This window comes from Quercus lobata, chromosome 7 (genome assembly GCF_001633185.2).
Source record: "Quercus lobata isolate SW786 chromosome 7, ValleyOak3.0 Primary Assembly, whole genome shotgun sequence".
Taxonomy (NCBI): domain Eukaryota; kingdom Viridiplantae; phylum Streptophyta; class Magnoliopsida; order Fagales; family Fagaceae; genus Quercus; species Quercus lobata.
The window spans coordinates 3,240,854-3,356,738 of record NC_044910.1 but is presented as its reverse complement, the minus strand read 5'-3'; the positions used below and the strand labels follow the sequence as shown (position 1 = coordinate 3,356,738).

General features: G+C 35.6%; 5 protein-coding genes across 17 annotated transcripts; 2 read left to right on the top strand and 3 right to left on the bottom strand.

Annotated features, from left to right (window-relative positions):
• Nucleotides 1–35,007: 35,007 nt before the first annotated feature.
• LOC115954198 (F-box protein At3g07870-like) lies at nt 35,008–36,502 on the top strand. The gene has a single exon (XM_031072109.1). The coding sequence runs from the start codon at nt 35,067–35,069 to the stop codon at nt 36,267–36,269; it is 1,203 nt and encodes a 400-aa protein (XP_030927969.1). The 5' UTR covers nt 35,008–35,066; the 3' UTR covers nt 36,270–36,502.
• A 3,340-nt stretch (nt 36,503–39,842) lies between these two features.
• On the bottom strand, nt 39,843–46,108 carry LOC115954013 (F-box protein At3g07870-like). 2 transcript variants are annotated; one of them, XM_031071862.1, is made up of 3 exons: nt 45,743–46,108; nt 44,856–45,649; nt 39,843–39,940 (listed from the first exon to the last, which is right to left on the bottom strand). In XM_031071862.1, exons 1-3 carry the CDS (start codon nt 46,057–46,059, stop codon nt 39,906–39,908), a joined length of 1,146 nt encoding a protein of 381 aa, XP_030927722.1. In that variant the 5' UTR covers nt 46,060–46,108; the 3' UTR covers nt 39,843–39,905. The 2 variants fall into 2 exon arrangements, with proteins under 2 accessions (XP_030927722.1, XP_030927721.1); XM_031071861.1 differs by having other exon boundaries at nt 44,856–46,108.
• Nucleotides 46,109–58,872: 12,764 nt separating this feature from the next.
• LOC115953161 (receptor-like protein 7) lies at nt 58,873–70,256 on the bottom strand. 7 transcript variants are annotated; one of them, XM_031070691.1, is made up of 7 exons: nt 69,163–70,256; nt 66,699–69,068; nt 66,515–66,545; nt 66,337–66,424; nt 63,278–63,354; nt 63,061–63,158; nt 58,873–59,324 (listed from the first exon to the last, which is right to left on the bottom strand). In XM_031070691.1, the coding sequence occupies exons 1-2, from the start codon at nt 70,157–70,159 to the stop codon at nt 67,219–67,221; spliced, it is 2,847 nt and encodes a 948-aa protein (XP_030926551.1). In that variant the 5' UTR covers nt 70,160–70,256; the 3' UTR covers nt 58,873–59,324; nt 63,061–63,158; nt 63,278–63,354; nt 66,337–66,424; nt 66,515–66,545; nt 66,699–67,218. The 7 variants fall into 7 exon arrangements, with proteins under 7 accessions (XP_030926551.1, XP_030926552.1, XP_030926550.1 ...); XM_031070692.1 differs by having other exon boundaries at nt 63,090–63,158; XM_031070690.1 differs by lacking the exon at nt 63,061–63,158 and having other exon boundaries at nt 58,874–59,324.
• A 2,014-nt stretch (nt 70,257–72,270) lies between these two features.
• On the bottom strand, nt 72,271–77,652 carry LOC115951341 (putative F-box protein At4g17780). Of its 4 annotated transcripts, XM_031068551.1 has the most exons (3): nt 76,304–77,652; nt 73,343–73,410; nt 72,536–72,976 (listed from the first exon to the last, which is right to left on the bottom strand). In XM_031068551.1, the coding sequence occupies exon 1, from the start codon at nt 77,535–77,537 to the stop codon at nt 76,599–76,601; it is 939 nt and encodes a 312-aa protein (XP_030924411.1). In that variant the 5' UTR covers nt 77,538–77,652; the 3' UTR covers nt 72,536–72,976; nt 73,343–73,410; nt 76,304–76,598. The 4 variants fall into 4 exon arrangements, with proteins under 4 accessions (XP_030924412.1, XP_030924411.1, XP_030924410.1 ...); XM_031068552.1 differs by lacking the exons at nt 72,536–72,976; nt 73,343–73,410 and adding an exon at nt 72,271–72,350; XM_031068550.1 differs by lacking the exon at nt 73,343–73,410.
• Nucleotides 77,653–91,763: 14,111 nt separating this feature from the next.
• Nucleotides 91,764–101,040, top strand: LOC115953009 (phosphoribosylaminoimidazole carboxylase, chloroplastic-like). Of its 3 annotated transcripts, none has more exons than XM_031070415.1 (16): nt 91,764–92,112; nt 93,305–93,520; nt 93,657–93,768; nt 94,429–94,491; nt 94,613–94,751; nt 94,968–95,023; nt 96,275–96,348; nt 96,502–96,649; nt 96,841–97,014; nt 97,618–97,705; nt 97,817–97,933; nt 98,658–98,755; nt 98,866–98,983; nt 99,074–99,168; nt 100,072–100,178; nt 100,307–101,040. In XM_031070415.1, exons 1-16 carry the CDS (start codon nt 91,871–91,873, stop codon nt 100,398–100,400), a joined length of 1,941 nt encoding a protein of 646 aa, XP_030926275.1. In that variant the 5' UTR covers nt 91,764–91,870; the 3' UTR covers nt 100,401–101,040. The 3 variants fall into 3 exon arrangements, with proteins under 3 accessions (XP_030926275.1, XP_030926276.1, XP_030926277.1); XM_031070416.1 differs by having other exon boundaries at nt 92,023–92,112; nt 93,310–93,520; nt 100,307–101,001; XM_031070417.1 differs by lacking the exon at nt 91,764–92,112 and having other exon boundaries at nt 93,395–93,520; nt 93,653–93,768; nt 100,307–101,001.
• The last annotated feature ends 14,845 nt before the right edge of the window (nt 101,041–115,885 follow it).

The window sequence follows — 115,885 nt, the reverse complement described above, 5'->3', positions numbered from 1 at the left end:
TTAATGGGAGGGATACACTGATAAAAATAGGAAGGCAGGAACATTCTATCGTGAGGATCCTTCAAGGGATGTACCCCGGGGAATCCAAACAGTGGGACTGGAGGGACGAAATCAAAGAAAGGATGAAAGAGGCAAGCCCCAGAGGGAACATCAAAGAACTAATGGATTACACTCAAATAGAAGGAGAATTGTATAAGAGACTGCCAGGAGGAATACTGTCCAGATGTATTACCGAGAAGGAAGGAAAAGCGAAACTAGAAGAATTACACGCCCAGGCATGTGGAGTTGCAAAAAAAGTCAGTCTATACAGAAGAATGCAACGCATGGGGTATTACTAGCCGGATATGGACAAGGAAGCAGCAATCATACAGGGGAGATGCCAGGAATGTCGTTTGGCAGTAGACAAAGAAGAAAGCTACGCGGTGTTTATTGCAGAAGACTGGCGGGTTCCTTTCATAGGATACCTGGCCCAGGGGATCCTGCCAACCGACAGGGAACTGGCCCACAAGCTCAAAAAGCTAGCGTGCAGGTACTTCCTACAGAATGACATTTTATTCAAAAGAGGATACCATGGAGACCCCTTCAGGTGCCTGGGACCAAAGGAAGCCAGAGAAGTAGTCAGAGAGGTGCACTCGGGAGATTGTGGGAGTCACCCAGGGAAGAGAAGGCTGTACAAGCAGTTGCTATTGTTGGGATATTACTGGCCAACGATGAAAAGAGACTCTGAGGAGCTGGTCAAAACATGTCATGCCTGCCAAGTTCTGGGAGATGCAATTCACACTCACCCAAATGTCCTACAGGATATGACGACGCCATGGCCTTTTCATACTTGGGGGCTCGATCTCATAGGGCCTATAAACCCTCCATCCAATGGTTATATATGGATCCTGGCAGCCACGGAGTACTTTACAAAATGGGTAGAGGCCATCCCTTTGAAAAAAGCTACTGGAGCAGCTGTGGCAAATTTCATTCGAGACCACATCATTACAAGGTTTGGGATCCCCAGAAGATTGATCAGCGACAATGGAACCCCACTCATAAACAAAGATATGAAAGGATTAACTGAGGCATACCACATCAAGCATGGAAGATCTACCCCCTACTACCCACAAGGAAACGGCCAAGCTGAAGCCACTAATAGGGTAATATTAAAGATCCTTAAGAAAATGAAGCATGAGTATGGGGGAAAATGGAGTGACCATCTGGCAGATGCGCTTTGGGCATGTAGAAGCTCTGTAAAGACAGCCACAGGATTCTCCCCATTCTCCCTGGTTTATGGAACAGAAGCCATCAGCCCTGTGGAGTTAGTCATTCCTACACCAAGGGTAGTTCTGGAGGAAAACCAGGGAGAAAGTGAGGACGCCAGCAATGAAAAGAGGCTAGCAGATCTGGAAGGAGTAGAAGAAGAAAGAGAACTGGCCAAGAAAAGAAGCCAGAGATACCAGCAAAGAATGACCAGAGCATATGCACAAGCAGTACGCCCAAGAGTGTTTAGTAAAGGGCAATTAGTGCTAAGGATGGCGGAGCATGTGAGGAGGAACCTGCCAGGGCCTTCCAAGTTCACCCCGAAATGGGAAGGACCTTACATCATCAATACAGCTCATGAAAGTGGGTATTACTACCTTGCCAAAGAAGATGGAACAGTCCTGACAGAGCCCATAAACGGGAAGTGGCTGAAGCAATATTATGCATAAGGACAAGGGGATCCCGGTACCTCAGGGTCCTTTCACCAGCTTCACTATCTGCTAAGTTCCTTTTATTTTTTGTCTTTTTCAGCTTTTATCATGAATTCTAGTCTAAGATAATTTTGTTCAGGAACATGTGATAGATTGACACTTTGTGGTCAATACTGCACCAAAAGACTTTTCTTTGTTCCTTGAAAATGACTATGTTTTAATGAAATTCCTGTTTCTTCAACATTTAAGTTTTTCATACTACAAAAAAAAAAACAAAGTTTGGATAAATTTAAGGAAGAATACCTGAGTCAAAAAAAGGGGAGAGTGTGTAATACCCTTTTACATATGGCCCAGGATTCACCCCACAAATAATTTCAGATATCCCCCAAACAGTCCCAAGTGCATAGGTCTAGGATCACAGAATAAAAAGCAAAATATCTAGGATACCTAGCCTAGCACTTGGCAAAAGGGGAACCTGTCAAAGTTCATGAACTGGGACCGTATCTCAAAAGAAATATAAGAAGGATACCAGTGTACCCAGTTCAGTGCTTGCACAATAGATTACCGGGTACCTGGACCAGAATTTACAGTAAAACCTGTGAAGACCATGGTCCAGGACTCAGGGAAAAAAAAAGAGCCATAGGAAAGAAAAGGCAGTATAAAAGGCAGATTCACATACTAAAAAAAAAAGCAGTCTTGAAACACAAAAGAGAAAGCAAAGAGCAGAACAATGTTCAAAATAAAGAACTTATACAATCCCAAATTGTTTATGTAAATCTAAAAAAAAGGGGCTAAGGAATGAGGCCGGCCAACAGGGAGGCATCCGGAGAAATGACAGGCACAGCCAAAGTAGAAAGGATCCTCTGCCGTTTGACCTTCAGGTCTTGTAAAACCTTGTGAGCACGAGCCAAAGCTTCCTCAGCAGCAGCTATCTCAGTGTCTACACTCTTGAAAGATTGCCTCTGAAATAGCATATGAGCCAACAGACGCAAGTGATCCAGCAGAAAAGACAAATTAAACTTGGCCTCTAGAAGCTCTTGCACCACCCCTCTCCACTCCAGAAGCTTTTCTTCAGACCAGGAATCTACAGAGGAATTCCTTAGGGAAATCAGCACAGCACACAGCAACTCCATTAAAATATTGCCTAGAAAGACGCCTCCCCTGAAGCCGCTGGTGAAATCCCCGTGACTCTTAAGCAGACTCTCTAGCAGCGGCAGGCCTTCCACAGGAACAGAGAAACGCAGGAAGCTGCCATAAGAAGACCCAAAGACATGGAAGTGGCTAGCAGGAAGACTGTTGAACTCCAAGAGATCAAAGCGAGCCAGAAAAGAAGAAAGCTTTGAATCAAGATCTGAGGCAGTCATCTTCGAGGCATCCCCCATCACTGTGTCACCACTTGCAGAAACAGGGGGACTTGCAGCCTTTTGCTCTGGACGAAGGTCAGCAACTTGAACAGGTCTCACAATTCCTTCCGGAATAACAGGCTCAGAACCTGCAAAGCCTGCATCAATATTCAAAAAAGAATAGAAGAAAAGAAAAGAAAAAGAAGAACAGATTTAGTCTTAAAAAAAAAGGGGGGGAGAAAAAGAAGAACAAACCGGTTCCAGCTTCTTGGGGCAGAGCCTCTTCTTCCTGATCTCCTGACTTCCCCGAAGATTCTGGGAAGGAACATAAGGCAAGTTGAAGAAAAGGTGAAGGACCAGTGGCAAAGTGGCTAAAAGAAGGGATAGATGCAGGGGGCTTCGCCATGAAAAAAAAAAGAAAGGAAGAAAAGGGAAACACGATGGGAGTAGCTTGCACTCACCTTCTGAGCTTTCTGATTCTAAAGAAGAGGCAACACTGGGACCAGATTTCTCACTGGTTTGACCTAAAAGGAAAAGGAGGAACTCAAGAAAAAAAAATTTGGAAAAGAAAGAAGAATATAACGCCATTCCAAGGAAACAAGGATTACCTGTTTGTTTGGATAAAGGAGTGTCTCCCAAAGCACCTTTATCTGACAAGGACTGAGGAAACACAGTCCTAATAGGACTAGGAGTACGCTCAGGACGGGGACTTTGAGATGACAGAATCCCAGAAGCTTTGGGATCTTGAGAATCCTGGGAACCTTGCACTGGTTGCCCGGTTTCCTCAGCTGGGTCATCAGTAGGGGGCTCCTCCCCCATGACAGGAAAAACAACGGAAAGAGTTGTAATAACTTCCTCCCCCAGAGCCTTGTCAGTCATAGGAGGGGATACCTCCACCTAAAGGAAGAAAAAGAGGAGAAGGCAGTGTCAAAAGAAAGACAGCAGGAAATGCAGACAATACAATGACAGAACAAAAGGGAAAGAACAAAAAAAAGGGAAACACATACCACGTCGTCTCCAGAAGATTGGCTCTTACCCGTCTTGGGATCAGACTTGCGCTTGGACTGCAAGGGAAATCACCACTCGTCAGCAAAATAGAAACAAGTGCAACAAAAAAAAAAGAGAGAAGAAGGAAAGAAGTCTTGCCCTTCTCTCTCTCTCTACATATTCTCTGGAAGTCTTTTGCTTACTGCGAGTACGCCCAGAGGGTCCTAAAGGAGGCTGGGATACCAAACCAGAGGATCCTAAAGAACCATGGACTGAGGCAGTCACAGGAACCTGGGGAAAAGAAGGCTCTACCTTAGTCTTCTTCCGGGTCCTTGAAACCAAAGGTTCCCTGACATCCTTGCCTTCCTGAGGTGCCAAGTGTGCTTGAGATTTCCCCGATTTTCTTCTTTTTGCCTCAGAGCCTATCTCCACACCTCCTGTACTTTCACCAACATCAGCAGCTTTCATTTTCTTCGACTTGACATCCTTACCTTTACTCGGAGCAGTGGCAGCACTTATTGTCTCTGTTGCACCCCTTTTGATGGGCACCCCAGAGGAAGCACCAATGATGAAGCTATCACCTAGCCAGGTCTCAGGAAAATCCTGTCCATAAACCACCCAACCTCCCCTAGAGGCATGCCACTCTGCAAACCCAGTCTTGCTGCTTGCAGCAGCAGAAACAATCCCAGCAGTAGGAAGGGATAAGCGCCTATTGGATGTCGGAGCAGAAACAATGCTAGGATCCGGGACATCCCGAACTGTGCCAGTGCTAACATAATCAACAAAGGACTTTTGCACTCTCCTCCAATAACTTGTATAGCCACTAGAAGCAAAGACTCCTCTTTGGGAGTTAGGCACTGCAAATTGGGGGCTCCTCCGTGACCAATAAGAAAAGGCCTGCAGCCTCAAGAAAGGATCCAATGAAGGAAGGGATGGCACCACATCCTTAAAAACTGGAGGAATGTCCTGATCAAAACCAAATTGTCGGAGCACCCGGTGTGCTGAATAATGAGTATATTTTGGGCCACTTGAAGAAGGCACAGGAAGCCAGGAAGGGCTAACGCAAGCAAGGTAGGCCAGACTGCCCTCATCACCACGGCGCAAGTCAAAGGTATTACCTGTAGAAGATAAAAAAGAAGACAACACAGAATCACACGCAAAGCCAGAACCAAACTCACGAGGAGATCTCCAACATAAGCTCCCAGCTTGGTCAAACAACTCCACAAGATTGAGACCACCACCCTTTAAGCTGATCCAACGAAAAATAATGGGAAAGGCATCGGTAGAATTGCCACAAAGACCTTTCACTATGTCGGGGGATCCTTGGAACTTGTCTTTCACAAACTTCAAATTCCTGCACTTAGCCAAAGTAGCTGCAGAACGGTCCCACATGAAAATCTGAAGGATAGCACAGTGAAGAGACGAAGTGATCGCATAACAAGAGTCACCCTCAGCCTCATCTCCATGAAGCTGGTCTAATTGAGAATAGACATGACCCAAAAACAGAGGGGCCAAAGGATACTGGGTACCTCGAGCCAACTTGATTGCCAATGGAAAAAACGAAGACTTAACTCCGTACCCAGGGAACTCACTGAACAAAAATTTACTAAGCCAAAAAGCCAGGAAACCGGCCCACCTCACCTCCTTATCTTTTTCACGAGAGAGGATCATCACCCATCTCCCCATCCTAGCAGGCTTACCACCAGAAGAAGCGGCGCGACCACCAAAATGGCCAAATAATTTCTCTTCTACCATGAGATCCTCACCAGAAAGGTCAATATCAAAGGGATTCTCTTCGCCAAACACCGGGAGGAGGAAGTTATTAACCACATCCTCCAAGGTGACTGTTAATTCACCAGTAGAAAAGAAAAAAGTATGAAGGGAAGGGCACCAACGACGTACCAGATGCCTGAGCCCTTTGGCGTCTCTGAAGCCCTCAAGGTTTCTGGAAATAGCCACTGCCTTTAGGATACCGGCGCGCTCCAAACGACCCACAAACTCAGCATCAGACAGTTCTTTGTCTACCCATATAGGCCAGCCCTGAATCTTTCCTGGAACGAAATCAAAGAAAATAGGAACCGCCTCTCGGATTCCTTGTCTGATCTGGAGATCAAAAATCTCTCTAGGGTCAGGAACTTGGGCGGAACCAGCGAAACCCGCTTGACCAGAAAACATCCAAACGTGAGGGGATGGAGGAGCCTCACCATGAGATATATGAGGAAAAAATGCGCTGAGAGAATACCAAGGATCTCGTAAAGGGAAGGCCGGACGTTCAGTAACCCCGTGAGAATCACTCGGAGCAGAACCAGAAGAACCTTCACCCTCAGAAGGACTGGGAGTACGCTCTCTCCTCTTTCGAGAAGAAGAAGAAGCCATCGAAACAACACGCGCTCTGAGAAGAAAGAAAAAAAAAGATTGAAAGTGCGAAAGGGAGGAAGACCAGAGTAACGGAGAAGAAGAGAAAAAAGAAAGAGAAACACAGAGTGAAAAACTCAGAGAAGCAAAGTGATAAGGTGAAACGGCTACAATAAAGGCGCAAATAGCAGTTGAGGAAAAACAGTTTATGGAAAGACGTGCCAGTTGCCAAGAAATTTAATTTGAAGTGATCGGCAGTTATTAATGAGGAATAACGGGAAACGAGAAAAGTGGGTAGAGGAGTTTTACCTCAAATACCCAACTGCCACGTCCCGTATAAAGAGGAAGCTGCGAGAAGTAATAATGATAAGGGAATGCAACACGCAAAAAGGAGGCAACTAAAAGCAGCAGAAAAGGGCCGGGATCCCAATTAAAAAGAAAGGAAATCCAGTAGAAGTCAAAGGAAAGGGGGATACCATGAGAGTCCTAGGAAACCTAAATCACTCACACGTGGGTTTCAGGCAACCCACGAGCTCGGGGGGCTAAATGTTGAGGTCTAAAATAAGTCATAATAAAATAAGCCCAAAAACAAAAGAACAAGTCAAGCCCAAAAGGAAAATCTCAGGCTAAGCCCAAAAGTAATAGGCACGGATGACACATGGGAGGCAAAAGGAAGGCCCAGAGGATCCTGAAGCCCAGAAAAGGAAGAATCATCCCAAAAAGAGACCACGGCAAAAAAGAAACGAGATCCTCAAATCCCTTCAAGCACAAATAAAAAGAAAAGAAGACTAGGACAGATCGGTAGAAAGAAGACAGGAAAAGAAAAAAACAAGGAACGCAAGCGACCTTTCATGGCACAGACAGCAAAAGGGCCTCGGGAAACCAGGACAGGGAAGAAAGAATGGCAACGAATGACTTTCAAAAATGGCAGAACAGGATTCCGCCCAAATAGGAAAGAAAGGAATACGCCAGAAATGAGGATACCGAGAAGGGCATACCTCAGCACGTCCCAAAGAGGATGGCCAGCCAGGAGCTTTCGAAGGAATCAGAACCAAGAGAAGGAAAGAGTGAGAGAAAACGGCAAAAAGACTTACCGAGGTGACAGAGACCGAACATGCTCTGTTTGCAAAGTAACAAAACAGGGGAACCCGGGACGCCCAGAAAAACTCCATTATAAAAGGAGGGGACGGGCCGTGAAGAAAGCAACGAGAAAAAAAGAAAAGAAGCACAAAAAAAAAAGAGAAGAAACTCTCTAGGAAGAACCATCAGAAAGATCCATCCAGAAAGAAAAATACTAAGGGAAGAACAAAATACTGTCTCCCGATATCCTGTAAAGGCCACTATTGCACATACTCGGATTCAACGGGAATCAAACTTTGCAAGTTTTGAAGGCTGAAATAGCCATTCAAGACTGCAATTTTTGAGCTTGATTGGACCTTGTATCACGTCTTAGTGAGCTTTCTGTAATCAAACAGACAATTTGTTAATAAAATACTGCTTATTAATTCCCAGGATCCCACTGCACCTTTTTTTCTTTATCGTTTTTTTTTTTTTTTTTTTTTTTTGCTAATCCTGTCTTTCTTCTGAATTTACGTTGTTAATATTTTGGCATTCTACGATATCCTCGTTTGTCATTTTTGTATGATGTCAGGAGTATTCTCTGCACCTACTTGACTCTTAAACAGCTCGTTAGCTGCGGTGAGCCAAGGCCCGGTCCACCAAATCCTCTCTTCCTTTTTTTTCATTTAGGCCCGGGATCCTTGGGCCTGAGTATCTTGAAAAAAAAGCACTCTCACAACTTACAAGCCCCCACGCTCGACTTCTTATTGCTACCAACCAGTAGAACTTACTGACACGACCACGTGCAAGTTTCGAATCCACGGACTCCTTCTTTCTTTGGCCTTTGCAAAACACAAACACCCCCGTTTGTGACTTTGAGATCCCACTCAAAGGTTTAGCAACACAAACTCTCATGTTTGTGACTCCAAGACCACCCTTGAAGGTTTAGATCATCAACACCTTTGATGACAAGAGAAGGCAACAACTTCTACAATATCGGATCTTGAGATTCTTCAAGGAATAGCACCGGTAGAAAACATAAGAGAGCTTTTTAGGAACAAAACCCTAAATACAAAAGAGGCACACTCTTTTCTCTCTGAAAAGCCACATAAAAACGTGCTTAGGGTTTCCTTTATATACTGAGAGAAGTAGATTAGAAACCCTAATCCTAAATGGGCTTGAACTGCTGTTTGGGCTTAATTAAAATTCTGCAGATACGATTTTCGATCGATCGAGCCTGTCTTTCGATTGGTCGAACCAGACAGATTATAAAATCTTCTTCCTGCAGCTTATATGTTCTTGAATCTTGACTTGAATCACATTGAGCATTGTCTAATAAAACCTATAGACTCTAAGATCTATATCTAGACAAGTTTGTGTTCACGATTTGCCAATTGTTCTAAACATTTAGAACCTAACAAACTCCCCCTTTGGCAATTCGTGACAAAACTTTCATACAAAATGAAATGCTCAAATACAAGAACAACCCAATACAATAAAATGCCCAATTACATCACAAATCCCAATCTAAGACTCCTAACCTAGAAGTTGCAAGAAGAGGTAGAAGGTCTTGATCAGAATGCACTTGTCTTTCCTGAAACACTCAACAAACACATCACCGCATGTGTGGAAAGAAAGACATATAAACAATAATATGAAACAGAATATAAAAAACAACAGTAAATTCTAACTCTCCCCCTAAGTTAGATACATCAAAAAATTTTTATATTCTCCCCCTAAACAAAACAAACAGGTCATCTATGTTTCCTCCTTTTTGTCACGTATTGACAAAGACTACCTAATCAGAAGGTAGACAGAAAACATATGCAACAGAGTAAGAGAAAATAGAGACAACTCCCCCTATGAAGAGCAACAACTCCCCCTAAGAACCACAAAGGTTAAAAATAGGAAAAACAAAACAAGTTTTAGGAAAAACAGTTTTGGGAAAAAATAAAGGAGGTGGGGATAAATAAAAAGACACAAACCAAGTTTAAAAAAAAAACTAAGTTGAGGATACACATGAAGAAAAAATATTATCTCTTTCAATAAAATGCAAACATGGCACTATGTGACCCATAAACAGTTGCATGAGTATAGAAAATATTTGCACATTGATTATCTATCATAACTCTTAAGAAAATAATTTTCTACAATTCACACATAAAAATAGCATATACTAGAAAGTACATAACTCAAAAATTAATCAATCAATTTTTAAATCAAGTTGAGTACCCAATGTAGCAAAGTGTATGCATGTTATGTGTGAAAACAATGAGAGAGATGACTGCAAAACTGCAAGATGGATACAAAAAAAATCAATGCAATTCATGTGAATCCTAAACATAAATGATGCATGGAAAAATCAAATTTTTGAAAAAAAAAAAAAAAACAGAGCAATTTAATGCAGAAACTCCTCAAAGCACATTGTTTTATAATAAAAAAATGCATGAGTATAAGACGAAAAGTTTTTTTCAAAAACACTTGAATTCAACCCAGATCTTCCAAAATCAAGATTTTCAATCAATTTGTCCTCAAAGCGCAAACATTAAACACATTTTGCATTAAAATCAAGGAACTTTTAATCTTGAATGGCCACAACAAAATCATACACAATATAATGTACCAAGTTTAACAAAGAGTAACTTGTGTAGTGTGTGCAACTAGTAAAAACTTGAGATACATGTGAGGTGATATGTGAATAGCAATTAATCACAAAGTCCACAAAATTCATCACAAAGAATTTAAAAGAGACTATCACCTAAAGAGTTACATCATATAACTCCCACATCTCCTAGATCATAAGCTTGCAATCATGTAAGTTTTTTGTATTTATGCCTCATAATATACATTCCAATTTTAAGTTATGTGAGTTTGGCATCAAGCCTAATAGTACACACCAATTTTGATTTTAAGAATTAAGCACTTTAACTGAGGCTTCACCTTATGTTCTTTTTATGCATGTGCTACACTTTCTCGAGCACAAAATCTTATGATATGCACTAAGGTATTCATGATTGGTTAGTGAACAGTGGTGAGATGGTTATTTATGCCTTTCTCTAAAAGGATCAAGTCTGACAGTCAAATAACATGTGACTTCAAGATTAAGACAAAGTGATAAACACCATAAACATCTTTCTCACACAACATGCACTACAAAGTTTCAACTAGTAAAGTGTAATAAGTAAGCTCATCAAAGCTAAACAAGGTACATAAACTTGTTATGTAAAGATAATATGGCCAATCCTTGATTATAAATCCAAGATGTGAAATACAAAACACAAAAATCTTTTTGGTTTTAAAACTATATGACCAAAAACAAAAAAATACATATTATGCTAAATGAACAATGCAAATGCAATGCATGACAGTGCTTAACTAAGCTATAGAGGGTACACAAACAAGAAATATCAATTTCTTAATTAACCCATGAGTACATGTACAAACTAGTACATACTCACACAAAATTAGAAATAGCTTAGCACTTATAGAACACATACTATTCAAGTTTCTCCACAATGTCAAGCATGTTCTAAATCAAGAGAGATATCATAATCATGTAATCCTCAAGAAAAATAAAACAAGACTCAAAATAAAATATTTTTGTCTTTTTGAAAATTTTTCAATGTTTTTGGATTTTTTTTTAAAATAAAAAACATTCTAAAAGAAACAAAACAACCAAAAATAGAAACAAAGCATGTCCACAAATAATTGAAAGAATTAAATTAGGGACAAGTCAGCAACACTCACCTTGGAGAATCTTTTCTCACCCATATAGCATGAGTCTTCAGTTTTGTAGGTGAAAATCCATGAGAAGCAGAGTGTATTTGAGGAATTACACCAATCTTCTGAGACAGACTAAAATCCTACAAATTCCTTTCACAAGCCAACAAGCTCAAATTTTTCAAAAGAATATGAAACAATTTATATGGACTTATGGCAGGAGAAATATCATCACAAATCTTAGACTGAAACACAGAATGCTTAAATTTCAATTTATGACAATTAGGACGAATGTGACCATGGACACCACAAAAGTGGCAGACAGGAACAAATTTAGGAACATCAGTATTCCTAACAACAAGTCTAGTCTCAGATTTTGGTTTTTGCCTCAACAAAGAACAATTTGGTCTAATATGACCAACAACACCACAAAGGTGACAAGTAGGCACAAAAACAGATTTATTATGCTCTCTAACAGTAGGTTTAAACTTAGATTTAGAAACTTCAGCGTCTACATGAGAACTTTTACCTTTGTCTAACCTAGCAAAATAAGCCTTTTCTTTATTATTCCTCTTGAAAGGAGGGATATAAACTTTCTCAGTTTTAGGCTTAGGAGAAGCAGAAACACTTCTGTTATCAACAGCAGGCTTGGTACAAGTCAAATTTTCAATTTTACCTTTAGATTCAACTAACTCTTGTTCCAAGCTTTTCATCTTCTCATCTTGAGAGGAAATTTGATTTCTCAAAAATTCATTCTTTTTATGAGATTCATCTAATCTAACAAACAATTCTTCTTTTTCAAGATTAGCCAATTTTAACTCTTCCTTGAATTTCTTAGCAATTTTCATAGATTTCAATAATTCCTTACGAAGAGTTTCACAAGCATCAATAAAATCTGTAAGGTTGAATTTATTCAACCATCTTATTGGCTTTATTCCGTGCCAAATTTGCTTGTAATTTAGCATTTAGTAACCCTGTATTTAGGTGGGTTTGATGTAAGGGTAGTGAGTGAGATAGAGTGAAGTTTGCTCAAGAGTGTGCAAGAAAACAGAGTGTCGCGGCTGGGACTCGCGGGTGACTCGCGGCTGCAAGCCGCCAGAAGCTGCACACGTGCCAAGCATGCTGGAAGATGAACAGTCATGCTAGCTGGAGCACTACAGGACAAAACAGGACAACTGGCCATACGGTTATCTCGCGACTGGATCTCGCGACTTAGTCAAGCCGCGAGCCACCCCTGTTTTGTAAAAATCTAACGTTTCACATTCCTCTCCACTCCAGTATAAATACCCCTATTACCCACGATTGAAAGAGAGCTTCCAGAGAGAATTTTGAGAGAGAAACCCTAGAGAAAAACTAGATTGATTCACACACAATCTATACCTTAGAGACTCTTCAAATTCTTCAACTCTCTTCCTCTCCATTGTCAAATCCTTGAGAGGCTTTATACCAAACCAGGTTCTCACCATCATCATCATTGTGAGACTGCTGTTTGGATTTCTGGGAAGCAGTTAGGAAGGAACCAATCTTCATTGGTTGATGCTACGGTCTAGTAGCGGAATCCGGGAAGCTAGAAAAGAAAAAGGTTCGGCGTAACCTCGTTGGAGCAAGAAGCTTGGAGGGCTTAGGTGCACTGGGTAGATTAGGCTTGGAGGGTCTATTGCTGTCCTTGTATCCCAACTATATTTTCTAGTGGATTGATTACCGCTTGGAGGGCGGCGGAGAGGTTTTTCGCCGAGGGCTTCGGTTTCCTCTTCGATAACACATCGCGTGTTGTCTTTGTGTTTGCATCTTCCTTCCTCTCTATCTTTGCCTTTTTATTTATCTGCTGTGGATATTAATCTGTTATGGCTTAGATAGTATTTAATCAATTTCGTTTGATAGCATATGTTAAGTTTCCGCACACTAGTTGTTTGACATATTGCTTGAATTGATTAAGTTGTTATTTGGGGGTCTAAACGTTCAAAGGTGTTTTTGTACACGTTTTTGAACTTTCATTTGGTATCAGAGCGGGTACACTGATATTGGTTTCATTACCATTGTGTGATCCTTGACTCCCTTTTGAGATGGATAGGTCTCAATCCCTAAATGCACCTCCATATTTTGATGGTAGTAATTATGCTTTTTGGAAGGTTCGAATGAGAGCTTTTCTGTGTTCTATTGATGAATCCGTTTGGGATGCTGTTGAGATTGGTTGGACCAAACCAGAGGCAGCAAAATCCACATGGGATAAGGCAGCACTTGCTGCATCTAATGCTAACAGTAAAGCACTCAATGCTATTTTCTGTGGTGTGTCTCCAGATGAATTTCACAGGATTTCTCATATTACCGTGGCCAAAGAAGCATGGGAGATTTTGGAAACTACCTATGAAGGCACGAAGAAAGTGAAAGACACCAAGTTACAAATGCTGACCACTCGGTTTGAGGAGCTCAAAATGAGTGAGGATGAGTCTTTTGACTCTTTCTATGGGAAGTTAAATGAAGTGGTTGTCAGCAAGTTCAACTTGGGGGAGAAAACGGAAGACTCGAAGATTGTAAGAAAGATCCTTCGATCATTGCCGGAAAGTTTTCGAGCTAAAGTGACAGCAATAGAAGAGAGCAAGGACCTCGATGACATCAAAGTGCAAGAGCTGGTGGGTTCTCTGCAGACTTATGAGATGTCGCTGCCCAATCAACGGAAGAGTAAATCTCTTGCTCTAAAGACCATTAATGAGAAGGTGGAAGATCAAGACTCATCGGGAGAAGATGTGGTTGACAAAGATGTTGCATACCTTGTCAAAAATTTCAAAAAGTTTTTGAAATTCAAAAATAATGGCAAATTTAATGATAAAAGAAAATTCCAAAGTTCTGGAAGGGAGAAAAGGGAATTCAAAAGGAAAGATGGAAAAGAATCCCAACCTACACAAGGTGTCACTTGTTTCGAATGTAACGGGCATGGACACTTCAAAAAGGAATGTCCGAATTATTTGAAATCGAAAGGTAAAGTGTATGCCACGACCTTGAGTGACTCGGATTCGTCTGACTCAGAGTCTGAAGAGAGCTGTGATGGAGAGGGGAACTATTCAGCTTTTATGACTATTGCTCATGTTGAGTCGTCAGATGAACTGAATCTGCTTGTGCAAGACCTTGGAGAACATAGTGATGATGAATCACTAGGAATTGTTGAAGAATCGGATGCTGAAGAAGATGGAAGCAACGCGAATCTTCAGGAGAATTATAACTTACTTTTGGAGAAGTCCGAGGAATACACAAGGGTGGCTAAGGCTGCTGTGAGAAAAATGAAGAAGGCTGAGGAGGACTACAAAAGTCTCCTAATCCGATATAGGGAGGCCAAGTGTGAGATAGAAACTCTGAATGGAGAGTTGTCCGAAGCTTACACAAAAGTAAGGTTTCTTGAGAGTGAGGTTGTGCAAGCTAATGCTAAAGTAGAGAGGGTTACCACCAAGAAGCTAGATGATGTTATATCATCTCAAAAGAGCTTTTCAGACAAATCCGGATTGGGATATACCGGAGGAGGTAGTTCGTCTGGAAATATCACAAAAGAAGTAAAGTTTGTAAAGGCCAAAGATCCAGTTGTAGCTGACTCTACTGGTGAAAAGCTCGAGGTGAAGGAGAAGAAGAATTTGGTGAACCAACGGATGTTAAATCATCACAATCAGTTAGCAGGCAGGTCTGAATCTCGTGCCAAGTCACGTCCTCGACCACAAAGAGGTCCTAGAGGAACTTATGTGTGCCACTACTGCGGACTTCAAGGGCATACTCGACCAAATTGCCAAAAGCTGAGAGCAAAGAATAGTGCAACCCCTCAAAGGTCAGGAGGACCTAGAAATGAGAGAAGAAGTTGGGCTGGAGATCAATCTAGAGATCAGAATGGTGATCCCGGAATGATGAACGTGATGAAGATGATTGGTGCATTCACCAACTGCTTGGAAAGCTTCTCACGAAGGTTTGAAAGCCCTAACTCCCGTACCCAATCCTATAAGGAAATCACCCCAAACTCAAGTGACGTGAGGGTGAATAAGGGTACTCATGCATAAGCATTACAACATGTCCATGCATCAATACTTCCTATGCTTTGTGACTATGTTTGATTGTTTTGCTTGCTATTTTTGCTGTTGGTTGTTTGTTTGTCTTCTTGTACATTTCTTTAATTTTGTCTTATCAATCTTTTTGTTTCTTGTGTCAAAAATCCAAAAAACACATAAAAATAGAAAATCAAAAAGCTTGATTGACTTTGTTGAGCTTTTGTCTCAAAACTTGTTTTGCCTTGTACCTTTGTGCTAATGGCTTTGTGCATTTTCGAGCATTGCTTGTCTTTATGCACTTATATCACTGTGGGAAAAATTTTGAAATCTTTGTGATTGTTGTAAATAGATCTTCAAACTTGTCATGAATGATTAGTGAATGGTTTTGTTGATCTTGAGACTTGCATAGACTTGTGTCTATATATCTTCCCACTCTTTATTTTTGTTTTGCAAAAAAGAGCTCTCCAAATGTAAATCTCCAAATGAAAAGAGATATTGAGCTGCAAAAGCCTGTCGCACACTCTAGTATTTGACTAGGAAAAAGGGTAAGCGACCTTATATTGAAGTGATTGTTCATTCAAAAAGCCAAAGGCTTATTCATTAAAGTGAAATATCCTATATCACTCTCACAATGAGAGGTGATTGACTCAAAAGATCAAAAAGGTCAATTGTTATGTTTGAAAGTGGAGTCAAATGTAAAGCTCCAAATCATGTTATCAAGTTTTGTGGGAGGTCATATATACATACTTCTATAATTGAGATAGGTCACATGATCTAGTGCTAATTGTGTATGCCTTGGTTGAATTGATCATTGAAGCTTCATATTAGACGACGGACTATCTCATTGTTGTTATCCACACACAACACACAAGTTTATGTTCAATAAATGCCATATTCATTTGTGTGATTGTACTTGATGAAATGTGTTTTCACATGCTCAATCTTTGTTATTTCAAGCACAAAAAGATTTTTGAGTGTTTTAGGTGATTTTGGAAAGTATTTTGTTTGAAAAATCTGAAACTTTCAAAATTCCAGTTTTGCCCTGTTTTGGCGGCTCAGTCGCGGGTATGTCAAGTCGCGAGCCTCAGTCGCATCTTCGCTGGTAATTTTTGGCGACTTGTTCGCGAGTGGAAGGTCCAGTCGCGAGGTTCACTCAGAGATTTTCGCGGCTCAGCTCGCGACTCGCTCGCGGGTAGACCTTCCAGTCGCGAAAAACACTTAGAAAATTTTTTTCAAAATTTTGTTCTTGAGTGCTTTGGCGGCTTGAGCTGGCGACTGTATGGCGACTTAATCCAGTCGCGAAAATCGCGTGTCTTACAGAAATAAGAGCAGTTTTTTAAATCATTTTCAGTTTTTCCCTCGAATTTTTGTGACTGTTCATCTTCTCCCTCCCAAACACTCCGTGCTCTCATTTCCAATCTCCATTGTTGCACACTTGTAGCTCAAAATCTTCACATCACAGGTATGGGTTTTCAGTTTTGCACTCTTTTCTACTTGATTTTGTGTTTTTCCCTTTGATTTTTCGCATATATTTGTGCTTCAGAAATGGGTTTGTGTTTCGGATTTTGCTCCTTGTTCATGCTTAGATTGCGAAGGCTGCTGCTAGAGTATGATTTGTTCTTAGTTGTTTCACTATTACTCTTCATTCTGCGCTTAGCTATGTGATTCTTTGAGTTTAACTGATCTTTGAGCTGTTGAGTTGTTTTCATTTTTTTTGGCTGTGAGTTTAATGTGCTAAATATGCCTGTTTTTTTTGTGATAATCTTTTGGGGGCAAATGTGTGCTTCACAATACTGTTTATGTGTCATATCATTTTCCAGTTTTTGTCTCATTGACTTATAACTGCCTTTAAGTTAGTGTCTATATCTGATGCTTTTATGTGTATTTCCTATCTTAGGCTTGTTTTTCCATGTGATTGATCTAAGTAGCTTGTGTTTAAATGCTTCAAGTTCATTTGTATGAATGATATCTCTTTGATAAATACATGTGACTGACTTGTTTTTACACATATATTGCTCTGCACTGTTGTGGCCTCTTCTGATTGATCACAGATGGCTCCCTCTCCTCCTAAGAAGAAAACTCCTGCAAAGAAGGCTGACAAAAGGTTGAAAATGGATTCTAAGCTATTTAGGTCAGTTCATCATTTTGAGAGATACAAGGATAACTTCATGAGTGCAGGAATTATTCAAGAAAGATTTGTAGATTTGGAGGATTTGAGACAAACCTTTATCCCAGGTTGTTTTGAAGGAAGGGGATGGGAAAAACTTCTGAGTGATTTCCCTGTAGTTTGTGAACCCTTGATTAGGGAATTTTACTCAAATGCTGTGATAAAGGAGAATGAGTTAAGTTGCTGGGTTAGAGGGAAAGAATTCATTTTAGATGCTCATGTCATAGATGATGCATTAGGACTTGAAGGATTAGATGATGAGGAATTTATCAACTACAAGGATAGGTCTGTCTCCATTGAAACAATCCAACAAAGGATAGGTGGGCAGAGAGAAGGAAAATGCTTGAATACCACTGCTTTTCCAGTGAACATGAGGTGTTTAACAATCATCATGATGTTTAACCTCTATCCCATTAAGAAGTTGACTACAATAAATTGTGCTAGAGCAGTCTTTTTGATGGATCTCAAAGAAAAGAACTTCATAGACATAAGTTCCCACATATATGACACTATTGTGGATGAGACAAGAACAACCTCTAGGCCAAAACTGATCTTTCCCAGTTTGTTAATGAGGATTTTTAGAAGGAAGGGTGTTCCTATTCCACAAGACATCAGTCCCATGTCCACACCTTCTGCAATTAACAAGCTTACCTGCAAAAGGATAAGTGTTAGACTTCCAGGAGATGAAGATGAAGGTGATGAAGGAGAAGGTGTCCCAATGGAGACTGAAGCAGAGGCAGCAGGGCATGCATCAACCTCAACACCCAGGAGGAGTGGCAAAAGACCAAGAGCATCAACTTCTTCAGATACACCTCCAGATGCTTTCCAAATCATTCTGGAAAGACTTGATGGGATCAGAGAAGTCCAGACTGAGCACTCTGAGAGGATGAAAGCTATGCAGGATCAGATTGATGTTTTGTCTGCAAAACTGGACAGCTTCACCACTTAGCCTGAACACTGACCCTTTGGCCATTCCTGTCAAAAAGGGGGAGATGTTTTCTGTTGATAATGACATTGATGATCGATTGAGAAGCAGAAAAGCAGCCCTTAAGGGGGAGTAATGTGTTGAGGGGGAGTCATGTCAAACTCTAAGACCTTGTTTTTAAACTCTTAACTTATACTCTTGGTTTAAAGTTTAATATATTTTGATGATGTTATTCAAGGTTGTTTGTGTTTTGTACCCATGTGCTTATGTAAGCTTTTAGGGTTATGTTTTTATGCATATTTGTAGGCTTTATGGTATGTACCTTGCTTAATGCAGCCTTTATGCTATGTTGAAATCAGTACTTTAATCTAAATGGTATGCATTTTGGTTTATGTACTGTCACTCTTGTGCCCTTGTAGGATTGTTCCTAGATGCATATGACTTGTGTGATATGCATTGGTTGAGTGTTGAGCATACAAGTGTCTTGCCTTGTGCTTGTTAACTTGTATGTCCTTGTGTTCATTCCAAGTGTGAATGAGCATTGTGATCACTACCTTGTGGTGTTCACTTGGTTGATCAAGCCATGGTTTGTTTCATAACTCCATCTTTGCTTGATCACTTATTGCCTGTTTCATATGCATTTTATAATTCTCTGCTTACAATGATCATGGTGTATTGTTGTGTTTCAGGAGTATTATGTTCATATGATTCAAGTGCTTCACAGCTTCTAGAGTTAGGCGTGAGTGAGTTTTGTTCAACTGTTCCCAACTCACATGTTAAGTCTAGAGTCTGTTTTAGGGTTTTGTCACGGAATAGCCAAAGGGGGAGATTGTAAGGTTGAATTTATTCAACCATCTTATTGGCTTTATTCCGTGCCAAATTTGCTTGTAATTCAGCATTTAGTAACCCTGTATTTAGGTGGGTTTGATGTAAGGGTAGTGAGTGAGATAGAGTGAAGTTTGCTCAAGAGTGTGCAAGAAAACAGAGTGTCGCGGCTGGGACTCGCGGGTGACTCGCGGCTGCAAGCCGCCAGAAGCTGCACACGTGCCAAGCATGCTGGAAGATGAACAGTCATGCTAGCTGGAGCACTACAGGACAAAACAGGACAACTGGCCATACGGTTATCTCGCGACTGGATCTCGCGACTTAGTCAAGCCGCGAGGTCAAGCCGCGAGCCACCCCTGTTTTGTAAAAACCTGACGTTTCACATTCCTCTCCACTCCAGTATAAATACCCCTATTACCCACGATTGAAAGAGAGCTTCCAGAGAGAATTTTGAGAGAGAAACCCTAGAGAAAAACTAGATTGATTCACACACAATCTATACCTTAGAGACTCTTCAAATTCCTCAACTCTCTTCCTCTCCATTGTCAAATCCTTGAGAGGCTTTATACCAAACCAGGTTCTCACCATCATCATCATTGTGAGACTGCTGTTTGGATTTCTGGGAAGCAGTTAGGAAGGAACCAATCTTCATTGGTTGATGCTACGGTCTAGTAGCGGAATCCGGGAAGCTAGAAAAGAAAAAGGTTCGGCGTAACCTCGTTGGAGCAAGAAGCTTGGAGGGCTTAGGTGCACTGGGTAGATTAGGCTTGGAGGGTCTATTGCTGTCCTTGTATCCCAACTATATTTTCTAGTGGATTGATTACCGCTTGGAGGGCGGCGGAGAGGTTTTTCGCCGAGGGCTTCGGTTTCCTCTTCGATAACACATCGCGTGTTGTCTTTGTGTTTGCATCTTCCTTCCTCTCTATCTTTGCCTTTTTATTTATCTGCTGTGGATATTAATCTGTTATGGCTTAGATAGTATTTAATCAATTTCGTTTGATAGCATATGTTAAGTTTCCGCACACTAGTTGTTTGACATATTGCTTGAATTGATTAAGTTGTTATTTGGGGGTCTAAACGTTCAAAGGTGTTTTTGTACACGTTTTTGAACTTTCAAAATCAACAGAAGCATGAGCAGAAATATGATCAGAAAGACACTTCAAATTATCCATGACAACAGGGGTCAAGGATCAGCTCTTAGATCAAAAGATCTAAAACAAAAGAGCAACCCGCTCTGATACCACTTGTCAGTTTTTAGACCCCTTAAACAATTGATTAAACCTAGGTAATTAGCCAAGTTGTTACTTAGTCCAATTAAACAAGTCTAGGTTATCACAATCAAACAATCATATCATGCATAGCAGCGGAAAATAAATAAGACAATGATATGATAACCCAGGAAAACCAAACCGGTAAAAAACCTGGGGAGGATTTAACCTAGCTATCCTCAAGGTAAAACGCAAATCCACTAGAAAGAATAGAAGTTCATACAATAAGACTTACAAGCCCCCACGCTCGACTTCTTATTGCTACCAACCAGTAGAACTTACTGACACGACCACGTGCAAGCTTCGAATCCACGGACTCCTTCTTTCTTTGGCCTTTGCAAAACACAAACATCCTCGTTTGTGACTTTGAGATCCCACTCAAAGGTTTAGCAACACAAACTCTCCTGTTTGTGACTCCAAGACCACCCTTGAAGGTTTAGATCATCAACACCTTTGATGACAAGAGAAGGCAACAACTTCTACAATACCGGATCTTGAGATTCTTCAAGGAATAGCACCGGTAGAAAACATAAGAGAGCTTTTTAGGAACAAAACTCTAAATACAAAAGAGGCACACTCTTTTCTCTCTGAAAAGCCACATAAAAACGTGCTTAGGGTTTCCTTTATATACTGAGAGAAGTAGATTAGAAACCCTAATCCTAAATGGGCTTGAAATGCTGTTTGGGCTTAATTAAAATTCTGCAGATACAATTTTTGATCGATCGAGCCTGTCTTTCAATCGGTCGAACCAGACAGATTATGAAATCTTCTTCCTGCAGCTTGTATGTTCTTGAATCTTGACTTGAATCACATTGAGCATTGTCTAATAAAACCTATAGACTCTAAGATCTATATCTAGACAATTTTGTGTTCACGATTTGTCAATTGTTCTAAACATTTAGAACCTAACATAGACCTCTCTTTCAACAAGCTTATCAGGGAGATTCCTAGGCAATTGGTAGATCTACCGTGGCTTGAAGTTTTAAAGTTGTCACATAACCAACTTATAGGACAAATACCTTCAGGAAAGCAATTCAATACATTTGATAATGATTCGTACATTGAAAACCAAGGATTATGTGGATTTCCGTTGTCAAGAACGTGCAACAGCCTTGAGGCAAAGAAACCACCACCATTAACCTTACAACATGAAAACCAAGGATTATGTGGATTTCCGTTGTCAAGAACGTGCAACAGCCTTGAGGCAAAGAAACCACCACCATTAACCTTACAACATGAAGACAATTTAAAGCCTAAAAATGGGTTTGGTGGGTTGGTTGGCAAGCTATATTGATGGGTTATGGATGTGGAGTGATATTTGGAACATTGATAGGATACCTTATGTTTAAAATTGGGAAGCCAAAGTTGATTCTGAGGATGGCCAGGTTAGAGCAACATATCATGCTTAGAAGGCTGAAGAAGAATGCCCAAAGACATGGAGGAAAAAATAACTAGTCAAAACAGTTTATGGGTGATTTTGCTAGAGTTTTTCAAGAAGGTTTCAAAGGCATGTTGTACTATGTTGTAATTTGTGGAAACCACTTCGATTTCATAAAATGGTTGGGAGTCTATGTAGAATGCATCTGTTGAGGGTCGTCCTTATTTCTAGATCATGGGGGTTCCAACCAAGAAGGAGATTTTGGTTGGCATTGTTGCTATTGAAGTAATTGGTAAGCCCAAGATCTCTTTCCACCTTGCAATTTGGTTTTCTGTTATTATAATATTTGTCTTTTATCGATTTGATTTATTTGCCCAGTAAGGTTCAAGGTTGTTGCCTCCAACATTTTGAAACATATCAATTGCCTCTGTGCTCTTGAATTAAGACCTCTACGACTAACACTAAGGTTCTATTTCTCTCTTTCTTGATTTTTTAATTTGTTAACCATAGCCTTGTAAATTCAAATTTTGCTTTCATTTTTCGTGTCAATTTTTTTATTCTTCAGTGAATGCATTTCTTAATTTTTAACATTAGCTATCTATCGTAATATATTTACCATATTAAATTACCAATTCTCCCAAAAGTTTAAGGTATTAGAAATTTGTCAATTTAATCATTTAACCATATTCTAACAAGATCATATCTCAAAATGGATATGGCATTTTAGTCATGGTGTCTAATAGAATCCCAAGAATACATCTAGTAGCAAGTGTCAAGTCTAAGGAGACATTAAATCCTGGTTTGAGGTTGCAAAGAGGATTTTTTATCAATGAATTGTCATGTTGAATTTGGGGTTTTTTTTTTGGGGGGGGGGGGGTTGTTTCTTTGATTTCAGACTTATAGTTTGATTCCTTGTAAGGTTAGTTGCAGCTTCTATTTAGCCCTCATTTGGGAGAAGGGAATGGAATGAAATAGAAAGGAATAAAAAGAATAATTTTAGAATATTCTTCCATTTCCTTCTTTGGGAGTGTTAATAGAGGGAATGGAAAGTCCATTCCCTTGTTTGGGAGTTTTAATAGAGGGAATGGAAAGTCCATTCTTTTTTATTCCCTTTATGATCATTCCATTCTTTTTTATTCCCTTTATGATCATTCCATTCTATTCCCTTATAATCTCCCAAACGAAGCTTTAGTTTCCTGCTTGCTATGTTTTTGTTGTTAGATGTTGTAGCTTTTAGCTGCTAGAGTTTGTCATTTATATGGTTTTTTCTTTGATAATTCATTCATTCATTAAAAAAAAGGAAAAGGGTTAAAGTTATCTTTGATTTTCCTTAAGGACCTTGATTATATTTGCTCACTTGGTTTTTGCATTGCCAAACAATCTACAATTAAAGTGTGCATTCAATCATGAATTCTCTTGTAGCCAAACCTTAATGTTCTAACTAAATTAATTTTTTTACTTTATTTTTATTGATAACATTGCTCCTATGATTATAGTTTTTTTTTTTTTTTATTTTATTTACTATGTTCTTTTTTATGGTTTAATTATTGAGAAGTTCTAGATTTGGATAGAAAGTGGAAGAAAATGCAAGTTTTGAGGAATGTTCTGCAACAGTTTAGGTTCATATTCTTTAAGAGTGAAAAGTCAAAGGTGATTCAAATTTCAACAATTGTTGTGCAATCCTTTTGCCTTTTTTTTTTTTTTTTTTTTTACAATTTCTATATTTGTATTTTTTTAATGTGTCTTACTATTAAGAAATTAAATTTAACAATAAACAAATTTAGGTGTTTCAAGTTTAACTTTCAGAGACCAAAATGATATAGATCTATCCAGGCCTATTGAGTCATGTAATGTTTAGTGTGGTAAAATCTTGAAAGGTCCAATTAGTCTAAAGGTTTAGCTTTGCTATTTCTTTTTAAATTTTAGGTTAAGCTTTAGTGATCAATATTTTGGTCATTATTTACCTCTCGGTTGGCTAGGTTTGGGATTTAATGATGCATTTGATTTGGGTTCATCTTCAATGACCCTTACCTTAGTCAACAATGATTCCGACTCCAGTATATATCCATCATCAATGAAAATTAGAACATATTAATCAAACTTTGAAGATATATGCCTCCATCTGAAAACAACATTGATGCCAAGCTAGGCTTCCTTGTTTAGTTACATCTTTGTGTGCCTTTGCCACTTTCTTCTCCCTTTCTCTCTTTCTATAAATTTAAAGGCTCATTCATGTGTAAATCAAGTTTCTTGGCTTTGTAATTGTAAGGTTGAATTTTATCAACCATCTTGTTGGCTTTATTCCGTGCCAAATTTGCTTGTATTTTAGCAATTAGTAACCCTGTATTTAGGTGGGAATCATGTAAGGGTAGTGTGTGAGAGAGTATGAAGAAATACTCAAGATTGTGCAAAGAAGCAGGGACTCGCGACTGGATCTCTTGGGTGGCTCGCGGCTTGCAAGCCGCCAAAAGTTGCACACGTGCCAAGCATGCCAGAAGCTGAAGAGTCACGCCAGCTGTTGCACTACAGGACAAAAGTCTCAGGCTGGTTAGGCCGTTAGCTCGTGGCTTGAACTTGCGACTCAACCCAGTCGCAAGGTCAAGTCGTCAGAACACCCTGTTTGGGAAAAACTGACTTTTCACATTTCTTCTCACCCTACTATATATATACCCTTATACCCACGATATTCAGAGAGCTTCCAGAGAGAATTTTGAGAGAGAAACCCTAGAGAAAAATAAGATTGATTCATCCACAATCTTCACATAGAGACTCTTCAAATTCCTCTACTCTCTTCCTCTCCATTGTCAAATCCTTGAGAGGTACATTACTAAAACATTTTCTCACCATACCCATATCTGTGAGGAGGCCATTTGATGTTTGGAAAGCAGTTAAGAAGGGACCAATTTCATATTGGTAGATGCTATGGTTAAGTAGTGGAATCCGGCAAGCTAAAGAAGAAATAAGTTCGGCGTAACCTCGTTGGAGTAGGAGCTTGGAGGGTTTAGGTACATTGGGTAGATTAAGCTTGGAGGGTTTTCTGCTGTTCATGTATCCCAACTACATTCTTTAGTGGATTGTTTACCGCTTGGAGGGCGGCAGAGAGGTTTTACGCCAAGGGCTTCGGTTTCATCTTCGATAACACATCGAGTGTTGTCCTTGTGTTTGCATCTCTCTTCCCTTAATCTTTTCCATTTAATTTCTACTTTGGATGTGATTTTATTTGGTTTAGATTGTTTCTCAATTCTGTATTAAGCTTATGTTCATTTTCCGCACATTAATTGTTTGATATTAAGCTTGAATTGGTAATTTATAATTTGGGGGTTTAAACGGTCATAGAATCTTGGACAGAATGTTTTTTTCTGCAGATTTCCAACTCAGCCCTAGTTGTTTAAAACGTTTTAGGGTTTTCTAATTTGTCCTAAGTATAAAAGGCAAACCCTAGCCACGTTTTAGTGTCGCTCATATTGCGCTTTGTGTAAATCTCTTGTGAGATCTAGAGGAGCTTTCCTTTACACAAACTTAGGGTTTTCAAGGAGAAGATATTGTTTACACCTTGATGATCAACTCGGTTGCTGCCATTTAAGTTTAAAGAAAACACAAGCGGGTGTGCTTGTATCTGGTGGTGAATCCAAGAAAGAATGAGTCCGTGGATTCGGAACTTGCACGTGGTCGTGTTAGTAAGTTCTACTGGTTGGTAGCAATAAGAAGTCGAGCGTGGGGGCTTGTAAGTCTTATTGTATGAACTTCGATTCTTTCAAGATAGTGGATTCAAGTTTACCTTGAGGATAGCTAGGTCAAATCCTCCCCAGGTTTTTATCGGTTTGGTTTCCTGGGTGATCATATCTTGTGTTATTTATCTTTTCGCTGCTTTGCATGATATAATCTTTGTTATTTTGATAACTTAGATTTGTTAAATTGGACTAAGTAACAACTTGGCTAATTACCTAGGTTAAATCAATTGTGTTCTAAGGGGTCTAAAAACTATCAAGTAGTATCAGAGCGGGTTGCTCTCTTGTTGTTGATCTTTTGATCACTGAGCTGATCCTTGACCCCAGTTGTCATGAAACATGAACACTCTCTAGTTATTCCTCCACACTCTGATGGGAATAATTATGCTTATTGGAAAGTAAGGATGAAAGCATTCCTGAAATCGATTGATGAGAGAATCTGGAACTCCGTTGAATACGGATGGGAGAAGCCCACTACTCCTATTAGTGAGTGGGAAACTTCTTAAAAAGAAGCAGCTACGTTCAATAGCAAGGCTGCTCATATTGCTTGGAATATCCTCCAGACTGTGCATGAAGGTACAAAGGCTGTCAAAATCAATAAATTACAGAATTGACTTCTAAATTTGAAAGCATTAGGATGTCTGATGATGAATCTTTTGATGAATTCTATACTAAATTGAATGATATTGTTAATTCTGCTTTTAACTTGGGTGAAATCTATGATCAACCTAAAATTGTTAGGAAGATTCTTAGATCTTTAACTGAAGACTTTAGACCCAAGGTGACTGCCATTACTGAAAGTAAGGATGTAGACTCCATCCCTGTTAATGAACTTGTAGGATCTCTTCAATCTTATGAGTTGGATCTACCCAAAACTACCAAATCCAAATCAATGGCTCTTAAGTCAATTGATGATGTTGAAAGAGGTGGGTTTGATGATGGATTCTCTGCTACAGAGATTGCTTACCTTGCCAAGAACTTTAGAATCTTTCTCAAGAATAGTAACAGAAAGGCAGGAGGTACGAACACTGCTGAACCTAGAAATTTTAGGAAGCATGATCCCACTAAGGTTAACAATAATGATAAATCTAGAGAAAAAGTAGGTCAATCTTCTAATAACTCTTTGGGTTCTCAGTGTTTTGGATGTCAAGGGTATGGTCACATGAAATCTGAATGTTTTACCTATTTGAAGTCTAAGGGTAAGGCTATGGCTGTAACCCTTAGTGATGGTAAAGTTTCTGATAATGAGTCTGATTGTGATGAGGATGGAAATTTCATTACTTTCACTGCTACTGCTGTAGTCAATGAGAGCATATCTGTTGAAGAGAACCCTTCTGATGGGGAACTCTCTGAAGATGCAGATCTTCAAGAGGCCTATAATAAACTTTGCAAAATTGCTGCAAAGGATGCTATGAATGTTGAACTTGGCCTGAAGAAAATTGAATCTCTTGAGCTTGATAAGAAGAATTTGCTTGTAAAACTGTTTGATGCTAATGAACTTTTGAACAATGTAAAAACTGAGAATATGCTTTTGCTTGATAAAGTTAAATATTTAGAACTTGATTTATCTATTGCTAGATCTGCTAGTTCTAAACTTGATCAAATGTTGAGTGTTCAAAAGTCCCATTCTGACAAATCTGGTTTAGGTTATGCTGAAAGCATTTGTGTCTGCTCCCTATTCCACAAACTTTGTCCCTTAATCTTCTTCTGAACCTTCTGTGAGTGAGATTGTGAGTGAAACTGTCAAACCCCCTATGAGTGAGATTGTCAAACCCATAGAAGTTTCATCATCTAGGAAAATTAGGGTTGATCTGAAAGAGTCTAAGTCTAAGAAGCCTACCCTATCTAAGGACAAGACACATGATAAGCCTGCATAGGTTTGTCACTTTTGTGGAAAGTCTGGACACATACGTCCAAACTATTACAAGCTACAAGCTACAAAGAGAGCAAACAAACCAAAAGTACCTGTGCCTCAAGCACACGATCCTATGGTACTTATTGGTGAATTAGTAAAGGCTTTAAACTTTTATTCCAATCCTGAAGTTGGTAATCATTCCCATGTGAATAAGAATTTCAATGCTCATGGTGCATCTAAAAGATTTTGGATGCAAAAGACTCGAACTAACTGAGTCTTTCTGACATGATCCTTGTACTTCATTGCTCTACCCTTTGTGACCATTGTTCTTTGGTTTTGTTTTGTTTTTTTTTTTTTTTTGTTTTCTAGGATTTGCATTGCATAAGATTCATGCATTTCATTCTAGTTTTTTTTTTTTTTTTTTTTTTTTTTTTTTTTTTTTTTTTTATAAAAAATTAAAAAAAAAAAGAAAAAGAAAAGGGGAAAAAGGGAAGAAAAAGGAAGCAAAATGTGTTTTGTACTATTCTTCTTGGTTTTTGAGAACAAGGTTGGCCAATTTATTTTCATATAACATGTCATTTGTACCTTGTTTAGCTTTGATGAGCTTACTTTTTGCACTTTACTAGTTGAAGCTTTGTACTGCATGTTGTGTGTGAAAGATGTTAATGGTTTTTTATTACTCTGTCTTGATCTTGAAGTCACATGTTTTTGATTGTCGGACTTGAACTTTTAGAGAAAGGCCTAAATAACCATCTCACCACTGTTCACTAGCCAATCATGAACACCTTAGTGCATATTATAAGATTTTGTACTCGAGAAAGTGTAGCACATGCACAAAAAGAACATAAGGTGAAGCCTCGGTTTAAATTGCTTAATACTTAAAATTGGTGTGTACTATTAGGCTTGATGCAAAAATCACATGACTTAAAATTGGTGTGTATATTATGAGGCATAAATTCAAGAAACTTACATGATTGCAAGCTTATGATCTAGGAGATGTGGGAGTTATATGATGTAACTCTTTAGGTGATAGTCTATTTTAAATTCTTTGTGATGAATTTTGTAGACTTTGTGATTGATTGCTATTCACATATCACCTCACATGTATCTCAAGCTTTTGCTAGTTGCACACACTACACAAGTTACTCTTTGCTAAACATTGTACATGTTATTGTGTGTGTTTATGGTCTGACCAACCAAGTTTTGAAAATACTTTGAATTTTGTGCAAAATCAATTTGATGCTTGAAAATTTATGGAGAATGCAAGAAATTTTGATTTTGGGAATTTTGGGCTTAAATTCTTGTTTTTGAAAATCACATCATCACATACTCATGCATTTTGTTCTTCAATTTCAATGCTTTGAGTTGTTTCTGAATTTTTTTCAAAAATTGTGTTTTTCCTCAAATTTAGTGAGCCTCTGCCCATTTCGATTGATCCATTCTATTTTTCAATCAATCGAAATTTTTTAAAATATGTTTTAGAGAGCCTCTGTCTATTTCAATCGATCGAAACTGATTTTCGATCAATTGAAATTTTTTAAAATTGTTTTGTTAAGTCTCTGTCTGTTTCGATCGATCGAAGCTGTTTTTCGATCAATCGAAACTCGTGGATCAAGTTTTTTTTAAAACTCAGATTGGACTGTTTCAAACTTACTTTTTCAAACTTTCCTCTCTCTCTCTCCGACTAGGCAAGGCTCCACTGAGGATTTTTTGTCGTTTTTGACCAAATTTTTTGCAAGGTTTTTGTCTCCCAAGGCCGGTAAGACCTTTATACCCTTCCTTTTGCATTTATTTTCATGTTTTCATGCATAAACTCATGCATTCTAAGGGGATTTTCGGAACTTTTCACTATTGGGATTTTTGTTGAATCAATCCTCTTTTTCTGAAATTGATCATTGGGTTTTGCTCCTATATTGGTATATTCATGATATATGATGGTTAATTTGATCAATTTGGGGTTTTGTGAAAAATTGAAAATTCTAGGGCTTGTAATTGACTCGAATTGGGGATTTTGTTCAAATTTGGTTAAATTGTTGAAATTGGCTTGTTGATTTGATGTAATTGGTCATTATTTTCTGAAATCTATCTTGTATGATGATCAATTAGTCAAATTCTTTCAAATTGATCAAGTGGTTTTTCAAAATTTTGAGGCTTTTGTGTTAAAAACTCTATGCTCAAGCCAATTTTGTGGATTTGAACTTATTTGAACTTAATTGCACTGCATTAGGACATGCATCATGCCATTTAAAGTGTTCATGCATCATATAGATTTTGTTCTATATTTTTTTCCTGTGCTAACTTGCAGTCTGCCCTTGGTATTTTTTTGTGTTTCTTTGCTTTATGTTTTGGTCCTTTTCCTAGCACTATGCCTAGGAAAACTAGAGCCCATAAGACCCCTTCCACTTCCTCTGAGTCTCCCTCTAGGAGTGAGGTGCTTAGGAATGATAGAAGCAGAGAGGCCTTTGAGACTTTGAACCGTAAGCGTAAGATTTGGGCTGAGCGTGCTGTGATTTTAGATGAGATTGATCCGGCCATTAGGGCTAACTTTGAGTCTAGAGGTTGGTTGCCGCTCTTAGAGATAGATCATCCACCCCCCGACCGCCCTGATTAGAGAGTTCTTCTTGAACCTCTCTTGCCACATCTATGATTCCAACACCCTTGTTAGGAGTTGGATACGAGGTGTTGAGTTCACCATTACCCCTCGGGTAGTGGCTGAGGCTCTTGGAGTTCCAGTTGTTTGGGAGCCTGACTATCCCTATGATGAGTCTCCTCCCTTAGATGTTGTCATGTCATACATCACTGGGTCATCTATCTAGTGGGGTTCTGATCCTTGGATCATGTTTGCTGAGCTTACCGAGACTGCCTATCTTTTCTTTAGGATAGCGTGTCATTCATTGTGGCCTATTTCTCATCTCCACACCATCCCTCTGGAGTGATATGTGTTTTTGTATGCGTTCGTTTCTGGTGCGTCTATCAGTTTCCCTCATTTGTTCCTTCGTTCTTTGAACGAGGTTTATAGGAGTTCTGCCGTAGGGCATGCGCTTATTCATCCTATTTTCATTCATAGAATTCTGCTGTTTTTGGGTCTAGATGGTTTCTCTTCTGGTGAGCCTGTTCATGTTGTTGTTCCCATAGGTGCCACCTTTCTTAAACAGAGGGATGCTCACTTGAGAGTTGCTCTTTCGCGTCCTAGAGGTGCATCATCTAGTGTTGTTCCCCCTCCTCCCTTTTCTACAGGTGCTGATGCTGCTGAGACGTCTGGTGCTACTGCTGCTGATGCTGATGTTCCTCCACCGACTACTTCGGATGATTCAGACATTCAACGTACGTTGGATCATGTCTTGACCGTTTAGGCGGCTCATGGACAGATTTTGGTGGACGTGCTCGATGAGATCCGTGCCTTGCGTGCGGAGTTGGCACAGTTTAGATGCTCTTCCACACCACCTCCCTTTTGATGATGGATTTTGTTTGCCCTTTGGCATTCCGTCACAAAATGGGAGAGTACATTGTAGAGTTTTTGTTTTCAGGGGGAGAGTATTTTTGTTGGTTGGAGCTTGTGGAGTTTAGATTGTATCTAGGTGCTTCACATTGTATTTTAGCTTTTTAGCTCTTGCCATGTTTTTTGATGGGATATTCATGTTAGGGGGAGTGTTGTTTTTTTTTGGTACCTTATATGTTTTTTGTTTTAAACTGTTTATTGATTTATATTTATGAGTTATTCATTGATATATGTCTTTATTGTGTGTTGTTTGAAGTCAAGAATTTAATTTGTTTACTTGTATTGTTTCCACACATGCGGTTATGCATTTTGTTTAGTGTTTCAGGAAATATACAGGTTGATTCAATTGAGCTGCTGTCTACACTTGCAACTGATAGATAGTAGTTAGGATTGAATTTGTTTTATGAGCATTATTTGTGTAAAGGGCTTTTATTTTGTAAACTTTGAGCTTCTAGTTGTGTTTTGTCACGGATTGCCAAAGGGGGAGTTTGTTAGGTTTTAAAGACTTATGTATTTATGTATTTAGAACTCTAATGTGTATTGTTGGCAAACCATGATCAAAACAATGTGTTTAGAAGTGTTTTAATCTTGCTCAAAGTTGTACGTTTTATGTAAAGTTGGAATCGAGCTAATGCAGAAAGTGTTATGCATTTCGGCCTGGCTTGATCGATCGAAGCTTAGGCTCGATCGATCGAATCTTGGGCAGAATGTTTTTTTCTGCAGATTTCCAACTCAACCCTAGTTGTTTAAAACATTTTAGGGTTTTCTAATTTGTTCTAAGTATAAAAGGCAAACCCTATCCACGTTTTAGTGTCGCTCATATTGCGGTTTGTGTAAATCTCTTGTGAGATCTAGAGGAGCTTTCCTTTACACAAACTTAGGGTTTTCAAGGAGAAGATATTGTCTACACCTTGATGATCAACTTGGTTACTGCCATTGAAACTTAAAGAAAACACAAGCGGGTGTGCTTGTATCTGGTGGTGAATCTAAGAAAGAAGGAGTTCGTGGATTTGGAACTTGCACGTGGTCGTGTCAGTAAGTTCTACTGGTTGGTAGCAATAAGAAGTCTAGCGTGGGGGCTTGTAAGTCTTATTGTATGAACTTCGATTCTTTCAAGATAGTGGATTCAAGTTTACCTTGAGGATAGGTAGGTCAAATCTTCCCCATGTTTTTACCGGTTTGGTTTCCTGGGTGATCATATCTTGTGTTATTTATCTTTCCGCTGCTTTGCATGATATGATCTTTGTTATTGTGATAACCTAGATTTGTTAAATTGGACTAAGTAACCACTTGGCTAATTACCTAGGTTAAATCAATTGTGTTTTAAGGGGTCTAAAAACTATCAGTTTTTGCTATTAGGAACTTCTAGATTTGGACAGAAAGTGCAAGACAATGCAACTCTTGAGAAATGTCCTGCAATAATCAAGGTTCAGATCCTTTATGGGTTAAAAGACAAAGGTGATTGAGATTTCTATATGATGTGCACTTGTATCTTTTCTTTTTTGTTGTTGTTGTTGTTGTCAATTTTATAGTTGTTTTTATACGTTTGTGATATTAAATTCAATGATGAAACAATTTATGTGTTTCAGGTTCAACTTTTAGAGACCAAAATGCAATAGCTCTATAAAGGTAGGTTGAATTATGTAATTGGATCACATATTGAAGCAGAATCCAAGTTTAGGGGTGTGTATGGGGTACTTCTTAATGTGTACATTCCAAAAAATGATAAATATTAGTGTTGGTCAGTTTAGGTTTTTCTATAAGGTTAATACACTAATTGGTGTTAATTTTTCTACTTTTGGTGTTAAATCACAAACAAGAATGCACTTACATGTCTTAATTTCTTGCAAGACCCTATGAAATCATGGTTGGTGATGAGTTGCAGTAACAGACTTTAACTCAGCCAAAAAAAAAAAAAAAGATTCAATAAAGCTTTAGGATGGTGTTTTGTTTCTTAGTATGGAATTAGTTTATTATGCCAAAATGAATTGTATTTGTTTATGTTAAGACTCATTTTGTGGCTTCACCATTTTTATTTTAGTAATTCTGGATGATTTGCAATTGGTTTTAGTGTGTGTGCAAAAATGATTTAGCACTTAGTTTTGACTGTCATGCTTGCACCGTGATGAAGCTCACCAACATAGTGGGTGTGTGTGTGTGAGTTTTGGGGACAAGGATGTGCTGCTCAATTTTGTTAAGCTTCTCCTTGCCTAGTTGTAGTTGTTTATGTTAAAATCCTTTTGTGGCTACATCATTATTATGTTAGTATTTCTAGATGATATGCAATTTGGTTTCAGTGTGTGTACTAAAATGATTAGGCAATTGATTTTGTCTACTATGCTTGCATTGTAATGAAGATGCTTGCTAATGCAGTTTGTGTGTGTGTATTTTGTGGATATGGATATGCTGCCTAGTTGTGTTAAATTTCACCTTGCTCAGTCAATTAGAAAATTCCATATTACATATTACCATCTAATAAGGGCTTTGTAAAGGGACTTGATCACCAATTGATTGAAAACTCCTCTGAGCTCTATTTGGGCTCCCTAAGTTTAAATGTGTTTTATTAGAATAAGTGCTTTTAAATGTTGTAGTCCTAAAAATTGTTGGTGATGCAAACATTACTAGATAGGCTCCTATCCTTGGAGGCCTAGTTTTAAGAGGCAAATAACTTACATAAGGCATTGGAATAAGCCACATGCTTCATTGGCTTCAATTGTTTTATAATCTTTAGAAATACATTAGCAAATACATGTACTATATATTATTACTTAGCAAAAAAATGAAGAAGACGTTAGCAATTAAATATAGTGGTATGAATCTAAAATTTTTGGTGATGCAAACATAACTAGATAGGCTCCTACGATTAACTCCAACATCTATAGGGTGTATGTATGATTGTTATCCTAACATTCTTCTCTTATTTTACCCTTTTCCTCTATCTTCAACATTATCGGTTTAAATATATGAAATATGTGTGCTTCTGGTCTTATTATATAAATGCATTTATTGTTGAAGCATAGCATTTGTTTTTGCTACACTCCTTTTGAGTCACAATAGTATAGTATTTTGGTCTAGTTCGGTCTATTTTGGTACAATTTTGTCAAATTCGGTCCATTCGATCCATTTGAACTAATTGGACCTTAAATTGATTCTTTTTGCAAGTTGCCTTTTTAGTTTTGGACTCAAAATTTTTTTTTCCATTAATTTTTGAGTTGAAAAATATGAAATTTTGGTCTATTGGGCCAAACTCTTTAGTTTTGCACTAAAAATACAAATAAAATGGAATTAGAAATTAATGACATGGGCCCGGAAAAAGTAATAATTATGATAAATATTCAAAAAATTATCTTAAAATTTTGGTTTCAATAATATAGGCATTATATTTGTATTTGAAAAGAATAAAAAATGCTACAATCCTAAACTTATATAATAATTTAAACTTAATGTAACATGTTACATGTATTTCAAGAAATAAGGATATACAAATATTTTTAATATTTATATTCTCGAATAAATTCATTATACAAATTAGTCAACTGATTATGGTATATTTTAAAATTTTCATTTTAATAACATTATCTCCATTTATATAAAATAATATTAAAAGTATGTAATTTAATTTTTTTTATTAAATTATGTTTCTTATATTACATTAAAATAATAAATATATAAATATTTTTAAATAACACATGTACTATTTAACCTACAAATTTTACCTTCTGAGTTTGCAGCTAGTAAATATAATACTTATTCAAATGGAGAAAAAAGAAGAGCACTCGGCTTATACTAATAACTATTGAGTAACTATTGATAAGTAGAGTTTCTGTTTGACATTGGAGATAAGTAGAGTTTTAGTTTGATCTCCTCTAAGATTACGGCTGTTGAGAACATGTGGAGGTAGCTGCACATATGTGTCACTAACAACCAAAGGAAACCACTCTAGTACGAGTTGAATGTTTTTGGCTTTTAAATCAGACGTATCGCACACTACAGTTGTAAAGGATAAATTTTCAATGAAAAAACGTGAGAGTTCGTTGGAGATAGCAGAGTTTTAGTTAAACTCTATTATGAACTATGAAGTAGAGTCATAGTTAAACTCTTTTATGTATCAAATGGTGGAATCCTTAAAATATAACTATGAATTAAACGCTTTTTAAGTATCAATGGTGGAATTGTTTGAGACTTAATTAAAAGAGTCCACATTCCACAGTCCTCAAGAACACAAACTTCAACCTCAGTCTCTCTCTCTGGAAGAGGCAATGTCAGACGACAACAAAAAAAACTGGGAATGTTTACCTGGTGAGATTGTAACTGATATTTTCCTACGCTTACCTATCAAATCCATCATTATCTGCACCTCCGTATCCAAAACTTGGAGAAGGCTAATCCAAAACCCCACCTTCATCTCCACACATCTCATCCACCACTCCAACACCAACCATAACTTTCTCCTTTCCAGGCCCTGCTTACAACAACATCAAGAATTCTACACATTGCATAACGAAGATGATCCTGATTTCACTCAACACACCAGGTTTGATTCCCCTTTCCATGCTCCAAAATCTAAGCACTATAACGGAACATTCCGTGTTGTCGGTATGTGTAATGGCCTGCTCTGCCTTGCCGATGATGATATACTCACAGACACTAATAAATTCTTTGTGTGGAACCCTTGTGTTAGAAAGTTTCTCAAACTTCCTGATCCCAATATTACCTCCTTCACATTGGGTGAGTTCACTGCCTCTATTGGTTTTGGATTTGATCCCAAAACTAATGACTATAAAGTGGTGATGGTCGCGACCTTACTGCATAGACTTCACCATAGTAGGTCTAGACCAATGGTCGCGGTTTATTCACTTTCCACTGGTAAATGGAGAATGTTTAAGGATCATGTTGTTCCCACATGTGCTGTACGTGGTCGTGAACCTCAAGCATTTGTCAATGGTGCTTTGCATTGGCTGGCTTGGAAGAGGACTAATGATCGCAAATTTCATCCTTTTGTTTTGGTGTTCGATTTGGGTGACGAGATCTTCCGTGAAATATCACTGCCAGAATTTCCAGGTTATACCCGTGAAAGTGTAGAGGCATTGGGCATTTCTGTTTCCGTGTATGGGAATTCCATCGCCTTGTTTCACAACGGATATTTTAGTTTTGAAAGGCAGCATTTTAGTGGTTGTCTCAACATATGGGTGATGAAAGAGTATGCTGTGGCTTCATCATGGACAAAAGTTTTAACTACAATTGATCAAGATCCTGGAGGGGGCGTACCAAGAGCATTAGGTTATAAGAGGAATGGTGAGGTTGTATTACTAAAGGATGGAGGACAGATCATCTTGTGGAATCCAGAGAGCCAAAATATTAAGCATCTTAGGATTACTGGATATCAGTATAGTTTTGTTGGTTCTTATGTTGAGAGTCTAGTTTTACTAGACAAATCCACCAAAGGTGTAGTTACATACTAAGGAAAATAGTTAAAGATGCATTAAATGCTTTTTTTTTAATGGTTTATGGTTTTGTTGGTTTGCCTCCATTGTAGCTCACTGATACATATAGTCCGTTTTAGCCTTGTATTTTCAGGAATTGAAAAATGTTGATGGACCAAGCAATACTAGGTTCGTAAGAGTAATTTCTATTAGAAGCAATGAGATCTGTCATCATTTATGATTGTTGCCTTGCAAGAAATTATGGTTCAGTTTGTGGTTTTTGCATATATTTTATTATTTGTCAAGTTATCTAAGTATGCTTAACTTTTTCACTAGTTTCTCTGATGAGAATTATCAGTAATCTTATTATTCCAAATCTAATTAAATTCTCTGTAGTCTGTACCAATTTGGGTGTTATATGCCTATTCTGTTGATTCTATGATGGGGAACTATAGAAGATGCATGTCTGATTTGGTTGTAGAAGTTATAAGAAAGACTTTTTCTTCTCTGAAATTTTGGAAGTTTGAGCCAATCATGTTGAACCTGGGATGAAGAGAGAGAGAAATGTACTCAGAAGAACCATTGGCTAGAACTTGACTTTGGAAAACTTCTGCAAGAGGACGAATACTTGATAAATGTGAACTTGGTTATTTTTTATGTTATGGAATGGGACAGGAAAATGGTTTCCTTCTTCTGGATTTGTTGAGCTGATTGACTTGTTACATCATACATGGTCTCAATTCTCCTGTTGATATTACTACTCTTAGAAGTCAAATTGCTAGTTTCCATATCTAAATGGTTCACCCAGTGAAGTTGTAGAATTGTCTGTTTAAAGTAATGATAAACTTATTTAGTATTTACACTCGGGGTAACTGTGCAGTTGCTCTTCAATAGTGGTGGGGAGTATTTTTTTTAGAAAGATGTTTGTTCACTTTACTATGTATTGCAGCATATTATAGTGCTTAGTTCGGATAGCTGCCTTGGTGAGCTTTCTGGCTTCGCTTTCCACTAGTTCTTTCTCTTCCTCTCTTCATCTCATTCTTTACTTTTCTACCTATTAATTGTTTAATCTTATTTCTATATATATTTTCAAAGTTCTTTTCTGCTCTCTCATTTAGTGATTCTTATACCAATGCAACACACCCATTAAATGCACTTTCGAGATTTTAGCACTTCTTTACAAATGTGTCTCAAATACTCGAGATGATAACAGCAGCCATAACTTTTTCTGCTTGGTAAGACAAAAGTGCATTGGTTGCGGTTGGTAGCAAGCAAAAGTCTTCGAGTGTCCTCCATCAATGAAGGTTACTTAGCTATTAGAGCATGCAACTCGTGCAATTTGTGTACATGTGTCCCCATTTATGTATTTATTTTGAAAATGAGAAAGATCTATATAATATCTAAAAGCATAAGCATAAGCATATTTATTGTTACACTCCTGTTGAGCTATACCAATATAGCATTTCGGTCCTCTCTCTCTCTCAAAAAAAAAAAAAAAAAAAAGATGCGTAACATTTCGGTCAGCTTCGATTCATTTGAATAAGTTTGGTCTAATTTAATTCAGTTCATTTGGTCCACTGTGGTCCATTCGGTCTAGTTCAGTCCATTTCTCTCCCTCAAGTCCTAGCTGTAAGATCAATTTTGTAAAGCTAAAATGTCATGCTCTTAATGTCCTTAACAAAAGGATACTATAAAATAATTGAAGACTAGAGTTTTGTTTATTTTTGTGAATAGCTGATTTTTGGCAAATGTTATGTCATACTTGAAGGCAACAGATGTTTTTGCACATGACCTTGCTATCTAATTGTTAGTCTCTCTCTCAAAAGGCTAAATCTACTGCTTTGTTTATTTATTTGGGTGATTGATTTTTCTAGATAAACTTTGGCTTTGGGATTATTTTTTTTCTACTAATAAAGTAGAGTCACACTTAGAAAGCGTTAGTTGATAAGTCATTTTATTTTATTTCTGTTAATATTGTTGATAGTGATCAACTTAGTTGTTGAACTGTGAGGTTTGCTAAGTTTTTTTTAGATAGCTTAATTTAGAAAATCTAGTATATTGTATCAACTATACTTTGTTAAAAAATAATCACATCATTTTAAAAAGGGTTTGGGACTTGACACTTGTAAATCATTATCTACTATTTTCATTTTTCACTTATATAAAAAAAAAAAGGTACAAGTTCTTATTAAAATATGAAGCCTTTAAGCTACTGCAATTGTCACCTCCTCACTTTACAAGTATTAGGTAGAATGTGAGGTTATGAGTTAAAAGACCAATTAAAAGGGTGAAGCCTTTGAAACTTGGCCAAAATTGCTCCTACTATGCAGATACTTTTTCACTTAATTGCCTGGGAAGATTATATACTATCATTGTTATACAACAGCCCCTTCCCCCTTTGCTCCTTTTAACAATGGTCAACAACATTCCAAGACATTGCAAAGTGATTGATATTGACCGCAGAGGCCGAAAGCATTTCTCAACCTTTATATGTTATCCATGTGGCTCTATAATGTATGAAATGGTTGATACTATGTTTTCAAAAAATCTTTGCTAACAACATAACTACCATGAAACTTTATATCCCAACTATGTGTGATTGACTTCACCAATCCTATTTCATAATTCAGCTTTCGTTGAATCTTAAGCTCTGATATCACTTAAAACCAAATTGACCTACACTTGTTTTGGCTTGTCGTAGCTCCTTCCTTCCACTTGAATTGTTTTGATGACACTTTTGGGAAAAAATTGGCTTTTGCCCATTTCAAAAAAACAATCCAGTATTTTGCCATCTTTCCCAAATTAATTAGGGAAATGCTCCTCTTTTAAAACTCGATTTTCTCAAAATCGAGTTAAGCCCTATAGTGACGTTTTTAAGGATCTTATAATGACGTTTTAAGGACCTATAGTGACGTTTTATAATCCGATTTCCATGAAGTCGAGTTATAGGTAAAAAAAAAAAGAAAAAAAATTGCATGTAACTCGACTTCATGGAGATCGGATTACAAAACATCACTATAGGTCCTTAAAACGTCACTGTAGGCTTCTTAAAACGTCACTATAAGGGTCTAGAATTTTTTTTTTTTTGTAACTCGATTTTGAAAAAATCGAGTTTTAAAAGAGTGACATTTCCCTAATTAGTTTGGAAAAGGGGACAAAATGCTAAATTTTTTTTTTGAAATGGGCATTTGCCCATTTTCTCCAACACTTTTGAGACAGTCTAAAAAGGCTTTTGCATTTAATATTTCCATTTTCCTGTTGGGTGGTATGTGGCATTTTTTTTAAGTATTATGCTAAACAAATTGCATTTTAGACTTTGACACCTGTACTTGTGTTCTTGTTTTAAAGGATCTTCCATGAACATTTTATGCTGAATAAGGCTGTATTAAGTTCCCATGGTTCCAGATTTTTATTTACATGACTTACATGCAGAGGTTATTTGGCACAAATCAGATACTACCATGCTTATCAGTTTGTTATAAGGTGCACCAGAATACCCAAAAAAGTATATATAAAAAAAATAAAAAATAAAAAAAAGATTTTACAATAATCAGATTATGGGCTATCAGTTCAAACTATCAAATTGAACTGTTGCTGAATTGATAAGCTGCAATGTTCAAGCCACAACATCGTTAGATGAGTGTGAATTGAAGGAAAATCTGCTGATTGGCTCCACTATGCAAACAAGGTTGTATGACGTACAATTCCTTCTACACATAATAGAATTCAGTATAATCACAATGTTAGCTTGCTAATAAAGCTTCTGTGCAAAGAACAAAGCATATAGACAATTTAAAATCTTTCATTGTGGTACACCATAATGAAGAGATTAGAGAAATTGGGTCTCTCATATATTGTAATTTCCCAAAACATAATACTTAGAATGGATTTAACATTCCTAATGCAAGACATTGTTCATTATCGGCAATTAAATGGATTGAACAATTGAAATTAGAGAAACATTCTGACCTACAGCATTTTAAAGCGATAGGAACATCCCATTTTGCAACAATAATCTCCCAAGAGCACCTTGTAGCAGAGTAGTAAAGGGAGGGGGAGGGGGGGGGGGGGAATATATATATATATATTCAAAATCATGTCAATTTTGCAAATATATAGATTTTATATTTCAGTGATATTAAGACTACAACTTGCAAGCTATGCAGTATGCACAGTCTAGGGCATTCTATTTTTCCATGCGTTTGATTTTAGTCCTAACAGTATAGCACCATGTTCACTTCACCCTCAAAGAAAATAATTAGATGGTAATATGAAATATGCAACTGTCTCTACTGCCCCCCCCCCCCCCCCTCTTTTTCTTGTTTTAACTTCCTACGAATAGAGACCTTTAGACCTGTTAGACAAGTGTAACTGTTATCAAGTTGAGTGAGTAAGAAGAAATTTTAAACAACTGGGCAAGTATATCCTTGTTTAAACACACTACATTGGTGAGCATCTTTATCACAATGCAGCATGGCAAACAAAACAAAATTCAATGCTTAATCATTTTTGTAATACATTGAAACCAAAATGCAGATCATCGAAAAATACTTATATAAGAATGGTGTAGCCACAAAAAGAGTGTAACATATAACTACAATCCATTCTGACATAATAAGCTAATTCAATACTAAGAAACTAGACACCATCAAAAAACATGGTTGAATTTTTTCTTTTGCTGAGTTAACGTCTGTTACTCATTTAGAGCTCATCACCTTGATCCATGAGGCCCTAAAATAATCTAAGAACTGTAAATGCATTCTTGTTATTTGTAATTTAACACCAGAAGTAGAAAAAATAATACAAATATTGGTTTAGGTTTAACCACACAGAAAAAACCTAAACCGATATTTGTGGTTTTTCAAAATGTACAAAATAAGTACTCCAAGCCTTTACCAAATGAACATGTGCATCAAGGAGATGGAGGATATTCCAATGCTAGCAATTATATAGAAAGAGAATATCTTGCTACTAAACAAAGAGCAATTGTAAAGAGAAGACATCATGTTCCAAAAGAAAATAATAGAGTAGAACTATCGCATATTATTCATAGCAAAGAAAAGAAAGCAAATACAATATGGAATCAATTATTCTTTACAACTAAAACAAAACATTTGAAAGTAAAACAGAATCCAACCAGAGTACCAAAAAACACTATTATGAGATAAGGTTTGTATCACCCGTCAAACATGATTTAGTAATACATCTATGGCTGTTAGCTAAAAGGCTGTTTAAAAAAATAAAAAAATACATCCCTGAGTGTTCAATGTGTCTTATTTGCAGGGTAATATCCCTTCCTCAACAATAATTTCTATCTATAACACCAATTTCCTCCTTTTTTTATAGTTAAAACAATGAGTGAGGGGATTTGAATCCTAGATGACTCTATAAGAAACAACAAGGTCCTCTTTCTTAAATTGCTTAAAAGAAACCTTTAACCATCCTCCACAAGATAACTTTTACCTAAAGTCACAAAGAAAAAGTGAGCTTTTTGGTAGGGTTTTCTGGTGAGTTGTGTTATGATTTTGGATTGAGTTCCACCTATACCATGTTGTTATCAGATTAGAGGGATGTCTAGTAATGAAAGGCTTCCCATGCGAACAGCCTATTGCTGCCTCTGAACCAGGAAAAGTTAGATGGAAAATAAACAACCTAAATAGGGGAAAGTAAAAGAAACTAGATGCAAAGGCTAGCATTCTCAATAATAACAAGAAAAATGCATGCAAAAACCACAAGCTGAACAACTTCTTGCCAAGCAACAATAAAATTATCACAGGTCACATTGCTTCGAACAAAAATAACTCTTATGAACCTAGGATTGCTTTGTTCATCAACCTGTTTTCAATTACAAAAAAATAAAAGGCTAAAGAGATGCTTACTATAGATGAACTTCAATAATTTTCCCTTCCAAATAAGGTAATATATTCATCAGTGAACTACAATGGAGGCAAAACTTCTTGAATGCTTGCATAGAAAAATTATCCAACTCAATGAGTGCTTATATATCTTTATAGAAAACATTAGAACAAAATGTTGTAACTTGAAGACAAATATAAACACTCAAAGCACTCACTGTAAGAATGAACTCATCAACAACTAGAAAACTAAAATATTCCATATAACAAAGAAGGGAAAAGGGAAAACCAATGGACGGCATATGGTATGATAGATGGCACCTAAAGGTACCAATATTGCAGACTTATGGTCCTTGATGAGTATGTATGTGAACCTCCAACACCTAGACATACAAAGGTTTCCGCATCATCCAAGGAGAAAATTGGTCTTGGCCAACAATTTCAGGTAACATGGTGATTTGGAGCTCAGTTGTGACTCTTGATGATATAAATGCTTTTTTTGAGAATAAAAATAAAAATAAAAGGGTCCATACATGCAATGTTCAACTAAATGCTAATTATGAACATAGTGAATTGGAAACCTGGAAAGGCAAGGAGGTCCACAAAGTACTTAAACATGGAAAGCAATTAGACAAGTTGCATGTGATGGATTGGTATGAGATCTTATTTGCTATGCTTAGTCTGTTGCAAAGTATTGTTATTTATACAGCTTGCTAGCCATTAGGAACAAGCTCCTCACTAGACAAAAATAAACATAATCAAGGTACCACTTGTCTTTTGAGTGTGATATTTCAAAGGAATTAGGTATGAATTCAAACGTCAACCTGCAGGTAATATGCACTTGGAACTATATTGGTTTAAGGGAGGAAAAAAATCAAAGGTAAGAGTTTATTAAAAAAAATTTACTAGAATGATTTAAGCAACTGTAATATATCATGTTCCAAACAATCGGTTAAGAGGGCTTCACGAAAATGGTAACAGAGTGGTGGCATAAAACAAGATTCCCATGATAGCAATTTTATAATAATAAGATATCTTGTTACTCAACAAAGGCAATTGTAAATACAAGACAATGAGTTCCAAAAGAAAATTAGACAGTACTTTATCACACAATTCATGTAAGAAAAGAACACAATTACAATATAACATCAACTGTACTTTACAACCAAACAAAACATTTGACAGTATAGCCAAAGACACCACAAAACACTTTATGAATTAATGTTTGTATCATCCATCAACATACTCTCATTAATACATCCCTAGCTGTTGTCTGTTAGCTAAGGGTATTTGAGAAAAATATATATATCCCTGACTATTCAATGTGACTTATTTGTAGTGTGCTATCCCTTCCTCAACAATAATTGATCACTCATATACTATTTTCACACATAACACCAATTTCCTCTTTATTAAATTACTTGAGACAAATTTTTAACCATCCCATCCTCAAAAAGATAGCTTTCACATAAAGAACAATCTAAGAACATTAGCACATTATAAGATGAAATAATTTTCAGCATTATACAGTACCAAGAAAGAGTTGTTAGCTTATCTTCTTGGTATATTTTTCTGGGGAGTTGTGTTAGGATTTTGGATTGATTTCCATCTTTATCTCATTGGTGTGGGATGAAAAGATGTCTACAAGGAAAGGCTTCCCATGCCTATTGCTGCCTCTGAGTATGGTAGTTTTAAGTTGATGTCTTCTATTTTCCTAGCTTTTCTCTTTATTGTTTCCACTGGTGTTAGCTTTTGCATCTACTTAGAACAATTGTGTAATAGAAATGGAATCAACAAAACAATACACCTTAACATAACTGCGTTATTGGGACTAAAAAAAATTAATGCAAATCATGCTAAGGAAGGAATGATAACAAAATAGTGCCTAAAGAAGAGTATAAACTGGTCATTTCAATTCTTAATAAGCAAGCAATACTTGCTGGAGGGCTGCTTTCTCAATAAACATTGTTCTATGGGAATATTTTACAGTAAGAAGATATGTATCTAAGGCAATAGAAGATTTAAAAATTTACAAGAAAAAATTTTAGCACAAACAGATTACAGATCAAAGTTTTTTTAAGAAATCAGCTTTATTAATATGAAGAAAGAAAATAGAGTGACTTGTCAAAAAAAAAAATAGAGTGATAACATCACAGCACACAAGAAGTGTACTAGCAGTGCATCAAACTAAAGAGAAGTATAGCAGTCAACTTAATCTAACAAACTTGAGAAGGAATGGCTACTCATAGAAGTAATCTATTCGTATAGAGTGAGCAGAATGATTCGCCTCACCACCACCACTATCAAAGTTGACATAATGAGATTCTTTTTAAATGAATAATACAACAAGATCATTAAGAACAATTAGTATGAGTGTGATAGCATGAAGTTAAAAGCAGTCAACGGTCACCATAAAATTCCCAGCAAAGAAAAGTTTGAGCTCTTTTATGTATACATTGTAAATCATAAGTGGCAGGAAATATGAACTTCTCGTGATAACTTCTCTTTATTATAAAGTAATAAATGATTAATTTTAAAGAAAAATTGAAATGAGGACAAAGAATTTTAAGTGTACAGGCTATGTACTCAACTATCCTTGATAAACTACTTATCCTAAAGAAAAACACTTAATTAAAGTAATCAACCATCAATAACAAGAATTTATAGAGTAGTGCCATGTTGAGCAGTATATATTCACATCTTAAATAAAGAACAAATGAATTAGTATAAAGAGATAAATTTAAAAAAGAAGGCCTGAAATGCATCTTACCTACATTCCTCAGTATGTGATTGGCAGCTTTGTCAAGCAAAACTAGACTCTCAACATAAGCGTCAACAAAATTATAATTATATCCAATAAGCCTAAGATCCTTAATTTCTTGGGTCTTAAGATCCTGTGACATAAGGTGTCCTCCATTCATTTCCAAAACAATCCTGCCATTCCTCATAAAACCTACTGCCTTTGGTATGTAGTTTGTTGAAGCAAAGCCACCTTGATAAGTCATAGGTAAACTTAAAGCTTTGGTCCACGAGGAAACAACACCATAGTGTTTCATCACCCATATGTTGAGACGAAGACTACTATAGTCGTCATGAAACAAGGCAATGGAATTCCCATATATGGAAACATAAGCACACAGAAAACCGTCATGGGTGTAAGGTGGAAGTTCTTCTGGCAGCAGTATCTCGCGGAAGACCTCATCCCCCAAATCAAACACCAAAACAAAATGATGTGCTTTGTTAACGTTAACAGCCCTGAAAGCAACCCAATGCAGAGCCCCATTGAGAAACGCCCGCGGCTGACGAGGGCCTAAGGCGCATTGGGGAACCAAACCAGAGCTAAGCATTCTCCATTCACCAGTGGAGAGTGAGTAAATCTCAACCTCGGTTCTCGGGTTTGTGCAGGCAAAGGTCAAAAGCCTCACCACTTTATAATCATTAGTTGTGGGATCAAATCCAAAACCAATAGTGGCGTAGAAGTCAGAGTCAATGTGTGTAGCGCACCTGACATTGGGATGAGGAAGTTGTAGAAACTTTCTAACACATGGGTTCCACAGAAAAAACCTGTCAGTGTTGAAATCGAATATATCATCGGCAAGGCAGAGCAGGCCGTTACAAGTACCCACCACACGGAATATATGATTACTGGGTTCAAACCTGGTGAGTTCTTCAGTGAAACCATCATCATCATCTTCTTTATACAATAAGTAGACTTCTTTGTTGTTAACTGTGGATTCAGGATTAGCTGGTTGTGTGACCAATTTGAAAAGGAGGAGGTTGTGGTTGTTGTTGTTGTTGGTGTTGGTGTAGGAGTGGTGGAGATGGGTGGAAATGAAAGTGGAGTTTTGAATTAGAGAGTTCCAAGTTTTTGAGACTGAGGTGCAGATAATGATGGATTTGATAGGTAGGCTTAGGAAAATATGGGTTAGAATCTCATCAGTTAAAGAATCCCATCTCTCCTCGTTGTCTGACATTGCTGCTTTCACAGAGAAATGGAGTGGAGAGTAGGCAAGAAGGACGAAGTCTGTGGACTGACAACGTTTGGACTTCTTTTTAGAGTGTACAGTACATTTTAAAAGAATCAGACAACGTTTAGACTTCTTTTTAAATAAATAAATAAATTCGTGGAAAACGTGATTTGGATATTTTATGGATTTTTTTATCCAAAAAAAAAAAAAAAAACCTAGTATATAAATATATAAATTACATATATTATGCCGCTCCCTATTTTTAGGGTCTGTTTGGATACCGCTGAAAACTGAAAACTGAAAAATACTATAACAAAATAATTTTTAAATGTGTGAATAGTACCGTGAGACCCATTTTTAATGAAAAAGTTGCTGAAAAGTGAAATTTGTAGGTCCATGAACAGTACATGATGTGTACTAATTGGCTGAAAAAAGTTTGGAAAGTCAAAATTTGCGGTTACTGTTCATTGAACAGTACATAAACAGTAACCGCAAATCTAAAAAATGCGTGAAAAAAAAAAAAAAAAAGCTGAAAAACACAAACGTGCTAGTTTTCAGCGCAATCCAAACGCAGCTTTAGTCTCTCTTTGTATTCTTACCAAATAAATAAGAGTTGTACTAGTGCCACATAAAATGGTATAATTTGTGTCACAACTCGCCCACATGACAGGTTATGAGTGGTAAAGAGGTGATGGTAGGTTTATGTAGAGTCACTTTTCTACCACTCACAACTCGTTATCTGGGTGAGATGTGACACAAGCATTATTTAATAAATAAATAAAGTTTAGATACAAATTAGTTGTAATTAATTGATACAATACTTACTTAAAAAGTTTAAATGATTACCTATTTTAAAAATCTAACTATTGGATTACATATTTTTTATGTTCTTAACAATCATGTCAAATTTTATTTCAATCAAATATTATTTACTATTTAATCCATTAACTTATTTTTTATGCATAATTTTATACTACAAATATTGAAATGTAAACATTTAATTAATGAGAAAACTATTGATATTTGATTTTCTAAAAATTTTGCAAGTATGAAAGATATCAGAAGAAAATATAATTTAATAATAGATTTGTCAAAATTTTCATTTTGTGGTAACAAGATATTGAATGGAGTTGTCCAAAAAAATATAATATACCAAAAGATTAATTTTTACATTTGGTCCATTTTGGTCCAGCTAAAGAGTGTCCCAAGAGTTAAGACATTCCCTATTCTATTCTTATGTGTCATTGACATTAATGATCTGTTCTAGACTTTAAAAGGTCTCTCATCATTATAGATGATCCTCCCTTTCTCATCCTCATGGATTTAATCCATCTCAATTACGTCTAACAGCGTTGATAGTGTGTTGTTCGTTAGCAGTTGGCATCAATTGTTTTATGTTTAAAAAGTAAAAACCTCACTTGCGTGGAGTTCAAATGATAGCCTATTGGTGATGGCTTCCTTTGATTCAAAGCCCAATCCCCCTCCCTCATTCTATGCCTATGTAAAAATAGAAAAAGAAAAAGACTCTTTTGTATTACTTATCTTGGAAATTTTAGAAATAAAAATAGTAAAAAAAAAAAAAATTTACAAAGATCCTGAAAACTCCTCTTTTTTTCATTATGTATTTACGTTCAATCAAGCTTACCATCTTCCACCACATATTGAGGTACATAGAATTTTCAATATGTACATATATCTCTTAAGCATTTCACAGTATTGTTCAGTTCTAGCATAACTTCAGAGGAGAGCACTATTGGTTGTAATCAATACGTTGTCATGAAAATACCCAGCTTCCTTTTCTTTCTTAAAACACTTACCCTTATTATTACTAATTTCCTTTTGACTTCGATCCAATAACATCAGGTTTTTAATTCCATGCACTGAGTTAAAATGGAAAATCAGTAGAGATAGATATATTTTATATATATAATAAGGGTATCACTTGTGATATCTCCAAGGTACTATGGAACTAGACAGGTTTAAAAGGTAAAAAAATTCAAAGGTAAGTTTATTTCTAATGTTACTAGAACGGCTTAAGCAGCTGTAATATATCATGTTTGGACAAATGGAACAGGGGGTTTCATGAAAATGGTTACAAGAATTTTGGCATAAAACATGCTTGTGGCTTCAACCCCCAACCCCCCAAAAAAAAAAAAAAAAAAAAAAAAAGATTTTAAGGCCAGCATAATTGGTGTTTCCAAACTCATTCACAGGAAATTAAAGAGAGGCAAAATAATATTTTTAAAAAAATGAAATTAAATGGCATCAACAAAACAATACATCTAAGCATAACTATTTTATTGGGACAAAATTTTTTTACACAAATCATGCTAAGGAAGGAAAGATAACAAAATAGTTTCCGAAGAAGAGTACAAACAGTTCATCTTCAATTCCATCACCCAAAAGCAAGCAATACTTGCTGGAGACCCACTTTCTCAATGAACAGGGCCCAATGGGAATGTTTTCCAATAAGAAAATAGGAATATACGGCAATAGAAGATTTAAAAGGTACAAGCAAAATCTTTAGCATAAACATATAACAGTTGACAGTCAACAAAATGAGAAACTTTTTAAATAAATAATACAAGGAGATCATGAAGAACATTTAGTATGAGTGTGAAAACATGAAGCAAAAAGAGGTTACCATAAAATTGCCAACAAAGAAAATTTTGAGCACATCTATCTAGGGGCGTAGACAGGATTTTTAGTTTAGAGGGACCGAATTACATATTCATACATACATTTACACAGCTACATTTTTACCCCCTAACATTAAATTACCCTCTACTTTTTTTTCATTCAACATGTAGTCTAGATCAAGCATTGAAAAACAATTGGAAACTTAACAACAACAATAACAATAAAAGACTTAGTCCCAAATTGAAAATTAAATATAAAAATTATATGTGTGTGTGTGTCCAAGAGAAAATTGCTTTTTAAGTATTGTCACTCCCTAACATTACATATCCTCAATGTAGTTTTTTTTTTTTTTTCATTTGATGCTTTGTGACTAACTAATTAAGTATTGACAAACAATTTGAAACTTAACAAAAACAGCAAAAAGACTTAGTCTCAAATAGAATAACTCATAAGAGAAATTTATTTTATTAAAAACTTACTATCTAAACTCAACAAACAAAACTTACCAATTAAGAGAGGAAAAAACTAAAAATTTGAAAGTAACAACTATTTATGTTACAAGGTGGATAGTTTGTTGTTCTTAACAACTATTTTTTGGAACCCAACAATTAGTTGTTCAATTCTTTTTTGCGGGGCCTAGCTCTTATTTTTTGGAGGGGCCAAATATTGATTTTAAGGTCTAATATTTTAAACAATTGCAAAATATACATACATTGCAAAGTGCAGCTCCGCCCCTGCATCTATCTATACGTTGTAAATCATAAGTGGCAGGAAACATGAACTGGGCTTGATAAATAAGCTTGCTCAAAGTAGATAACCAATACTGACCACCTCTTTCATTATATAAGTAGTAAATGATTATATTGAAGAAAATTTGAAATGAGGACAAAATATTTTAAGTATACAATGCTATGTAGTCAACTATTGCCTTAATATAATCGACAGTAACCACAGCCAAGATGAATTAATTTTTTTAAAGATAAAGCCACTTAAGTAAGTCAATCAATCAGGAAAAAAAAAAGGAGAGTTAATAGAACAGTTCCATATCAAACAGTATATATTCATACCTAATGTATGATATGCCAAGTATATAGAAAGAACAAAATGAAATGCATTGGTGGCTTTATTTATTTATTTTTATTAGTAAGTTACACATGCACACAATGAGTGTTGAACCCATTACCCCACACTCCAACTAGCACTTCTAAGGGAAGGAAGAACCAGTTGAGCGGGAGCTCATTCGCAACCCACGGCCTCACCTTTTAGGTTCAGCCAAAGCTGAATTTCTAAAGAATGGATATCTTTCCAACCCCAAGAGTTAAGAAGGCTTAACCCTGACACTAAAGATACTTTCCTTCTTACAATACTTAGCCATTAACACCTTAGAAAACAAAAAACTTGAATTAGAAATAATTCCCCAGAACCGCTATGCTACCAAAACTTTTTTTAGATGAGCAGCTAAAATTCCAGTTTATTATATGAATTTTCCTGATCCCTACATCATGTCCTCAGAAAAGATTCCAAATCATTCTGTCAATACAAATTGCATCATGCACTTTAACGCTTTGTTTAGTTAGGAAGGATTTGGGAAGAAAAGAAAAGAAAGGGAAGGAAAGGAAATAAAATCCTTTGTTTGGTTAGGAGGGATTGGTGTGAAGGAAAAGAAAATGAAGGAAACAAATTCCTCCATAGCCCACCACATTCTTTCCTCCCAAATTGGGAGAAAAATGAGAGAGTACTTATGGTGGGACCCACCAATAAGGTGTGTTTGCCTCCATTTTTCCCTTACAAACCAAACAAGGGAAAGGAAAAACTTTATCCTTTCTCTTCCCACTCCTCTCTCCTCTCTTCCCCCTTCCCCTTTCCCTTCCCTTCCCTTCCCTCCCTTTTGCTTTACCAAACACAGTGTAAAGCATGAAAAAAGGGTAAAAAGGCAATGAGCTCATAACAGTTATGATTAGAAATTTTACTATCTTCTTGAGAGTGAGACAACAATTTTGCCTTCCATCACTATGGCTTTTAAGCTACTTTGCAACTACAGATTTAAAAAGCTGTCATTTTCTGACCCATATCTAAGTTAGACCCAAATACTTACTAGGTCCATCAACTTTTTCCACTTTAAGAAGAGCTAACACAGGGTTACTCATTTAATAATACCTTGAAATTGTCCCTCCAGTAAGGCCAGAGACAAGGATATATATATATATATATATATATATAAACAAACATGCACAAAGACTCACATTCACATATATCAGCAGTCTATTTGACTTCCAAATTTCATACTAATGTAAACTAAAGATTTATAGGGAAAAGAAAAGAAAGAAAGAAAGAAACTCTGACATCGAAATGAAAGACAAAAAGTCCCTTTATATTTTTAATGACATATTCATACATTTCCGATTAGCCTGCTCAAATGATTTAGCAAGAGTCACAACTCTACTTATGCTTTTTGTCCCCCATAACATAGGGAACCTTTCTAAAGAAGAGCCCACTGGACTTGCCTCTAACCGATAAAACCTACAAGCAACTAACCTCGCCCTCCAGAACAAATTGTTAGGTAATCCAGGGGCATTCACCCTTGACAAGCTAAGCAGTTTATACCAATACTTTAAAAGCGTAATCTTCCAAATGGGAACCAATCAAGTGTTCAGACAAGCGAAGTAATCAGCATGTAAGCAGATTGGTAAATGTGTTATGTGTCCTATTTGGTCCCTTAGCAATTACAGTAGATCCAATACAATTCCAAAGCAATTCAACTAATTAACATCAATTGAAAAATAAGTTATTTGCCACTAGCTACAAAACTTGTTAGTCCACCACATAGAAAAATCTAAGCCAAAGGACCAACAGAAATTGACACAAACTTATCACATCCATGAGGAAATTTAAGGATTCAGGTATTAAGAGTCATCATAAAAATCAATTGAATTGCTTGAGCTGGTAACCATCACCCGAGCTTTATGAACCAAGTCTCAAATAAGGATAGTGAAATCCCAGTTTCTTTCTCAAGTCAATGAACAAACAAAAAATATCTTAAGAGTTTTCAGTTGCCAATTCCCAAATTCCATAAGATGACGAAAACTTCGTCAAAATGGGCCTTGAGCCACTAGTATTAGTAACAAAAATCCAGTTCAACTAAGGCCAAATGCTAGTCCCGTGTAGCTAAGTTTGTGGTAAGGAATGACAAAACCAAACTAACATTATACTTAAGCAATAATTCACACCAAAGTCCTTGATGAGAACACTAGAAAAGGAACTTCCATAAACTTACGTGTTGACGGTGTTGGAAGTGCCCTCATTAGCAAGGATCATAAAATCAGAAAATTTAAGCAGTATGTTATTCATAACTACTTACAAGAGTTGAACAAATGTGCAAAATACAAACAGAATTTTCAGTATTTATCAATTTATTGGTGTAGTTACCATAGAATTACAAATGATTGTCATAGACTATTTGCAATTACCCTCGAGGCCATTGTAGCTAAAGTAAAGAGTAAATATTTTCTTACATCATGTAGACATTATCATCAATCTTGATCAATCCAGTTCTTATCGTCCTTAGTTCATAGTGTTACATAGAGTAACATAGAAATGGGGTTTTAGTTTTAAACTAGATTTTGTGAGAATCAAGTTATATTTCTTTGTAAGTATGGAAGTTTTAAGTGGATGTCTTCTATTTACCTGGTTTTTCTCTTTATTGTATCCACTAGCGCCAGCCTTTTGCTTCTAACTCACTCAATTGTGCAATAGAAAATACTAACTCATTCACAACAGATTGAGAGAGGGAAAAGGGAAAAAAAAAAAAAAAAAAAATCAGAGCGCAATGGAGTCAACAAAACAATGCATCTAAACATATGTACTATATTGGCACTAAAAAACCACAATGTAAGTAGAGATGGCAATTTAGATCCGACCCGTGGATACCCGGTCCGGCCCGACCCTAATGGGCCGGATTTTACCCGGCCCGATAAAGAATAGGGTCAGGTATGGGTTTTAAAAAAAAAACCCAAAGCAGATCCGGGTCGGGTCCGAGTTTTATTAAAAATCCGAAACCCGACCCGGTTAAGATCCGGTTAAGACCCGGTTACCATAAAAATTACTAAAAAACCCCCCTATATATATATAGCTAAACAGAACACAAACCCTAACTCCCTCATTTCTCAGCTCACGCCTCCAGCCTCCTCACCCTCACTCCCTCATTTCTGCTCAAACCTTTTCAGTCCTCACCCTCATCCTTTACTGCCTTACACAGCACACGACCTCACACCTCACGTAGCCACGCTCTGTCTCACGGCCTCACACCTCACGCTTCGTCTCACGCTCCGTCTCACGCATGGTCGTCGCCCCCCTCACGGACTCACTCTCACCCACCCTCACGACCTCACTCTCACTCTCCAGGCACAGCCGATCGCACCAGATCCTTCAAAGCCCAGCGGATGTTTTTCCTTGTTGGCTGATTGTAAGACTCATCTAGTCATCTGTGTCAATCAAAACAGTGATGTCTTCCTCCGACGATCTATGCAACCTAGCCTCAGCTGCGCACGCCGCCGTGGCGCGTATGTCGCTCGGCGACATCAACGAGACGACAACGGTATCAGATACGAAAGAATCAAAATAGGGATTTATTTATTTTTTTTTCTATTTGTGATTTGTGTTTTTTTTTCTTTTAGTAAAAATTATGTATTAACAGAGAAGAGCAAAAAATCAAGCTGATTTGTGTTTCTGTTCATGTTTGGGATTGTGATTTGTATTTTTTTTTTTTTTTATGGTGAAAAATTTGTATTAACAAAGAAGAGAAAAAAAAGAAAAAAGAAAAAAAAAAGAACTGATTTGTTTCCTCTTTTTTTTACAAAAAAAAAAAAAAAAGGAAAAAAAATCTTACACTATGTCATAATGCATATGCTTATACTCAAGATCTTTACACAAGCTGATTTGGTGTGAGATTTTTTTTTCCCCTTCACATTTTAAGCTGGTTGGGCCTGTTTTTGGCATCTGGGCGTTAAAAAAAAATTGATAGTGATTGGGCCATGATTTGGTCCGAGAATTAGGCCCAAATTTGGCCTAGCTGGACGGGGCCCGCGGGGCCCGTGGAGCCCGGTGGGGGCGGGTCCGGGCCCCGGGAAAAAAACCCGTTTAGTAAACGGGCTGGGTCCGGGCCGTGGGTCTTGGCCCGCAGGTCGGGTCCGGGTATGGAAAAATCCGGCCCGAACCCGACCCGTTGCCATTCCTAAATGTAAGTCATGCGAAGGAAGGATAACAAAATAAATCTGGAAGAGGAGTATAAACTGGACATTTTTAAATCATATTTCTTAACCAACCAAGCAAGTAATACTGTGTAGTAAGCTGCTTATCAATGAACATGGTTCTATGGAAATGTTTTCAGTAAGTAGAAAAACATCTAAGGCGATAGAAGATTTAAAATGTACAAGAAAACCCTTAGCATAAACCAATCAATGTTGACAAAATGAGAAACTTTTTAAATAAATAATACAAGGAGAGCATGAAGAACATTTATTATCAATATTAAAACATGAAGTTAAAAGAGGTTAGAATAAAATTGCCAGCAAAGAAACAGTTGAGCCTATCAATCTAAAATTGTAAATTATAAGTGGCAGGAAACTTGAACTTTGCTTGATAAATAAGATCACTTAAAGTAGATAACCAACATTGACCACTTTCTTTTATAAGTAAGTAATAAACGATTATATTAAAGAAAATTTGAAATGAGGACAACAAACAATTTTTAGTATATATGCTATGTAGTCAACTTATCTATCCTTGATAAGCTATTTATCCTCAAGATAAAGCCACTTAATTAAGGTAATCAATCAGCAATAATAAGAATTCATAGAACAGTACCATATTGATATGCCAATTATATAAATATAAAAAACCCAAAAAAAAAGTGATTGATATGCATCTTACCTATTTTCCTCAGTATGTTGAGTAGACTCTCAACATAAGAGTCAACAAAATAATACTCATATCCTAAAAGCCTAAGATCCTTAAACTTTTGGGTTTCAAGATCCAGTAACACAAGCTCCCCATCCATTTCCAACACAACCTTGCCATTCTTCGTAACGCCAACTGGCTTCGGTATCTGTTTTCTTGTAAGGCAAACAACTTCACTGATCATAGTTAAACTCAAAGCATTGGTCCACGAGGAAACAACACCATATTGTTTCATCACCCACATATTGAGACAGAGACTTTCATACTCCTGGTAAAACAAGGCAGTGGAATTCCCATAAGCTGGAAGTTCTGACAGCAGTATTTCGCGGAACACTTCATCCCCCATATCGAACACCAAAATAAAAAGATGAGATTTTTAATCAGAATTTGTCTCGACAGCAACCCAATGCAGAGCCCCATTAACAGTTGAGTGAAAATCAGCATCTGGGTCATCATCATTTTTGTTATGCAATGCGTAGACTTCTTTGTTATTGTCATTTGTGATGAAATCATAAGTAAAAAAAAAATCCACCTTTTTTTTTTTTTTTGCCAACCTTAAGAGGAGGAGTTTTTTGTTTTTGTTGTGGAAGTGGTGGAGAATGGAGATGGGTGTAAATGAAAGTTGGGTTTTGGAATTGGGATTTCCATGTTTTTGAGAATGAGGTACAGATTATTATGGATTTTATAGGTGGGCGAATGAAGACATGGGTTGGAATCTCAGCAGGTAAGGATTCTCATCTCTCTTCGTTGTCTGACATTGCTGCTTGCTTAGCTTCGGAAGAGAGAAAGCAAGAAGACGAAGGACTGTGGACTCTGGAGTGTGGAGTGTAGTCTGTGAAGAAGGGCTTTTGGAAATTTGGACGCAGCTAAGACCCACCTGAATGACCCATCCAAATGCAATGTTAGAATTAAAAAGTTTTTGATTATGAAATTTATAAGTTTTTCATTATAGAGTCCTTTGTTCATATGTGATTTTGCTTTATTTTTTTGCAAGATATTTGGAATATTTGGGTCATAAGCATGGTTTTAAAAATCTGACCTGTCGATTCAATTAGAAATTGAACCCTAATCTAATACATAAAAACCTCCAAAATCGGGAAAAAAAATATTAAAAACTTGACGTATTTTCAGTTCTTTTGATGGTTATGGTTTTTAAAAGCATGGTCATAAGCCTTCATCAAGAATAAGCCTTATTGTTGGATTTTTAATTTTTTACTTCTTCTTGAGTCAATAACCCACCTTTTATATTCTATCATTTCAGTCAAAAATAAAAAAAGCAAACAGCATTATACAAGTTAGTGATATCCTCCGCCTCATTTTAAATCTATTATATATCCACTTATCCATTATTACAAAAATAAAGTGAGGGTGTGATCTGAACTTTAGATATATGAAAAAAAAATTATGATAAGATAAATCAAGTGACCAAAGGTCATAAGAACTTATCTATATCCATTAATTATAATCTAAAAGTCAAAGAATAGCCTTCAATATTTTCATGTTCTTGTTGAGCCACATAATCGGTTATAGTACCAATTTTTTTTATTGATATTTTTTTTATAATATTAAATATATTAAACCATCTAAGATATTATTAAGAAAAAAAATAGCTGTCCAAAATGAATATGTAAAGTTAATTGGTTAATATATTTATATTTATACTAGTCGCTAACCCGTGCGATGCACGGGATAATTAAAAAAAATTTATACACATTCACTTTTATTGGTACAATCATTTGAAAATAATTCTAACTAATACCCAAATGTAAGAGACACATTGACTTACTATTTAAAGTAGTCTTCTGAAGAATTTACACATATTGTGCAACTGAGCCTTAATTTCTTATCAACAATAAAAACATGGAAATTCAAAACATGGAAAGAAAATAAAAATTACAACAATTAATTCCATTATCTTTCATGCTATACTTTGTAATTGTATGGAATTAAGTCAACTCAATTTAAGTAGCTGTAATAAAATTGGCTTCTACTATTCTCTATTTTATAGAGATATGAACATATTGGATTTTTCAAACAATTACCGGTATTGCAATAAAATGATTTATTATTGAAAATAAGAAACAAAGAAAATCTGTCTATAACTTAAGAAACACAATATACTAAAATTAAAGAGATAAAATTTTCGGAGGACAAAATATTATAGATAATTTTAGAAACAGATTATACACTTAAAAGAGTTAGTAATTTATAGCACTTACCCCCCACTATTAGTATACAGAGACCCCAATTGGACCTTATCAAAAAAAAAAAAAAAAAACACCCAATTAACAAAATTGATCCAAAAGAGTCTAAAAAGCACACAAAATCAATTCAAAAAACAAAAATATGAGACAAAGTAATTACTTTCCGCTGCCAATGAAATCGTCTTTTGTATTGATGTTCCAAACTGCAACATTTATCTCTCTAAGGCCTTCAATTAACGAAAACACAAACTTCTTTTGGAATACCGGAATATTATGACCATCTATACACACACACACAAAACAAAATCAGCATAACTCACTATAACTCTATAGAAGCCTCAAAAATATAAAGAGAAATTAAAGGGGTTGAATTTGATATTTACGTTTGGAGAGAGAGAGTTTGCAGAAAATGTGGCTTTATATTTCTTAACTTGAGAGAGGGGTAAGGTTGCTGGGTTTTGAGGTGTTATAATGTTTTTATGTAAGGTTGCTAGGGTTTTGAGGTGTTATAATATTTTTATTTTTATTATTTATTTTTTAAATATTGTGTTGACATTGAAAATTGTGGTGCCAGCAGAGACTTCGGTTTTATATATATATATATATAGATTATTAAGAAAGAAGATGATAATCCTGATGATTCGGTCCATTCCATCTAATTTGGTCTATTTTGGTCCATTCGGTCCACTTTAGTCCACATCAGTCCATTCAGTCAACTTGGGTCAATTTCTGTCCATTTCGGTCCAGTTCTATAAATTCTGCCCATTTCAGTCTATTTAGATCTACTTTGGCCCTGTTCAGTCCAGTTTGGTCCATTAAGTGCATTTACTTAAGAATGGGAAAAAATATGTTTGGATTGAGAGTACTCATCATAAATTCAAATTTATTTAAAATATTGATGAAAATAAGTAATATTATTATTTTTAATTGTTTAATTTAATGACATGGTATAATCTTTCTTTATATTCTTATTTTTCCTAAGTTGATATTAATATTTTAGTTTTGAGTGAATTGCACAATTTTTTGATTTGATATAATTTGAATTTGAAGAACAATTTCAAAGTCTGATAAAAATCAGGACAATGCTATAACTATAGTCATCATGCCAAACTAATGTCAATAAGCAGCAAAAGAGAATATGTATTCTTATATCACTTTCAGGAGTATATAATTTTAGGCTAAAACAATCCCTCTTGACTTGAGGAAACACTTGACAAATTTTCTTTTGCATTCAAATGAAACATAAGAAACAATTAAGTGATTACCTTCAAAAGAAGTGCATTGCATTTATACAAGAAGACCAGAAGCACACAGATTTCATATGTTTAAACCAATAATGCTCAATCATTAAAAGGAGAAATACAAAGTGTTTGCGTGTTTATATGGAAGACTTCATTTAATAAATGGGTGCTACTCAGAGGCAATGACGCAATACGAGACCAATTTGATAGAAGTTAATAGAAAAGTGTAAAAATAAGAGAAAACTAAAAATATATACACGTAATTGCTAATATATTTCTCAAGATTATAAAACAATTGAAAAGCCAATGAAGCATATAGCTTATTCCAATGCCTCTTAAAACAAGGCCTCCAAGGATAGGAGCCTATCTAGTAATTTTTGCATCACCAACAACTTTTAGGATTACAACATTTAAAAAAACTTCATCCTGGTCAAAAACATTTAAACTTGGAGCCTAAACAGAACTCAGAGGAGCTTTCAACCAATTCGTTGATCAAGTCCCTTTGCAAAGCCCTTATTGATCAAGTCCCTTACGCAATTTCCTATATACACTCCCCCACCCTCCTTTTGACTTCTTGATATATTAGATGTATTCCATTGATACCATTAGACCCATTAGATAAGTATAACTGCTCTCTAGTTGACTGAACAAGGTGAAATTTAACACAACTAGGCAGCACATTCATGTCCACAAAAAACACACACACACACACAAACTGTGTTGGCAAGCATCTTCATTACAATGAAAGCATGGCAAACAAAATCAAGTGCTTAATCATTTTGGTACACACACTAAAACCAAATTGCATGTCATCTAGAAATACTAAAAGAATTATGATGTCACTAGAAAAGGAGTTTAACACAACCAACTACAACTAGGCAAGGAGAAGCTTAACAAAATTGGGCAGCACGTCCTTGTCCCCAAAACACGCACACATACCCACTATGTTGATGAGCGTCTTCATCACAATGCAAGCATGACAGTCAAAACTAAGTGCTTAATTATTTCTGCAAACACACTAAAACCAACTACAAATAATCCATAATTAGCAATATAAAATTGCTGTAGCCACAAAATGAGTCCTAATATAAACAACTACAGTTCAGTTTGGCATAATAAACTAATTCCATACTAAGAAACAAAACACCATTAAAAAGCTTTCTTGAATCTTTTCTTTTGCTGAGTTAAATTCTGTAACTGCAGCTCCTCACCAACCTGATTGCATAGCGTCCTGCAGGAAATTAAGACATGTAAGTGCATTCTTGTTTGTGATATAACACCAGAGGTAGATAAATTAACACCAATTAGTGTAGTAACCCAATAGAAAAAACCTAAACCGACCTATACTAATATTTATGGTTTTTCAGAATGTACATATTAAGTACTCCAAGCCTTTACCACATGAACATGTGCACCAAGGATGGGGACCAGGGTAAATGATCTAAGCATATACGAATATACCCATGCCAACAATTACATGATAAGAAGATATCACATATATCATTTGCTACAAAAAGAATTATGAACCGAAGATTGCTTTGTTCATCTGCATATTTTCAATAAAAATAAAAATAAAAGGCTAAAAAGATGCTTAATACCTATGAACTCCAATAATTTTCCCTTTCAAAATGGAGGCAAGAATGCTTGCCACACCTACAGCCTATTGCTGCTTTGAACCAGGAAAAGTTATACAATTAAGAAGCAACCTACTAACTAAGGGAAAATAAAAGAAACTAGATGCAAAAGTTAACATCCTCCATAACAAGAAAATATATATGCAAGCATCACAAATTGAACCAAAATTTCTTGCCAACAACAAAAAAATATCATAAATCTCATTGCTACAAACAAAAATCACTCTTAAATCTTATGAGCCAGGATTGCTTTGTTCATCAGCATGTCCACAAAACTGTGGCTGACCTAATCAATAGCTCAACTAGAACTTGCAACCAGATCTAGTAACCTAGTTGGGAAGTTATACCACTCATCCCTAAGTAACTCAATCCTATCTTACTTGCTCCCCAAAATTGATGGGGGGGGCAAAATAGGCTTGTTTGGCATCACTCCAGCTTGGGTGAATACCAGGTCAAAAAAGCCTAAAACCTGCTAATAGTCATAATGACCCAAATGAGGCCAAGGTCAATAGTACACCTAATGAGGTTTGGTCCAGCATCTGCAAAGTAAACTGCCAGTAAAAATCCTTACCTCCATTTGGAAAAATTTTCATGACAGCCTGCCAGTCAGAATGAATCTCAGACAGAGAGGTATTCAAGCCCCTAGCAACTGCCCTTTCTGCCAAAAGAAGAATGAAACCATCTCACATATTTCTAGCTTGCCCCTTGGCAAGGGCAGTCTAGTTGAGATCAGACAAAGTTCAGTAAAACACTGGTTAACAAGGTGCATCACAACTAATAACCTATACCTCCAAGACCATATGGCCTTCTTGCAAGTGATCTTAACCACCCTATAGAAAATCTGGCTTCACAAAATTCAGGTCATCCATGAGAGAAACACCCTAATCCAATTGAAGTGGCGCTCACATACAGAACTCTCGTTTGCAGGTACCATGATGCATACAACAACAGAAACAAGCCTAAAACTAAGGAAATAGATGATGCATCCACCACTGAGTTAGTTAAGGACTGGCAACTAAATATCAAGGCTTCAGGGGCAAGGCACAAGAAGAATAAAAGGAGGAGTCGCACATTTAAAGCCTATAACAGGGACTAGAATCTTTGAGGGATGGAATAATTCCAGAGCTAATTCCATAATGTTGGCACATCAGGAAGCTATCTCGAATTAGTTCTCAAGGCAAAGGAGCTAGGATAATGGTGACTAATAGTGCTCACCAATAGCAAGAACACAAAGAATGCATGCAAGAACTTTCATTTCAACCGTCATGTCTGTGTACTAAATTGATATTAGTGAAAACTATAAAGATGATACTGATTTTACGCAAAATATTCATAACCCATCAACTTTTTTCTTTTCTTTCATAACTAAGAATAGTACTAACTCAGTATAAGTGAATCATTGATTCCATACCATCCAAATTGTGAGCAGCACAAAAACTTTGAATCAAAAAACACTAAGAAAAGCATCAAGTGGATTCTCAAATTCATGAGTTGAAGAAATGTATATTTAGCTAAGGGTAATTTTCACCATTCTATTAACTAAAGAAGCACTTTAGTTGTTGGATGCCTGAACGATTAAGCGCTTCCTTCCCAACAAAATCCATGTATTTCGCTTTCACTACTCTCATTATCACACACCACAAATGGTTCCTAAGAGCACACTGCTAAGCAAATGGCTCAAATGCAATAAAGTGGAGTAAAGCTTAATTAACTTGAGACTTCATTCCATGTAGAGATTTATATAACAGTAGAGTGAAATCAAGAAATTAAAGGTATAGGGTAATATCATCCTATCATTCATTGCATCTTCTCTACAACAAAATAAAATGATTCCATTTTGATTCAAACCTCATAAACATTGAAATTTCTATTAGGGGCTGGCAAGATGAAACAGAAGATATGTGATCAATATCAAATTCTAATAAAAAGAACGAGACCCTCAGGTATTTTATCTGTTTGTTTTTAGACCCTTTAAAACCACAATCAGATTAACCTAGGTAATTAGCCAAGTGATTACTTAGTCAAATTAACAAATCTAGGTTAACACAAATATATCATATTAATGTATAGCAGCGGAAAATAAAAAACACAACGATATGATAATCCAGAAAAACCAAACCCGTAAAAAAACCTAGGGAAGATTTAACCTAGTTATCCTCAAGGTAAAAAGCAAATCCACTAGAAAAAATCGAAATTTTACAATAGCGACTTAGAGCACTAACATCCTATTGCTACCCACCAGTAGAAACTTACTGACACGACCACATGCAAGCTCCGAGACTATGAACTCCTTCTTTCTTGGATTCTCCGGCAAATACAAGCACACCCTCTTGTGTATCTTTAAGCTCTTATAGCAGCAACTGAATGATCATCAAGCTCTTGAAGAAATCTCATTCTTGATAATCCTAAACTTGTGTAAAGGCAAGTACCTCTCAGATCTCACAAGAGATTCACACAAACAGCAAATAGAGCAACCTAAAAAACGTGGCTAGGGTTTGCCTTTTATACCTAGGCAAAACATAAAACCTTACACGTTTTAATAGGCTAGGGCTGAGTTGGAAAAATCTACAGAAAAAAATTCTGCCCGAGATTCAATCGATCGAGTCTAAGCTTCAATCGATCGAGCCAGGCCGAAATGCACACTTAATTCTGCTCTAAGCTTCGATTGATCGAGCCAGGCTGAAATGCACACTTAATTCTGCAACAGTTCGATTCCAACTTTACATAAAAGGCACAACTTTGAGCAAGTCTAAACAAGACTAAACAATCTATTTTGATTATGGTTTGCCAACATTACATATTAGAGTTCTAATATGTATGTTCCTAAGTACTTAGAACCTAACATTATCAAACACTTTGCATGAATGCAACTAAAATCAAAATTTATGGGAGGGAGAAGGGGGGTGGTTTTTTTAGAGATTATATATGCAGCTTCTTGTGTAGCAAATACTTATTTGATATTCAAGTAGACAACAAAACCCTTTTTCTTTAAAATAATAGTAGACAACAGAACTATTTAGAGAATAAAAATGACAAAAGAAAACAAAAGGCAGAAAATACCTTGAGTTTTGCCAAGAAGAAATGAAACATAGATCTAATTTGGCTTTGTGAACATGAATATATAAAATAAAAAATTTTAGAACATGCAACACAAACATTAATGGGAGAAACTCTTTGATTGGTGGGAAAAAAAAAAATTAGTAGTGGAAGAGTCCAATAAGTTGGAAAAGGGAGTGGAACATCACAAAAACATATCTCTATTGCCTCTAGGTTTTAAACTGCAATGAACACTTCAAACAACCTAAAAAGAAAAATGAAAAAGCTAAGCCAAACCTTTAGATTAACAGGACCTCAGATTTTACCATTCTAAGCATTACATGATTCAACTAGCCTTGATAGAGCTATTGCATTTTGGTCTCTAAAAGTTGTACCTAAAATACATAAATTGTTTCATCATTGAATTTAATATCATAACCATATAAAACCAACTATAAAATTGACCAAAATAAAAAGAAGATACAATCGCACAGCATATAGAAATCTCAATCACCTGTCTTTTAACTCATAAATGATCTGAATCTTGATTATTGCAGGACATTTCTCAGGAGTTGCTTTGACTTGCACTTTCTGTCCAAATATAAAAGTTCTCAATAGTAAAAACAAAAATGAAAAGACAGTAAATAGCAAAAAACAGTAATTATAGGAGCAATGTCATCAATAAAAAAGTGTGGGCCAATTTTTTTTTTTTTTTTTTTTTATAAGTAATAAGATATATTGATAAAACTGGAACACCCTAGTGCACAGGGAGTAAACAAGGGAAAAGAAATCAAATACAAAAATTGTAAGAGTCTAGGAAAACAATAAAAGAAGGGAATGATTGATTTTGCAAAGCAAACAACCAATCCCTTAAAGTTCTAAAAAAGAGAAGCTTGAGGTCCGGAATAGATCTCTCAATATCTTCAAAACATCTACTATTCCTCTCCCTCCAAAGACACCACAATAAGCAATGAGAAATGATGGACCAAATATAACCATTTCGATGACGACCAAAGTTGCATTGCCAACACCGTAACAGCCCCAAAACAGTGTGCGGCATAACCCAAGTTACTCCAAAAAGACCCAAAATCATAGACCATAGATCCATAGCAAAAGGACAATGAAGGAATAGATGGTCAACCAATTCACCATTTCTCTTACACATGTAGCACCAATCCAAAATCCACACCTTCCTTTTTCGTAAATTATCAATCGTCAAGCATTTCCCTATACATTTAATTGTGTCACTTTTGTGGGCCAATTTTTTCCCTATACATTTAATTGTGTCACTTTTGTCATTCAAATTTTAAAATCAGGGTCCCTCAACTATTAATTGTGTAAATTTCATCCTTCAACTCTTCAAAATCAAATCAATTGTATCCTTAAATGTTGACTTGCTTTTGTAAGCTGAGAAACAAAATTGCCACAATTAAATGTGTAGGGATGAAATTAAAACCACCCCCATTGTTAGAGGACCAAAAGTGTAATTTGCTTTGTCAAAAATAAGTTGGTTTGAATTCAGGTAAGGTTTGGCAGGGAGTGAATTCAAGTCTGAATGGATGCTATCTTAGTGGTTTGTTTCATGCTGTAGAAAATAAGTAAGAAAAAATGGTCAAGGAGAATCAAAGATAAGCATAACATTTTCCCCCTATGAATGAATGAAATTTTAAAGTAAGCAAACTATACAAACAGAGCAAGCAGCAAACTAAATAGCAACTAAACCAATCTTACAGATAATCAAACTAAAACCCTTCAATTATGGCTATCATACAAGATAGTGAAATGCAAGCCCCCACCCTCTCTTCCAAAGAATTACAACATAAGATTATTCACTAACAATTTTTTCGTTCTCATTACAAACTTAACCAAGCCTTAATCTCTCTTCTAATCAAAAGCAAGATAGCTTTCTCAGACTTTACATTGCTGCTACATACAAAAACATTTCTTTGAAGCCAAATATAATAAACCACCATAGACCAAGCAAGTTTTCATATGGTGCTTTCAAAAATTTTACCCTTCAACCAATCCATACCTCACAAAATCACTTAACGCAAGCTATATACTAGGGATTTTGCTAAACATCATGACTTAGCTTGCTCCCATAGTCTCTTTGAGAGAGGATATTCAAAGAACAAGTGATCCTACTTTCAAGGCAACTCCTACAGACGACACACCATGATAGTACCATTTAAATAGCCTGTCTTGAGTGGAAAGTCAGATCACTTTCTACAACTTCATTTCAGGAGATATAGTTCTTATTTACTCCTAAGCTTATTTACAATAGAACTGAAGCTATGTTTTAGTCATAACATGGCTCGATGCATTATTTATTATTCTTTAAGTAGAAGGGAGAAGATGTAACTAAAGAAGGAAGCCTAGCTTGGCAAGATGGAGGCAAGAGGCATGCCTGGATAGATCTATATCATTTTGGTCTCTGAGAGTTGAACTTGAAACACCCAAATTTGTTTATAATAAAATTTAATATCTTAATAGTAAGATACATTAGATAAAAATGCAAATATAGAAATTGAAAAAAAAAAAAAAAGGAAAAGGGATTGCACAACTACCATTGAAATCTCAATTAGCTTTGACTCTTAACTCTTAAAAGATATGAACCTGAATTGTTGCAGAACATTCCTCAAAAGTTGCATTTTCTTTCGCTTTCTATCTAAATCTATAACTTCTCAATAATTAATCCACAAAAAAGAACACAGTAAATGGAAGAAAAAAAAAAACTATAGCAATGTTATCAACCAAAAAAAAAAAAAAAGTTAATTTAGTTAGAATAGTAAAGTTTGGCTGCAAGGGAATTCAGGTTTAAATATGCACTTTCGTTCTAGATTGTTTGGAAATGTAAAAACAAAGTGAGCAAATATAATCAAAGTCCTTAAGGAAAATCATATATAACTGTAACTTTTTTTTTTTAATGAATGAAACCATACAGACGGCAAACTCTAGCAGCTAAATGCTGCAACATCTAACAACAAAAACAGAGAAAGCAGGAAACTAAATAGAAGCTGCAACCTTACAAAGAATCAAACCAAAAGTCTAAAACCCTCAATTACGCCTATCATCAAAATCAATGAAATGTCTCCCCCAATTACAACATGACTATTCACTAACAAAAAATTCTCTTTGTAACCTCAAACCAAGCCTTAATGTCTCCTCAGACTTGACACTTGGTACCAGGTATATACCTGGGACTTTATTAGATACCATGATTTAACTGCCATAACCTCTTTGAGAAATGATACTTGTTAGAAGATGGTTAAATGATAAAATCGACAATTTTCTAACCGCTTAAACTTTTAAGAGAATTAGTATTTTAACATGGTAATATATTATGATACAATCTCAATATCATCATGAATCTTCAACCAAATTGAATTCTCATTTTTTCTTTTTCAATCAAAAAGTGACAATATTCACATTCAACATAGATAACAAATGTTAAACATTAAGAAATGCATTCACCAAAGAATAAAAAAAATGGACACAAAAAACAAAAGAAAAATTTGAATATATGAGGATATGGTTAACAAATTTAAAAATCAAGAAAGAGAGAAATAGGACCTTTGTGTTAGCTGTAGAGGTCTTGATCTGTTTAAGAGCACAGAGGTTATTGATATGTTTCAAAACTTTGGAGGCAACAACCTTGAACCTTATTGGGTAAACAATTCAGATCAATAAAAGACAAATATTTCAATAATAGAAAACCAAATTGGAAGGTGGAAAGAGATCTTGGGCTTACCAATTACTTCAACAGCAACAATGCCAACCAGCTGCATTAAAATAAATAAATCAAACACTTATTTTGTAAATAATAATTACAAACCCCAACATCTTGATTTTCCTTTGAATAAGCCTTTGAATTTAGAAAAAAAGAGAGAAGAACGTGACAAAGGCACCCAAAGATGTAACTAAAGAGGGAGTACCTTGGTAAAGAATGGTGTCCTGTGTCTTCGAGGACCATGAAAGAAGTTCATATTCTCCTAAATAACAATTCTGTGCTGTCTCCATTGTTTAAAAAATGATGAAGAAAGTGAATAAGGATGATGAAGAAGTGAGTGTTTAGAGAGGCTTCTTTAGCCTAATCCTGCCACATGGATGGGGCTGAAGGAGAGCTCCGCTTTGTTCTGGACTATGCCATTTGTGTCAAATTCGGAGTCAATTTCTTTTTTGCCGTTGAAGTCAAATTCCAACACACCCAGAATCTCCTCCTTGGTTGAAAACCCCATGATCTAAAAATGAGGAAGCCCCACAACAGATGCATTCTACATAGACTCCCAACCATTTTATGAAATTGAAGTGGTTTCCACAAATTACAACATAGTACAACATGCCTTTGAAACCTTCTTGAAAAACTCTGGCAAAACCACCCACAAATTGTTTTGACTGGTTATTTTTTCCACCGTGTCTTTGGACATTCCTCTTTAGCCTTCTGAGCATGATATGTTACTCTAAGTTGACCATCCTCACAATCCACTTTGGTTTTCCAATTTTAAACATAAGATATCCCATCAACATTCCAAATATCACTCCACATCCATAACCCATCGATATAGCTTGCCAACTAAACCCATTTTCAGGCCCTAAATAGTCTTCTTGTTGTAAGGTCAATGGTGGTGGTTTCTTTGCCTCAAGGCTATTGCACGTTTTTGACAACGGAAATCCACATAATCCCTGGTTATCAGTATACGAATCATTATCAAATGTATTGAATTGCTTTCCGAAAGGTATGTGTCCTGTGAGTTGGTTATGTGACAACTTTAAAACTTCAAGCCACGGTAGATCTACCAATTGCTTAGGAATCTCCCCGATAAGCTTGTTGAAAGAGAGATCTAACCATTCAAGATTGCTCAAATTTCCAAATGATGGTGGAATATAACCCGTAAGGTTATTGTGAGAAAAGTTGAGCCCCTTGAGTGATTTTAGTCTCCCAATTATCTTTGGTATCTCTCCTCTGAAACTATTGTTTGAAAAATCAATGGTTGTGAAAACAGTTTGGATTCTCACCAACTCAATATATAACCCTTTCATCATCACATTCAAAGAATCCTGATAATACCCATCTCCCATATATTTCAATGCAACTTTTCCTTCATCCACATTTGTCATGGCTTTCAAAAATTTGAAATATTTTATTGGCAAAGGACCATTAAACTCATTGTTAGAGATGTCTAGGATTCGCAAATTTGGGAAAGGAGATTTGGTCTTAGGATTGCCTATACGACCTTGAAATTTGTTTGATCTTATGACAAGAACCCGCAAATATAAAAGACCTTCCAACCAATAAGGGAAGGTTCCATTTATCTTATTACTTCCAAGATCTAGAACTTCCAAGTTCCTACAATTTGCCAAAGATCTTGGCAATGGCCCTTCCAATTGATTGCCATTAAGGTTAATATTCCTAAAATGATTTCCCTTGGAAAATGTTGCAGGGATGGTACCATGAAGGCTATTCATTCGCAAATCCAACACTGAGAGGACATTAGAGTGTACCAAACACTTAGGAACCACGCCACTTAAGTTGTTATGAGACAAGTCCAGAACATAAAGGGAACTTGTATTGCAAATTAAAGAAGGGATTTCTCCAGTTAATTTGTTATTGGAGACAGACAAATATTCCAAACTAAGAAAACTTAGAGTGGGAAATGGTCCTTGAAGCAAGTTGTCATGAAGATCAAGAAAATATAATGAATCCCTCCCCATATCCTCCAACCATTTTGGAACTTGACCATAAATTCTATTATTGGAAAGGTCTAAGAATTGTAATGTTGTTGCTATTCTTAAGAATATTGGGAACTCACTAATGTTGCAAGAAGACAAGTTCAAACTGCTAAGTTTAGGCAGGGTATAGGTGACGTTATTGTTGATGCTAACTAAGTTATTTGAAAAATCAAGAAACACGAGGTTTTTGAGCTTTGAAAACATTTCTAACTCCAACATATTACTCCAGTTATTTGATGAGAGAGATAGATAAGTAAGGTTAACAAATCTAGATATTGACCTAGGTATGGAGCCATATAGCTTATTATAACTCAAATCAAGATGCTTCAACGAATTGGACTTGAATTCACCAATCTCACCAATGAATTGATTACCATTAAGACTTAACGACACCAAAGAGGGCAAATTGGACAACCAAGATGGTAGTGTCCCATTTAGGAAATTTGAACTTAAGTAGAGATCTTTTAGATTCAAAAGTCCACTTACGTGATTAGGAAGGGGCCCAATAAGTTGATTGTTGTCAAGGTATAAACTTGAGAGATTGGGCAAGTTAAATACCGACAATGGCAGCAAACCTGTTGAAATATATTCGCCAATAATTAAAAAAAATTGTTAGTTCATGCGTAAGCCAAAGACAACTAAAATTTAAAAGTGGCAATTGAATCTCACCGCTAAAGTTATTAGATGACAAAGTCAAATAAGTAAGTTTTGTAAGGTTTCCAAGTGATGTTAAAATTGATCCAGTAAAATTGCAATTAGAGATATCCAAATACTTCAAGGACTTCAGATTGCCAATAGAATCAGGTAATTTTTCTGAAAAGCTTACAGAAGAGAGATCTAAGAACTGCAGATAACTGCTCCAATTAGACTTTGGAAGAGAACCCATATCGAGATTAATATTAAACCCAAGATCAAGGGTTTGTATACTGGGAAGGCAGAGGATGCTATTTTCAAGTTTTCCCTGCAACTTACAGTAATTGAGACTAAGAGTTGTGAAAGAGGAGGATAGATTCATCAAAGAATTAGGTCTAATCGAGGACATATCTGACTGATCCAGAAGAAGTTCCCTTAACTGAGTAAGGTTATGAATGACACTTTTCCATACTGGTGTTTCAATTAAAAGCCCATTGTTGAGTGAAAGATCAAGTGAAATCAGCGAAGACAAATGAGAGATTTCGTTCGGGATTTTGCCAGAAAAACAGGAATAAGAAAGGTTAAGATGAGTCAAAGTCTTAAACTTGCCAAACTCAGGCGAAATTAGGGATTCATTGAAGCAATTGCCAGCGAGATTCAAGGCCCTGAGATGGGGAAGAAAGAAGAGGGTACTGTTGGAATGAATGGGGCCTCTAAGCCAGCTGCAGCTAAGGTCGAGGCCAATAACATGGCGAGTGGTTTGGTGACAAACGACGCCATCCCAACTACAGCAGTCCTTATCCTCCTTCCAAGAGGCTGTCTTTGGATATGAATTATCACACATCTGAATTCTAGATGTATAATAAGAAGGAGAAGCGGATAAATCAAGAGAAAGAGAGTGATTGAAATGGAGTAGAGCAGAGCATGGTGAGATTGATGACAAGGAAGAAGAAAAAGACGATGAAAAATGAAAGAGCAAGGAGAGTATAACTAGAAGACAGAACAATTGATTCTTCCAACCTAAACACCCCATTTGAATTTGATACCCAAGAAGAGAAGAGAAGGCAAAAGAAAAACACTGTAAATATATATGATGTTATGAGCAAGGTGGAGCATGGGATGAGATGAACATAAAATGAAGATTTTAATTATATACTTCCAAGTCAATTGAAGTCTTTGAACGCAGTTATATAAAAATAAAAATAAAATAAAATAAAACACTTTTAAACAGTTGACTTGACCTTGAGTTGTTGGATTTTTTTTTTTTTTTTTTTTTTTTTTTTGAGAAAGAGAGTTGTTGGGTTAGATTACGGTATCCAACACGCATGTGATCACACCCACTACTTGGATAGGAGCGCCCAAGACTTTCAATATGAAGTAATTCCCATTTTCCTGCGTAGCAAAAAAGTTGCACAACTCTTCATTTGTAGTTGGATAAAAGTAGAAGTAGAACATTCAAAACGTATATGTGGTCATGACTAATGATATAAGCGTTTTAACGTCTTCTCAGTGTGCAGGGTCTACTATGATGAAGTCCTCACATTTTGATAACTTCCTCAAATCATTGTTGAAATGGTCCAAACCACAAATCCCCAATACTTATAAATATGGTTTGGTTCCTATGTCCCGCCATTGACCAAACGACTTTGAGGATCACTGATGTGTAGACAATCCTCTACATATAGAAAGATAGTCAATAGCGTATTAGTACCGGTCATAATGGCCAATAACTGTACCAATACCCTTCTAATGTACCGATAAAATACCATTCTGCACCAATCTATATTGACTAACAAGGGATTTTAGGTCCTTCTGCCAGTACCAGAAAAATAATTTAGAAAAAAAATGGATATAAAATTGGATTAATATACTTACGCTAATATTTGGATTTTAAGTATTAATTGATATTGAAATATTTCATTCTTCTTGCCTAATCAAATGATATTCAATAAGGTATTGACTACTTTGACATCTCTTCTGTTACTTGGACCGCCAATCTCAAAGGGTGAAAAATTTTAAGGAAATGGGAAACAACAGTGCTAATAACGTGATGAAATTGCCGGTATAATAAGGTAAAAATTGAGCAATTTTGCTATCATTTTAGTTTTTCAATCACATGTTTGTTTATAATAACCAAAAAAATAATAATAATAATTTACTGAAGTCCTTCCTTCTAGACCTTTTTTAAAAAAAATTTAATTTGAAATCTTTATTTTTTCATTAGGTTCTCTAAAGAAGAGTTTCCTTCTTGTGACCTTGTTTTGTCATATTAACTAATTTGAGTGTTTGTATGAAAATATATATGATCATTCTTGTTAGAGAATGGAGAGGACAATAAATTTACTTATAGATGAATTTCTGACATAGTATGTGAAATAACTTATATAATGCAAGATGACTTTCACCACCAAGGATTAAAAAGATACAATTTTCTTTCTTACTCATGCAAAAATTATGTCAATAAGCAACAAAAGAGAAAATATGTATTCATGTATCACTTCTAGGGGTTTCTGGCTTTAGGCTAAAAAATCCCTCTTAAAATGAGGAAACACTTGACAAATTTTCTTTTGCAATCAGATGAAACATAAGAAACAATGAAGTGATTGCCTTTAAAAGAAGTGTATTGCATTTATACAAGAAGACCAGAAGCACATGGATTTCATATGTTTAAACCAATAATGCTCATTGTTTTTATCTGGTGGACTTCATTTAATAAATGGGTGCTACTTAGAGGCAACAGTGTCATTACAAGACCAAATTGATAGAAGATAATAGAAGAAAGAAAAAAAGTGTAAAAAGTAGTTTTAGGATCACAAATGATTCCACAACTTTGACGTGACAGATTGTAAGTGGTCATATATCACTTACACATGGACCCACCATTTTTTCTTTACCAATCACACTCTACCACGTCACAATTGTGGCAAGAAGTTGTGAAAAATTATATGGTCTTAGACTTTTCCAAATGTAAAATGAGAGAAGAATGCTAGGATAGCCAAACGTAAGGAGCCTACATTAATTGCTAATGTCTTTTTCTTTTTTTGATAAGTAAAAATCTATACATGAAATTGCAAATGTATTTCTCAAGATTATTAAACCATCGAAAAGCCAATGAAGTATGTGGCTTATTCCAATGCCTTATATATGCGATTTTCCTCTTAAAACAAGGCCTCCAAGGATATGAGCCTATCTAGTAATGTTCGCATCACCAACAACATTTAGGACTGCAACATTTAAAAAACAAGTACAACTACTCTGTAGTTGACTGAGCAAGGTGAAATTCAACACAACTAGGCAGCATATCCATGTCCACAAATCAAACACAAACTGCGAACAGCGTTGACAAGCATCTTCATTACAATGCAAGCATGCCAAACAAAATCAAGTGCTTAATCATTTCAGTACACGCTGAAACCAAATTGCATATCATCTAGAAATACTAACATAATAATGATGTAGCCACAAAAGGAGTTTAACATAAACAACTACAACTAGGCAAGTTGAAGCTTAACAAAAATTGGGTAGCACATCCATGTTCCCAAAACACGAACACACCCACCCACTATGTTGGTGAGCTTCTTCATCACAATGCAAGAATGACAGTCAAAACAAAGTGCTTAATCATTTCAGCAAACACACTAAAACCAACTGCAAATCATCCATAATTACTAATATAAAAATGGTGTGGCCACAGAATGAGTCTTAACATAAACAACTATGATTCCTTCGCATAATAAACTAATTCCATACTAAGAAACAAAACACCATCAAAAAGCTTTGTTGAATCTTTTCTTTTGCTAAGTTAAAGTCTATTACTGCAGCTCATCACCAACCATGATTGCATAAGGTCCTGTAAGAAATTAAGACGCGTAAGTGCATTCTTGTTTGTGATTTAACACTAGAAGTAGATAAATTAACACCAATTAGTGAGGTAACATATAGAAAAAACCCAAACCAACCTACACTACTATTTATGGTTTTCTGGAATGTACATATTAAGAAGTACTCCAAGCCGTTACCACATGAAGATGTGTACCAAGGATGGGGACCAGGGTAAATGAACTAAGCAATATAACCACACCAACAATTACAAAATAGAAGATATCACATATATCATTGCTACAAAAAGAATTATGAACCTAAGATTGCTTTGTTCGACAGCATATTTTCAAATTTCAATCACAGAAAAACAAAAGGCTAAAAACATGCTTAATACCTATTAACTCCAATAATTTTCCCTTTCAAAATTGAGGCAAAAATGCTTGCCACGCCGCCTATTGCTGCCTTGAACCAGGAAAGATATACAGTTAAGAAACAACCTAACTGAGGGAAAGTAAAAGAAACTAGATGCAAAAGTTAGCATCCTCCATAACAAGAAAAATTTATGCAAACATCAAAAATTGAACAACAATCTCTTCCAAACAACAAAAAATATGACAAATCTCATCGATTGCTTTGTTCATCAGCATGTCCACAAAACTGTGGCTGACCCAATCAATAAATCAACCAGAACTTGCAAACAAATCTAGTAACCTAGTTAGGAAGTTATACCACCCATCCCTACGTTACACAATCCTATCTTACTCCCTCCCCAAAATTGATGGAGGCCAAAATAGGCTTGTTTGGCATCACTCCAGCTCGGGTGAATACTAGGTCAAAAAAACCTACTACCTGCTCCATCTAGTTAATAGGCATAATGACCCAAATGACGCCAGGGTCAATGAGACACTCAATGAGATATAGTCCAGCATCTGGAAAGTAAACTGCCAGTGAAAATCCTTACCTTCATTTGGAAAAAAATTCATGACAGCCTGCCAGTCAGAATGAATCTCAAACATAGAGGTATTCTGCCAAGAGGAGAATGAAACCACATCTCACATATTTCTAGCTGGTCCCTTGGCAAGGGCTGTCTAGTTGGGATCAGATTTGTCCCTTAGAAAATCAGAGTTAGGACAGACTTCAGTAAAACACTGGTTAACAAGGTGCATGCGGCCTTCTTGCAAGTGATTTCACCACCCTATAGATAATCTGGCTTCACAAAAATCAGGTCATCCATGACGAAAACACCCTTATCCAATTGAAGTGGGGCTCACATCCAGAACTCTCATTTGCAGGTACCATGATGCATACAACAACAGCAACCGGCCTAAAACTAAGGAAAGACATGATGCATCCACCACTGAGTTTGTTAAGGAGTGGCAACTAAATATCAAAGCTGCAGGAGAAAGGAACAAGAAGAATAAAAGGGGAGGACACACATTTAAAGCCAGAAATATAGCAGAGACCAAAATCTTTGAGGGATGCAACAATTCCTAAGCTGATTCCATAATGTTCGCACATCAGGAACCTATCTTAGAAGTAGTGCTCATGGCAAAGGAGCTAGGATACTGGTGACTAGTAGTGCTCACCAATAGCAAGAACACAGAATGCGTGCAAGAATAAAGTTAAATCCTAGTGGAGGAACCAAATTCCATTAGCAGACGTGAACTATCCATGACAGGGCCAAATATACTACCAAGCCACCTGTGCATTTTGGCTGGGTTAACCTAACTATATTGTAACATCGCTGTTTGTTGCTTGCTATGTGTTTTGATCCCATTAGCAATAGTGCTTAACTAGTGCTTTGAGCTGTTTTCTTAACATAACCATCAAAACAAAAAAGTATGATACCTTGGACTCTTAATTTGGATTATCTATATTTGATTATGAATTTGGATTGTGAATTTTACAGGGAAAAATGTATATTTATAATGTTAAGACAGGATGGAATAGAAGGCTTTATGAACATGGTGGAACAAAAGATGATAGTTGCTTGCTATGTGTTTTTATCCCATAAGCAATAGTGCTCTGAAGTAGTGCTTTGAGCTGTTTTCTTAACATACCTATCAAAACAAAAAAGTATGACACCTTGGACTCTTAATTTGGATTATCCATATTTGAGTATGAATTTGGATTGTGAATTGTACAGGGAAAAAATGTATATTTATAGTGTTAGGAAAGAATGGAATAGAAGGCTTTATGAAAATGATGGTACAAAAGATGATTGTGGCTTCAGCATCAGCGCACCCCCACCCCCCACCCCCCCCCCCCAAAAAAAAAAATGATTAAAGTTGGTATTGGACATTGGGCAGCTGGCTAGCCAAAGATCATTCATTCTGCATTAAATAGACTCTTACATCAGAATTGGGGTTTTAATTTAGCTTTTATGGATCAAGTTCCATACTTCTATTTCTTAGCAAGAATGGTAGTTTGAAGTTGATGTCTTCGATTTACCTAGTTCTTTCTTTATTGCATCCACTGGTGAGAAAATATTAACTTATTCACAAGATATTAAGAGAGGGAAAGAAAAACAACAAAATGAAACGGAGTCAACAAAACAATACATCTAAGCCTAAGTACTTTATTGGGACTGAAAACATAATGCAAAACATGCCAAGGAAGGAAAGATAACATAATAGTTCCAAAAGAGGAGTATAAACAGGTCATTTTCAATTCTTATTCTTTAACCACCCAAAGCAAGCAATATCGGCAGGTGAGCTATTTTCTCAAGGAACATGGGCTTTACGAGAATGATTTTAGTAAGAAGATATACAAGAAAATTATTTAGCATAGACATTTAATAGTTGACAGAATGAGAAACCTTAAAATAATAATATAAGGAGAGCATGAAAGAACATGTAGTATGAATGTGAAAACATATAATTAAACAAGGTCACCACTCACCACAAAATTGCCAACAAAGAAAAATTTGAGCGCATCTCTCTATACTTTGTAAGTTATTAGTGGCAGGAAATATGAACTTTGCTAGATAAATAAGATTTCTCAAATTTGACAGCCAACAGTGACCATGTTTTTCATATAAGTAATAAATGATTATATTAAAGAAAATTTGAAATGAGTATAAACAATTTTTTGTATAGACGCTGCATACTCAAACATCACCTCAATATAACCAAAAGCAACCATTACATTAATAAGCTATCTATCTTAAAGATAAAGCAACTTAATTAAGGTAATAAATCAATAATAATAAATTTTATAGAACAATGCGATATCAAACATTATGTACTCCTATCTAATGTATTATCAATGCCAATTATATATACAGAACAAAATTAAAAAAAAAAAAAAATTCCATAAAAAATAAATAAAAATCATGAAATGAAATGCATCTTACCTATTTTTGTTAGTATGTAACCACACCATTGGCAGCTTTGTCGAGCAAAATGAGACTCTCAACGTAAGCATCGACAAAATTATACTTATATCCAATAATCCCAAGATCCTTAATCTCTTTGGACTCAAGATCCTGCGACACGAGGTGCCCTCCACCCATTTCCAACACAATCTTGCCACTCCTTGTGAAACACCTACTGCCCTCCGTATATAGTCTCTTGAAAGGAAGCCACCTTGACTAGTCATAGTTAAACTTAAAGCTTTGGTCCACAAGGAAACAACACCATACTGTTTCATCACCCATATATCGAGACAGTGACTATTATAGTCCTGGTGAAAGAAGGCAACGGAGTTCCCATATGTGGAAATAGGAGAGTAAAGCCGCATTCTTTCACGGGTATAAGCTGGAAGTTCTGGCAGCAGCATTTTGCGGAAGACCTCATCCCCCAAATCAAACACCAAAACAAAATGATGAAATGAGCCATCATCAGCCCGGTGAAAACACGCCAATGAAGAGCCCCATTGACAAATGCCTGTGGTGCACGACCATCAAGAACACATCTGGGAACCAGGCTAGGCTTAACCATTCTCCATTTATCAGTGGAGAGTGAATAAACCTCAACCTTGGGTCGATCCTTTCGAAGGTCAAGTGTATCCACTAAGGTGACAACCCTGACCACTTTATAGTCATTAGTTTTGGGATCAAATCCAAAACCAAGAGAAGCGTCGAACCCACCATGTGTGGAAAAGGTGACATTAGGATAAGGAAGTCGGAGAATCTTTCTAACACAAGGGTTCCACAGATAAAATATGTCAGTGTATGTGAATAAATCATCGGAAAGGCAGAGCAAACCGTCACAAGTACCGACCACACGGAATACTGAGCAACGGGACTCAAGGTCTGGACCGTGGAAAGGGAAATCTAACCTTGTGTGTTGTTGTTGTTTTTCAGTGAAATCATCATCATCATCATCATTGTGCAATGTACACACTTCTCTGTCACCTGTGGGTATAATACCAAACATTTCAAATGGTTTTGTGGGATGCCTGAAGAGAAGGAGGTTTTTGTGGGAATGGTGGAGATGGGTTGAAATGAAAGTTGGGTTTTTTATTAGGGATTTCCATGTTTTTGAGACAGAGGTACAGACAATGATGGATTTGATAGGTAGGCAATGGAAAATATGGGTAAGAATCTCATCAGGTAAATATCCCCATCTCTTCTCATTATCTGACATTGCTGCTTAGCTTAGCTTTGTCAAAGAGAGATGAAGAAGGTTAGGGTTTAGGGATGAAGGTTGTGGACTGAGTGGAGTGTAGCTGTAGAGAGTGTACCCGCGTTTTATAGGATCAGATCAGACAACGTTGGGATCTATTTATATATTGGAGGAAAACAACGTTTGGACTCTGAATATATTTTAAGGAAATGCTAACGAATGTACTTAGGACCCTATATTTCATTAAAAGGATATTTTAACAATGAAATATTTAAAGGATCAGACATTTCCTATTCTTTATGTATCATTGACATTAATAATCTGTTTTAGACTTTAAAAGGTCTCTTATTCCTATAAAAGATCCTCCCTTTGTTTTTCTCAACAAAAAACAAACGTATTGTCGTGAGATGTGGTTTAGTGGTCTTGGCGTAAATGTAAAGCACCAGGTCCCATGTTCGATTCCTATTGGGCAAATTGTGGAATTCTGCCTGCAATTATCCCTAACTTCTAGCTCTCTCATAAGGCTAGAGTGAGGTTTGTGGTTACCTGGCTCAATTCAACGTTCTCTAATGGAAAGTGCCTCTATGGTCACACTCATGCGAATGAATCACAATGGTCGCCTCTACCCCTTATTTTTCATCAAATAAATAAATAAAAAACAAAAAAGTTTTGCCCTTTGTTATCCTCATGGACTTCATAAAACTCAGTTCTTCTATGTTTAAAAACCTCTCTTGCATGGACTTCAAATGATAGCCTATTGCCCTATAGGTAATGGTTAAAAAATATTAAAAATGAAATCCTCTCTTGTATAGTTTTAAAATATATATATATATATATATATATATATATATATATAGAGGGAAACACCATATTGTTAGCAATTCAATCCATCCAAATTATTTTTAATTTGTAGTCACTTTGGTCCTTACCATCAAATCACAATATTTCTTGCACTTTCTTGGCAACCAAATACAAAACCACAAATCAAATTTACCAATTTTCAATTTTTTTTTTATTTGGTGGTTAAAGACCAATTTTCAATTATAGTAGACAGTAGTATCACCTCAACAACTAAAACAAATCCAAAGTTGGACCCAAAATGACTGTAAATTGAAAATAACGTGATTCAATTTGATTGCTACTAAAATAGAGTGACCAAATTAACAACTACTAAAATGTAGGGACTAAATTGACATGGACCCCAAAAATATACGACCCCAAAATGATGTTTTGTGCTCGCCTGGGGATGATAACTTGGATTGAGGTTGCCAACTTTATTGCTGGATATATGAAAGTGAACCTCTGGCTAACGTATGAAATTACTTAATCAACCATTTCAATTGATAGTTCATCCATGTTTTAATGGTTGAATATGCAAGTTTAAAAAGTTTAATTAGTGTTATACAATTATTTGGAGTGTTCATGCCTTCACGGAACTTTTTTTTTTAGAGGAAACGATAGTAGACTTTATTTAATAAAATCATGTTGTACAATGAGGAAGAGGAAAGAGGAGCTCTTCTAACCAAACAATGGCCACCTCATCCTCTTTTGCAGTACTAGCCAAAGCTAAGGCAGCACAATTACATTGTAGAGGTATACTATTACCATCAAAAGAAATAAAAGAAAAGCTATCTCTAATTAAACTAATGTCCTCAATAATCCAGGCAGCTTCTAAACAGAAGGCTCTGTCCGAATTCAAGAGGTCCACAAGCTCAACAAAGTTTCATTCCACCATCATTTTTAAGAAGCTGGTATTTTGACAGAACAAAAGCGCCAATCTCATCACCAAAGCTGCTGTGCAGAGGGGATTTAAATTTTTCTGCAGACAATGACATGATGTCGCTAAGACTTCACCTTTATCGTTCCTTGCGAGAAAACCAAGCCCCACAGAGTTGCTCTTCCTAGATTGAGAAATTGCCAGGTTGAGTTTATAGATTGAATCAGAAGCTGGGGGCTGCCACTTTGCTGTCTGAAGCTCAACAACCCGAGTCTGCCTGTGTTGCACTTCCACAAACTCTAATCGATAAGTATCAGCTTGAGCCTACAAATCCTTGGATGAAGGAATTTTGTTCTCAAAAATTAGCTTGTTCCTGCAGTTCCAAATCAGCTTGTTCCTGCCTTCACGAAACTTTAATATGACATCTACGCATTAAAGTTCTGTGACATATACAATAAAATTTGTATTATCTATAAATAATAAATTGTGGTGGGATAAATTTAAATTGCAGCGTATGTCTATTTTTATTTTTATTTTGCTAATGGGGATAGTAGTCAACACCATTGGTCATGATTGCTCAATTCAACATTCTCTAATGGAAAGTGCCTCTATTGTCACACTCAGGTGAATGAATCACAATGGTCGCCTCTGCCCCCTTATTTTTCATCAAATAAATAAATAAAAAACAAAAAAGTTTTGCCCTTTGTTATCCTCATGGACTTCATAAAACTCAGTTCTTCTATGTTTAAAAACCTCTCTTGCATGGACTTCAAATGATAGCCTATTGCCCTATAGGTAATGGTTAAAAAATATTAAAAATGAAATCCTCTCTTGTATAGTTTTAAAAAATATATATATACATAGAGGGAAACACCATATTGGTAGCAATTCAATCCATCCAAATTATTTTTAATTTGTAGTCACTTTGGTCCTTACCATCAAATCACAATATTTCTTGCACTTTCTTGGCAATCAAATACAAAACCACAAATCAAATTTACCAATTTTCAATTTTTTTTATTATTATTATTTTTTTTTGGTGGTTAAAGACCAATTTTCAATTATAGTAGACAGTAGTATCACCTCAACAACTAAAACAAATCCAAAGTTGGACCCAAAATGACTGCAAATTGAAAATAACGTGATTCAATTTGATTGCTACTAAAATAGAGTGACCAAATTAACAACTACTAAATTGTAGGGACTAAATTGACATGAACCCCAAAAATATACGACCCCAAAATGATGTTTTGTGCTCGCTTGGGGATGATAACTTGGATTCAGGTTGCCAACTTTATTGCTGGATATATGAAAGTGAACCTCTGGCTAACGTATGAAATTACTTAATCAACCATTTCAATTGATAGTTCATCCATGTTTTAATGGTTGAATATGCAAGTTTAAAAAGTTTAATTAGTGTTATACAATTATTTGGAGTGTTCATGCCTTCACGGAACTTTTTTTCTTTAGAGGAAACGATAGTAGACTTTATTTAATAAAATCATGTTGTACAATGAGGAAGAGGAAAGAGGAGCTCTTCTAACCAAACAATGGCCACCTCATCCTCTTTTGCAGTACTAGCCAAAGCTAAGGCAGCACAATTACATTGTAGAGGTATACTATTACCATCAAAAGAAATAAAAGAAAAGCAATCTCTAATTAAACTAATGTCCTCAATAATCCAGGCAGCTTCTAAACAGCAGGCTCTGTCCGAATTCAAGAGGTCCACAAGCTCAACAAAGTTTCATTCCACCATCACTTTTAAGAAGCTGGTATTTTGACAGAACAAAAGCGCCAATCTCATCACCAAAGCTGCTGTGCAGAGGGGATTTAAATTTTTCTGCAGACGATGACATGATGTCGCTAAAACTTCACCTTTATCGTTCCTTGTGAGAAAACCAAGCCCCACAGAGTTGCTCTTCCTAGATTGAGAAATTGCTAGGTTGAGTTTATGGATTGAATCAGAAGCTGGGGGCTGCCACTTTGCTGTCTGAAGCTCAGCAACCTGAGTCTACCTGTGCTGCACTTCCACAAACTCTAATCGATAAGTATCAGCTCGAGCCTACAAATCCTTGGATGAAGGAATTTTGTTCTCAAAAATTAGCTTGTTCCTGCCTTCACGAAACTTTAATATGACATCTACGCATTAAAGTTCTGTGACATATACAATAAAATTTGTATTATCTATAAATAATAAATTGTGGTGAGATAAATTTAAATTGCAGCGTATGTCTATTTTTATTTTTATTTTGCTAATGGGGATAGTAGTCAACACCATTGGTCATGATTGCTCATCAATTCCATTAGGTTTTCTTTCTTAAACTTGTAATCATTCCATGATATCAAAAGTAAAACTCACATGTTATTTACAACAGACATCATGACAATAAAAATAAGATTAGACATATGTAATATGCAACTATCTTTCTTTCTCTCTTTTTTCCCACCTGTAACTTTCTATCATCATAGATGTATTCTATAGATACCTATAAACCCATTAAACAAGCATAATTGCTATCTAATTGAATGACTAAGGAGAAATTTAACACAATTGGGTAGAATATCCTTTGTCCCCAAAATACACAAGTAAGCATCTTCATTACAATACAAGTATTGTAGACAAAAGGTGCTTAATAATTTATGTAAACACTCTGAAACCATATTGCAAATTGTCCAAAAATATGAACATAACAATGATGAAGCCATAAACGGAGTTTAACATAAACAACTGCAATCCATTTTGACATAATAAACTAATTCCTTACTAAGAAGTTAGACACTATCAAAAAGCTTTGGTGAATATTTTCTTTTGCTAAGTTAAAGTCTATTACTTATTCACAACTCATCATTGACCAAGATTGCACAAAGTCCTGCAAGAAATTAAGAACTATAAGTGCATTACTAAATAATCACTAAAAGTAGATAAAGTAACACTAATTAGTGTAGTAACCATATAGGAAAAACCTACATTTTTTTTTTTTTTTTGTGTGGATAATTTAGAAAAAACCTACATCAATAATTGCAGTTTATTGTTGTGGGGGCCGGTCAGTCACCAAAACTATTAAGGTCAAGTTAATTGGGCCTGTGGCCCATCTGAGAATGCAAATTTGTCCGAGGAGGCCCATGTCAAATTGTAAGGGTAACCAAACAAAAGATAGAGTGGATGTCACGAAAGGTAAGTTCAATATTCGTCCGAGGACAAAATCCTTCTTGGCAGTATAAGTCCGGGGACGATTAAAACGTCATCTTGTTACAAACGTACTTTGGAGCTACGTCACCACTAAAGGTGGGATAGGGGACCAAGGGTAAGAAAGAGAAGGCAAACAAATATCTATAACAATAGCGGCCTCTGCATTAATTGCCTCTCAACCAACTCTCTGGCCGCATTAATGCGAAAGTGATGCCTGAACAGTGATGAAGCAGCCTTACAGCTACTAATAGGAGGTTCCAGAAAGTGTTAGATGGGACAAAAAGAGATCTCCTGAACCCAACCTACACGTGTGTGGTGAAGATAGTACGAAGGGGGCAGTATATAACATGAAAGAATAGCATGCAGAGAAGGGGGCGGAACAATAAAAAAGGACAAAAAGAATACTCAGGAAAAAGACTGAGAAACCTTAGAACTTTACTTGTTTCAAAGAGAGACCCATTGTGATATCGGTTCTAATCCATCTATAAACGTGAGGTTGAATCGTTTTTCTTTTAAAAAGTTAATCTAGTTCTTGAACACCCACGCTCTACAAATTCTATTGTTTGGGCCTTTGACGTACAATACTCGTTTGGGATCGTTACAAATTTAGTCCTTACAATTGTAATTTACATATTAAGAAGCACTCCAAGCCTTTACCACATGAACATGCACACTAAGGGGGATGGGGGACCAAGGTAAATGATCTAAAGTATAATCCAATGCCAGCAATTATATAATAAGAGGATGTTTTACTATTTAACAAGGGGAAATTGATTCTTAAAGAAAAATAGAGAAAAAAAGGCAATTGTAAAGAGACTACACAGTGTTTCAAAAGAAAATATGAAAGTAGAGATATCAAACAATTCATGGTAAGACAAAGAATACAAATACAATATGACATCAACTATATTTTACAACCAAAACAAATATTTGAAAGTAAAGCCAAAGCCCACCAAACAAACCACAAAAAACTACTATGAGTAAAAGTTCGTATCATCCATCAACATTCTCTGAAGGCTAAGATACCAAGACCAAGAGACGCGTCGAACCCACTATGTGTCTCGAAGGTGACATTAGGATAAGGAAGTTGGAGAATCTTTCTAACACAAGGGTTCCACAGATAAAATATGTCAGTGTATGTGAATAAATCATCAGAAAGGCAGAGCAGACCATCACAAGTACCGACCAAACGGAATACTGGGCAATAAGACTCAAGGTCTGGACCGTGGAAAGGGAAATCTAACCTTGTGTGTTGTTCTTCAGTGAAATCATTATCATCATCATCATGCAATGTATACACTTCTCTGTCACCTGTGGGTATGGTACCAAACATTTCAAATGGTTGTATGGGAAGCCTGAAGAGGAGGAGGTTTTTGTGGGAATGGCGAAGATGGGTTGAAATGAAAGTTGGGTTTTTGATTAGGGATTTCCGTGTTTTTAAGACAGAGGTACAGACAATGATGGATTTGATAGGTAGGCAATGGAAAATATGCATGGGTAAGAATCTCATTGGGTGAAAATCCCCATCTCTTCTTATTGTCTGACATTGCTACCTAGCTTAGCTTAGCTTTCAAAGAGAGATGAAGAAGGTTAGGGTTTAGGGATGAAGGTTGTGGACTGAGTGGAGTGTAGCTGAAGAGTGTGGCTAGAAAATCAAACAAAACACACAGATTTGCACTTACCATATACCAATTCATATAGTCACCTTGGCTTATAAACCTTGTCCAACTATTTTTCTTGAGCCATGGCCCAAGGGGACAATAAATTGTATGATCCTATTCCACTGTCAATTACTAAGCATGCAAATCTTGAATCTTGAGTCTAGTTGGAAATAACCTTAGTGGCACATTGGAATTGGACTTGCTTTTAAAGCTTACAAATTTTAGTGACCTCAACCTTTCAAGAGTCCAAAACTAAAGTTTTTAATATTGGCTATATGTTTGCTAAAGTTACATTTACAAACAAAGTTCACACTATTAATGTGCATTGATCCATCACTTGTTTCCCATTTACAGGCTGCTACTATATTTTTCATGAGAAATTATTGTATACTCCTGGAATATCATAAATGCGTACTCCCTCCTCTCACATTATTGTGGGTCCCACTAATTAAATTTATGGTGAGACCCACTATTTATGTGAGAGGAGGGACTACAAATTTATGGTACTCCGGAAGTACCTAATAATTTTTCATTTTTCATTTCTAGATATTGCGGAGTATCTTTTCACTTTTTTTTTTCATTATTGTTGATGGTGCAAGTTGTGAGAGCCCTCTTTCAACAAAATCATCCACTAGCTATAAAATCATCAAATTTGGCAAATACTAATTGTGGAAGCAAGAAATTAACTCAAGCTTAATTGCTTGCTTATAATCACAATTAATTTCTATTTTGGGTTCAATACAATCCGCAATGGGAAGTTTGAATAAAAACTAAATAACTCTTTGCTCTAAAAATAGTGTCAAGGACTTTATTCATATAATTTTATTGTTACATTCCTCATTGTGTGTTTCACTCCTCTCTTTCTTTTCTTCTTGCTCTTGGAAAATCTTTAAAAAAAAAAAAAAAACTGCTCTCTTATTTGTCTGTTTCCTTCCTTTTATACTCTCCCTTCTTCTCCTATTTTTAATTTTTAACTTTTATTTTATTTTTATCCTTATCCTTTGCTTGGTTCGCTTCATTTTCTTCTCCATCATCTGCTATAGTAGGTGTTGTCCTGATGTAGTTGGATAGCCTTCTATCCCATGAGGCTCTTCTTTTCTCAAGGTTATGATGAACAAAATATTTTAGGGCTTCTTGTCTTATTCTGATCAGTTATTTGTTGCATTAAATACAACTGTGTCAAGTGGGTTATTGTGGATTTATCAAGAAGATCCGAAAAGCATCCTCGGATATTCACACATACCTCGGAAATAATTTTTGGTAGCTCAAAATCATGGACTGGCGTGGGCAGTATAGTCAATAAGTTTTCACCTCGGATGACTTTAGTGGTTTATTCATGTCCGGATCCAAAGTAATGGATCCTATTAGGTTGAGTTCCAAGGTTAAAGACCTTGGGGAGGTCTCCAATCATTTCCTGTTCACCTTTGGTCCTTACTTCGGGATATGTTCCCTTGTTAGGAGGCTTCATATCTCAGAAAGACTCGTTATGGGCCGTTCTAATCTGAGGTCCAATGCTTATTTGGGTTTTATGTGTCATCTCCCTACATTAATACTGCATGAAACTAATAAAACAATTAAAGAAGTGAAAAGAAAAAGGTTTTTTTTTTTTAAAAAAAAAAAAAAACCCTACCAAAACTCATTATGATTTAGGAGCCAACCATGGTAAACTAATCTTCATTTTAGTGGAAGCATCATTTTTTTCCAATCGTGGTTACACCACTTTTTTTTTTGCTGCATGCTTTTTTATTTTTATTTTTTTAATGAATAGTGAGTAGAGAGATACGTTACTGTAATTTTTTCTATATATACTAACCTCATCATATGCGTTTGGCTCATAGAATGAGTCTTTTTTTTTAATATATATATATATATATTTTTAAGGTTTGGCCTCATAAATTTACATTCATAACTAAATTTTCTACAAAGGTCATAGAGTTATCTTTATTCACAATATATGTAGTTGAGAAAAGTAGAATATAAATTTTGTTCAAAAGCTTACCAATTTTGATAGAAAACTCTTGACCATTGAGAAGAATTAAGTATATGAAACAAAGAATGTGGAAGAAAATAGTGTCCATTATAAATAGGATGAAAGAACAAAAAGAAACTGAAGGAATATTGTGAATTTGCAATTTGAGTTACCACACGTTTGAAAGGGGAAAAGAAGAACAAATGGAAGATGATTTTATTTTTAAGGAAGTTGCAATTGGTTTTTGAATGAGTCTTTTTTTTTTTTTTTTTTGATGATGTGACATGGGTAGTTTTTTTTTTTTTTTAATAGAACTTGAAAAAATAGGAAACGTGGTGTGGTTTTTTTTTGGATAGAATTTGGGAATTGGGATAGGTTTTGTTTTTAATAGAAAACGTGCTGTGGTTGTTTTATTTTGATAGAAGGTGAGGTATTTTTATTTTTTAGAAGACGGTGCGGTAGATTTTTTTTTTTTTTTTTTTGGTGATAGATATATATATATATATATATAGGATTTTTGTGACAAATCTTGGGTAGGAACTTTGTATTTATCTATTATTTAGTAGAGAGTTTTTACCGGCTTTCACTTTTTTGTTTTAAATTTTTGTTGATTTACGGTTTTGAGATGGTTATGAAATCTAGACCATTCAAAAAATCGTACAATAAAGGTTCAAGGTTTTTAAGGTTAGAACGAGATTGAATCGTGATGATATCATAATTAATTAAATTTAATAATGATTTAAAATATAAATAAATTAATTAAATTAGTAAAAACTAAAAATTTGACTAAAATATAGTTAAAATAAATATAGAAATTTATTTTGCAAATAAATATTTTTCCACCTAAGATTTATGGTGAATTTATCGAAAAAGAAACGTTACTTTAGGCTGTGTTTGTTTCATGTAAAATATTTTCCGAAAAATACTTATTTTCCGAAAATGCTATTTTCAGGAAAGGAAAATATTTTTAAGTGTTTGGTTGCATTTCAGAAAATGCTGTGAAAAATATTTTCTGATGTTTGGTTGTGTTGTTGAAAATACCATAGAAAACACATTTTCTACTTGTTGCTCACATTTTCTCAGCTGCCAAACAAATATATAATTTCATCCCTCAATCCAGAAACACAAATAAAACCCAGAAAAAAAAAATTCATAATTCGGTCAAATTGAGAGAAGAAGGAAGAGAGAGAGGCGATTGGGTTCGACGAGAGGCGAGATCGTGCGGCGGAGGCGAAGGCGAGATCGCGTGGTGCTGTGCTACGATCGCGATCGGCGCGGTGCTACGATCGCGATCGGTGTGAAGGCGAGATCGCGATCGGGGACGACGAATCTGGGTTAAGGACGATCGGTTTTGGGGTGCGATGAGAACGATCGGTTTTGGGTGGATCGGTGTGGGGGTGTGACGATCTCACCGATGGTGCAATCGGCGCGATGAGGGTATGAGATAGTGCGATCGAATGGGTTTTCTGGGTTTGACGAATGGGTTTGGGCATGGCTTGACGAACGAGCTTGGTCTTGGGTTTTCTGGGTTCGTCGGAGTCGGTTTTTGGGTTCGGCCTCTTCTTCCTCTCTCTCTCTCTCTCTTTCTCTCTCTGTGCATGTGGGCGCGATCTCCCTCTCACTCAGCTCTCTTTCTGTTTTTCAGAAAATGATATTTGAAGGTAAAATAAAAACGAAAATCATTTTACATCCCAACACAGGACAACTGAAAAGCATTTCCAGAAAATGCATTTTCCGTGCGCAACCAAACACCTGCATTTACGGAAAAGCATTTCCGGAAATGATTTTCACCCAAAACAAATACAACCTTAAATACTAACAGTTAGTACAAAAATTTATTGTAAAAACTAGACTCATTACAAGCACTTTGCGCGTGCTATAAGGCTCTTTTTTATTTTTTATTTTAGGTTTAGTGAACTAATATTTAAAAGTGAGATAGAGATAATGTCCTAATTTTTAGGATTTTGATAAAAGTTTGAAACCCTAAAACTTAGGAACTCTTTTAAAAAAAGTAAATTACTCTTTTAACCCGTTTATGTTTTTAAATTTAAAAATTTTCAACTAAAAGATAGAGGTATTTTAGAAGGTTTAAGAATTTGTGTAAGGATATTTTAGTATGCAAAATGATAAAACCTAAACATGGAATCTTGTTATTTATTTATTTATTTTTTGATATAAAATAGAAATTCTACTATATTTTAATCTAAGTGTATATATGTGTAAAATTTCCTCCTGAAAACTTGAATCTCGACCCTTGTCTGAGCTTGTGGAGTAACCATTGCACCAAAGATGTGTGATAAAATCCTGTTATTAATAACATATAGATACTATGAAAATATTGTGTAAAGACATCATTAACCTAATATAAATTTAAAACCTTTTTTTTAATGCCCTTCCTACCAACATCACGTCTGGTCTCATCAAGACATCAACTTCACCCGATAAGTTTCTTGTTTTTAATTTTTTAATTTTTTTTTATCTATTTACAGTTTTAACGTCATTTCTTATATTTAAATTAATTAAATTAATGGTAATTTTGGAAAAAAATAACAATTTTTTTATTTATAATTTTCCACTTTGCATGTGGTTGTATTTTTGAATTTTTAACAGTTGGAATAGTTAGTAATATACGGTATGTATAAGATACGGTAATTATATGAACGGGTATAACTTGGCATCTTTCATAAAAAGTACGTTTCAAAAATTCAGCAGAAATATACGGAAACAGAAAAAGAACAATACGTGTATAGTACGAGTATAATATGTCTATTTTTTTATATTAAAAAAAAAACGTAACAAAAATACTGAAACATTTTTCATATAATTTTTTTGAGATAACTACAAATATTAAATCATGTCTAGGTATTTCTGTCTCACATTGAAAAAGAAAAAAGAAAAAGTCTAGGTAGGTATAATTGAGAGAGAGAGAGATGCAAAAATAATAATAGGTGAAAGATAATTTAAAAAAAAAAAAAAAGGTAGTAGAGCGTAAAATTTATTACATTGAGAGAAATATAGTATTAATAATGAACAACTTTATTGCTGGGAACTGTGAGACACTTAGGTAGAATTTAGAGCATTCACATAATGCTATTTTAGCACCTAAAATCCTAAAAAATCCACTACATCAATGGTGCCAAAAGTCAAGTTTTTTAAGGTGTTAAAATAGATAAATTTTTTTTTGAATTACTAAAAGTTTGATTTATTAGAACCTTGATGTGAATCCTCTGAGCATTCACATCCGTTAATGTCCAATGGAAAAAAAAAGTGTAGAATTTATATAGTTTTGTTTAAAAATTACCTACATTAGTCTATGTATAATTGTGTAAATTTACAAATTTGCTACAGTAACCGTGTAAATTTACATTGACACTATTTTGCATTTAGTTGTTTTTTCTTTTTTTACATATCTCGAGGATGAAGAAAGAGAGTGGATAATGGTTATTATGTGTAAATAAAGAGAAACAATTGAAAAATGGTAAATTACAATTTACCTACTTGTGGTTTAATCAAAATTTATTTTGCCTATATGTGGTTTGAAATTTGACATTTTACCCACCTAAGGTTAGTTCAGTTAGATTTCTATAACTCACATATGTTAAAAACAAAACTAAATACGTTATTTTGCTCAATTTTTATATCTCTCTCATAAAAAACACAAAAAACATAAAAATACAAGATTAAATAAGATCAAAAACTATCCATCAGAACACTTGTATCATGGAATTTCAAATCACAGGTAAACAACTTAAATTTTGGTTAAACCTTAGGTGGGTAAAGTTTCAAATTTTAAATTACATGTGAGCAACTTAAATTTCAGTCGAACCACATATGGTAAATTATAAATTGCCAATTAAAAAAATCAAGAAAATTTGATATTTTAATGAAATATAGTGTAAAATACATAATTTAACGTAATTTTTTTTGAAAAGTTATAGTATGTAAAATAGAAAATATAAACTCTTATACTAAAATAGAAAATAAAATAGACAAAAAAAACATGTTTAAGCAAAGCTTTATTTTTATATTTGTACTCGTCGCTAACCCGTGCTATACACGGAAACTTACCTATTTGTGAGGTAGACTAAAATAATTTTACAAAATTTAAAATTGATTAAGAAACTACAAGTATGACTTCAATTTGTGTTACAATTTCAGATAATGTAAAAAAAAAAAAACTCAAAAAATCAGATATTAAAACTTCTGAAAGACTAAAAAATATTAAAGAATCAGCTTATGAATTATTGAAATAAAACAAAATATATATGACTAAACAATAGAGAAATATAAGAGAAATATGAGTTATATTCAAATGAATAATTTCAATTATTGCAAACTTTTTTATCTTGTAAAAAAAGGGTAAAGAGAGTCTGGTAGTTCATATATGAAAATTATTTTTTTTAAAATACATGAAAAATCATAAAATAATATTTTTTAATAAAGTAAAGGAGTAAAAGAGAAGAAAATAACATAAGAAGAGTTCATACCTCTACTCAACTTTTATAGTGTTCATGATTTATTCACCATTATTCTTTTGCTTGAACTACCCTTACTGCTTGGTGTCACGACCCCAATATAGTGATATACCCAATTCTATGTTCTGCTATTGTTTTTTCTCCTTCCTTTGAGCGTGTGAGGTTGAGAGACACTTGCTGGTCTATATATATGCCATGTAGAATATGATAAGTTTGGGGATTTAGATAGACTCAATCTTTCTAACAACTGTTGAACTTCACGTTTAAGATTTCAATTAGTATTGGGAAAATTTATAAATTAACAACATTTGAGTTTAAATTTGAGTTTAACTTGGACTTGTTAGAAAAATAGCACTACTTGTTAAGTTTGGATTAAACAAAAATAATTTTGTTTTTTAAAAAAATGATAAGGATGAGTTTGAGTTTAAGTTAGATTTGTTAGAGTTTCTCAAAAAAAAAAAAAGTTAGACTTGTTAGAGAAATAGAGTTTCACTCTTTGTTAAGTTTGGACTGAACAAAAATAATAATTGTGAGAGTTTCAGAGATTTCTGTTATATATATAGAGAGAGAGAGAGAGAGAGAGAGATAAAGTTAAAAACTGTTAAAAAAAAAGTAAATGAAGTAAAACACTAACTAAAACGTATTGCTGTAAAACTCAAACTGAAAAGTTTATAGTGCATTCTTAAAAAAAAAAAAAAATTTATAGTGAAACATTGAAATGTATTGCTAAAGTATATATATATACTGATGAGGTATTTTACTTTCAATTTCTATTTTGACATATGGGACATGCGCATGCGTATAAAAGATTTACTCTCTTGTACTATATACTTTTACGTCAGAAACTGGATCATGCCAATTAACCAGAAGAATAAATTAGGATTGCTTTTTGGGACCCTTTGAGAGGAACTTCACTTCAAACATAACTGGATCCACTTTTCCACATTGTTTTACTTGGATATATTATTTTTGTTATAGAATTTTAGTTAAAATAGAATTTTGAAACTCTTTAAATATATATTTAATAGAGTTTTATTTCAATTATACTATTGTAATACTTAATAACATATTTACATGTTAAAGAGGAATAATAAATATATAAGATATAAAATTTAAAATAAAAATAAAAAGAAAATAATCATAACGTTGAAAATTGTGGCAGGCTGAAAGCTTCAATTATATATATATATATATATATATATGTGTGTGTGTGTGTGTGTGTGTGTGTGTGTGTGTGTGTGTGTGGATTATTTTGTTTAAGCCAAGCTACCTATAAGAGCGCCGCCGCTTGTGAAAGGGAGAGTATCACTGTGAATCCAAATTCCCATCCGCGCTAGTAGAAATGCTACACCAAAGCTTAACTATCAACGGCGCAGCCACAAATACAGATACTATCTCCAGCTTTAATCCCTGTTTGGCTCCACGAATAACACCACCACCACCACCGCCGACCACACTCAGCTTCTTCTTCTCCATGAACCACTCCACCAAACAAAACCCTCTTCTCTCTTCTTCTTCTTTAAAGCACACAACTCCAGTCTTCGCTTCTCAGGCCTCACGTGTCACTCACGAGACCTCACCTAGGTAAGTCAAATAGTAATAGTAGCTTGCAATTCTTATTCAGTTGTTTCTGTTTCCGAAACTCTTGGGATTTTTTTTTTTTTCTAAATTGATTTCTGAGTTTGGATGTGGCGGAAAAATAGAGATGGGTAATTTTTATTTGGCTATTTTGAAGTAGGCAAACGTTGACTTAGTAATATGTATAATGCATTTACGTACACAAAGAGACACACTGCACGATTTTCTTATAATGTGTGTGTTTTATTTATTATTATTATTATTATTATTATTATTATTATTATTATTATTATTATTATTGTGTTTAGACTTTAAGATATGGGTCTTATGTTACATGTTTTGTTGTTTATAGTATCTGATTTTTAAAATAATAAATCATGAACAATGCAAAATTAAGAATTTTGGCTTCCTGGGATGCTATTGGATTTAAGGTTTGTGAAGTCAGTTGGTGGAAGTTAACTATTAGAATAACCATTAGAATAGGCTGGCAATTCGAGATAGGATACTGCAGTGGGTCATAAAAGGGGATTCAGCTTGTGTCTTATATGCAGAAGTGGTGGGGAAAGTGAGAACCACTAGTCTTTTGGAAGGAGCTCATGCACTGCTTCCTTGTGAAAAATCCTAGGGTTTATTGGGATGACATTGTTGATTGGGGTGGGAAGAACCTAAAAGGAAGGAGTACGAAAGCTGTGGTTTGTAAATTAGCTTTTCTGGGCCTCTGTTTATCATATTTGGCACCAAAAGGAATTCTCTTATTCATTGTGGTACTCTGTTAGAACAGAGGAGACCATTGGGTGCGATATCAAGTGGGTAGTTCAAGCTAGGGTGGAAGCCAAATGGTGCTACCGCAACTTAATCCTTCTCAGGGCTACATGTTGTATATGGGTATTTCCTCATTGTAATTATTAAGCCTTCTGATCAGTAGGATGTGACAGTGATTTTGGTTGTTGTTTCAGATAGTTTCTTGTGGGTTGATTTGTGTTGGTTGTTTGGTTAGATGTGTGCTTGTTGTACTATGTTCCCTTGTTAATAAAAATTTTGTCCATCCAAAAAAAAGTATGATGTCTTTCTTACATGATTGCTTGGCTGCTGCTTGGACTTGCATGAAAGAACTTGTTAATATTACTAATTGGATATTAATTTGGAGTTAAAAATTTATCTAACATGGAACCTTCCACCATAATGCTTGTTCTTGTAGCAAAGATGATGTGCCTGTACATGGACTATCTGAGGTGATTGTTGGTGTTTTGGGAGGAGGGCAACTGGGTCGTATGCTATGTCAAGCAGCTTCTCAAATGGCTATTAAAGTAATGGTTTTGGATCCGCTTGAGAACTGCCCTGCAAGTGCACTTTCTTATCATCATATGGTTGGAAGCTTTGATGATAGTGCTATGGTTCAGGAATTTGCGAAAAGGTTCTAATTTTTATGAGATTGATGGCATTTTTTGTTTTGTTTTGTTTTGTTTTGTTTTTTTAATAGTCAATAGTTTTTGTAAATGTATTCTTTTGTTATAATTTGGTAATAATATGTCTATGTTCTTGGTAGATAGATGTGATGTATTGACTGTAGAAATTGAGCATGTTGATGTTGCAACCATGGAGATGCTTGAGCAACAAGGAGTGGATTGCCAGCCTAAAGCCTCAACTATCCGAATTATTCAGGTATGCTTTTCTTTAACTTTACCAATTGGTTATTGACTGCTTTCTTGCAAAATATGAGAAAATAAGTTGAATGAAATCATTTCCTTATGCATAAGTTTTTTTCCTTTTGAGGAAATGCATTCTGTTTTATAAAATCACAAAAGTGGATCCTTGAGGATTTTGGTGCTACTTTAGATGCCCACCTTCCCTTAATCTTAGGTTTTCATTCAAGTACTTTTCTGTTATAGGAAGTGTAGAAATGTCTGGGGTTACTTTATTCCCCTATTGTCATCATAACACAAGGACACAAAGGAACTGGCATTTTAGAGCTACTTTTGACTGTTTCTTTGTAGTTAGACTAAGCTTGTAAGTAATCCCTTTTCAACCTATTTCTAAGATTAGTTAGTTATCTGTTAGAATTTATTTCCTCCCTCTTGTTATACTTAAATGAATAAATTCATTCGTAATGATAGAGTGACTAAATTTTACGCAAGTTGTCAACCTACCACAACTCTCCATCCTTTTCCCGCAGGCTTGAGATTGACTGTGAACTTACATGACACTAAGAATAGACAAAGGCAGAGTTATTAAAATGAATAAGTAATTGTACATATTAATTCATATATTTGTTGCAATAAAATATGACTTTTAGTTCCATGATTCATGTTTTGATTTTTACAGGACAAATATCTTCAAAAGGTTCATTTTTCTCAGCATGCCATTCCACTTCCTGAGTTCATGCAGGTTTACCACTTTTTATTAATATCTAACTGAAGGATTTAGCTAATGTTATTTACCTTTTATTTTCACATATCCAATATGAGAGAAATTAAAATTTTTTGATCATGAAACATGGCTACCACAGATAGATGATCTTGAAGGTGCCAAGAGAGCAGGTGAACTATTTGGCTATCCTCTTATGATTAAGAGCAAAAGGTTAGCTTATGATGGGCGTGGAAATGCTGTTGCTCACAATGAGGAGGAGCTCTCTTCCGCTGTAGCTGGTAACATGTTTAGTTATTAAAGATTTAAGTGCTATTAATGTTGGTATTTCTTATGTTTGGTATTTGAATTGTGTTATTAACCATGTAATGCTCCAATTATCTTTTTTCTTTTTTGGATTGGTATGTTACACATGCACCTAATTGGTCTTTGTTCTTTTAATTAATATAAGTGGAAGCTTACATTTCTTTTTAACTTTCAATTGCGAATTTTTGCAGCTCTTGGAGGATTTGATCGTGGTTTATATGTTGAAAAGTGGGCACCCTTTGTAAAGGTTAATGAGGATATACTATTTAGTTTATTTTTTAGTTTTTCAATCTGCATTTATTCTTGACTCTATGTTTTTCTTTATCCTGCAATATGACATGCATATTTTAATCTTGGACATATGATTAAATTTGCAACATATATTAGTAAGAATTCTTTGGAGTGCCTCTAACTACAATTTAACTTGTTTGGTTCACTTGTATAATATGCCAGCATGTATTCATAATTAGATTTGATCATCCTATGTATGCTCCTAAATTTTCACCATTATGATTTGACAACTGTTTCTTTGATATTCATATGATCATTTGTATTATTTAAAGTAAGCATAAAGTTTCTCTACAACCTAAATTGGAGGAACTCCCTTCAAACTACTACGTGTCAACACTAGAGAGTGACTAGTCTCCCGGTCCAGCTGAAGCTCAACTTCAAAAATAACGCTGTTAACCTAGGTCTGACTGCTCTGTAGAAAGAGAGAAAAAAGTAGTCTAACTTCTGGGGTTAAGAGGGTTATTTATTGAATCTCAGCTTTAGGACCAGGACACTTGTCACTCTCTGGTGTTGACACATAGTAGTTTGGATGGAGTTCCTCCAATTTAGGTTGTAGAGAAACTTTGTCCTTGAAGTAGTTAACTTCATTTTTTCCTTTTAGGTAGTGTAAGGTGTGTTCTCACATCAACCAACTAGTTGCTAGAACTTCAGAAATGAAACATAGATACTCGTGAAATTGAAAAGAAGTTTGTTAGTTGGTTCTGTATTGCAAATTGCATAAAAAACACAATTTGTTAATCTTGTTCTTCTAAAAACTGTGTATAATACTGATATATGGCAGCCAAAACTGTTTTCTGAAGAACTGTATTAAAGTAATATTCTTTTACTTTAATGCATAAATTTTAATTAGTTTGTTTAGCTTACAACTCCTCTCCACTTTGACTTCTGAACATGCATACATTGATGCATTTTGAAAATATGTAGGTCTAGAAAACTGTCTAAATTGTTTACATTCCAATCATATTTTATTGCTGCAGCTTTTGTCATTAGTGTTTTAGGATAGTTTTTTAACTTTGTGGCTGCGTTTAACATGATGAAAACAGCTTTTAAATCCAGAAATTTAGACCTCATTTGAATTATGCTTTCATTTGATCAATATTGTTTTTTTTTTTTTTGGCTGAAGCAGTATGGTATTTCTTAATAGTGTGAAAGATAGAATCTTATAGATTATAGATATTATTTACTTCTTTTTTGGGAATAACTTCAGGAGCTGGCTGTCATTGTTGCAAGAGGAAGAGACAATTCTATTTTGTGCTATCCTGTTGTTGAAACCATTCACAAGTAAGATGTAGATTCAGTGTTTACATTGTCTATTTTCCCTTCATGGTTTAATCTTAAATGATGCAGAATTATGTGAGAAGCATTCACCTTTAGTATTTAGATGTTAACTTTACATCCCTATACTTCTCATTAAGGTTCTTTGATCTCTTGTAGGGAAAACATTTGTCACATAGTCAGGGCACCAGCTAATGTGTCATGGGATATTAGGAAACATGCTACTGATGTTGCCTACAAAGCTGTTAGTTCATTAGAAGGTGCTGGTGTGTTTGCAGTTGAATTGTTTTTGACTGGGGATGGTCAGGTTGTGTTTTTGCTTCTTTCTTTGAGACTGTTAAATGCGCACACACACACACACACATATATATATCTTTTTTTTAATACCTCTTGATGCTAGAATTGCTTCCTTTTTTGTTATCCTCCATATTTTTTCCTAATTTTGTTTCAGCATTATCTTCTTTTGGCTAATGAATTTATGTCCTGAACTCTTAACAGATTCTTCTAAATGAAGTGGCTCCTAGACCCCATAATAGTGGTCATCACACAATTGAGTCTTGCTACACCTCACAATTTGAACAACATTTGCGGGCTGTTGTTGGTCTTCCACTTGGTGAGCCATCAATGAAAACTCCTGCTGCTGTCATGTACAATATACTGGGTGAAGATGAGGTGAAGAACTTCTTTTTATTTTTTTATCTATCTAATATATAAAATGAATATGGCATGAAGCTGAAGTCATTTGTTTCTTTCAGAACCTATTTCTGTAACATACTTTCACTGAAAATATTCTGCTTGAAGTTTGTTAAAGTTGCAGCTAGAATTAGGTATAAGTCTGTGCTTGAGCTTGATGACTTTGTATACCATTGTGAATAACGAAATTTTAAGAAATTACAATTAATACAAATCAAACGTTCCGTCTGTCCTGGTTCTCATTAACTGATTTTCAGTTCTAAAATTATTTTATCTTGGAAAACTTGTTAATGTTGGTAAAAAAAGTAAATTGGAACATCAATGTACAACAAAATGTTTGAAATGTCTTTATTCAGCATAACTATCTTTCACTACCCCCTCCCCCCACATGTCAAAATGTCTCTCTCTTTTATTTATTTATTTATTAAATTTCAGGGAGAGCTTGGTTTTATTTTAGCTCATAAACTGATTAGAAGGGTATTGAGAATCCCTAGGGCTACTGTTCAGCATAACTATCTTTCACTACCCCCTCCTCCAAGATTCAAATCTCTCTTTTTTATTTATTTATTTATTAAATTTCAGGGTGAGCCTGGTTTTATTTTAGCTCATCAACTGATTAGAAGGGCATTGAGTATTCCTGGGGCTACTGTTCATTGGTATGACAAGCCAGGTATGTGAATTTCTTTTTCTTCTCTCTCTCTCTCACACATGCACACACACACACTACTTGATCTTTACCTCATACTTGACATTTTCCCGCATTGCCTTAATGACTTGGCAGAAATGCGAAAGCAGCGAAAGATGGGCCATGTCACAATTGTTGGGCCTTCCATGGGTGATGTGGAAGAACGATTAAAATCAATTCTGAAGGAAGAAGGTTCTGATTGTAAGGCTGCAGGTAATTGCACTAGGGACTTCTCATTTTTATTTACTGAATGTCACAATGGCCAATGCTGGTTAACCAAAAAGCAAGTTTTCTCTAGGAGGCACAAATGTTTTTGGAAGGTGTGGTGAGATGTTTGCATCTATGCTATCAATTAAATTTGACTTTGGTGCATCTTTTTGGAGCATATTTCCTTAAGTCAGTGATTGCCTCAATTAAATTTATTTATTCAATATTTTACATTTTCTTACATAAAAATATTCCTACATGCTACCCACACACACACACTATGTCGGGTAGTTTCCAGAATAATCAGCACTAATGCTACTTTAAATTTTCAGGCTATGAGCTTTGGGTTATTATATTTTGCATAAAAAAAGTCTTACTTTGGCTTAGGATGGAAAAGTGACAGTGTAGGGAGGGAAATTACCATAAGATTTTATTTTTAAGAGGCATAGATTCTAAACCGTTTGGAGATTACAATTTATCATTTCCATTTTAAAAATTGATTTAATTCTCCTTTTACCAAGATATTGCTTCTGCCAGTCCTCACTCTTCATTTATGATTTTTATTCTCTTGTGTGGTGGGGGGATCACCAATCTTTCATATAGCTATACCCTTATTATGTTGATGGTTGCAAGTGTTTTCCTTTTGTTTGAAGTTTACATGCCTTAAGTTTTGATTTTGAAAGTTTGTTACACTTAAATTGTGTTTATGTTGCTCCAATTCTGAATGCAGTGACACCACGTGTTGGGATCATTATGGGTTCTGATTCAGATCTTCCTGTTATGAAGGATGCTGCAAGGATTTTGAATATGTTTGGTGTGCCTTATGAGGTTGACTTCTAGTGAACTACAGGGTCTATTTTGGAATTCGGGAGTTATTGATCATTTAATTTTATTTTCTTGTATATTCCAGTTCTACCTTAACAAATTATAATATGCAGGTGAAAATAGTTTCAGCTCACCGGACCCCTGAAATGATGTTTTCATATGCCTCATCTGCCCTGGAGAGAGGCATTCAGATTATCGTTGCTGGTGCTGGAGGTGCAGCCCACTTGCCAGGCTAGTTTATTTGAACTATGCTCCATATATTGTTTCAAAGTTGCTTTAAATGTCTCACTGGAATTAATTGAGCTTTGTTGTGACTTGCAGGTATGGTAGCTGCACTCACTCCCTTGCCTGTTATTGGCGTCCCTGTGCGTGCTTCTGCATTGGATGGACTTGATTCACTCCTGTCCATTGTGCAGGTATATTATTTTCTTACTTCTAAATTATTACATTTATGGAATGGGTAAGTGTTGTAAAGATCCAATATCCTATGTTAGTTCTAAAAAACTAGGGCATTTAAATTGGATGTCTGAAATCCTGGGGTCCTAGGGATGCCCTTTTTCTGGTTTTTATAGTTGCTTATCCTTGATTAATTAATGTGTTTGCTTTATTTGTTGAGAGAAATTCTATTTTAATTCTTTGGGATGTGTTTTCTGGCACAGAGAATTACTATTATTCTTTTATTGTAATTTACAATTACCACGTATATTTCCTTGGCACAAAAATACTACTGAAATTAAGGCAAGTTGATGAAGGCAATATTTTTAAGCCTTGTTTATGAGGTGAAGAAAAAATATATATTTTTGAAGTAATTTAATTAATAGGTGCCTGGAGCAAAAAAAAAAAAATCATGGGTTCTGTATATCTATGTCACTAAATAAAAAAAATCAAAGATGCTGAATTTCTATGGAACCCCCCCCCAAACAAAAAAACAAAAAAAATCATTGGTGCTAAATATCTAACATCTGAATGGCACCTATCAAAAAACAAAAAAACATCTGAATAATGGAAGTATGTAGACGCTTGCTTAATCATGTTGAGATTTGCACAATCAGTTTCATTGCCTTAAAACATTGTCCAATTTTAGAGCCTCAGAAAAGATGGTGCTTCATTCGTTATCTCAAGTTCATGTTTGATTTCTACTTGCACTTTTTTTTTTTTTTTTTTTGGGTATTTGATCAGTAATTAAGAAGCTTTATTGAAAAAGGAGAAATAAGAAACACAGCAGAGGAAACAGTTTCCTTGGTACACAGGGAGTTTACAAGGAAAATTTGATCACCACAAAGTCCTAATTTTTATTTATTCCTTTGATGATTATGCAGATGCCAAGGGGTGTTCCAGTTGCAACAGTTGCAATAAACAATGCTACCAATGCAGGTTTGCTTGCAGTAAGGATGATGGGGATTCGTGATGCTGACCTAATGGCAAGGTGGGTTTTTTTCTCTCTTCCCTCTCTGGAAGTAAAGCAAAACTTTGTGTTGGCTATGAAACCAAAGAAAAAAGAACTTTAGTTCACAAGTCTTGCATGAGCTGATTCTGGAATGATATCCTTTGCAGAATGAGCCAGTATCAAGAAGACACAAGAAATGATGTCTTGAGAAAAGCAGAGAAGCTGGAAAAGGATGGTTGGGAGTCCTATTTGAATCCATAAGTACATAACTGCTTTGCCTGCCATATGCATGATTTTTGTGAGTTTGACACACTATGGAAGTTCAAGTTTGGAGAACACATTACCACAGCGAAATTTGGAATTAACTAAAGAATATATCCAAAGAGGATCAATATATGTAGGATGAATGCAAAAATGTGTTAACAGAAAGAAGTTCAGGTGAGGATGGAACTGGCAATTTTGCTTCAGTTTTGAGAGATCAAGGACAGAAAACAGAGGGCGTTTGTGGGACTGGGAAGAAGCCTTGTATCCATTGTAGTTGCTATAAGGGTCCACTGTAGCAGTTGAGTTGAATGAGTCAAAAGAACTTTTTATCCCTTTAGTTGCATAAGGGTGTCCTTTTGACCTTAATATTTAGATGGTAATCAATGATTGATTACAGCACTGAGTTCTTGTACGTTTACAATGAACGATTTTTCTAACTGGTCTCAAGCAATTGTTCTGCCATTGAAGGTCAGCGAGCTGCTCAATTCAAATCTATGATATCTATTGGTAGGCTTAAGCTTGTCTTTGGATGGTGGCACAGCAACATGTTAATTGGATTTAAATATAGATTTGAATATATCATAGTCTATTCTTGTTATTCTTCTGGATAAAAGCCTGGAGAATCTTACACTTCAAATTTCTTGGATTTACCTCTAATCCTGGAAGTTCATATTATTTTCTTGTACTCTGCAATGTTAGCACTAATACGGTAATACCCTTCTAAAACGTACTAATAAAATACCAGTCTACACCAACCTATATCAATTATAACGATGGATTTCAGGTCTTTCAGCTACTACCAGAAAAATAATTTAGAAAATAAAAAAGGTTATAAAATTGGGTTAGTATACTTAGACTAATATTTGGGCATATAAGATATTTGGATTTTAAGTATTAACTAGTATTGAGATATTTCATTCTCCTTGCCTGATCAAAATGTCAATATGGCATTGACTACTTTGACATCTTCGTCTGTAACTTGGATTGCCTATCTGGAAGGGTGAAAAGCTTTAAGGAATGGGAAACAAAAGTGCTAATAACGAGATAATATTACTGGTAGGCTAGGCTCAAAATTGAGCAATTTTGCTATCATTTTAGTTTTTCAATCACATGTTTGTTTGTATTAACAAGAAAAAAAACACATAATTTAATGAAATCCTTCCCTCTAGACCTTCTCTTTTTTCTTTTTTTCTTTTTAATTGTGGTTTTCATGTATATAGCTAATTTAAAAAGAAAAAAAAAGTGTTTGGCCAATCAAATTATTAGGTAATTCTTTGTATTTATCTCAAAAGCCACTCTCTTATATAAATACATTGACATATAATTAATGGGATGGACCATCTGATGGATAATTTTTGTTTTTGTTTTTGTTTTTTGTTTTTTGTTTTTTTTTTGTTGGGGGGGGGGGTGTTTAAACTTTTAATAAACGTACTCGTATTCAACAACATTAGTTTTCCAAGACCCGTTTCAACATTCCTTAAGGTCATACATTGCACACTATCAGAAAAGCCATTATAGTGGTGCATAAAGACTGCTCTTCTAGCCGTGAAACAAATATGCGCTATGGTGACCCTAAATAGTGAATAGAACATGATTATTCAAGAAAACATTAGATTTTCAAACTAGGCAAAGGCCCTTTGTCTTGTGCAGCCACATTCTTTAAGACAGTCAACACTTGCTTGGTAGCATAATTTTCAGAGAATATGGTAATCGAAATTATTGGCATCTCAATTGTTTTGAGAAGTTCTATTGAATAATAAAGTCATAGGCCATACAGTGACGACCATCTCTCCTCTTTTTAAGATCTTCTCAATCTTACCTTCTCCTTATACATTGCAATGGCTTTGCTGACCAACAAAGGAGCTTCTTTTTTTTTTCTTCCACTCATCGATGGAACTATGATGTCTTCTTGAGTTTTAACTGTGAAGATACTAGTTATGGATTTAAGTGTTGAAGCTGAATCTAGCCACACACACAAAAAGATTTTGTATTTTGTTACTAGTAATTGGAATGGAATATCTGGTTCAAAAGATTCTCAGAAGCAGAGTATGTAATTTTGTGTTGATCCTCCCATTCATAACTAGTAGTCGCTTACTCATGCAAGAAAATTTGTCAAAAAATATTTATAAATGATTCATATTTGAGTGTGTGTGTATATATATAAGATGAAAGCTATAAGATTGAATCCCTAATATTCTTGTACTTAAACAACAAGTTTGAATGGTTAAATGTTCTAAGTTTGATGAATTCACAATCATAGCCTTAATTACTCCATTCTGGACTCGCAAAAGAAACTTATAAATTCATGCTCCTCTAGCAGTCACAATTATTATGCCATTTAAGCTACCCTTTGAAATAGTGCTTCTCATTATTGGTACATTTTGTATTTGATAAACAGATATGCAAGTCAAATGTTTATTTTAAATTTGCAAGGTTGAAAGATTCGTTTGGTTGAAAGCACAATTAGTGCTATCTAACACATTTCTGCTTTGAAGTTATTTAATTAATTAGAGTGAGAGGCCCAATTTGACACCAACAGGTATTTACTGAACTATCTCTAGCCATGCAACTATAAGTAGATAATTTATATAAGGTTTGCCCGAATGTTGAGTTGCATACACACAACACAAAAGTTTAATATACAACCGACACGAAAGTTAAATAAAAATTAATTTTGAAAACATAATGTAAAAGACGTTTCATATTTACCGATATCCCAAAGTTTTATGGAACATCCTAAGTAGTTTTGTAGCTGAACATGACTTTCTGTAACTATAAGCCTTTAGCAAGAACTTTCAATATCCGATCAAATTTACATGCACGACAACTTAGTAACTGAAAGAAGACTTTCACTTGTATGGTACCTGTGGATGCAAGGGCTCATTTTTAGGAAAATGCGGTGTCTACAGTACCATCGAACCCCAAACTAGTTAACACGTGCGCTTTAGCCTTTGATAGATTCAAGATGTTTTCTCTTTCCTTTAGACCCAATTTTTCCACCATGTTCGATTCTAGGGTACTTAGTCCTGATACCAAGCGTCTTAATCATCACAGAATTCCTGATTATAACTTGAGGTAAGTTTTCAACAACTCGATAGAACTCGACTATTTGGTTTTCTTCCACTTTATCCATGTGGATGAGTGCACTATCAAGTACACAATTCAATGTAAACATCGTCTTTGGCCAAAAAAATTTGAGAATCATCTTCAATTGAATTATTTAAATTTAGAACAGAATTTGGATGCATGTTTGATTCAATAACTCAAGGAAAAAAAATGAATTGATAGGATTTTCTTTGACTGTACTATGCTGGCCCTACGATTACAAATAGAACTACATAAGATTTGAAAGAAACTATTACAACTCGATATAAAGGGAAAATAGAAATCTTGATATCGAAGATAGGAGCTCAACATCACCTTTCACATCCAGCGAAGTGATATCCCTCTCTAAACTGCAAACACAGACATTAAAAACCCATCAAATTTTCCCCACAACTAAAACAATAGTACCAATACAAAATAAGTTTTTCATTGAAGTCCTTAACATCGACACAGTAAGCAGCAAAAAAATAAAAAATCAGAGAGCTTTAAAAAAGAGCATCAAGCACTTTCATTTCCACCTTCGTGTCTGTGTACGAAATTGATATTAGTCACATTGAAAACTATAATAAGTTACTGATTCTACACAGAAGATTCAAAACCCATCAACCTTTTTCTTTTCTTTCATAACTAAGAATAGTACTAACACAAAATAAGTGAATCATTGAATCCATACCATCCAAATTGTGAGCAGCACAAAAACATTGATTCAAAGAACACTAAAAAAAGCATATCAAGCGGATTCTCAAATTCAGGAGTTGAAGAAATGTATATTTAGCTAAGGGTATTTTTCACCATTTTATTACCTAAAGAAGCACCATAGTTTAGTTGTTGGATGCCTGAACAATTAAGTGCTTCCTTCCTAACAAAATCCATGTATTTCGCTTTCACTTTCATTATGACACACCACAAATGGTTCCTAAGAGCACACTACTGTGCAAATAGCTCAAATGCAATAAAGTGGAGTACAGCTTAATTAACCTAAGACTTCATTCCATGTGGAGATTTTTATAATAGTATAGTGAAATCACAAAAGTTAATGTATAAGGTAATATCATCCTCTCATTCATTGCAACTTCTCCATAACAAAATAAAATGATTCCATTTCAATTCAAACCTCATTAACAATGAAATTTTTATTAGGGGCTGGCAAGATGAAATAGAAGGTATGTTATCAATATCAAATTCTAATAAAAAGAACAAAACCCTCAGGTATTTTATCAAACACTTTGCGTGAATGTAACAAAAATCAAAATTTATGATAGGGAGAAGGGGTGGTTTTTTAGAGATTATAAATGTAGCTTCTTGTTTAGCAAATACTTATTTGATATTCAAGTAGACAACATAACTATTTAAATAATAAAAAGGACAAAATAAAATAAAAGAAAAAAATACCTTAAAATTTGCCATTAAGAAATGAAACATAGATCTAATTTGACTTCGGGAAAAGGGGATACATAAAATAACAGGTTTTAGTACATGCAAAGCAAACATCAATGTGATAAACTCTTTGACTTGAGAAACAAAATAAATTAGTAGTGGAAGAGTCCAATAAGTTGGAAAAGGGAGTGGAACAATGATATCACAGTTACGTGTAATGTATAATTGATAGAAAGAATATGGGGAGAAGTGACTGCACTAAAGTCCAAAAGACCAAACTGAAATCTCTTAATCTTTTGCATTTATCTGATTGCTGAAGTGAGGTCACAAATCATTATTTTGAAAGGAGATGAACAATGTATATGTAGCTTAGGTAGTGAATCTAGCCTTGGCATTTTATGAAATCTGGTCTTTCAGTCAAAACGTTTGGCTAATTTAAAATGTCAGCCCAGTTTTTGCAGAACCAAGAAGTTAGTGTGGAATGCTAAATGCAAAATTAGTGAGCCATAAGGCAGAACTTTATGCTCTCCCACATGAGATTTCTGCTTTATATATATATATATATATATTGTTTGATTGATAGATTGATGATTCCTTAGAACATCACTAAAGCAGAAGATCCACAAAACATCTCTATGCTATTGCCTCTAGGTTTTAAATTGAATGAACACTTCAAACAACCTAAAATGAAAAATGAAACAGCAAAGCTATTGATATTGATATGGATGGCAGCATTTAGATTAACAGGACCTTGAAGAATTTACCATTCTGAGCATTACATGATTCAACCTGCCTTGATAGAGCTATTGCATTTTGGTCTCTAAGGGTTGAACCTAAAACACATAAATTTGCTTCATCATTGGATTTAATATCATAACCATATAAAAACAACTATAAAATTGACAAAAAAAAGAGATACAATTGCAGAAATCTCAATCACCTATCTTTTAACCCAGTAAGGATTTTAACATTGATTATTGCAAGAAATTTCTCAAGAGTTGCATTGTCTTGCACTTTCTATCCAAGCCTAGAAGTTCTCAATAGTAAAACCAAAAATGAAAAGATAGTAAATAACAAAAAACAGTAATTATTGGAGCAATGTGATAAATAAAAAAGTGTGGGCCAATTTTGTCCCTATACATTTAATTGTGTCACTTTTGTCATTCAAATTTTAAAATTAGGGTCCCTCAACTACTAATTGTGCCAATTTCATCCTTCAACTTTCAAAATCAAATCAATTGTATCCTTATATGTTGACTTGATTGTGTCAGTTGAGAAACAAAATTGACACAAATAAATGTGTAGGGATGAAATTAAACCACCCCCACTGTTAGAGGACCAAAAGTGTAAGTTTGTTTTGCCACTTAACGCAAGCTATATACCTGGGATTTTATTAAACATCATGACTTAACTTGCTCCCATAGTCTCTTTGAGAGCGGATACTCAAAGAACAAGTGGTCCTACTCTCAAGGCAACTCCTGCAGAAAACACGCAAAATACCAACACGATAGCCCCATTTAAATGGCCTGCCTTAAGTGGAAAGTCAGATCACTTTCTACCACTTCTTTTTAGGAGATATAGTTCTTAACTTATTTACTTCTAAGCTAATTTACAATAGAACTGCAATGTTACATCATTTCTTCTAAATACGATTAACCTCAATACCTTCTACTCACAACATGGTTCAATGCATTATTTATTTATTTTTAAGTAGAAGAGAATAGAATTGCACCTAAATGAAATCAAATGCTGAAGGATATTTAAACAATTACATACCAACTATTGCAAAAAGGAAAGAAGAGTCAATATCTTCTAATACTACTACTACTAATAATAATAATTAATAAATGAAAATCAGGAAATCTTTTTCTATAACAAATTACAGTGATATTCGTTCATATATCAAAATCTCAAGATGAAAAAAAAAAAGTTAAGAAAAGTTATCAAGCCTATACCTTCTATTTGACTTATAGCTCACCTAACTTCTATATATAACTGCAATATCAACTTGAAACTTCATTAAAGTTGAACTCAAGGTTTTTATTTTTGGTTGAAAAGTAATACTATTTAGATTCAACATACATAACAAATGTATACAGTATTTTATAAATAATAATTACAAAGCCTAGTAGCTTGATTTACATATGAATGAGGCTTTAAATTTAGATAAAGAGAGAGAGAGAAGAAAGTGGCAAAGGCACGCAAAGATGTAAGTAAAGAAGGCAGCCTAGCTTGGAATCAAGGTTGTTTTCAGATGGAGGCATATTTCTTTGAAGTTTGATTAATATGTTCTAATTGTCTTTGATGATGGATACAGACTGGAGTCAGAATCATCTTTGACAAAGGTAAGGATGAACCCAAATCAAATGCATCATTAAATCCCAAACCTAGCCAACCTATAGGTAAGAATACTCACCAGAATAATGATCACTAAAGCTAAACCTAAAATGTAAAAAGAAATAACAAAGCTAAACCTTTAGACTAGTTAGACCTTTCAATATTTTATCACATTGAGCGCATAACATGATCCAACATGCCTGGATAGATCTATATCATTTTGGTCTTTAAGAGTTGAACTTGAAACACCTAAATTTTTTTATCATTAAATTTAATATCTTAATAGTAAGATATGTTAAATAAAAATCCAAATATAGAAATTGAAAAAAAAAAATTAAGGATATGGTACAAAACCCAACCATAAAAATCAATAAAGAGAGAAATAGGACCTTAGTGTTAAACATAGAGGTCTTGATCTATTTAAGTTCAAGAGCACAGAGGTTATTGATATGTTTTGAAACATTGGAGGAAACAACCTTGAACCTTACTGGTAAAACAAATTAGATCAATAAAAGACAAATATTATAAAAACAGAAAGGTGGAAAGAGATCTTGAGCTTACCAATTACTTTAACAACAATAATGCTAACCAGCTGCTTTAGAATGAATAAATCATACAAATCAAACTCTAATTTTATAAATAATAATTACAAAGCCCAGCATCTTGATTTCCCTTTGAATGAGCCTTTGAATTTAGAAAAAAAGAGGGAAGAAAGTGACAAAGGCACCTAAAGATGAAACCAAAGAGGGAAGCATAGCTTTGTAAAGACTGGTGTCCTATGTCTTTAGGGACCATGAAAAAAGATTGATATTCTCCTAAATCACAATTCTGCGCTGTCTCCATTGATAAAAAAATGAAGAAGAAGAGAGTGAATGAGGATGATGAAGAAGTGAGTGTTTAGAGAGGCTTCTTCTTTTGCCTAGTCCTGCCACATGGACGGGGTTGGAGAAGAGCTTTGCTTTCTACTAGGCTTCGCCATTTGTGTCAGATTCAGAGTTGGTTTCTTTTTTGCAGTCAAAGTTAGATTCTGGCATGTCCAGAATCTCCTCCTTGGTTGAAAATCCCATCGATCTAGAAATGAGGAAGACCCACAACAGATGCATTCTACAAAGACTCCCAACCATTTTATGAAATCAAAGTGATTTCGACAAATCACAACATAGTACAACATGCCTTGGAAACCTTCTTGAAAAACTATAGCAAAACCAACCACAAATTGTCTTGACTAGTTATTTTTTTCCACCACGTCTTTGGGCATTCTTCTTCAGCCTTTGAAGTATGATATGTTGCTCTAACTTGACCATCCTTACAATCCACTTTGGTTTTCCAATTTTAAACATAAGATATCCCATCATCATTCCAAATATCACTCCACATCCATAACCCATCAATACAGCTTGCCAACCAAACCCATTGTCAGTCTCTAAATTGTCTTCCTGTTGTAAGGTCAATGGTTGTTGCATATTCTTGATAATGGAAAGCCACATAATCCTAGGTTTTCAGTGTATGAATCATTATCAAATGTATTGAATTGCTTTCCTGAAGGTATGTGTCCTGTAAGTTGGTTATGTGACAACTTTAAGACTTCAAGCCATGGTAGATCTGCCAATTGCCCAGGAATCTCCCCGATAAGCTTGTTGAAAGAGAGGTCTAACCATTTAAGATTTTTCAAATTTCCAAATGATGATGGAATATAACCTGTAAGGTTATTGTGAGAAAAGTTGAGCCCCTTCAGTAATTTTAGCCTCCCAATTATCTTTGGCATCTTTCCTTTGAAATTATTATTTGAAAAATCAATGGTCGTGAAGACAGTTTGGATTCTCACCAACTCAATATAATTTCCTTTCATTCAAAGAATCCTGATAATACTCCTCTCCCATACATTTCAACGCAACTTTTCCTTCATCCACATTTGTCATGGCTTTCAAATATTTGAAATATTTTATTGGCAAAGGACCATTAAACTCATTGTTAGAGATGTCTAGGATTCGCAAATTTGGGAAAGGAAATTTGGTCCTAGGATTGCCTATACGACCTTGAAATTTGTTTGATCTTAAGACAAGAACCCGCAAATTTAAAAGACCTTCCAACCAATAAGGGAAGGTTCCATTTATCTTATTACTTCCAAGATCTAGAACTTCCAAGTTCCTACAATTTGCCAAAGATCGTGGCAATGGTCCTTCCAATTGATTGCCATTAAGGTTAATATTCCTAAATCTATTTCTCGTGGAAAATGTTGCAGGGATGGTACCATGAAGGCTATTCATTCGCAAATCCAACACTGAGAGGACATTAGAGTGTACCAAACACTTAGGAATCATGCCACTTAAGTTGTTATGAGACAAGTCTAGAATGTCAAGGGCACTTGCGTTGCAAATTGAAGAAGGGATTTCTCCGGTGAATTTGTTATTTGAGACAAACAAATATTGCATACTAAGAAAATTTAGAGTGGGAAATGGTCCTTGAAGCAAGTTGTTACGAAGATCAAGAAAATATAATGAATCGCTCCCCACATGCCCCAACCATCTTGGAACTTGACCATAAATTCTATTCTTAGAAAGGTCTAAGAATTCTATATTTGTTGGTGTTCTCAAGAAAATTGGGAATTCACTAATGTTGCAAGAAGACAAGTTCAAAGTGTAAAGATTGGGCGGGGTATAGGTGACATTATTGTTGATGCTAACTAAGTATTTGAAAAATCAAGATAGTAGAGATTTTTGAGCTTTGAAATCATTTCTAACTCCAACATAATACTCCAATTATTTGATGAGAGAGATAGATAAGTAAGGTTAACAAATCTAGATATTGACCTAGGTATAGAGCCCTGTAGCTTATTATAACCCAAATCAAGATATTCCAATGAATTGGACTTGAATTCACCAATCTCACCAATAAATTGATTACCATTAATATATAATTTCACCAAAGATGGCAAACTGAACAACCAAGATGGCAGTGTCCCATTTAGGAAATTTGAACTTAAGTAGAGATCTTTTAGATTCAAAAGCCCACTTATGTGATTAGGAAGGGGACCAACAAGTTGATTGTTGTGAAGGTATAAAGTTGAGAGATTGGGCAAGTTGAATAGTGACAACGGAAGCAAACCTATTGAAATATAACCTAATAATTAAAACAAATTGTTAGTTCATGTGAATACCAAAAAAAAAAAAAAAAAAAAAACTAAAATTTAAAAGTGGCAATTGAATCTCACCGCTGAAACTATTAGATACTAGAGCCAAATAAGTAATTTGTGTGAAGTTACTGAGTGATGATGGAATTGACCCTGTAAAATTGCAATTATCAAGAACCAAAACCTTCAAGTATTTCAAATTGCTGATAGAATCAAGAAATTCTCTTGAAAAGCTTATCGAAGAGAGATCTAAGACCTTCAGGGAACTATTGTTCCAATTACACTTTGGAGGAGAACCCAAATGAAGATTGTCATTTTTCCCTAAATCAAGGGTTTGTATACTGGGAAGACAGAGGATGTTATTTTCGAGTTTTCCATGCAAGTTACATTGATGGAGACTAAAAGTTGTGAAAGAGGAGGATAGATTCATCAAAGAATTAGGTCTAATTGAGGACATATTTGACCAATCTAGAAGAAGTTCCCTTAACTGAGTAAGGTCATGAATGACTCTTTTCCATACTGGTGTTTCAATTAAAAGCCCATTGTTGTAAGAAGGATCAAGTGAAAGCAGCGAAGACAAATGAGAGATTTCGTACGGGATTTTGCCAGAAAAACAGGAAAAAGAAAGGTTAAGATGAGTCAAAGTCTTAAAGTTGCCAAACTTAGACGAAATTAGGTAGAAATTGAAGCAATTGCCAGCGAGATTCAAGGTCCTGAGATGGGGAAGAAAGAAGAGGGGTACTGTTGGAATGAATGGGGCCTCTAAGCCAGCTGCAGCTAAGGTCAAGGCCAATAACATGGCGTGTGGTTTGGTCACAGACGACGCCATCCCAAGTACAGCAGTCTGTATCCTCCTTCCAAGAGGCTGTCTTTGGATAAGAATTATCACACATATGAATATTATATCTATATTCAGGATACTCAGCATCTTTATCAAGAGGAGGAGAAGCATCTTTATGAAGAGAAAGAGAGTGATTAAAATGGAGTAAAGCAGAGCAAGGTGAGATTGAAGACAAGGAAGAAGAAAGAGAAAATGGAGTAGAATGAAAGAGGAAGGAGAGTAGACACAAAACTTGATACTTCCAACACAAACACCCCATTTTGATTTTGAAAGACTAAGAAAATATATATCTGATTTTTTTGGCTGAATAAAAATATATCTGATGTTAAGAGGGAGGGTTGGGATGGGATGAATGTTTATAGTGCTTCCATTCCAATTTCCAAGTCAATCAAAGTCGTTGGCGTTATTGCGTTTGGCAAGTTTTTGGAAAGTGCTTTATATCCCAAAAGGCACGTTTGGGTATCGGACCAGCTGAGTCCAATACAAAAAAGAAATAAGAAATTGAGGGAAGCTGGTATTATCCCCAAGTACCCTTAGTTTTATTTCCAAATCCCAATTTTACCCTTAAGTTATATGACATTCACATGGGGATGAAGTTGTTGCAATGTTATTAAAACTGCAACACAAGCTTTTTTTTTTTTTTTTTTTTTGAAGCCGGAACCAAATGAATATCATTAATGAAGAATACAAGAATCCAAATACAAAGCATCAACTGCTGGTAGAGGATCCTCCTCTAACTATACAGTTTCATTATCAGATAATCTAGCAAATCTAGCCAAAGCATGAGCAACACTATTGGCACTACACCTAACACAATTGACTGAAAAGGATCTAAAACCTACAATCAAGCACCAAATATCTTCATAAATAAACACAAGCCAAACTAGATTTGGTTGAGCCTGTGCCACTGTCTTCAATACCCGTGCATTGTCACCTTCCAAAATCACCTCCATAAACCCTGCATCTATAGCAAATTCAAGAGCTTTACGGCAAGCCAGCACCTCCACCTCTTCACTATCCCTCATAGCCCCACCCTTAGCCGAAATAGCAGCCATCACTTCACCATTCCTATTACGAACCACAGCCCCATAACCCGAATCAGCTCCATCATTAAAACACGCTCCATCAAAGTTCAGCTTGAAGAAATCTCCTTGTGGTGGCTGCCATGCCTGACTTGCTGGAACTGGAACTGTCACAGGTACACTTAGATGCTCCTGCGCCTCATGAAACTCTCTCAAATAATCCAAAGCCTGCTGGTATGACCGTGATGGATGTTGAAAAGCTCCCCCATGCAACACAAGCTTCAATATTTGTAATTTCCTCCTTAAGAATAAAGGATTAAAGGTTTCCTATCCTTTAACGTCAAATCCATATATATATATATATATATATATATATTCAGTTACTTAACTTCCTCTACCGTTTGTTATATATTCAAAAAAAACTTATACTTTTTATTTATTTATTTTATATAAAATATCTGGGCATATAAAATATTTGGATTTTATATATTCAGTTACTTAACTTCCTCTACCGTTTGTTATATATTTATTTTATATTGAAGTTTATATCGATGATATGGTTGTGAAAAATAAAGTGGTGTCCGAACACGTGGAGGACCTCACGAGTATCTTCGGGATACTGAGAAAACACAAGTTGCGCTTGAATGCTTCGAAGTGCTCCTTTGGTGTAGGTTCCGGGAAATTCTTGGAGTATATGGTGACCCATAGAGGAATTGAGGTGAATCCAGACCAGATTAGGGCCATTAACGATTTGCAAGCACCTCGGAATTCAAAAGAAGTGCAGAAACTGACTGGGATGACTGTTGCGTTGAATCGGTTCATCTCCAGGTCGGCTGAGAGGTGTCGTCCTTTTTTCCGCCTATTACATAAGTGGCAAGGATTTGAATGGACCGCGGAGTGTGCTGAAGCGTTCCAGCAGTTGAAAGATTACTTGTCCAAGCCACCTATCATGTCTAGCCCTGAGGTGGATGAGGTGTTGTATGCTTATTTGGCGGTAGCCCCTCATGCAGTTAGTTTCGTCTTGATACGAGAAGACAATGGCGTCTAAAGGCCAGTTTATTATGTAAGTAAATCCCTCCATGAAGCCGAGGTGAGATATCTGTCATTAGAAAAGGCCATACTGGCGGTGGTCCATGCAACACGCAAACTTCCGCACTATTTTCAAGCCCACACTATGGTTATCTTGACCCAACTGCCTCTCAAGTCCATACTCAGAAGTGCTGACTACACCGGAAGAATTGCCAAGTGGGGCACGATTCTAGGTGCTTTTGATATCAAATACATGCCTCGCACCTCTGTAAAAAGTCAAGTCCTTGCCGATCTGGTGGTTGAGTTCGCCGAGTGCCTAGAGGAAGTTAATATGAATCAAGATCACATGGATGAAAAATCGGTTGGCCTAATATCCGCACAAGGAGAGTCTTTTTGGAAAGTGTACGTGGATGGGGCCACAAACCAACGGGGAGCAGGATTGGGATTGGTGTTGATATCCCCCGAAGAGGTCATCATCGAGAAGTCGTTAAGACTAGGGTTCTTAGCTACTAATAATGAATCAGAATACGAAGCTTTGATAATGGGAATGAGTATGGTCCATAAAATGGGTGGAAAGGCAATGAAGTTATTCTCAGACTCGAGATTGGTAGTCGGCCAGGTGAGAGGAGAGTTGGAAGCCCGAGACCCAAGGATGCAAGGGTATCTGGACAGGGTTAGGCGTCTATGAACGAGGTTTAAGTCTTTCGACTTGTTGCATATTCCTCGAGGTGAAAATACCCACACTGATTCCTTGGCGACCCTTGCCACCTCCTCAGTACGAAATTTTCCTCGGGTGATTATCGTCGAAGACCTGTGTACCCCCACCTCACCAAAAAAGGAGGTTTGTCAAATCAATCAAACCAATCCGTCATCAAGCTAGATGGATCCCATATTAAAATTTCTTGAAAGTGACATATTGCTCGAAGATAAGGTGGAAGCTGAGAAAATACGAAGGAGAGCTCCTCGATATTGGTTATCTAAGGATAAAAAGTTATACAAACGGTCCTTCTCTGGGCCATACCTGCTCTGTGTGCCTCCTGAGACAGCAGAGTCAATCTTGGAAGAATTGCATGAGGGTATTTGTGGAAGTCATACAGGAGGAAGGTCTCTATCATGTCGAGCCCTCACACAAGGATATTGGTGGCCAAATATGTGGAAGGAAGCGCAGGAGTATGTTAAGAAATGCGATCAATGCCAAAGGTATGCTCCAAATATCCACCAACCGGGAGGATTTCTTAAACCTCTCTCTAGCCCTTGGCCTTTTGCCCAGTGGGGGTTGGAAATCGTCGGCCCTTTTCCTAAAGCCATAGGAAACAAGAAGTACCTGCTGGTCGGCACAGACTACTTCACTAAATGGGTTGAAACTGAGCCCTTGGCGAACATCAAAGACGTAGATGTGAAGAAGTTTGTTTGGAGGAACATTGTTACACGATTTGGAATTCCCCGCACTCTTGTCATGAGGGTATTTATGGAAGTCATACAGGAGGAAGGTCTCTATCATGTCGAGCCCTCACACAAGGATATTGGTGGCCAAATATGTGGAAGGAAGCGCAGGAGTACGTTAAGAAATGCGATCAATGCCAAAGGTATGCTCCAAATATCCACCAACCGGGAGGAGTTCTTAAACCTCTCTCTAGCCCTTGGCCTTTTGCCCAGTGGGGGTTGGATATCGTCGGCCCTTTTCCTAAAGCCATAGGAAACAAGAAGTATTTACTGGTCGGCACAAACTACTTCACTAAATGGGTTGAAGCTGAGCCCTTAGCGAACATCAGAGACGTAGATGTGAAGAAGTTTGTTTGGAGGAACATTGTTACACGATTTGGAATTCCCCGCACTCTTGTCTCAGATAATAGACTCCAATTTGATAGCAATGCCTTCAGGGAATATTGTTCAGAACTGGGAATAAGAAACAGATATTCCACTCCGGCTTATCCATAAGGCAATGGGCAGGCTGAAGCTGTTAACAAAGTAATAGTCAATGAGCTTAAGAAAAGACTGGATGACGCGAAGGAAAGTGGGTGGAAGAATTGCCACATGTACTTTGGACGTATTGGACAACACCCCGACGTTCAACGGGGGAAACTCCCCTTTCCATGACCTATGGGGCCGAAGCTGTCATTCTCCTGGAAACTGGTTCAACTAGCTTACTACCAACATAAACTCAAGTAGGGCTATGATAGCAATGTGAGGATGAGGCCGTTAGCCATAGGAGATCTGGTGTTGAGGAAAGTCCTAGGGGCCACTAAGAATCCAAATTGGGGAAAACTAGGACCTAATTGGGAGGGGCCATATCGAATCACTTCTGTAGCGGGAATAGGAGCCTATTATCTGGAAGATCTAGATGAAAAAACTGTACTTCATCCTTGGAATGTAAATAATCTTAAGAGGTATTATTATTAATAAAAGTGTTTCAATTCAAATATTTCTTTTAATTTACGTCAACCATACATCTTGTACTCCTGCGTCCTATGATGTATATTGAAATGTTAAACAGAAACTAAGTTATGTCAGGTCCTCGAATCGCAAACTTGGTAGAAATTAACGTCCTATGATTTATGTTGAAATATTAAACAGAAACTAAGTTATGCCAGGTCCTCGGATCGCAAACTTAGTGGAAATTAACATCTTATGATGTATATTG

Excerpts from the sequence above, each read along its gene's own strand:
- LOC115954198 (XM_031072109.1), top strand. The coding sequence starts at position 35,067 with ATGTCAGACGACAACAAAAAAAACTGGGAATGTTTACCTGGTGAGATT.
- LOC115954013 (XM_031071861.1), bottom strand. The coding sequence starts at position 46,059 with ATGTCAGACAACGAGGAGAGATGGGATTCTTTAACTGATGAGATTCTA. Across the intron at positions 39,941-44,855 it reads TCACATACTGAGGAATGTAG|AAGGAATTGTACGTCATACA; the intron begins GTAAGATGCATT and ends TATTATGTGTAG.
- LOC115953161 (XM_031070691.1), bottom strand. The coding sequence starts at position 70,159 with ATGGGGTGTTTAGGTTGGAAGAATCAATTGTTCTGTCTTCTAGTTATA. Across the intron at positions 69,069-69,162 it reads GTCATCTAATAACTTTAGCG|GTTTGCTGCCATTGTCGGTA; the intron begins GTGAGATTCAAT and ends ATATTTCAACAG.
- LOC115951341 (XM_031068552.1), bottom strand. The coding sequence starts at position 77,537 with ATGTCAGATAATGAGAAGAGATGGGGATATTTACCTGATGAGATTCTT.
- LOC115953009 (XM_031070415.1), top strand. The coding sequence starts at position 91,871 with ATGCTACACCAAAGCTTAACTATCAACGGCGCAGCCACAAATACAGAT. Across the intron at positions 94,492-94,612 it reads CACTTCCTGAGTTCATGCAG|ATAGATGATCTTGAAGGTGC; the intron begins GTTTACCACTTT and ends TGGCTACCACAG. Across the intron at positions 98,756-98,865 it reads TGTTTGGTGTGCCTTATGAG|GTGAAAATAGTTTCAGCTCA; the intron begins GTTGACTTCTAG and ends TATAATATGCAG.